The 121,896-nt window shown below is 31.9% G+C and overlaps 2 protein-coding genes, 7 long non-coding RNA genes and 1 pseudogene across 31 annotated transcripts; 7 read left to right on the top strand and 3 right to left on the bottom strand.

Moving 5' to 3' along the window:
• Positions 1-374: 374 nt before the first annotated feature.
• On the top strand, positions 375-1,519 carry LOC128134193 (uncharacterized). The gene is made up of 2 exons (XR_008232545.1): positions 375-803; positions 1,271-1,519. It is a non-coding gene; the product is annotated as an uncharacterized LOC128134193 (long non-coding RNA).
• A 3,560-nt stretch (positions 1,520-5,079) lies between these two features.
• On the top strand, positions 5,080-32,240 carry LOC128134192 (uncharacterized). Of its 21 annotated transcripts, XR_008232538.1 has the most exons (19): positions 5,080-5,540; positions 5,618-5,782; positions 6,187-6,367; positions 6,919-7,094; positions 7,321-7,396; positions 7,508-13,783; positions 13,857-13,905; positions 14,084-14,117; positions 14,552-14,686; positions 14,964-15,024; positions 15,259-15,346; positions 19,881-19,947; positions 20,967-21,032; positions 21,307-21,361; positions 25,693-25,821; positions 30,624-30,825; positions 30,913-31,134; positions 31,318-31,352; positions 31,747-32,240. It is a non-coding gene; the product is annotated as an uncharacterized LOC128134192 (long non-coding RNA). The 21 variants fall into 21 exon arrangements; XR_008232526.1 differs by lacking the exons at positions 19,881-19,947; positions 21,307-21,361 and having other exon boundaries at positions 5,080-5,277; positions 5,357-5,540; XR_008232542.1 differs by lacking the exons at positions 19,881-19,947; positions 21,307-21,361 and adding an exon at positions 31,170-31,234 and having other exon boundaries at positions 30,913-31,110.
• Positions 32,241-38,321: 6,081 nt separating this feature from the next.
• On the top strand, positions 38,322-39,466 carry LOC122198114 (uncharacterized). Its single transcript, XR_006191970.2, has 2 exons — positions 38,322-38,750; positions 39,218-39,466. It is a non-coding gene; the product is annotated as an uncharacterized LOC122198114 (long non-coding RNA).
• A 3,553-nt stretch (positions 39,467-43,019) lies between these two features.
• Positions 43,020-45,524, top strand: LOC111898543 (uncharacterized). 3 transcript variants are annotated; one of them, XR_006192893.2, is made up of 7 exons: positions 43,020-43,216; positions 43,296-43,479; positions 43,557-43,721; positions 44,126-44,306; positions 44,858-45,033; positions 45,260-45,335; positions 45,447-45,524. It is a non-coding gene; the product is annotated as an uncharacterized LOC111898543 (long non-coding RNA). The 3 variants fall into 3 exon arrangements; XR_002852612.3 differs by having other exon boundaries at positions 43,021-43,479; positions 43,560-43,721; XR_002852611.3 differs by having other exon boundaries at positions 43,022-43,479.
• A 9,924-nt stretch (positions 45,525-55,448) lies between these two features.
• LOC111898542 (uncharacterized) lies at positions 55,449-61,111 on the top strand. The gene is made up of 2 exons (XR_006192895.2): positions 55,449-60,638; positions 60,818-61,111. It is a non-coding gene; the product is annotated as an uncharacterized LOC111898542 (long non-coding RNA).
• A 24,972-nt stretch (positions 61,112-86,083) lies between these two features.
• LOC111898554 (uncharacterized) lies at positions 86,084-87,666 on the bottom strand. The gene is made up of 2 exons (XM_052763700.1): positions 86,627-87,666; positions 86,084-86,204 (listed from the first exon to the last, which is right to left on the bottom strand). Exons 1-2 carry the CDS (start codon positions 87,664-87,666, stop codon positions 86,084-86,086), a joined length of 1,161 nt encoding a protein of 386 aa, XP_052619660.1.
• Positions 87,667-88,015: 349 nt separating this feature from the next.
• On the bottom strand, positions 88,016-89,283 carry LOC111898555 (uncharacterized). The gene is made up of 3 exons (XM_023894455.1): positions 89,265-89,283; positions 88,481-89,040; positions 88,016-88,387 (listed from the first exon to the last, which is right to left on the bottom strand). The coding sequence occupies exons 1-3, from the start codon at positions 89,281-89,283 to the stop codon at positions 88,016-88,018; spliced, it is 951 nt and encodes a 316-aa protein (XP_023750223.1).
• Positions 89,284-89,617: 334 nt separating this feature from the next.
• On the top strand, positions 89,618-96,217 carry LOC122198324 (uncharacterized). The gene is made up of 3 exons (XR_006192897.2): positions 89,618-89,998; positions 90,467-90,514; positions 90,641-96,217. It is a non-coding gene; the product is annotated as an uncharacterized LOC122198324 (long non-coding RNA).
• Positions 96,218-97,263: 1,046 nt separating this feature from the next.
• LOC111898544 (uncharacterized) lies at positions 97,264-99,980 on the bottom strand. Its single transcript, XR_002852613.3, has 2 exons — positions 99,018-99,980; positions 97,264-97,459 (listed from the first exon to the last, which is right to left on the bottom strand). It is a non-coding gene; the product is annotated as an uncharacterized LOC111898544 (long non-coding RNA).
• A 311-nt stretch (positions 99,981-100,291) lies between these two features.
• On the top strand, positions 100,292-101,000 carry LOC111898540 (pathogenesis-related protein PR-1 type-like; annotated as a pseudogene).
• The last annotated feature ends 20,896 nt before the right edge of the window (positions 101,001-121,896 follow it).

The raw sequence follows: 121,896 nt of genomic DNA, 5'->3' as shown, positions 1-121,896 counted from the left end.
ACGAGTCTGGTCAAAGCTGGAGTTGACTTTTGTTGACCTTAGGGTTTGGTCAAGATGAGTGAAAGAGGTCAAGAAGGGTAGAATGGTCTTTTACCCATCTAAGCGAGAGCATGGGAAGGGAATAGTCTAGCCTTTGAGAGCCATTGTTAATTAGAGGTAATTTCTGTATGTGATTAGGCGAAGGCTAGATCAGTGTTTCGGGTTCGAGATCATCCGAGTTTACCCGAGGTGAGTCTTCTCAATATACATTACCTAGAGTGGTATCTATGTGCAGACCGGAGGGTCTTATGTGTATGTGTATGTTTGAGATTTATGTGCATTGTGTTATATGTATGCTATGTGTTATATAGACCGGACCATAGGGTCCAACGACTCATGAGGCCAGAGGGTCCTCGATCAGACCGAACCAGAGGGTCCAACGAGCTACGGGACTGGAGGGTCCCGCTGAGACACATTGACCGGAGGGTCATACCGAGTTATAGCCTCCAGTGGCTTATGTGTTGTATGTGGTATTTTGGGGAACTCACTAAGCTTTGTGCTTACCGTGTAATGTGTTATGTGTTTCAGGTTTCTCAGGATCGCGGGAGGGCACCGACTTGATTGTACACACCAGAGAAAGAGTTATGAGGATCCTGGATTATTAATGGAGTTATGTTTTGTAATTTGAATAAAAAAGATTTTTATACAATATGTTATGAAAAGTATGCGATTTTTAAATGAAAATTTTGTTTGAAAATTTACGTTGTTACACGAGACCTCCGATGCCACCGTCCTAGACCCTCGGTCCGACAACAAGGCATCAGGTATGGCTTTCGTTCTTCTCCAACCGCTGAAATTCTATCACTCCCAAATTTTCTGAAATTGAGTTCATGTAATGGATTTCCCCAACAACCACCACCGATCATCGCCTTCCTCCGGTCTTTCTCTGTTGGTGTGTTTTTCATTCTCCAATTTTGAAATCGATTTTCTCATAATCGAGTTTTGAAATTGGTTTTCTCATAATCTAGTTATTGAAATCGAAATCGAAACCTGAAAATTGTTTGAAATCGAGATTTTAAAGAATCTATGCTGAAAATTATGTCTAAAAATCGAGTTTTGAAATTCATTCCCGTTTTATGTTTTTCTGCATTTTTTTTTTCTTTTCATAGGTATTAATTTTGCTTTTATCGTATAGGAAATCAATGAACAGTATATGTAATTAGGTATAATTATTTTGATGCATACTTGATTGGTCCTTCCTTCCTCATGTTTCCATTGATTTGTGGTGCAGCTCATGGTTAGGCAATGAAGAATATACATGACAGGACTGGTTCTTCAGAAAATATTTATAGAAGTTCAACTGATTCTTCAGATAGAATTTTTATAGAAAATGTGTTCCTAACTACTATTATAAGTTGCTGATTTTTTTCATTTGCTGAAATCTGTTGCTAATCTTGTTATTATGTGCTGATATGTTGAAATTTATTGTTGACAGTGTTATGTTTGATTTGGATTAATATTAATTTTCAATTATGTTTAATCTGGATTTTATATAGTGTTTATAAAAAAAGTTGATTTGGTTATTTTATAAAAAAAATCATTACATTAAGCGCAAAATAAAATAGAAGGGTAAAATAGTCATTTTTATAATTCAGCACTGTAATTCAGAGGTTCCAACCAAACAACATTTGAAAATTCAGATCTTAAAAATTCAGATCCTGCCAAACAGCCCCTAAGAATGAAGATAACTGAAACATAATACTCATGACATGAAATAAGGAAATGACGTTTAAAAAACAACTCTGGAACAATTAACTCAAAAATTGATGTATTAGTTTCATAAAAAAAACATAATACATGCATTAGAAAAACGATAAAGATGAACGATGATCTAAAACACCTATACTAATTAGGTCAAACGATTTTGGGGAATTACCATGATTAACGAAGAGGACACCGTAGATCTAACAGATCTATTGACGGTGAAGGTGAAAACATTTGGAAATCACAAAATCTGAAACGTCGTATTGTTGTTGAGTTTATTGAATCACATGTACCGATCACAAATAACTTTTTTGAGATCCAATTTCCTGCCTCGATCATTATCAAAACTTGATATCGGAGGAACAAATCAATCCGGAAGCATAATTGAACTAGGAATTTTGTTCATAATCGATTATAGATTGAACAAAATATTTCGGATTCAGAATCTCTTCTCCAATTTAGAATTGGTTATAGGTGAGCCCATTGATGGTGAAAGCGTGAAGGATGGAAGTGTAAGAGATCATTAGATTATTCGTAGAGAGAAAGAGAGGCGGCAATGTCGGTCGATCGTCCAATTAGTTGTAGAGAGAAAGAGAGGTGGTGGTGAGGACTTGAGGGAGACGTTATTTTTGTTACTATTGTCTTTAGCACACATTCTCACTAATTAAACTATCTATAAGGTTATTATATTTCTTTTTATTATTCTCATTCTGTGAGACTGTTGTCGGATTGTTTATTGAGTTGTATTTTGTAAAAATGAAAATGAGTGAAAAACGATGCGTGAGAACAAAAATGAATAAAAATAGTGAGAATGTATGAAAATGACAATAGTTTTGTGATATTGGACGCATTTACATTACTAAACAACCTATTCTATTAGTAAATCTTATAGAATAACACTGTCCATACGTCCGCGCAATAGTTCTCCATCCACATTATAACGTAACCCTATATATATATATATATATATATATATATATATATATATATATTGCCTGAAATTAAATAGATTATATTTAAATTAAAGTTCAACACATCATCATCTGTAACCAATTTTAAACTTTTTTTTTTCTCATTTGTAGTTTATATCCATAGATATTGTGGGCCATGTGAATCCTTTATAAAAACACACGAGTCATGTACCTTATTGTTTCCCACCCATAATAAACTTTATATGTTGATATTTAGGCATTGTTGCCCTCAACCTCCATTGTGATACCAATGAACCTACAACACTCCACCGTGATACCAATCTACCCACACCCTCATAATTAAATAACATAAAACTTGTGGTGAAACTCACATGGTTGTGTATAGATAATGAAGCATATCACAAAATTACAAAATATAAAAATGTACCCATGACCCAAAAAGAATCAAGAACTTAAAGTAACCTAAAAGTCAAATAAGTGATGTTTAAAACGTAATAACATAAATGTCACCCTAAGCTTTGACAAGGCCATCACCTAAAATACACTCGCACTATGTCTCATGATGGTCGAATAAGCGTATGTTCTAGCTAAATAAATGCTTTAGATGGACCTGAGATGTGTTGGACAGATGTTCTATGAATGTACATATGTGAACCGGTAGATGGTAGTTTCCCCTTAACCTGATGATTATTGGGAATGATTGATTTGACAGCTCTTGTTGGATTTATTGTGAACCGAAAGATGTACTCTTGTGTTTGTTTTAGGCAAAGTATTTAATATATGAACATTTGGAGTGATTAGAGTTTCATAATCGTAAGGAGGAACAAAAAGTAAATCACGATCAATCATAAATCTAGTAACATAAATAGGTTAAGTGGGATTTTGAGAAAAGATGCCGAAGTGAAATAGTAGACTAAGAAGACTCATCTTTCTGATTTACATTCAAACTTTCCTAAGTTATCTTTATTATTCTTTATGAAGCATCAACAACCGAAGGCATGTGTATTGAAGGTGGGTCCTAGGACCCACCTAACATTTTACTAACATTTTAAAATCTATTATATATTATATATAAAAAAATTGGAGACCTACCTTACAAATTATAAGGACCTACCTAATCATGTCTAGAAAACAAATGTGTCAAACCATTTGAAGTCATATCTTATATCTCAATCCATTTAAAATAGTCTAATGTCACATTCCACTTAAATTTTAATCAATTGGTAATAGCCTCGTCTATTTAAACTTAAATGAAGAAAAAAATTAACATAACTATATTTTGTGAAACGTCGCCTATCAACATCTCCGACTTCGAGATATGTACGTAACAAGATCGCCTTTGATTTAGATAAAATAATGAAAATGACTATAATTATGGGAACTTTAATATAAATTTTGAGTTTATGTTTAAATATTTTAAGATATATGACCTGACCCGATCCTATTTTGTTTAATCTTTCATTTCTTCGGTTTCACTTAAATAAGGAACCACGTGAATTTTGATTCTAGATTCGCCACTGACCAAGAATATGAAATAATTTAACATTTGGTTTTCATCTGTTCATGGCTTCATAAAGAGTAACATTTAATTTACAATCGATCAAAGACCAATTATGTGTAAAGCATGTACTTGTATTTGCTTCATCCCAAAAATACTATAAGACATGTGAGCAAATATAAGCATTAATTAGGCAACTTCATTGTTGGATTTTGTTTTTTCTTTCAACAACAAAATTTACATAGTAGCATAGCACTATCTTCTTGGCCGTGGGTTTGAAATAACACTCAGGTTCGAAAGACGACATTTAATAGCTGAAATTCAAACATTTACTTGTGAAATTGGTTCCTCAAAAAGAAAAGACAAAACTAGCCTCATATGAGGGGCGCATGTTGAAGAAAACAGATAATTCCATAATGAAAAACTCATAAATAAGGACAATTTTTGCAATTTGAAACTATTTTGGACCTTAGTAAAAAAAAATTACAAATAAGATGGAACAATTTTGCAGTTTTTTTTAAAAAGAAAGAGCTATAATAAAAAATAATGATTATTGGTAAAAGAACATTTTAAACAATTAATTTGAACGACCAATATGATTATGAGAAATTAAAAATCTTCATATCTTTTTTTCCTATCTATTTAAGATGATGAGAGGTGTACAAATTTAACATCCTAATCAAATTTAAACACTTGTCACTATCTAAAATAGATAGGAAGATATTAAGAACAAAAAATAAAAAAATATTATCACAATCTAAAATAGATAGGAAGATATAGGAACAAAATAAGAAAATATTTAATTTCTCAATCATGATTATATTAGATACTAAAAGATACTCTCGGTAGTCATAAGAGCAATTTGGCTGGTTAATACTAAATATGAAGGAACCGTAATACGAAATAGATGCAAAATTTGGAATGTCGGTTTAACTAAACTTTCCATATTTTCAAGTTATTTAATGCCAATTCTTAATTAAAATCATGATCTTCCATAAACGGTTCGTTTGACTACAAAAGAGCGCCAGGCTCTTGTACTCTTCGGTATTCATATTTCTTCTTCCTGATCTCTCGTATCCACCTTTGTTTTCATCAAATTACGAGGTTAATCGTTTTCCTCGTTCTTGGTATGCTCTTAGTCGTTTTCTTTCTCTTCATCGAAAATACATATGCGTTTTTGTAGGGTTTTAAACACCAGATTCTTGGGTTCTGAAAGGAACACTTAGATTTTAGTCGTTTTCTCCGGTTCCAGTAAATAATGCCACTTCCAAAACAGAACTAATCTCTAGAAATTGGCGACAGACGATGATGTCGGAGAGCAAGCGTTCTTAGCTGTTCTTCTTTCATGCTCTGCATTTTTTCTTCAGGTATTTTTATCCGTTCTCTAAACAAGTTAATAGAAACGAAATAATCCTCTAACGGAATTCTTCTGGTTTTGGTTTAGGAGATGTGTGATCCACACTACGACCCCGACGCGTTTTTGCCTTTGTGTCTTCCCAAAACCTATTTCTATCCAACTCCAACTCCAACCACAATTTCTCTTTTCCACAAACCTTTCCGCTCTCCAAATCCCCTGCAACAATTCGAATCATTCACACTTGCTTACTCGGTAACATTGTTTCTCCCTTCTTTGATTTATTTATTTATATATTTTTTTGTAATTAATCATATGATATTAAGGTGTGCTTAATCTTGGATTCTGAATCGAAAGTAACCCTCTTGATGTTCCCTGGTTATGTTTACTTTTTGGTGTTCTGTTTGCATTCTTGAGCTTTGATGTTAAACAAAGAGTAACTAATACTAATAAGGCTATACTACTCGACTACAATCCCAAATTTAAGCCTTCATTCCCTCCTATTTGCAACCCTAAATTGAAGAATGATACGAAACAAAAAATGTGACAGATTACAATTCTGATTTCCTGAATTTCTTATTTTCATTGACAGCTTCCATTCTTAAAAAAGACATTCTACGGACCAAAATGCCCCTAATATTTTCCTGTTTTCAATGCAGATTAGAGACAACACTTTGGATTGTTGTTAGGATCATTGTGGGATATAACAACAAGAAATACTACATTGATATCATTGAATCAAAGCCTTCAAATCCAATAACCATCATTGAAACCGATTGTGGTCTTGATTACAAGGAACCAAAGAGGCCCCACCCCTATCATCCTTGCCACCTGACCAAGGTATTACTTGCATGTTTTCAAGCAGTTTTATAATTTTGATCTTATGTTATCTGATGATTTTAGGGAAAAATGTAGGAAGTAACATGCTATACTTTTTATTTTATCAATATAGGCATTGTACTTCATTTTTTATGCATATAAGCAATGTACTTATGTACTTTTTCTCATAATGGCAACATGCTTAGATTTCTTAATCCATAAAAAGCAACCTTTTCATATATTTTTACCTATAGTAGCAACCTACTTTCACTTTGATAACAATATTGACATTGCACTTTTTTTACATATATTACGATTATCAGTAAATAAAAATGTAAGTAGATTGCTATTTTGGGCCACATTTTGGTAAAAGTATGTAAGTAGGTTGGCTGTTATAGGTAAAGTGCTGTTAAGTATATTGCTATCTCGTGGGTAAAGAGAAATAGAGTAGATTGTCTATATTAATTTTTAAAACAGTAAAGTAAATTGATATTTAACTGCAATTCACCTGTAATTTTATATGTGAGTAATTACCATTTCTTTTGTTTTCCCTTTTATCCTTTTGCAACCAGAGGAAGCAAAATTGAACCTGTTTAAAATACCAACCACCTCCTGTTTCCACCACTTCCGCCTCCAATGGAAAACAACTGGCGGAGGTGTGCCACTGCCGCCTCCTACCGGTTCTAGCTCCCACCAAACTCAGGGAAAACTCGTGTTCAGTTCTAATGCCGCCTCTCAAAAGCAAAAGGTATATTTTATTAATAGGAATGTACTTGCACTTTGCTTACTAATATATTTTGCTATTATTGGTTAAAAATATCTTGGAAGTTGCTATTGTGGATAACAAATTGAACTAAAAGTAAATGATTAGTTAACTTTACCATTTAATATTAGGGTATTTGTGTGTTGAAGTGTCCTGTTTTTATAGGGTTAAGTTAATCTTTTGTTAATATATTTTTTTTTCTTTATAACAGGCACCAATTATTTGAAGATGAAACTGAAGGCATTTGACACTTAAGTTGAGATGTAGGAATTCTCTTTTAGTGCTGGGTATGTTCTGCTGTTTTCAATCTTTTCCAATTTGAATAAACTCAATATTGACAATGTAAGATACAATTGAGAGGATACTAAACTTCTATATATTTTGTTGTGTGTTTTTAGTTCTTGTCACTTATAGTCGAGAAACTGATACTTCAAGTTTACTGAGAGATAGCAAAATACTTTCAGCTCTTATTCCAGGCATGCTCTGTTCTACTAAACATCTTTATATTTTCTTGTGTCTTCTTCATTCTTGTTTTTGTATGATACTTTACATTGATTAGCATTTCATATCTACGCATTTTAGATTCTGTTTTTTATAAAAAACATTTTTTCCTTAAAAATCAACCCAATTATGACATTGCATTTTTGTAGGTCTTTTCTGTAACAACAATGTTACTTTCAAATTTCTTATTAAAAACCACATTTCCCTTTGAAAATCATCGCAATTTTTTTTTTTTAGTTTTTTTTCTTTTACAACGTTGTTACTTTCAAATATTTTCATATCAAGACATTTTGTTAAAAAGTCCTTTCATTATTTTCTTCTTTGGGCATTTTACTATGAAATTTTTAACAATTATAGCATTGTATTAAGTTTTATTATTAAAAGCACATTTTCCTTAGAATAAATATCTCAATTAAAGCTTTGCAGTTTTTTAGAATAAATATTTTTTTTTTCAAGACATATCTTATGAAAAATCATCTCAATTAAAGCATTGCATTTTTAAATTTTCTTTTACTATTACAACATTTTTACTTTCAAATATTCTTTTATCAAGACATTTTTTACAAAATTATCCACATTTTTTACTCATCTAGGCATTTTACTTTGAAAATTTACTGTTTATAGCATTGTACTTTCAATTTTCTTATTAAAAGACATTTTCTTTTAAAAAAATCATCCCGTTTAAAGCATTGTTTTTTTTTTCCTGTTACAACATTTTTAAATCAAAATATTCTTTTATCAAAATATCTTTAAATTATCTAGGCATTTTACTTTGAAAGGGTTACCAATTACAGCATTGTACTTTTAGTTTTTTTTTTTTTTTTATTAAAAGCACATATTTTTTTGAAAAATCATTCCATCTAAAGCATTGTATTTGTTTAATTTTTGTTTACCAATACAACATTTTTACTTTCAAATATTCTTTTATCAAAGACGTTTTATACAAAATCTTTGCATTTCTTAATTATCTATTCTAGGCATTTTACTTTGAAAAATTTATCAATTATAGCATTGTAATTTCAGTTTCCTTATTAAAAGAACATTTCTTTTGAAAAATCATCCCAATTAAAGCCTTACGTTTTTTAATTTTTCTTCCTTTTACAACATTTTTACTTTCAAATATCATTTATCAAGAAATTGTTTTCAAAAATATTTTCATTTTTATTTATCTAGGCATTTTACTTTGAAAAAATTTACCAAATATAGCACTGTACTTTCATTGTTCTTTTTAAAAGCAGATTTCTTTTGAAAAATCATTCCAATTAAAGCATTGCATTTTTTTAGTTTTTTTTTTTACTATTTCAACATTTAAACTTTCAAATATTCTTTTATCAAGACATTTCTTTACAAAAATCTTTACATTTTACACTTATGTAGGCTGTTTACTTTGAAAATTTTACCATTTGCAGCATTTTACTTTAAGTTTTCTTATTAAAAGTACAGTTACTTTGAAAAATCATCCCAATCAAAGCTTTGCACCTTTTTAGATACATAGTTACTTTCAAACATTTTGATCAAGACATTTTATTAAAAATTAATTTATAAATGTTTTACAACTATGCATTTTAATTTGAAAAGTTTACCAGTTATAGCATTGTACTTTCAGTTTTCTTTTTAAAAGCACATTTTTTTGAAAAATAATACCAAATATAGCATTGAATTTTCAAGTTTTTTGTTCCTATTAAAACAATTTTAATTTCAAATATTATTTTATCAAGACATTTTATTAAAAAGTCTTTACATCTTTTACTTATCTAGGCATTTTACTTTGAAAATTTTACCAATTACAGCGTTGTACAGTTTTCTTATTGCATTTTTTTTTAACTTTTTTTCTTATTAATATTACATCATTTTTACTTGCAAATATTCTTTTTTCAAGACATTTTTTACAAAATTCTTTGCATTTTTTTACTTATATAGGCATTTTAGTTTGAAAAATTTACCAATTATATCTTTGTACTTTCATTTTTTAGTTATTCATTTATTAAAAGAACATATCTTTTATAAAATCATCCTACTTAAAGCATTGCATTTTTTTAGTTTTTTTACTTTTACATCATTTTTACTTGCAAATATTCTTTTATCAGAACATTTTTTTAGGCATTTTACTTTGAAAAAATTACCAATAATAGCTTTGTACTTTTAGTTTTTTTTATTAAAAGCACATATCTTTTATTAAATCATCCTACTTAAAGCATTGCATTTTTTTAGTTTTTTTTTACTATTACAACATTTTTATATTCAGTTATTCTTCTATCAAGACATTTGTTACAGAAATCTTTACATTTTTTTTTACTTTTTAAGGCATTTACTTTGAAAACATACAAATTATAGCATGGTAATTTCAGTTTTCTTATTAAAAGCATAATTCCTTAGAAAAAACAATTAAAGCATTTCATTTTTTAGCTTTTTTTTACTATTACAACATTTTTACTTTCAAATATTCATTTATCAAGACATTTTTTACAAAAATTCTCAAACTTTTTACTTCAAATTTTTTACCATATATAGCGTTGTACTTTCAATTTTCTTTTTTTAAAGCACAATTCTTTTGAAAAAATCATCCCAATTAAAGCATTAAATGTTTTTCTAGTTTTTCTTACTATTGCATCATTTTTACTTGCAAATATTCTTTTTCAAGACATTTTTTTACAAAAATCTTTATATTTTTTTACTTATCTAAGCGTTTTACTTTGAAAAATTTACTAAGTATAGCACTGTTTTTTTCAATTTTGTTATTAAAAGCACATTTTCTTTAGTAAAATCGTCCCAATAAAGTTTTGTACTTTTTTTTAAAAACTCTTTAAATTTATACATATCAGGCTTTTTACTTTTAAACTTTTACCAATTATAGCTTTGTACTTTCAGTTTTTTTTACTAAATGCACATTTTCTATTTGAAAATCACCCCAATTATAACTTTACAGTTTTCTAGTTTATTTTATTTTTATTTTATTGCTTTTTTTCAACATTTTTAATTTCAAATATTCTTTTATGACAAATTTAGAAAAAATAAACTTTACATCTTTTACATATCTAAGCCTACTATTTTTAGCTATTTACCAATTATAGCATTATAGCTTTAGTTTTTTTATTAAAAAAACATTTTCCTTTGTACCAATTTAAGCATTGTACTTTAAAAAATCATCGCAATTACTTTCCAATAATTTTTTATCAAGACATTTTATTAAAAATCTTTACATTTTTTTTACTTATCTTGACATTTTACTTTGAAAATTTTACCAGTTATAGCATTATTTTTTCTGTTTTCTTATTAAATGCACATTTCCCTTTGAAAAATCATACAATATAAATCTTTACAGTTTAAAGCATTGTAACTTCCAAAAAATTCTTATTAGCACATTTTGTTTCAAAAAATTTCCATTTATAGAATTGCAGTTTTTTGTTATCAATGTCTTTTATCATATCAAGTCACTTTACTTTGAAATATCTATCCTTTTTTTTTTTTACTTTGAAAAAATAATAATAGTTTTCTCATCAAGGCATGTTATTTTGAAAAATCCATCAAATTTTTTCATATCTAGTGATTTTATTTTGAAAAATCTATTTCATTTTTCTTTCAACGCATTTTACTTAGAAAAATTTATCATTTTTTTATATCAAAGCTTTTTACTTTAGAAAACCTACCCACTATAGCATTGTACTTTCAGTTTTCTTCAAATAAGCACATTTTTCTTTCAAAAGTCAACACATTTATAGCATTGCATTTTGCATCATTTTGCATTTTGCTGTTTGTTTAACATTATTACTTTCATATTTTATTTTATCAAGTCTAAAAAGTCTATAAACTTTTTTTTATTAAGGTATTTTACTTTAGAAAATTTATCCTGGTTTTTTGCTCATCAAAACACTTTATTTTTTGAATAATCCATCATTACAACTTTTTAATTTGAAAAATCTAATAATCTTAAGTCTAAAAAGTCTTATCAAATCATTTTATTTGAAAATTTTATCATTTTTTTTATAAAGGCATTTTACTTTGAAAAATCAACCCATTTGTTTTCTTATAGCTACAACATTACAACTTTTTTTTTGTTTAAATCTTATCAATTCTTTTTACTTTAATCTATCAAATTTTTTCATTATAAAAAATCTATTGAGTTATAGCATTGTAGTTTCACTTTTCTTATTTTGAGCACATATCTTGTTGAAAAATCAACCTCATTTTAGCATTGCACTTTCAGTATGTTTCTTTTTTACTACAACATTGAAAAATCTATAAAATATTGCATTGCATTTTCAGTTTTATTATTATAAGCATATTTACCTTTGAAAAATCAACTCGTTTATAGCATTGCACTTTTCAATTTTCTTTCCGTTATTGCATTGTAACTTTCATGTTTTTTTTCTTTTAATGTCATGTTACTTTGAAAAATCTATCAGTTTTTTCTAATGAAGGCATGTTACTTGAAAAATCTATGATTTATAGCATTGCATTTTTCTTTTTTCCTTTTTCTTTTTTCTACATCATTTTATTTCGAAAAATCTTTTAATTATAGCACTACGCTTTTCGATTTTCTTTCTGTTGCAACATTGTAAATGTCAATTATAGCATGTTAGCTTCAAAAATCTATCAAATTGTTCTTTTAATTTTTTTTATTATAAGCTACAATTTAAAGCATTGCGCTTTTAGTTTTCTTAAAACAAACGCATTTTCTTCGAAAATTTAATCCAATTATAGCATTTCAATTTCAAGTATCCTTTCTGCTTCAAAATTTTCTTACCAAGGTCTTTACTTTGAAAATCAACCCAATTATTACATTGTCATTTCCAATCATAGCATATTTTTCTTGTAAAATCAACCAATTAAAGCATTGCAGTGTCCTGTTTTCTTTCTGTTACAACATTCAATAAGAAAATATGTTGTACTAATTATCAACATGTGTATGCTTATGAGAGGTTTTGAAATGTATTTTATTCCTTACATTTTTGTATGCTCTGTTGATGGTTATTTGTTTTCAGTAGTTGATAATAATTGTTTTAGAAAAATCAGCTTCAGAAGTCACTTTATCAAATATTTGTATATGGGCAGGTTTGCGTTTCCTGTTTCTTACTTTTAATTTGTAAATTGTTTACTTGTTTTGATTGATGTATTTGCTTATTTTGTAAATAAATTATTTAATTGTTTACTCAAGTTAATGAAATATATTTATATCTTTTATGAGTTAATTATCGGATTTGATTTTAAAAAAGTTTTATGTTCTGGTTTACTTTTTTTTGAAATTTTACTTTTGATGACAAGTTTTCTTTCCAACACTTGCATTTTTATTACTTACTTGTGTTATTGTTTACTTATGGATATTTAGTTTGTCTTTTGAATTTATGTCACATTTATGGCATTGTTACTTTTTTTTTGTTATAAATTTCTAGTAGCGACATGATTATCTGTAGTATGTATGATGTATCTATTTATTTGCCTCGTTTTATGCTGTTATGTAGTTAGAAATGTAAGTGTAATTCTTATTAAGAGTTTTAGATTATATGATCTTTAAGAGCAATCAACACATCATTTTAGTTCTTGTTTTGCAGTGTTTTCATCAAATCATTTGTATATGGTGTTTTATGAATGTTGTTTTGTAAAAGGTGGTAGGTAGTCTTGTAGTTTTTTATACAACTTTTTCTTAATATCTTGTTTACATCTTTATGTATCGTGTGGTTTCTGCCTTTGTCCATAAGCATTTATTAGTTACTAATGCTTCTTTGACTTCAGATATATTATTATAGGCTAATACGTACAACTATTGTGTCTTGGTTATAAGCCTGATCATAATGTTATTTTTGTAGTTTTGCTTGTTTAATTTCATATATATATATATATATATACATATATATATGACTTTTTTTCCTAATGTACGTAGTTTTACTTTAAAATATTCCTCACCCACTTGGGCTAGCTATTTTTATATATTCCATTTAATAATACTAAATAGTTATTGTTCTAAATTTATCATACATATGAAATGCAAAAAGCTGTCAATTCAAAACTTACACCATTTCTGGCTTTCTTTATTGGTCAAATTACTCACTTTTATTTTATTGATTATTGGTATTTATCAAGACTCACTTTTGATTTTTTTTTCCTCTCAATTTATTACCAAGTCTAGTGGCAGATTCAAATAGCCACCTGATCAAAATTTGCAGCATCTATGGCAGGTTAGCTTCATCATTATGCTAAGTTTATTTACAAATTTTTTGATGATGTAGGTGGTGTTTTTTAACTTTGCAGATATGGGAGAGATCTAATTTTTTTTTGTTATAAGAAGAGCTCTTAATTGGTAAGTCATTAATCATTTTATGTACCATCAATTTTTTTGTTTGTTATAAAAAGAGCCCTTAATTGGTTTATTTTTGTTACAAAAAAGCCCTTAATTGGTTCAATTGGTGCGCATATGTTCCATTTTTTTAAATCCTTTCTACGTGTTGCTCTACTTATTAATTTCGTTTTTCACATAGGTTGCAGGATTGGTCTCTCCGGAAGAGTAAAATGGTAAGTTTTCGTGTTCTTGTTGTTACCTGGTTATGTTTACTTGTTGGTGTTCTGTTTACATTCTGGAGTTTTGATGTCAAACAAACGAACAATGGACTTTGTCAAATAATCTTGAGTTTGAGAAATATCAGGATTGGGTTCAAAAGCTACCATAATTCTTTTTCTTTTGGAGCACTTCATTTTTTTTGGAATGGAATGACAAAGTAAAAAGTGGGATAAATGTGTAGATATGGACTGAACTTAGAATATCAAAAAGAAAAACTAAGTAACTAATTTACTACTCCACTGCAATCCCAATTTTAAAGCCTCCATTCCCTCCTATTTGGAACCCTAAATTGAAGAATAATACGAAACCAAAAATGCAACAGATTACAATTCCGATTCCCTGAATTTCTTGTTTTCATTGACAGATTCCATTCCTGTTTTCAATGCAGATTAAAGAACTTGTCTTGTTTAACAACAGGAGAGGAGATAGAATTATGGTGGGATATAACAACAATAAATTCTACATTGATATAATTGAATCAAAGCCTTCAAATGCAATAAGCAACGTTGAAATCGATTGTGAGGTAAACAATATGATATACTCATTTTTTTCATCAATTTAGGCATTGCACTTAATTTTTTTATGCATAATAGAAATGTACATATGTACTTTTTCCCATAATTGCAACAAACTTATATATATTTTTATCTATAGTAGCAACCTTCCTTCACTTTGATAACAATATTGACATTGCACTTTTGTTACATATTATTTTTCAAAACAGTAAAATACATTGCTATTTAATTTTATATGCGAGTAATTATTATTCTTTTTTGTTTTTCATTTTATCCTTTTGCAAGAAGAGGAACCAAAATTCAACCTGTTTATAGGATCAGGAAGAAGATTGTATGCTCTTTTAAGGTCAAGTAAATCTTTTGTTATTTTCTTTTTTGATTCTTTATAACAGACACCAATTTGAAGGTGAAACTGAAGGCTTTTGACACTTAAGTTGAGATGTGGGAATTCTTTCTCAGTGCTAGGCATGTTTTGCTGTTTTCAATCTTTTCTATTTTGAATATTCTTAGTGACAATGTAAGAGTAAGATAGAATTGAGAATGATACTAAACTTTTGTATATTTTGTTGTGTGTTGTTAGTTGTTGTCAGTTATAGTGGAGATACTGAATCTTTCTTATGCTCCAAGTTTTCTGAGAAATACCAAAATACTTTCAGCTTTTATTCCAGGTATGCTCTGTTCTACTTAACATCTTTATGTTTTTGTGTCTTCTTCATTCTTGTTTTCTATGGTAGTTTACAATGATTAGCATTTCATATCTATGCATTTTAGATTATGTTTCTGTTTTTTTTTTCTTTAAAACATTCTCTTTAAAGATCAACCCAATAATGACATTGCACTTTTTTGGACTTTTCTATAACAACAATGTTACTCCCAATTTTCTTATTAAAATCAGATTCCCCTTTGAAAAATCATTGCAATTAAAAGCTTTGTACTATTTCAGTTTTTTTTCTTATACAGCATTGTTTTTTTTCAAATATTTTCATATCAAGACATTTTGTTAAAAAGTCCTTACATTATTTTCTTCTCTAGGCATTTTACTTTATAATTTATAACAATTATAGCATTGCACTAAGATTTCTTGTTAAAAGCACACTTTTACTTAAAAAAGTTATCCTAATTAAAGCTTTGCACCTTTTTAGTGTTTTTTTTTTTTTTTATTTTTTATTTTTTATTTTTTTTTATTTTACAATATTGTTACTTTCAATTTTTTTTATCAAGATTTTTAAAAAGTCTGTACATGTTTTACTCATTAAGGTATTTTACTATGAATTTCAGCATCGTACTTTAAGTCTTCTTATTAAAAGCTCATTTCCGATTGAAAAATCAGCCCAATCAAAGCTTTACACCGTTTTAGTATTCATTCTTTTTTTTTTCTTTTGTTTTTTTAAGAACATTGTTACTTTCAAATTTTTTATCAAGACATTTTCTTAAAAATTTTATACATGTTTTACAACTAGGCATTTTACTTTGAAAGTTTTACAAATTTTAGCATTGTACATTCAGTTTCCTTTTAAAAGCATTGTGTTTTTTTTAGTTTTTTTTCCTATGATAACAATTTTAAGTTCAAATATTATTTTATCGATACATTTTATAAAAAAATCTAAACATCTTTTTTTGACATTTTACTTTGAAATTTTTACTAATTATAGCATTTTACTTTCAATTTTCTTAACAAAAGCACATTTCTTTTGAAAAATCATTCCAATTAAAGCATTGCATTTTTTTAATTTTTTATTTTCTAATAAAACATGTTTACTTTCAGATGTTTTTTATCAAGACATTTTTTACAAAAATCTTTACATTTTTTTAGTTATTTAGGATTTTACTTTGAAAAGTTTACCAATTACAGCATTGTACTTTCTATTTCTTATTAAAAGAACATTTTCATGAAAAATCATCCCAATTAAAGCTTTGCATTTTTTTAGTTTTTTTTCGTAATAAAACATGTTTACTTTTAGATAGTTTTTTATCAAGACATTTTTTACAAAAATCTTTACATTTTTTACTTATTTAGGAATTTTACTTTGAAAAGTTTACCAATTATAGTATTGTACTTTCAGATTATTTTTATTAAAGCAGATTTCTTTTGAAAATTCATCCCAATTAGAGCATTGCATTTTTTTAGTTTTTTTTCCTATTAAATCATGTTTACTTTCAGATATTATTTTATCAAGACAATTTTTAAAAAAATCTTACATTTTTTACTGATCTAGGCATTTTACTTTGAAAAGTTTACCAATTACAGCATTTACTTTCAAATTTCTTATTAAAATCACATTCCTTTTGAAAAATAATTCCAATTAAAGCATTGCATCTTTTAGTTTTTTTTTAATTATTACAACATTTTTACTTTCAAATATTTTTTATCAAGACATTTTTATATAAATCTTTACATTTTTTACTTATCTAGGCATTTTATATTGAAAATTTTACAATTTAGAGCATTGTTCATTAAGTTTTCTTATTAAAAACACATTTCTTTTAAAAATTCATCTTAATTAAAGCATTGCTTTTTTTTTTTTTGCATTGTAACATTTTTACTTTCAAATCTTCTTTTATCAAGGTATTATTTACAAGGAATATTTACATATTTTACTTATAAAAGTATTTTACTATGAAAAATTTACTAGATAGAGCATTGCATTTTTTAGTTTTTTTTTCCAGTAAAGCTATTTTACTTTAAAATAATTTTATATCAAGACGTTTTTTACAAAATCTTTATATTTTTTACTTATCAAAGCATTTTACTTTGAAAAATTTACCTATGATAGCATTTTACTTTCAATTTTCTTAATAAAATCATATTTCATTTGAAAAATCATCCCAATTAAAGCATTATATCTTTTTAGTTTTTTTTCCTATTAAACCATTTTACTTTCAGATATTTTTTTAACAAGACATTTTTTGTAAAATTTTGTACTTTTTTTACTTATCTAGGCACTTTACTTTGAAAAGTTTACCAATTACAACATTGTTCTTTCAAATATTCTTTTATCAAGACATATTTTACAAAAAAATGTTTTTTTTTTACTTATATAGGCATTTAACTTTGAAAATTTTACAACTTAGAGCATTGTGCTTTCAGTTTTCTTATTAAAACACATTTCCTCTAAAAATTCATCCCAATTTTAGCCTTGCTTTTTTTTTTTGTAATGCAACATTTTTACTTTCAAATCTTCATTTATCAAGGCATTTTTTACAAGAATTAGTTACCTTTTTTACTTGTATAAATATTTTACTCTGAAAATTTTACAAGATATAGCATTGTACTTTTCAGTTTTTTTATTGAAAGCACACTTCTTTTGAAAAAACCATCCCATATAAAGCATTGCATTTTTTGGTTTTTCTAGTAAAGCTATTTTATTTTCAAATAATTTTATATCAAGACATTTTTTACAAAGTCTTCATATTTTTTACTTATCAAAGCATTTGACTTTGAAATATTTTCCAATGATAGCAATTTACTTTCAATTTTCTTAATAAAAGCACATTTCTTTTGAAAAAATCATCCCAATTAAAGCATTACATTTTTCTATTTTTTTTAATAAAATATATTTACTTTCAGATTATTTTTTATCAAGACATTTTTTACAAAGATCTTTTCATTTTTTTTATTTATTTAGGCATTTTACTTTGAAAAATTTACCATTAATATTGCTTTACTTTCTGTTTTCTTAATAAGAGCACTTTTATTTTGAACAATCATTCCAATTAAAGCATTGCTGTTTTTGGTTTTTACTTTCAGATATTTTTTTATCAAGACATTTTCTACAAAAATCTTTACATTTTTTACTTATCTTAGAAAATTTACCAATTATAGCATTATACATTATGCTTTCTTAATAAAAGCACATTTCTTTTGAAAAATCATTCCAATTAAAGCATTGCATTTTTTTAGTTTTTTTTTTGCAAATAAAACATGTTAAATTTTAGATATTTTTATAAAAACATTTTTTACAAAAATCTTTACATTTTTAACTTATCTAGGCATTTTACTTTGAAAATTTTACCAATTATACTACTATACTTTCAGATTTTTTTTATCAAAGCAAATTTCTTTTGAAAACTCATTCCAATTAGAGCATTGCATTCTTTTAGATATTTTTTCCTATTAAACGTGTTCACTTTTAAATATTTTTTAACAAAAATCTTTACATTTATTACTAAAGTAGGCATTTTACTTTTAAAAGTTTACCAATTACGACATTGTACTTTGTGTTTTATTAATAAAAGCACATTTCTTTTGAATATCATCTTAACTACAACATTACATTTTTTTAGTTTTTTTTTTATTATTTTTTTTTAATTTTCTAGTAAGTCATGTTATCTTTCAAATATTTTTTATCATGAAATTTTTTACAAGTCTTTACATTTTTTACTTATATAGGCATTTAACTTTGAGAAGTTTACCATATATAGCATTTTACTTTCTTATCAAATCTTTTTACTTGAAAAATTTATCATTTTTTATAAAGGCATTTTACTTTGAAAAATCCTACCAATTATAAGCGCCTGTCTCTTTGAAAAATCAACCCAATTGTTTTCTTTTAGTTGCAATATTACAACTTTTTTTTTAATCTTATCTTATCAAGTCATTTTACTTTAATTTGTCAAAATTTTTATTATCAAAGGCATTTTACTTCGAAAAATTTAACTGTTTTAAAAAATTTTCATTATCAAATCATTTTACTTTGGAAAATCTATGAGTTATAGCATTGTACTTTCACTTTTTATATTTTAAGCACATATCCTGTTAAAAATTATAGCATTTGATTTTTCAGTTTTCTTTCTGCTTCAAAAATTTCTTACCAAGGTCTTTTATTATGAAAATCAACCCAATTATAAACATTGCACCTATTAGGTTTTTTTTTTCCACTACAACATTGTTACTTTCAAAAAAATTCTTATCAAGACATTTTACTTTAAAAAATTTTTGCATTTTTTTTCTTATCTAGTATCTAGTCATTTTACTTTGAAAATATTAGCAATCATAGAACATTTCTCTTGTAAAATCAACCCACTGCAGTATTCCGTTTTCTTTGTGTTACAACATTCAGATATTTCTTATCAAGACATTTTACATTGACAACCTACCAATAAAAGCATTGTACAGCATATCTATGTTTATGACAGGTTTTGAAATGTATTTTATTCCTTACATTTTTGTATGCTCTGTTGATGGTTATTTGTTTTTAGTAGTTGATAATATTTGTTTTAGAAAAATCAGTTTCAGAAGCCACTTGATCAAATATTTGCATATGGGCAGGTTTGTGTTTCCTGTTTTTTACATTCTATCTGTTACTTTTAATTTGTAAATTGTTTACTTGTTTTGATTGATGTATTTACCTGTTCTATTTTGTAAACAAATTATTTAATTGTTTACTCAAGTTAATGAAATATATTCATATCTTTTAATAGTTATATATCTGATTTGATTTTAAATAAGTTTTATGTTCATAAAATCTCTTGTGTCAAGGACATAAGTTATGGTTTTCTTTGTTTTGAAATTTTACTTTTGGTGACAAGTTTTCTTGCCAACACTTGCTTTTTTATTACTTACTTGTATGGATATTTAGTTTCTGTCTTTTGAAGTTATGTCACATTTATGGCATTGTTACTTTTTTTTATTAATTTCTTGTAGCCACATGATTATTTGTAGTATGTATCTATTTATTTGCCTCATTTTATACTGCTATATAGTTAGAAATGTAAAAAAAAAGTTTTAGAATGTATGATCTGTAAGAGCAATCAACACATAATTTTAGTTCTTGTTTTGCAGTGTTTTCATCAAATCATCTGTATATTGTGTTTTGTAAAAGGTGGTAGGTAGTCTTGTAGTTTTTATATTAAAAGCCAATACAACTTTTTTTTTTGGTCAGAGTTGACATTTTTACCTCTGAAAATATATTGTTTACATTTTTATGCTTATTTGATTTCAGATATATTATTATTGTCTAATAGAACTATTGTGCCTTGTACTTTTGGTTGTTTAATTTCGCTTGTATATGATTCTTGTCTTACTTTTTTTTTTCCTAATGTACGTAGTTTTACTTTAAAATATCCCTCACCCACTTGGGCTAGCTACTTTTATATTTTCCATTTAATATTACTAATTAGTTTTTGTTCTAAATTTATCATTCATGTGAAATGCAAAAAGCTGTCAATTCAAAACTTACACCATTTCTGGCTTTATTTATTTATATTTAATGGTCAAATTACTCACTTATTTATTTATTATTGGTATATATCAAGACTCACTTTTGATTTATTTTTTTTCCCTCTCAGTTTCTTACCGAGTCTAGTGGCAGATTCAAATAGCCGTCTGATCAAAATTTGCAGCATCTATGGCAGGTTAGCTTCATTATTATATTAAGTTTATTTACAAGTTTTTTGATAACATAGGTGGTGTTTCTTAATTTTGAGATATATGAGAGTTCCCATTCTCTTTGTTATAAGAAGAGCCCTTAATTAGTAAGGCATTAATCATTTTATGCACCATTAACTTTTTTTTTTTTTTTTTTTTTTTGTTATAAAAGAGCTCTTAATTGGTTTATTTTTTTAAAGACTTGCTCTTAGTTAATTGTTTACGGTTCATATTATGTGCTTTAGAAAAATCTATTAACAGATATTTGATTCCTACAAAAAGCCACCCAGACCGAAATTTGCATAGGCAATAGCAGGTTCGTGTTCCCTGATTCTTTCTTGCTATAGTTAAATGCACTTTCTTACTTTCTATCCATTTCTTTTATGTCAAAAAGATATTTGATTATTTTTGTTTTTGGTGATAGCAAGATTGGTGTTTTATAGTTTTTTGAGAGTTCCATAATTAATAGTTAACTTTTTTCAAAGCCTAGTTGCCCTCTGCCAATCATCAACCATTAGGGTGTCATTGGTCTTGCTAGGTTAGTAATAATATGTTTAAGATAATAGTTAGACACTATGCTTCTTTTTCCATTTGCATTTTCTTGTGTAGCTTTGTCTCTACGGTGGTTGCGCTTTGTTTGTGTTCTTATGTGGCTTTATTTGTAGGGATCTGCTTTGTTCGTATGTAGAGTTATTGTGTGGCTTTGTTTGCAAGGTTTTTCTTTATTTGTAGAGGTCTTGTGTAGATTTCTTTTGTAGGGTTTGTTTGTAGAGTTGTATGGTTTTGTTTTGGTTATGTGGCTTTGTTTCTAGGGTTCTACTTTGTTTGTTTCTTGTGTGGCTTTGTGTGAATGATTCTGCCTTGGGATTCATGTCTTGGTTTAGTTTGTAGGGTTTTACTTTTGAATGTCTCTTTTCTTGTTTGTAGTGTTCTTTTTTTTTGTAGACTAAATGTGTGGCTTTGTTTGTAGGGTTCTACTGTGTTACTAGAGTAGCTTTGCTTAAAAGGTTCTACTTTTTTTTTTTGTAGAGAGTTCTTGTGTGGCTTTGTTTATAGGGTTACTTTATTTGTTTCTTGTGTGGATTACTTGTTTTGATTGATGTATTTATCTGTTATGTTTTGTAAATCTATTTAGTTTAATTGTTTCAATATCTTTTATGAGTTAATTATCTGATTCTGATTCAATTTTAAATAAGAAACACTCATGTGTCAAGGAAATAAGTTATGGTTTTCTTTGTTTTGAAATTTTACTTTTGGTGACAAGTTGTCTTGCCAACACTTGCTTTTTTTTTTTTTTTTTTTTTTTTACTTACTCAGTGTTATTGTTTATTACTTTTGAATGTTTAGTTTCTGTATTTGAACTTATGTAACATTTATTTATTTGCCTCATTTTAGTTGGAAATGTAAGTGTAATTCTAACTGGATCCTTAAAAGAGTTTTAGGATATATGATCTTTAACAGCAATCAACACATCATTTTAGCTCTTGTTTTGCAGTGTTTTCATCAAATCATTTATTTGTATATGGTGTGTTTTATGCATGTTGTCTTGTAGTTTTTATATTAAAACCCGATACAACTTTTTCTTGGTCAGACTTGACTTTTCACAACTGATCATGAAAATATCTTCTTGTTTACATGTTCATGTCCAATTGCAGTTTTATCTGTGGGTAGGTAGCTAGGGTTTTTTTTATGTTGGTTATTTATTTCATCGACAATGTTGTGAAATATTTACTAATATGTCTTTAAGTTTTATTTTTTATGTTTTAAGTAAAAGGTGAGAAGAAAATCCAGGAAGATTTTCAACCCCATATTCTTTGATGGATTCAATGTTTGTTCGTGTTTGAATTCCTCCAATGTGTATTGATAATTTGTCGTAGTTCATAATTGGTGTTGTGTGTTTATGGTTCTCATATGTTTGTGTGTAATAGGATAGGATATACAATTCAATAACGTTATATCTGATTGGGATGTTTGATATGTTATCGCCGATAATTTTCTTTCTTGAATCTGTTGAAAGCTTTCCCAATTTAGGATTGTTATTTCTTATTTTTATGGTTTTTGCCTTTGTCCATAAGCATTTATTAGTTACTAATGCTTATTTGATTTTAGATATATTATTATTGTCTAATACAACTATTGTGTCTTGGTTATAAGCCTGATCATAGTGTTATTTTCTACTTTTGGTTGTTTAATTTCACCTGTATATAGATTTTTTTTTTCCAAATGTAGTTTTACTTTAAAGTATCCCTTAATTGGTAAGTCATTAATCATTTTATGCACCATCAGTGTTTTTTGTAGAGACTTCGCTTTTAGTTAATTGTTTATGGTTAATAATATTTGTTTTAGAAAAATCTAGTAATATGTTCAAAAAGCCACCGACAAAAATTTGCATAAGCTATTGCACAGTCATGTTCCCTGATTCTTTCTTGCTTTAGTTAAACACACTTTCTTACTTTCTATCCATTTCTTTAATGCCCTAAACATATTTTGTGTTGATTACAAGTTTTGTTTCTTTTTTTTGGGCGATAGCAAGATTGGTTTTTTATAGTTTTGGTCATGCTTGAGAGTTCCATAAATAGTTACTTTTGTTCAAACCCTAGTTGCCCTCCGCCAATCATCAACCATTAAGGTGTCATTACTCTTCCTACGTTATCAATATATTTTACATATTAATTAGACACAATTTGTTTGTACGCTTCGGATTTGGAATTCTTTGTCCATTTGCATTTTCTTGTGTAGCTTTGTTTCTAGGGTTGTTGCACTTTGTTTGTGTTCTTTTGTGGCTTTTATTTGTAGGGATCTGTTTTGTTTGTAGAGTTTTTGTATGGTACTTGCTTTGTTTGCAGAGTTATTGTGTGGCTTTGTTTGTGAGGTTTTGCTTTCATTGTAGAGTTCTTGTGTGGCTTTTTTTGTAGGGTTCTGCTTTGGATATTGTTTATCAACTTGCACTTTCTTGTGTAGCTTTATTAGTAGTGGCCTTGTGTAGATTTCTTTTGTAGGGTTTATTTGTGGAGTTCTATGGTTTTGTTTTTATGGTTATGTTTGTAGGGTTCTACTTTGGAATTCTTCTCATTTGTATTTTCTTGTATCGCTTTGTTTGTAGGGTTCTACTTTGTTTGGAGAGTTATTGTGGCTTTGTTTATAGGGTTTTGCTTTGTCTGCAAAGTTCTTATGTGGCTTTGTTTTTAAAATTATATATTTGTATTTTATTGTGTGGCTTTGTTTATAGGGTTCTACTTTGTTTGTTTCTTGTGTGGCTTTGTTTGTATGATTCTACTTTTGAATTTGTGTCCCTTTCTTGTGTGACTTTGTTTGTAGGGTTCTAGTGTGGTCTTGTTTGTAGGATTCCACTTTGGAATTGATGTCTTAGGTTTAGTTTATAGGGTTCTATGTTTGAAACTGTGTCTTTTTTTCTTGTATGGCTTTGTTTACCAGTTTTGCTTTGTTTGTAGGGTTTTACTTTGTTTGTAAAGTTTTTATTTATTTGCAAAGTTATTTTATGCCTTGTTTATACATTTCTTTGTTTGTATTTTGTTGTGTGGCTTTGTTTGTAGGGTTCTACGTTGTTCGTAGAGTAACTTTGTTTATAAGGTTTTACTTAGTAGATAGTTCTTTTGTGGTTTTGTTTGTAGGGTTCTATTTTGTTTGGTTCTTGTGTGGCTTTGTTTGTAGGATTTTACTTTGAAGTTCTTGTGTGATTTTGCTTTCTTTGTTTCATGTGTGGCTTTGTTTGTAAGATTTTGCTTTGGAATTCATGTCTTGAGTTCAGTTTGTAGGGTTCTACTTATGAATCCATCCATCGTTTCTTGTGTGGCTTTATTTAGTGGGTTTGCTTTGTTTGTACGGTTCTTGTGTCTTTTATTTGTAGGCTAGTGCTTGGTTTGTAGAGATGTTATGTGAGCTTTGTTTATAGGATTTTTCTTGGAGGTCTTGTTTAGAGTTATGTTTGAAGAAATCCACTTTGGGGTTCTTATCCATTTGCATTGTCTTATGTGGCTTTGTTTGTAGGGATTTACTTTTTATGTAGAGTTATTGTGTGGCTTTATTTGTAGGGTTCTGATTTTATTTATTTTGTAAAGTTCTTGTTTGGCTTTATTTATAGGTTCTGTTTGTTTTTAGAGTTCTTGGTGGCGTTGTTTGACAGATTTTTCTTTTGGATTGTTTTAATGGGTTCTCTTTGTTGTAGCGCTTTATTTTAGAAGTATTTCCCATTTTCATTTTCTTATATGGCTTCATTTTCTTATCTTGCGGTAGAATTCTTTTCTTGGGTTAAGTTTGTGGGGTTATGCTTTAGATTTCTTCTCTAACTGCATTTACTTGTGTAACTTTGTTTGTAGAGTTCTTTTCCATTTATTTTCTTTCTACTCTTAAGGTTTTGCGTTGATCCTTTGTTCATTTTCATTTTCTTGTCCGGCTTTGTTTGTGATTTCTTTGTCTTGGGTTCTATTTGTGAAGAATTTAAACATAACCCTACAAATAAAGTCAAACAAGAAAATGCAGATTAACAAGACCTAGTTTTAGTCTCGAGTCCGAGACATCTAATAAACGATGTGACATGTTAATCTTTGAGCTAATAAAAATTGTCATTTCTTTGAGATCCCTCCACCATATGTGTGAGACAACAACAACCATCTGCTATTTTTGCAGATTATCGATCCCGGGCCTCCTCTTCCTGGGTCACTGATATTGGGTCTAGTCATCATGTTGCATCCGATCTCTCGAGCTTTGATCACTCCGAGGCATACCATGACCATGACAACTTATTTGTTGGCAACGGTAAAGGTTTACCCATTCTCCATATTGGCTCCTCTAAACTCTATTCTCCTAATAAAACTTTTCATCTCTTACAAATTCTTCATGTTGCAGAAATCAAACAAAACCTTCTTTCTGTTCAAAATTTATGCGATGATAATAATGTTTATTTTGAATTTCACACTTCTTTTTTTGCTGTGAACGACGAGAATACTCACACTACCCTCCTCATGGTCCAAGTAGTGACGGCCTTTACTCCTTCCACCTTCCGCAGTTGCAGTCTACCTCGTCTAAAGTTGCTTTCTCCGCTACCCGTGCTTCTTCCGTCACTTGGCATCAACGACTTGGACATCCCCATCCGCAGCTGTTGAAGTCAATGATTTCATGATATAGTTTACCTTTATCAAACAATTTTGTCAATTCACCTTGTGATTCTTGTTCTATTGGAAAATCTTCAAAACTTCATCTATCATCTTCTAATTATAAAAGTTCTCATATTTTAGATTCACTCTTTTGTGATGTTTGGGGACCAGCCCCTGTTACTTCTTTTGAAGACCATCGATATTTCTTACTATGTGTTGATCATTTTTCTAGTTTTATGTGGATTTTTCCCTTAAAATCCAAATCTGATGTCTTTAGTACTTTCCAACAGTTTCTTCTTACAGTAGAACGACAATTTCAAACCAAACTAAAATATGTTCAAACTGATTGGGGAGGTGAATTTCGAAACCTCTCTAAGTTTTTCTCATCTCTCGGCATTACTCATCATTTGTCTTAGAATGCCGTTGTTGAGCGTCGTCACCGTCATGTGGTCGAAACCGGCCTCACTCTTGGTCAATCTGGTGTTCCACAACGATTTTGGCATTGTGCTTTTGACACAACCGTCTATCTCATAAATCGTATGCCTTCTAATACCAACTCCAATATCTCACCTTTCGAACATGTTTTCAAACACAAACCTGATTTTTCCTTTCTTCGTGTGTTTGGTTGTCGATGTTATCCACATCTCCGTCCGTATAACAAGCATTAAATGGATTTTAGATCTCTTTTGTGCGTTTTTCTTGGATATGGCACCTCCCACCATGGTTATCAGTGCTTTGACCCTCTTTCCGAATGCCTTTATATCGCTCGTCATGTTCGTTTTCATGAACAATTATTTCCTTACCAAATCAGCCCCCCATCTCCACCCACATCTTTCTTTGATCCTTATACATCCTCTTATCCTAATCCTGGACCTGGCATATCCACTCCTTCCAATACATCCCCTACACCTCCTACATCACCTACACCATCTCCTTCCAATACATCTCCTACATCACCTACACCATCTCCTTCATCATCTTCTTCCCCTACATCTCCACACGAACCTCCTTTTCCACCTCTCCTTTATACCTTTTGCATGACGCCTTAAAACAACCACCACATCTCAACAAGCAACTTCTACCTCCCAACCCGACACTTCCTCCTCTCAACCTCGTCCTCGTCCCTCTAATTTGCGTCATAATCCTAAACCCTCTCAACCATATAATCTTGCCTCCTATCATACTACTACTATTCCTACCGAACCAGGCACCTTTAACGTTGCTAAAAAATCGCCTCAATGGCGTCAGGCTATGGCCGACGAGTATTCTGCTCTTCAACACAACAACACCTGGTCCTTAGTGCCTCCTCCATCGAATGCTAATGTTGTTGGTTGTAAATGGGTCTATAAGCTCAAACGGGATCCGACTGGGGCAATTACACGTTACAAAGCGTGTCTTGTTGCAAAAGGTTATCATGAGCAACATGGTCTTGATTATCATGAGACTTTTAGTCTCGTTGTCAAAGCGACTACATTTCGGGTGGTTCTATCCTTGACAGTCTCACATAATTGGCCCTTACGACAACTTGATGTTCAAAATGCCTTCTTACATGACGCTCTCACACAGACAGTCTACTTGCAACAACCACCGGGTTTTGTTGATCTGGACAAACCTGATCATGTTTGTCTTCTCCACAAGTCTCTCTATGGACTTAAGCAAGCTCCCCGAGCATGGTTTCATGCTCTTGGTTTTCGTGTATCTAAAACGGATCCTTCACTTTTTAAATACTCCTCTAACGGTGTTCTCTTGTATATGCTTGTTTATGTTGATGACATTATTCTCACAGGAAACACTTCATGCTCTTGGTTTTCGTGTATCTAAAACGGATCCTTCACTTTTTAAATACTCCTCTAACGGTGTTCTCTTATATATGCTTGTTTATGTTGATGACATTATTCTTACAGGAAACAATACCGCTGATATCGACCGGGTTGTTCAGAATCTTAGTCGCACTTTTGCTCTACAAGATTTGGGGTCGTTATCTTATTTTTTGGGGGTTGAAATTGTTAAACAGGGGTCCGACATTGTTTTGTCTCAAAGAAAATACATACTCGAGCTACTTGAACGTGCGAATTTGTCTAATGCCAAATCTGTGCCATTTCCGATTACTACCACCGCGAATCTTGCCCTTGGCGACAGTCCACCATTTGAAGACCCGGTTACAATCTGGCCGCTAGCTCCTCCCCCTGCCGTTGTTACAACTGCTGAAGTTGCAATGGCAACCGTCTTAGTAATGGCTGCATAACGCTCTTCAAAGTACTTCACCATGGAGGTCTTAATACACCCAAACATCTCCGATCCGTACAATCTCGACCACCTCCTCCCAAATAATCTCCCTGACGCGATCCTCTGTCACAGCTGGCCTATCCTGGCTGCCAACTCTTGATCCTAACCTAGATCCGGCCTTAAATCGTCTCATAACCACCATACCGAAAGTATACCAAGAAGATATCAGATAATCCACATAAACAACGAGGAACCTACTCCCAACCAAACCCTAGGGGTTGTGACTTCCTTGCTACACATATGGGTCTTGTGCTTTCAGTAGTACGGGCTCATACTACCTTCCACACCTACCCATATTTGTCTTAAGTATCATCACAACACCCTAACAATATATATAAACATAGCGAGCGCTCAATCCTCACTCCTAGAGGAATGCTAAATAACTCATAACTGGCCTCGCGGCCTCGCACTACCCACCCATCCATAAAATTTCCACCAACTCTGCAACACTCGTGTATGCTAGCCATACATAACGTTGGACCCTATAGACTTTTGAATACATGATCCTAACCTAAGCCCTTAATCAGACAAGAACAAGAAATAAGGCCAAACCAAACATTCTCAGGCTATAAGATCTTAATTATGTACGGCCGTGATGCATACACTAAGCAACTACAGTAATGATGTCAATTTCACATAAGGAAAAAACCTAGGCTAGCAGGCAACATATAATCAAGCAATTCTATCATGCAATTCTTGAAGATCCCTAGTCTAGTACTATCATGTTGTTCTACTTCGCTGGCTCCGACTGATTGTACACTTGCATCCTCCTTTAGTATTTTGAAAATCATTTGAAAAATCATTTTAAAATCTTGTCCTTAGTTTGAGACTAGAGACACACGAGTGTTTCCTCCAATTCACTCAAACCAAGGCTCTGATACCAACTTGTAACATCTATAAAATTAAAGCCAATTTAAAACTTTTTAAATCATTCAAAAACCAATAATTCTTACAAACATGTTTTCAAAATGGTTTAATGTCAGAGTATCCCAGAATCAAATTATAAAAACATAAGGAGGTGTATGATCACGCTTTCGCCTTCCCGCGATTATCAGAAGTATCTGAAACAAAATCAACAACCGTAAGCCCGAAGCTTAGTGAGTTTCCCCAAAATACCAACGTCATACAATTATAATCATATCATATAAACAAACAACATGCATAATGAGTCATCAACATGACTGGACCATCTCGCAGGCCTTCGGTCTATCTGGACCGCTCTCTGAGCCTTCGACACGTCTGGACCCCCTCTCAGGGCCTTCAACATATCCGGACCCCTCAATCGACTAGAAAATGGCCCTTAGCAATATTTCGGGTATTTCGGAGACATTTTAACGTTTGTTATAATTAGAGATATATCCCTAATGAAAAACCCTCAAATAAAGACAATTTTTGCAATATGAAACTATTTTGGACCTTAGCAAAAAAAATAGAATCATTTTTATAGTTTTTTCAAAAAAAAGAACTATAGATAAAAAATTAATAATTATTATTAAATAAAAAACATTTCAAACTATTATTTTCGAACGGCCATATGATAATATTAGTATTATATAAAAAAAAAATAAAGTAGACCCGCAAGTTACTCAGTCATAAGAGTAATTTGACTGGTTAATAATATGCAAAATTTGGAAAGTCTCAACTAAAGTTTCCATATTTTCAAGTTATTTAATACTTTAAGATTTATATACTTTAATAGTTATGATTCTTATGAACAGTAACCATGGTATTCTTTTGGTGGTTTCCTGTTTCTGCTTCTCGGATTGGTTTTTGTGATCTTCCATTGGATTTGAGTCGGTCGGTTGTCTTTCTTGCATGTTTGCCGTGTGTGGGGTTATTTCCAGCTGAACAATGCCTATTCCATTGAGCTTCCGCCAGCTGTGCTTCCCCTTTTTGCCACCTCTTGTCTCACCGCCGTTTCCTTCCAATAAGAAATCTCTTTTCAATACAGATTATCCATCGCCTTGACCTATTCCACAGGGGCTTTGCTTTCTTCTGCACACGAAAAACATAAATCGATGCACACAAAAATCGGATATATATATATATATATATATATATATATATATATATATATATATATATATATATATATATATATATATATATATATATATATATATATATATATATATCTTTTCCTTTATTCTTCTATTATCTCAGTTTGTTTGCACACAGGGCCTGGACCACCAACACCACTATACACATTCTCCATCCCTGCGACGACGTCGGAAAGGAAAGCCATCGCAGTAAACTAGGGTTGTTATTATCTGAATAGAGGGCGGTGGTGGTGATTTCTGTAAGATTTTAGCAAGAAGTGAAGCATACGACTGTTTTTATGTGCGTATTTCTGGAGATTTTTTTTTTAATCTTGAATCAGGTAACTAATGATGTCTAATTCTTTCATATTTTATTAAATTGTATTTCTTCTGCTGATTTGATTCGAAAATTTGGTCCTTCCACAAAGAAATTACATGTTGAGGTGGAGGTTCAAAGTTGGCACGCCAAGTGTTCGATGAAAGTACTGAGATACGTCCAGTGGTGTTCCATTTTCTGAGAGTTTCACCACATATTAGCCCACTATCTGCTGGTCCACGTGGACATTGGAATCATTGCAAAGTGAATCCAAAAGAATGCCTTCGTAATCAAATAAGAGTTTTGCAAGGTTGTTGATCTGTTTTTACAAAGAGTAAGACATGTAGTTGAATGTTTTTATTTGTTTAGCATTCAGATTCAGCACCAGGGTTGAGATGCTTACAGCTCTGAGGTTATCGTATTTGATGGTCCACGTAATCATGTGTTTTTTTTTTTTTTTTTTTTTTTTGATCCTTTCTGCGTGTTTCTCTACTTATTGATTTCGTTTTTCACATAGGTTGCAGGATTGGTGTCGCCAGAAGAGTAAATATGGTAAGCTCTTGTGTTCTTGTTGTTACCTGGTTATGTTTACTTTTTGGTCTTCTGTTTGCATTCTTGAGTTTTGATGTCAATCAAACAAATTGTGGACTTCGTAATTGCTTTGCAATCTTCATTTTTGTTGGATGGAATGACAAAGTAAAAAGTGGAATAATTGAGTAGATAAATACTGAACTTAGAATCTCAAAAAGATAAACCAATAGGCATATACTATTTCACTACAGTCCCAAATTTAAGCCTCCATTCCCTACTATCTGCAACCCTAAATTGAAGAATAAACGTGACAGATTGCAGTTCTGATTCCCTGAATTTCTTATTTTCATTGACAGGTTCCATTCTTTAAAAAACAGACCAAAACACCCCTAATATTTTCCTGTTTTCAATGCAGATTAGAGACAACACTTTGTCCTGTTGTTAGCATCCTTGTGGGATATAACAAGAAGAAAAAAAAATACTACATTGATATCATTGAATCACAACCATCATACGGTGTTGGTGTTACTTTCTTCTACGGGAGATGTATTTGAAATCCGAGTTTATTATTCGAGGACATGACATTTGTTCGGGATCATTCAATTGGATGTGCCAATTGGATATGCGTAGGAGCATGGTACACGTTAAAGTTAAAAGCAAGCCAATCCATATTATGAGATTTCACACCCTCAAGTTTAAAGATAAGGCTTCATATGCCCAATGGTTATAATATATGTCTAGAGTACCCCCTCCAGGTGGTTTACTTATCAATTTACACCCTCAGTTTGTTTTTGTGGTGAATATTATTGCAAACATATGACGATCGAATTGACAAAAAGTAAACTTGGAGGTGTTATTCTAAACACTTTCAAATAAGTTATTAACATGGAGGCATTGAGGGGAGCAAAATAGGCAGTTACACTGGGTCTAATTTTTTTTTATTATATATTTTTATTTAAAAATAAGAACTTATAATAACGATTGTTTGTCCTAAGCCTTTAAAAATATTTAATTTTTCAGGACCGAACCTGGTTATAAACCACCTAAAAATAAGTTATAAGAGGAAATAACTTATCTAAATTATTTATATAAGTGGATAATCACTTTTTATTTATTCTATCTAAACACTAAAAAATTATTGTTAATAGTACCAAACTATAATAAACATCTTAAATAAACAATCTCAAAACGCCTTCTCAAATTAAATGAATTGATTTTTCAAAATGTCATATATATATATATATATATATATATATATATATATATATATATATATATATATATATATATATATATATATATATATATATATATATTGGTTCAAATGAGAACCACAAAAGATTAAAAACCTTAGGAACCTTCAGTTCATAAGTAAATATGTATAGTGAATATTACTAAAAATGTTAAAATCCTAATTTTTGTCTTTTTAGTAAAAAAAATGGCAAGGTCATAATTTTATAGTCTACTATTTATATTCATACATTCATTTATATTCTAACATAAAATTTATATAGAATACAACTTTTTACAACCTATTTACAATTTAATACACAATTCATAACTTAATACAATTCATTTTACAATAATTCACATATTTAAAGAAGTCAAACTCAAACTCTACTTCCACCACCACCACATGCCGCCACTAACCGGCCGTGCCACCATCACAACCATCATTCCTTCAAAATCATATATGTATATAAATTCATGTATTGACAGCTTAAATATTACATTCACAATTTAATAAACCTATTAATTCATTCATTTTGAATTTAATGCAAAACAATTATAAAGAGTAATGCATTATTACATACTTATACAACAACAAAAAATATTCATCAGAAAAATAAAACATAAATAATTCATATTTTAACAAAAGGTTCATGAAAAACTCAAAGCAAAAAACAATCAATTGAAAACTTAATACAATTTGATACATAGAGTTCACAGCTTAATATAACAAATTAATAATTTAATATACAAAATTGTCATATTCTTAACTTAAAACATACATTTACACCTTTAGATCTGAAGGCAGTGCTTCTTTCATATTTTAATTTACACCATATTCACAGTTTAAGTTTTACATAATATATTTAAAATTACAGAAAACAAGATCTATATATAATGATTCTTGCTCCTCTCATTTCAGAACTAAACACATAATTTATAAAAAGAAAAAAAATCACAGGTTAATACAGTTAATTTACAGATTAACACAGTTGTTTCACAACTTAATACAGTCAATTTACAATTTAATATACAAAATTCACAGCTTAATAGTTAATACAACAAATTTTACAATTTAATACACAAAAAATATATATATTCATAAAATTCATAGCTTATTACAACAAATCATAGTTTAATACACAAAAATTATATACTTACATCCATATTCTCAACTTAAATTTTATATTTATGCATTCATATCTGCAGACATTTCTATATATTAAAATGTGAATTTATTATATTAAGTTATGAATAAAACTCACAACTTAATACAAAAAAAATCACAGTTTAATACAATACATTCACAACTCATTTATGAGTATAATCTCATATTTCAATGTATTAGACAGCTTATTCATAGTTTTGTGTGTGTGTGTGTATATATATATATATATATATATATATATATATATATATATATATATATATATATATATATATATATATATATATATATATATATATATAAAGATTAAACTACACAAATGGTCCCCGTGGTTAGCTCAAAATTGTCATTTGGTCCAAAAAGGTTTGGATTAGCATAAGAGGTCCAAACTTTTCATTTTGCTGCGAGTTTGATCCAAATCATTTTAAAAATTCTTCAAATGACGGATTTGCTCTTTTCTATTTATTTTTTCCTTTCCTTTTCTTTGGTATTATTTAATTACAACTCCTCTCTCTCTCTCTTTCTCACACACAAGAAACCCTCGTCCAATTACCCCACCTCGTCTGCTGCTTCTTCTTGTTCCTTACGACTCCAATTCAACCAGCGAAACCATAAAGCTCTCATTTACATAGGATTCGTGCTCCGCCGATGGAACATGTCGGTAATCGCCCGCCTAATGCCGTCACAGGTGTGCTTCCATTAAACCCTAGCTTTCGTCCAATAAATTTCTTAACCAATCAACGACAGCATCAATAGCCTTTTTCCCAGCGTATCTGCGTTACTTTCAAACGAGGGTTCTCTGTTGAAATTCTTGTCGCCGGTGATTCCTTTTTGTTTCTCCGCTATTTCTTGAACCATGGCAGAACAGGGAGGAGGGAGAGACATGTGTTTGTGTGTGTTTATGTGACTGGGTCGATATTTGAGTCTTTATGTATGTTCATCTTCACCTGTTTGTTCATCTGCATCTGGGTTTCTTCAGCATTATCTATAAGGAGATTAGACACATGTATGAGTTCTCCAAATCTTAGATTTTTTATTGTGGGTTTCTTAAAAACATTTCTATAATGTTGTTTTGGAAATTGGGTTTTGATTTCTGATTTTTGGAATGATGGGTTTCTTCGATTCTTAGGTTGAAAAAGGCAAACAAAAATCGTTTGCTAAAGAACACATAAAAGGGGTAAAGTAGTATTGTTTTTGTTGTAAACCATCATTAATGTCATAAATCATGATGGAATTTAAATTCCTACGACCTGATTCGAAACTCATGAATAAGAAGTCGGGGTAAGTCCTGATTTCTGGAACAGTTGAACTTGTTGATGTTGATGGTGGGTCATTGGAGATGAGTATGGGATCTGTAGGGGATGAATGAGTTTAAGTGTGTGTGTGTGAGAGAGAGAGACCATTTGTAAGTAAATAATACCAAATAAAAGAAAAGAAAAGAAAAGGAAAAAATAAATAAAAAAGGGCAAATCCGTCATTTGAAGAATTTTTAAAATGCTTTGGACTAAACTCGCAACAAAATGAAAAGTTTGGACCACTGGTGCTAGTTCAAATTTTTTTGGACCAAAGTGACAGTTTTGAGCTAACCACAGGGACCATTTGTGCAGTTTAGTCATATATAAATTATCTCATATTTTTCAGAGGCAAACATCAGAAGAAAAACATATACATGAATCATAAAAGATGATAACTTATCTGAAATCAACGAAAAAGAAGAATGAGAAATAGAACATATCCATACTATACCACCACCACCACCACCATCAACACCGCCAACTACCATATGCCGCCATCAACCACCGGTGCCAACACCACTAACATCATTCCCTCCAAAAATCATATCTGAAAAAAAAAATAGAATTCACAGTTTAATACAATATTTCAAACAATAATTCACAACTTAATTCATACACTAATTCACAAGTTAATACGTCAAAAAAGTAAACATTCACAACTTAATAACTTACACATTCACAAATTAATACATAAAAACATATATTCATAGCTTAACAACTTACCGAATTTTGTTTTAAGGCATTTCATCAAACACTTTGTGTGCAACACATACATTAGAACTCCCATTCACATTTTAATAAAACAGTTTAGGACTATAATTCACAATTTAATAAAACAATTCAAGATTCTTATTGACAATTTAATAATTTAATACAATACATTCACATCTCATTTATAAGTATAATCTCATATTTCAGTGTATTAAACAACTTATTAACAGTTTAGGACATATATAAATTATCTCATATTTCAGAGGCAAACATCGAAAGAAAAACATATACATGAATCATAAAAGAGGATAACTTATCTGAAATCAACAAAGACGAAGAATGATAAATAGAACATATACATACTATACCACCACCATCAACACCGCCAACTACCATATGTCGCCATCAACCACAGGTGCCAATACCACCAACATCATTCCCTCCAAAATTCAGATATGGATAAAAAAACCGAATTCACAGTTTAATATAATATTTAAAACACTAATTCACATCTTAATTCAATATTTCAAACACTAATTCACAACTTAGTGCATCAAAAAATACACATTCACAACTTTAACTTACATATTCACAAATTTATACATAAAAACATATATTCACAGCTTAATAACTTACTGAGTTTTGTTAAGGCATTTCATCAAACACTTTATGTGCAACACATACATCAGAACTCCCATTCATTGTTTAATAAACCGGTTTACGACTATCATTCATAATTTAATAAAGCAATTTAAGATTCTTATTGACAATTTAATAATGCATTAATCAATGTGAAAACCAATCAAATAATGGAGCTTTATCCATCCTAAGTGATATGTACATTCATTTTTATCTATTATATTTTGTATGCTTTAACATTAAATTTTTAATAATATAAACACTTTATGCCTGCATATAATATCATAATTTTATTGCATTCCTTAGCAACACGATTTTTATACCTTCAAATCAATATTCATGGTGCAAATTAGACTAAGGGGTTATTTGTTACCACTTAATACCTCTTAAAAATAAGCATGTATGAATCCATCCAATTAAGTGTGTTTGTTTATCTCTTACTTTTGCATCTTAATCTTAAAATAACCTCTTATTCGGTCAGACTCTAGGCCACATCTGAAAGAAAAAAAAGACGTGTTTCCTTTTATGCCCCAACCCTACCATACTGCCTCTGTTCATTCTCTTCTCGCTACCGAAGAATTCCTCCCTCTTCTTTCCTCTGCCCTCTTCAACGTCTCCATGCCAACCCTCTCGGTCGAACTCATCGTACACCGCCGACACGAGATGTAACATCCGGATTTCCAGGGATAATATTTTGAGTATTCATTTCGAGATATGAGGAATGACTCGACGAGTTGATGCCTTAACTCGTCAAGTAGGGTCGTGTTTTGGTGACGTGTTAATGAATGGACTCGACGAGTCGGGTATCTGACTCGCCGAGTCAACGCTGCTGAGAAAAACCCTAATTGTCCGGGTTTGTGACCTATTTAATGGTCCTTATGGCCTTCATTTGCGGCCACACTTCCCTTGAGAGACCCTAATTGATCCAAAGAGCATAGAGAGAAAGAGGGAGCTATTTTTCATCATTTTGGGTGCATGTTGCAAGGAAGAAGGAGAGTGTTCAAGCTAAATTGTTGGAGGGGCTCAGATCTACTACTATTCATTCAAAGTTGTTGTTTAAGGTATAAATCTCCACCTGTTTTCGTATGGTTAGTAGATCTCATGAATTTAGGGTTTCTTTACCCTCTTTTAAGTTGAGTTATGATGAAAGTGAAGACCCCTTGAGGCATAGACATCAAATCTGGACCTTGAGAGGTCCAGAGAGTCCCATGATCCCAGCTTTATGCAGTCACATAAGAGTATTGAGCCTAAAACACCATTATGAGGGTTATTTTGTTAGTTAGAGCTAGATGTGCGATGCATGATCATAAAGATTGAACCTTTACGTGATTAATGAGCCTTGTGAGCATAGATCTGAAGTTTGGGAAAATATCTTGCACTAAAATGGTCTGAATGCAAAAGAGTCTGAATAGACTCGCCGAGTTGAGCCGCTGACTCGGTGAGTAGCCAGGGTTTTGTCCCGATGAACTGAGTCAGGTGGTGACCCGTCGAGTTAGGGGTTAGCTCGCCGAGTTGGAGCTTGCTGGGGTTGTCATGAATCGACTAGACTCGACGAATCTCCCGAGTGCACTCGACGAGTCTGGTCAAAGCTGGAGTTGACTTTTGTTGACCTTAGGGTTTGGTCAAGATGAGTGAAAGAGGTCAAGAAGGGTAGAATGGTCTTTTACCCATCTAAGCGAGAGCATGGGAAGGGAATAGTCTAGCCTTTGAGAGCCATTGTTAATTAGAGGTAATTTCTGTATGTGATTAGGCGAAGGCTAGATCAGTGTTTCGGGTTCGAGATCATCCGAGTTTACCCGAGGTGAGTCTTCTCAATATACATTACCTAGAGTGGTATCTATGTGCAGACCGGAGGGTCTTATGTGTATGTGTATGTTTGAGATTTATGTGCATTGTGTTATATGTATGCTATGTGTTATATAGACCGGACCATAGGGTCCAACGACTCATGAGGCCAGAGGGTCCTCGATCAGACCGAACCAGAGGGTCCAACGAGCTACGGGACTGGAGGGTCCCGCTGAGACACATTGACCGGAGGGTCATACCGAGTTATAGCCTCCAGTGGCTTATGTGTTGTATGTGGTATTTTGGGGAACTCACTAAGCTTTGTGCTTACCGTGTAATGTGTTATGTGTTTCAGGTTTCTCAGGATCGCGGGAGGGCACCGACTTGATTGTACACACCAGAGAAAGAGTTATGAGGATCCTGGATTATTAATGGAGTTATGTTTTGTAATTTGAATAAAAAAGATTTTTATACAATATGTTATGAAAAGTATGCGATTTTTAAATGAAAATTTTGTTTGAAAATTTACGTTGTTACACGAGACCTCCGATGCCACCGTCCTAGACCCTCGGTCCGACAACAAGGCATCAGGTATGGCTTTCGTTCTTCTCCAACCGCTGAAATTCTATCACTCCCAAATTTTCTGAAATTGAGTTCATGTAATGGATTTCCCCAACAACCACCACCGATCATCGCCTTCCTCCGGTCTTTCTCTGTTGGTGTGTTTTTCATTCTCCAATTTTGAAATCGATTTTCTCATAATCGAGTTTTGAAATTGGTTTTCTCATAATCTAGTTATTGAAATCGAAATCGAAACCTGAAAATTGTTTGAAATCGAGATTTTAAAGAATCTATGCTGAAAATTATGTCTAAAAATCGAGTTTTGAAATTCATTCCCGTTTTATGTTTTTCTGCATTTTTTTTTTCTTTTCATAGGTATTAATTTTGCTTTTATCGTATAGGAAATCAATGAACAGTATATGTAATTAGGTATAATTATTTTGATGCATACTTGATTGGTCCTTCCTTCCTCATGTTTCCATTGATTTGTGGTGCAGCTCATGGTTAGGCAATGAAGAATATACATGACAGGACTGGTTCTTCAGAAAATATTTATAGAAGTTCAACTGATTCTTCAGATAGAATTTTTATAGAAAATGTGTTCCTAACTACTATTATAAGTTGCTGATTTTTTTCATTTGCTGAAATCTGTTGCTAATCTTGTTATTATGTGCTGATATGTTGAAATTTATTGTTGACAGTGTTATGTTTGATTTGGATTAATATTAATTTTCAATTATGTTTAATCTGGATTTTATATAGTGTTTATAAAAAAAGTTGATTTGGTTATTTTATAAAAAAAATCATTACATTAAGCGCAAAATAAAATAGAAGGGTAAAATAGTCATTTTTATAATTCAGCACTGTAATTCAGAGGTTCCAACCAAACAACATTTGAAAATTCAGATCTTAAAAATTCAGATCCTGCCAAACAGCCCCTAAGAATGAAGATAACTGAAACATAATACTCATGACATGAAATAAGGAAATGACGTTTAAAAAACAACTCTGGAACAATTAACTCAAAAATTGATGTATTAGTTTCATAAAAAAAACATAATACATGCATTAGAAAAACGATAAAGATGAACGATGATCTAAAACACCTATACTAATTAGGTCAAACGATTTTGGGGAATTACCATGATTAACGAAGAGGACACCGTAGATCTAACAGATCTATTGACGGTGAAGGTGAAAACATTTGGAAATCACAAAATCTGAAACGTCGTATTGTTGTTGAGTTTATTGAATCACATGTACCGATCACAAATAACTTTTTTGAGATCCAATTTCCTGCCTCGATCATTATCAAAACTTGATATCGGAGGAACAAATCAATCCGGAAGCATAATTGAACTAGGAATTTTGTTCATAATCGATTATAGATTGAACAAAATATTTCGGATTCAGAATCTCTTCTCCAATTTAGAATTGGTTATAGGTGAGCCCATTGATGGTGAAAGCGTGAAGGATGGAAGTGTAAGAGATCATTAGATTATTCGTAGAGAGAAAGAGAGGCGGCAATGTCGGTCGATCGTCCAATTAGTTGTAGAGAGAAAGAGAGGTGGTGGTGAGGACTTGAGGGAGACGTTATTTTTGTTACTATTGTCTTTAGCACACATTCTCACTAATTAAACTATCTATAAGGTTATTATATTTCTTTTTATTATTCTCATTCTGTGAGACTGTTGTCGGATTGTTTATTGAGTTGTATTTTGTAAAAATGAAAATGAGTGAAAAACGATGCGTGAGAACAAAAATGAATAAAAATAGTGAGAATGTATGAAAATGACAATAGTTTTGTGATATTGGACGCATTTACATTACTAAACAACCTATTCTATTAGTAAATCTTATAGAATAACACTGTCCATACGTCCGCGCAATAGTTCTCCATCCACATTATAACGTAACCCTATATATATATATATATATATATATATATATATATTGCCTGAAATTAAATAGATTATATTTAAATTAAAGTTCAACACATCATCATCTGTAACCAATTTTAAACTTTTTTTTTTCTCATTTGTAGTTTATATCCATAGATATTGTGGGCCATGTGAATCCTTTATAAAAACACACGAGTCATGTACCTTATTGTTTCCCACCCATAATAAACTTTATATGTTGATATTTAGGCATTGTTGCCCTCAACCTCCATTGTGATACCAATGAACCTACAACACTCCACCGTGATACCAATCTACCCACACCCTCATAATTAAATAACATAAAACTTGTGGTGAAACTCACATGGTTGTGTATAGATAATGAAGCATATCACAAAATTACAAAATATAAAAATGTACCCATGACCCAAAAAGAATCAAGAACTTAAAGTAACCTAAAAGTCAAATAAGTGATGTTTAAAACGTAATAACATAAATGTCACCCTAAGCTTTGACAAGGCCATCACCTAAAATACACTCGCACTATGTCTCATGATGGTCGAATAAGCGTATGTTCTAGCTAAATAAATGCTTTAGATGGACCTGAGATGTGTTGGACAGATGTTCTATGAATGTACATATGTGAACCGGTAGATGGTAGTTTCCCCTTAACCTGATGATTATTGGGAATGATTGATTTGACAGCTCTTGTTGGATTTATTGTGAACCGAAAGATGTACTCTTGTGTTTGTTTTAGGCAAAGTATTTAATATATGAACATTTGGAGTGATTAGAGTTTCATAATCGTAAGGAGGAACAAAAAGTAAATCACGATCAATCATAAATCTAGTAACATAAATAGGTTAAGTGGGATTTTGAGAAAAGATGCCGAAGTGAAATAGTAGACTAAGAAGACTCATCTTTCTGATTTACATTCAAACTTTCCTAAGTTATCTTTATTATTCTTTATGAAGCATCAACAACCGAAGGCATGTGTATTGAAGGTGGGTCCTAGGACCCACCTAACATTTTACTAACATTTTAAAATCTATTATATATTATATATAAAAAAATTGGAGACCTACCTTACAAATTATAAGGACCTACCTAATCATGTCTAGAAAACAAATGTGTCAAACCATTTGAAGTCATATCTTATATCTCAATCCATTTAAAATAGTCTAATGTCACATTCCACTTAAATTTTAATCAATTGGTAATAGCCTCGTCTATTTAAACTTAAATGAAGAAAAAAATTAACATAACTATATTTTGTGAAACGTCGCCTATCAACATCTCCGACTTCGAGATATGTACGTAACAAGATCGCCTTTGATTTAGATAAAATAATGAAAATGACTATAATTATGGGAACTTTAATATAAATTTTGAGTTTATGTTTAAATATTTTAAGATATATGACCTGACCCGATCCTATTTTGTTTAATCTTTCATTTCTTCGGTTTCACTTAAATAAGGAACCACGTGAATTTTGATTCTAGATTCGCCACTGACCAAGAATATGAAATAATTTAACATTTGGTTTTCATCTGTTCATGGCTTCATAAAGAGTAACATTTAATTTACAATCGATCAAAGACCAATTATGTGTAAAGCATGTACTTGTATTTGCTTCATCCCAAAAATACTATAAGACATGTGAGCAAATATAAGCATTAATTAGGCAACTTCATTGTTGGATTTTGTTTTTTCTTTCAACAACAAAATTTACATAGTAGCATAGCACTATCTTCTTGGCCGTGGGTTTGAAATAACACTCAGGTTCGAAAGACGACATTTAATAGCTGAAATTCAAACATTTACTTGTGAAATTGGTTCCTCAAAAAGAAAAGACAAAACTAGCCTCATATGAGGGGCGCATGTTGAAGAAAACAGATAATTCCATAATGAAAAACTCATAAATAAGGACAATTTTTGCAATTTGAAACTATTTTGGACCTTAGTAAAAAAAAATTACAAATAAGATGGAACAATTTTGCAGTTTTTTTTAAAAAGAAAGAGCTATAATAAAAAATAATGATTATTGGTAAAAGAACATTTTAAACAATTAATTTGAACGACCAATATGATTATGAGAAATTAAAAATCTTCATATCTTTTTTTCCTATCTATTTAAGATGATGAGAGGTGTACAAATTTAACATCCTAATCAAATTTAAACACTTGTCACTATCTAAAATAGATAGGAAGATATTAAGAACAAAAAATAAAAAAATATTATCACAATCTAAAATAGATAGGAAGATATAGGAACAAAATAAGAAAATATTTAATTTCTCAATCATGATTATATTAGATACTAAAAGATACTCTCGGTAGTCATAAGAGCAATTTGGCTGGTTAATACTAAATATGAAGGAACCGTAATACGAAATAGATGCAAAATTTGGAATGTCGGTTTAACTAAACTTTCCATATTTTCAAGTTATTTAATGCCAATTCTTAATTAAAATCATGATCTTCCATAAACGGTTCGTTTGACTACAAAAGAGCGCCAGGCTCTTGTACTCTTCGGTATTCATATTTCTTCTTCCTGATCTCTCGTATCCACCTTTGTTTTCATCAAATTACGAGGTTAATCGTTTTCCTCGTTCTTGGTATGCTCTTAGTCGTTTTCTTTCTCTTCATCGAAAATACATATGCGTTTTTGTAGGGTTTTAAACACCAGATTCTTGGGTTCTGAAAGGAACACTTAGATTTTAGTCGTTTTCTCCGGTTCCAGTAAATAATGCCACTTCCAAAACAGAACTAATCTCTAGAAATTGGCGACAGACGATGATGTCGGAGAGCAAGCGTTCTTAGCTGTTCTTCTTTCATGCTCTGCATTTTTTCTTCAGGTATTTTTATCCGTTCTCTAAACAAGTTAATAGAAACGAAATAATCCTCTAACGGAATTCTTCTGGTTTTGGTTTAGGAGATGTGTGATCCACACTACGACCCCGACGCGTTTTTGCCTTTGTGTCTTCCCAAAACCTATTTCTATCCAACTCCAACTCCAACCACAATTTCTCTTTTCCACAAACCTTTCCGCTCTCCAAATCCCCTGCAACAATTCGAATCATTCACACTTGCTTACTCGGTAACATTGTTTCTCCCTTCTTTGATTTATTTATTTATATATTTTTTTGTAATTAATCATATGATATTAAGGTGTGCTTAATCTTGGATTCTGAATCGAAAGTAACCCTCTTGATGTTCCCTGGTTATGTTTACTTTTTGGTGTTCTGTTTGCATTCTTGAGCTTTGATGTTAAACAAAGAGTAACTAATACTAATAAGGCTATACTACTCGACTACAATCCCAAATTTAAGCCTTCATTCCCTCCTATTTGCAACCCTAAATTGAAGAATGATACGAAACAAAAAATGTGACAGATTACAATTCTGATTTCCTGAATTTCTTATTTTCATTGACAGCTTCCATTCTTAAAAAAGACATTCTACGGACCAAAATGCCCCTAATATTTTCCTGTTTTCAATGCAGATTAGAGACAACACTTTGGATTGTTGTTAGGATCATTGTGGGATATAACAACAAGAAATACTACATTGATATCATTGAATCAAAGCCTTCAAATCCAATAACCATCATTGAAACCGATTGTGGTCTTGATTACAAGGAACCAAAGAGGCCCCACCCCTATCATCCTTGCCACCTGACCAAGGTATTACTTGCATGTTTTCAAGCAGTTTTATAATTTTGATCTTATGTTATCTGATGATTTTAGGGAAAAATGTAGGAAGTAACATGCTATACTTTTTATTTTATCAATATAGGCATTGTACTTCATTTTTTATGCATATAAGCAATGTACTTATGTACTTTTTCTCATAATGGCAACATGCTTAGATTTCTTAATCCATAAAAAGCAACCTTTTCATATATTTTTACCTATAGTAGCAACCTACTTTCACTTTGATAACAATATTGACATTGCACTTTTTTTACATATATTACGATTATCAGTAAATAAAAATGTAAGTAGATTGCTATTTTGGGCCACATTTTGGTAAAAGTATGTAAGTAGGTTGGCTGTTATAGGTAAAGTGCTGTTAAGTATATTGCTATCTCGTGGGTAAAGAGAAATAGAGTAGATTGTCTATATTAATTTTTAAAACAGTAAAGTAAATTGATATTTAACTGCAATTCACCTGTAATTTTATATGTGAGTAATTACCATTTCTTTTGTTTTCCCTTTTATCCTTTTGCAACCAGAGGAAGCAAAATTGAACCTGTTTAAAATACCAACCACCTCCTGTTTCCACCACTTCCGCCTCCAATGGAAAACAACTGGCGGAGGTGTGCCACTGCCGCCTCCTACCGGTTCTAGCTCCCACCAAACTCAGGGAAAACTCGTGTTCAGTTCTAATGCCGCCTCTCAAAAGCAAAAGGTATATTTTATTAATAGGAATGTACTTGCACTTTGCTTACTAATATATTTTGCTATTATTGGTTAAAAATATCTTGGAAGTTGCTATTGTGGATAACAAATTGAACTAAAAGTAAATGATTAGTTAACTTTACCATTTAATATTAGGGTATTTGTGTGTTGAAGTGTCCTGTTTTTATAGGGTTAAGTTAATCTTTTGTTAATATATTTTTTTTTCTTTATAACAGGCACCAATTATTTGAAGATGAAACTGAAGGCATTTGACACTTAAGTTGAGATGTAGGAATTCTCTTTTAGTGCTGGGTATGTTCTGCTGTTTTCAATCTTTTCCAATTTGAATAAACTCAATATTGACAATGTAAGATACAATTGAGAGGATACTAAACTTCTATATATTTTGTTGTGTGTTTTTAGTTCTTGTCACTTATAGTCGAGAAACTGATACTTCAAGTTTACTGAGAGATAGCAAAATACTTTCAGCTCTTATTCCAGGCATGCTCTGTTCTACTAAACATCTTTATATTTTCTTGTGTCTTCTTCATTCTTGTTTTTGTATGATACTTTACATTGATTAGCATTTCATATCTACGCATTTTAGATTCTGTTTTTTATAAAAAACATTTTTTCCTTAAAAATCAACCCAATTATGACATTGCATTTTTGTAGGTCTTTTCTGTAACAACAATGTTACTTTCAAATTTCTTATTAAAAACCACATTTCCCTTTGAAAATCATCGCAATTTTTTTTTTAGTTTTTTTTCTTTTACAACATTGTTACTTTCAAATATTTTCATATCAAGACATTTTGTTAAAAAGTCCTTTCATTATTTTCTTCTTTGGGCATTTTACTATGAAATTTTTAACAATTATAGCATTGTATTAAGTTTTATTATTAAAAGCACATTTTCCTTAGAATAAATATCTCAATTAAAGCTTTGCAGTTTTTTAGAATAAATATTTTTTTTTTCAAGACATATCTTATGAAAAATCATCTCAATTAAAGCATTGCATTTTTAAATTTTCTTTTACTATTACAACATTTTTACTTTCAAATATTCTTTTATCAAGACATTTTTTACAAAATTATCCACATTTTTTACTCATCTAGGCATTTTACTTTGAAAATTTACTGTTTATAGCATCCCGTTTAAAGCATTGTTTTTTTTCCTGTTACAACATTTTTAAATAAAAATATTCTTTTATCAAAATATCTTTAAATTATCTAGGCATTTTAATTTGAAAGGGTTACCAATTATAGCATTGTACTTTTAGTTTTTATTTTTATTAAAAGCACATATTTTTTTGAAAAATCATCCCATCTAAAGCATTGTATTTGTTTAATTTTTGTTTACCAATACAACATTTTTACTTTCAAATATTCTTTTATCAAAGACATTTTATACAAAATCTTTACATTTCTTACTTATCTATTCTAGGCATTTTACTTTGAAAAATTTATCAATTATAGCATTGTAATTTCAGTTTTCTTTATAAAAGAACATTTCTTTTGAAAAATCATCCCAATTAAAGCCTTACGTTTTTTAATTTTTCTTCCTTTTACAACATTTTTACTTTCAAATATCATTTATCAAGAAATTGTTTTCAAAAATATTTTCATTTTTAGTTATCTTGGCATTTTACTTTGAAAAAAATTACCAAATATAGCACTGTACTTTCATTGTTCTTATTAAAAGTAGATTTCTTTTGAAAAATCATTCCAATTAAAGCATTGCATTTTTTTAGTTTTTTTTTACTATTTCAACATTTAAACTTTCAAATATTCTTTTATCAAGACATTTCTTTACAAAAATCTTTACATTTTTCACTTATGTAGGCTGTTTACTTTGAAAATTTTACCAATTGCAGCATTGTACTTTAAGTTTTCTTATTAAAAGTACAGTTACTTTGAAAAATCATCCCAATCAAAGCTTTGCACCTTTTTAGATACATAGTTACTTTCAAACATTTTGATCAAGACATTTTATTAAAAATTAATTTATAAATGTTTTACAAGTATGCATTTTAATTTGAAAAATTTACCAGTTATAGCATTGTACTTTCAGTTTTCTTTTTAAAAGCACATTTTTTTTGAAAAATATTACCAAATATAGCATTGAATTTTTAAGTTTTTTTTCCTATTAAAACAATTTTAATTTCAAGTATTATTTTATCAAGACATTTTATTAAAAAGTCTTTACATCTTTTACTTATCTAGGCATTTTACTTTGAAAATTTTACCAATTACAGCGTTGTACAGTTTTCTTATTGCATTTTTTTTTTTTACTTTTTTTCTAATTAATATTACATCATTTTTACTTGCAAATATTCTTTTTTCAAGACATTTTTTACAAAAATCTTTGCATTTTTTTACTTATATAGGCATTTTAGTTTGAAAAATTTACCAATTATATCTTTGTACTTTCATTTTTTAGTTATTCATTTATTAAAAGAACATATCTTTTATAAAATCTACCTACTTAAAGCATTGCATTTTTTTACTTTTACATCATTTTTACTTGCAAATATTCTTTTATCAGAACATTTTTTTAGGCATTTTACTTTGAAAAAATTACCAATAATAGCTTTGTACTTTTAGTTTTTTTTATTAAAAACACGTATCTTTTATTAAATCATCCTACTTAAAGCATTGCATTTTTTTAGTTTTTTTTACTATTACAACATTTTTATATTTTTTTGTCAAGACATTTTTTTTACAAAAATCATTTATTTTTCACTTATATAGGCATTTTTTAGTTTTTTTGTTTACTATTAAAACATTTTTACTTTCAAGTATTCGTTTATCAAGACATTGTTTGCAAAAATCTTTACATTTTTTTACTTGTGTAGGCATTTTATTTTGAAAATTTTACCAATTATAGCATTGTACTTTCTCTTTTCTTTTTAAAGCACATATATGATATATGTTGAAAATTCATTCTATCTAAAGCACAAAAATCTTTACATTTTTTTTACTTATATAGGCGTATTACTTTGATAATTTTACCAATTATAGCATTGTACTTTTAGTTTTTTTGTTAAAAGAACATTTCTTTTGAAAAGTCATCCCAATTAAAGCATTGCTTTTTTTTTAGTTTATTTTCTTTTCAGTTACACCATATCTACTTTCAAATATTCTTTTATTAAGACATTTTATCAAAATATCGATAATTTTTTTTATATATTTCCAGAATTTTTACTTTACCAATTATAGCACTGTACCTTCAATTTCCTTATTAAAAACATTTCCTTTTAAGAGAAGTCATCCAAATTAAAACATTGCAATGTTTAGTTTTTTCCTGTTATATCATTTTTACTTTATAAACATTCTTTTATCAAGAAATTTTTTACAAAAATCTTTACATTTTTTACTTATCTAGTCATTTTACTTGGAAAAGTTTCCAATTATAGCATTGTACTTTCATTTTTCTTGATAAAAACACATTTCTTTTGAAAAATCATTCCAATTAAAGCATTGCATTTTTAAATTTTTTTTTACTACTACAACATTTTTACTTTTAAATACTCTTTTATCAAGACATTTTTTTTATATAAATCTCTACATTTTTTACTTATCTAAGCATTTTACTTTGAAAAATTTACCAATTATAACACTGTATTTTCAATTTTCTTATTAAAAGCACATTTCGTTTGAAAAATTCATCCCAATTAAAGTATTGCATTTTTTTAGTTTTTTTTTTTTTTTTTTTTTTTTTTTTTTTTTTTCTATTACAACATTTTTCCTTTCAAATATTTTTTTTATCAAGACATTTTTATATAAATCTTTACATTTTTTACTTATCTAGGCAATTTTTACAAAAATCTTTTTTTTACAAAAATCTTTGCATTTATTATTACAACATTTCTACTATCAAATATTCTTTTATCAAGAATTTTTTTACAAAAATGTTTGCATTTTTAACTTCATAAGGTATTTTTACTTTGAAAACTTTAACAAGTAAAGCATTGTAGTTTTAGTTTTGTAATTAAAAGCACATTTTGTTTGAAAAATCATCCCAATTAAAGCATTGGATTTTATTTTTGTTTTTTTTTTATTATTATATCACTTTTACTTGCAAATATTTTTTTATCAAGAGATTTTTTTACAAAACTCTTTACATTTTTTTACTTATATGGGCATTTTACTTTGAAAAATTACCAATTATAGCATTGTATTTTCAATTTTCTTATTAAAAGTACATTTCGTTTGAAAAAATCATCCCAATTAAAGCATTGCATTTTTTTAGTTTTTTTTTTCTTATTACAACAATTTTACTTTCAAATATTCTTTTAGCAAAGACATTTTTTATTTATTTTAAATTCTTTTCTTATCCAGGCATTTTTTTACAAAAATCTTTACATTTAATATAAACAACATTTTTACTATCAAATATTTTTTATCAAGATTTTTTTTACAAAAATCTTGACATTTTTAACTTCTTAAGGTATTTTACTTGAAATTTAGCAATTATAGAATTGTACTTTCGAGTTTCTTTTTAAAAAGCATTTTTCTTTTGAAAACTTATCCCAAGTAAAGCAATCCGTTTTTTCTTTTTTTACTTTTTTTACTATTACATCATTTTACTTGTAAATATTTGTTTTTCAAAACATTTTTTATAAAAATCTTTACATATATTTATTTATCTAGGTATCTTTCTTTTGAGAAAGATACATTTCTTTTGAAAAATCATCTCATTTAAAGCATTATATTTTTTTAGTTTCAAATATTCTTTTATCTAGACTTTTTTGACAAAAATCTTCACATTCTTAACTTATTTAGGCATTTTACTTTAATTTTTTTTAGCAATTATAGCATTGCAAATAATCTTTTTTCAAAACATTTTTTACAAAAATTTTTATAGTTTTTACTTATCTAGGCATTTTACTTTGAAAAATTTAGTAATTATAGCATTATACTTTCGGGTTTCTTATTAAAATCACTGTTCTTTTGAAAAATCATAAAATTAAATCTTTGTGCTTTGAAAACTTACCAATTACATTGGAAAACATTTTACCAAATACTTTTTTACAAAATCTCTACTTTTTTTACTTATCATTGCATTTTGCTTATCTAGGCATTTTACTTTGAAAACTTACCAATTACAGCATTGCATTTTTTTAGTTTTTTTTTTTACTATTACAACATTTTTATACTCAGTTATTCTTTTATCAAGACATTTGTTACAAAAATCTTTACATTTTTTTTTACTTTTTAAGGCATTTACTTTGAAAACATACAAATTATTGCATGGTAATTTCAGTTTTCTTATTAAAAGCATAATTCCTTAGAAAAAGCAATTAAAGCATTTTATTTTTTAGCTTTTTTTTTTTACTATTACAACATTTTTACTTTCAAATATTCATTTATCAAGACATTTTTTACAAAAATTCTCAAACTTTTTACTTCAAAATTTTTACCATATATAGCGTTGTACTTTCAATTTTCTTTTTTAAAGCACAATTCTTTTGAAAAAATCATCCCAATTAAAGCATTAAATGTTTTTCTAGTTTTTCTTACTATTGCATCATTTTTACTTGCAAATATTCTTTTTCAAGACATTTTTTTACAAAAATCTTTATATTTTTTTTACTTATCTAAGCGTTTTACTTTGAAAAATTTACTAAGTATAGCACTGTTTTTTTTCAATTTTGTTATTAAAAGCACATTTTCTTTAGTAAAATCATCCCAATAAAGTTTTGCACTTTTTCTAGTTTTTCTTACTATTGCATCATATTTATTTTAGAAAAATCAGTTTCAGAAGCCACTTGATCAAATATTTGCATATGGGCAGGTTTGCGTTTCCTGTTTCTTACTTTTAATTTGTAAAAAGTTTTTATTTGTTTTGATTGATGTATTTACCTGTTCTATTTTGTAAATAAATTATTTAATTGTTTACTCAAGTTAATGAAATATATTTATATCTTTTATGAGTTAATTATCGGATTTGATTTTAAATAAGTTTTATGTTATGGTTTACTTTGTTTTGAAATTTTACTTTTGATGACAAGTTTTCTTTCCAACACTTGCATTTTTATTACTTACTTGTGTTATTGTTTACTTATGGATATTTAGTTTCTGTCTTTTGAATTTATGTCACATTTATGGCATTGTTACTTTTTTTTTGTTATAAATTTCTAGTAGCGACATGATTATGTGTAGTATGTATCTATTTATTTGCCTTGTTTTATGCTGCTATGTAGTTAGAAATGTAAGTGTAATTCTTATTAAGAGTTTTGAGAATATATGATCTTTAAGAGCAATCAACACATCATTTTAGTTCTTGTTTTGCAGTGTTTTCATCAAATCATTTGTATATCGTGTGGTTTCTGCCTTTGTCCATAAGCATTTATTAGTTACTAATGCTTCTTTGATTTCAGATATATTATTATAGGCTAATACGTACAACTATTGTGTCTTGGTTATAAGCCTGATCATAGTGTTATTTTTGTAGTTTTGGTTGTTTAATTTCATATATATATATATATATATATATATATATATATATATATATATATATATATATATATATATATATAATAAATAAGAAGAGCCCTTAATTGGTAAGTCATTAATCATTTTATGCACCATCAATTTTTTTGTTTGTTATAAAAAGAACCCTTAATTGGTTTATTTTTGTTATAGAAAAGCCCTTAGTTGGTTTAATTAGTGCGCATATGTTCCTTTTTTTTTAAAATTTAGAGCATTGTTCATTCAATTTTCTTATTAAAAACACATTTCTTTTAAAAAATTCATCTCAATTAAAGCACTGCTTTTTTTTTTTTTGCAATGCAACATTTTTTACTTTCAAATCGTCTTTTATCAAGGTATTATTTACAAGGAACATTTACATATTTTACTTATAAAAGTATTTTACTATGAAAAATTTACTAGATAGAGCATTGCATTTTTTTTAGTTTTTTTTTTTTTTTGATTTTTTTTCCAGTAAAGCTATTTTACTTTAAAATAATTTTATATCAAGACATTTTTTACAAAATCTTTATATTTTTTACTTATCAAAGCATTTTACTTTGAAAAATTTACCTATGGTAGCATTTTACTTTCAATTTTCTTAATAAAATCATATTTCATTTGAAAAATCATTCCAATTAAAGCATTATATTTTTTTAGTTTTTTTTTCTAATAAAACATATTTTTTTTCAGATATTTTTTATCAAGACATTTTTACAAAAATCTTTACATTTTTTTACCAAATTCTTTACATTTTTTAGTTATTTAGGCATTTTACTTTGAAAAGTTTACCAGTTACAACATTTGTACTTTTTTCTTAATAAAAGGACATTTTTTTTTTGAAAAATCATCCCAATTATAGCATTGCATTTTTTTTAGTTTTTTTTTCCTATTAAACCATTTTACTTTCAGTTATTTTTTTAACAAGACATTTTTTGTAAAATTTTGTACATTTTTTACTTATCTAGGCACTTTACTTTGAAAAGTTTACCAATTACAACATTGTTCTTTCAAATATTCTTTTATCAAGACATATTTTACAAAAAATGTTTTTTTTTTTTTACTTATGTAGGCATTTAACTTTGAAAATTTTACAATTTAGAGCATTGTGCTTTCAGGTTTCTTATTAAAACACATTTCTTCTAAAAATTCATCCCAATTAAAGCCTTTTTTTTTTTTTTTTGTAATGCAACATTTTTACTTTCAAATCTTCATTTATCAAGGCATTTTTTACAAGATTTATTTACCTTTTTTACTTGTATAAGTTCTTTACTCCGAAAATTTTACAAGATATAGCATTGTACTTTTCAGTTTTTTTTATTGAAAGCACACTTCTTTTGAAAAAACCATCCCATATAAAGCATTGCATTTTTTGGTTTTTCTAGTAAAGCTATTTTATTTTCAAATAATTTTTTATCAAGACGTTTTTTACAAAGTCTTCACATTTTTTACTTATCAAAGCATTTTACTTTGTAAAAGTTACCAATTACAGCATCGTACTTTCAATTTTTTTTTTAATAAAAGCACATTTCTTTTGAAAAATATCTGATTAAAGCATTGCATTTTTTAATTTTTTTTCTTATTAAACATGTTTATTTTCAAATATTTTTTATCAAGACATTTTTTAAATAATCTTTACATTTTTTACTTATCTAGGCATTTGACTTTGAAATTTTTTTCCAATGATAGCATTTTACTTTCAACTTTCTTAATAAAAGCACATTTCTTTTGAAAAAATCATCCCAATTAAAGCATTACATTTTTCTATTTTTTTTAATAAAACATATTTACTTTCAGATTATTTTTTATCAAGACATTTTTTACAAAGATCTTTTCATTTTTTTTTATTTATTTAGGCATTTTACTTTGAAAAATTTACCATTTATATTACTTTACTTTCTGTTTTCTTAATTAAGAGCAATTTTTTTTTAAACAATCATTCCAATTAAAGTATTGTATTTTTTGGTGTTTACTTTCAAATATTTTTTTATCAAGACTTTTTATACAAAAATCTTTACATTTTTTACTTATCTAGGCAATTTACTTAGAAAATTTATCAATTATAGCATTATACATTATGGTTTCTTAATAAAAGCACATTTCTTTTGAAAAATCATTCCAATTAAAGCATTGCATTTTTTTAGTTTTTTTTTTTTTTGCAAATAAAACATGTTAAATTTTAGATATTTTTATCAAGACATTTTTTACAAAAGTCTTTACATTTTTAACTTATCTAGGCATTTTACTTTGAAAATTTTACTAGTTATACCATTATACTTTCAGATTATTTTTATCAAAGCAAATTTCTTTTTTAGAGCATTTCATTTTTTTAGATATTTTTTCCTATTAAACGTGTTCACTTTTAAATATTTTCTTACAAAAATCTTTACATTTATAACTAAAGTAGGCATCTTACTTTTAAAAGTTTATCAATTATGACATTGTACTTTGTGTTTTATTAATAAAAGCACATTTCTTTTGAATATCATCTTAACTATAGCATTACATTTTTTTAGTTTTTTTTTATTATTTTTTTTAATTTTCTAGTAAGTCATGTTATCTTTCAAATATTTTTATCATGAAATTTCTTACAAAAGTCTTTACATTTTTTACTTATATAGGCATTTAACTTTGAGAAGTTTACCATATATAGCATTTTACTTTCTTATCAAATCATTTTACTTTCTTATCAAATCATTTTACTTGAAAAATTTATCATTTTTTTTATAAAGGCATTTTACTTTGAAAAATCCTACCAATTATAAGCGCCTGTCTCTTTGAAAAATCAACCCAATTGTTTCTTTTAGTTGCAATATTACAACTTTTTTTTAAATCTTATCTTATCAAGTCATTTTACATTAATTTGTCAAAATTTTTATTATCAAAGGCATTTTACTTCGAAAAATTTAACTGTTTTAAAAAATTTTCATTATCAAATCATTTTACTTCGAAAAATCTTTGAGTTATAGCATTGTACTTTCACTTTTTATATTTTAAGCACATATCCTAATAAAAGTTATAGCATTTGATTTTTCAGTTTTCTTTCTGCTTCAAAAATTTCTTACCAAGGTCTTTTATTATGAAAATCAACCCAATTATAACATTGCACCTATTAGTTTTTTTTTTCCACTACAACATTGTTACGTTCAAAAATTTTCTTATCAAGACATTTTACTTTAAAAAATCTTTGCATATTTTTTTTCTTATCTAGTATCTAGTCATTTTACTTTGAAAAATTTAGCAATCACAACACATTTCTCTTGTAAAATCAACCCATTGCAGTATTCCGTTTTCTTTGTGTTACAACATTCAGATATTTCTTCTCAAGACATTTTACATTGACAACCTACCAATAAAAGCATTGTACAGCATATCTATGTTTTTGACAGGTTTTGAAATGTATTTTATTCCTTACATTTTTGTATGCTTTGTTGATGGTTATTTGTTTTTAGTAGTTGATAATATTTGTTTTAGAAAAATCAGTTTCAGAAGCCACTTGATCAAATATTTGCATATGGGCAGGTTTGTGTTTCCTATTTCTTACTTTTAGTTTGTAAATTGTTTACTTGTTTTGATTGATGTATTTCCCTGTTCTATTTTGTAAATAAATTACTTAATTGTTTACTCAAGTTAATGAAATATATTTATATCTTTTATGAGTTAATTATCTGATTTGATTTTAAATAAGTTTTATGTTCATAAACTCTCTTGTGTCAAGGACATAAGCCATGGTTTTCTTTGTTTTGAAATTTTACTTTTGGTGACAAGTTTTCTTGCCAACACTTGCTTTTTTATTACCTGTGTTATTGTTATGGATATTTAGTTTCTGTCTTTTGAATTTATGTCACATTTATGGCATTGTTACTTTTTTTTATTAATTTCTTGTAGCCACATGATTATTTGTAGTATGTATCTATTTATTTGCCTCATTTTATACTGCTATGTAGTTAGAAATGTAAAAAAAAAAAGTTTTAGAATGTATGATCTGTAAGAGCGATCAGCACATCATTTTAGTTCTTGTTTTGCAGTGTTTTCATCAAATCATTTGTATATTCTGTTTTGTAAAAGGTGGTAGGTAGTCTTGTAGTTTTTATATAAAAAGTCAATACAACCCCATATTAAGTTTATTTACAAGTTTTTTGATAACATAGGTGGTGTTTCTTAATTTTTAGATATATGAGAGTTCCCATTCTCTTTGTTATAAGAAGAGCCCTTAATTAGTAAGGCATTAATCATTTGATGCACCATTAATTTTTTTTTTGTTATAAAAGAGCTCTTAATTGGTTTATTTTTCTATAGACTTGCTCTTAGTTAATTGTTTACGGTTCATATTATGTGCTTTAGAAAAATCTATTAACAGATATTTGATTCCTACAAAAAGCCACCCAGACCGAAATTTGCATAGGCAATAGCAGGTTCGTGTTCCCTGATTCTTTCTTGCTATAGTTAAATGCACTTTCTTACTTTCTATCCATTTCTTTTATGTCAAAAAGATATTTGATTATTTTTGTTTTTGGTGATAGCAAGATTGGTGTTTTATAGTTTTTTGAGAGTTCCATAATTAATAGTTAACTTTTTTCAAAGCCTAGTTGCCCTCTGCCAATCATCAACCATTAGGGTGTCATTGGTCTTGCTAGGTTAGTAATAATATGTTTAAGATAATAGTTAGACACTATGCTTCTTTTTCCATTTGCATTTTCTTGTGTAGCTTTGTCTCTACGGTGGTTGCGCTTTGTTTGTGTTCTTATGTGGCTTTTTTTGTAGGGATTTGCTTTGTTCATATGTAGAGTTATTGTGTGGCTTTGTTTGCAAAGTTTTGCTTTATTTGTATAGGTCTTGTGTAGATATCATTTGTTGGGTTTGTTTGTAGAGTTGTAAGGTTTTGTTTTGGTTATGTGGCTTTGTTTCTAGGGTTCTACTTAATTTCTTGTGGCTTTGTGTGAATGATTCTGCCTTGAGATTCATGTCTTGGTTTAGTTTGTAGGGTTTTACTTTTGAATTTGTGTCTTTTTTTTTGGTTGGAATTTTGTTTTTTTTTGGGTAGAGTAAATGTGTGGCTTTGTTTGTAGGGTTCTACTGTGTTACTAGAGTAGCTTTGCTTAAAAGGTTCTACTTTTTTTTTTGTAGAGAGTTCTTGTGTGGCTTGTTTATAGGGTTACTTTATTTGTTTCTTGTGTGGATTACTTGTTTTGATTGATGTATTTATCTGTTATGTTTTGTAAATATATTTAGTTTAATTGTTTCAAATATCTTTTATGAGTTAATTATCTGATTCTGATTCGATTTTAATTAAGTTTTATGTTCATAAACTCTCCTGTGTCAAGGAAATAAGTTATGGTTTTCTTTGTTTTGAATTTTACTTTTGGTGACAAGTGTTCTTTCCAACACTTGATTTTTTATTACTTACTCGTGTTGTTGTTTATTACTTAGGGATATTTAGTTTCTGTCTTTGAATTTATGTAACATTTATTTATTTGCCTCATTTTAGTTGGAAATGTAAGTGTAATTCTTACTGGATCCTTAAAAGAGTTTTAGAATATATATGATCTTTAACAGCAATCAACACATCATTTTAGCTCTTGTTTTGCAGTGTTTTCATCAAATCATTTATTTGTATATGGTGTGTTTTATGCATGTTGTCTTGTAGTTTTTATATTAAAACCCGATACAACTTTTTCTTGGTCAGACTTGACTTTTCACAACTGAAAATATCTTCTTGTTTACATTTTCATGTCCAATTGCAGTTTTATCTTTAGGTAGGGTTGCTAGGGTTTTTTTTATGTTGGCTATTTATTTAATCGACAATGCTGTGAAATATTTACTAATATGTCTTTAAGTTTTATTTATGTTTTAAGCTAAAGGTAAGAAGAAATTCCAGGAAGATTTCCAACCCCATATTCTTTGATGGATTCAATGTTTGTTCGTGTTTGAATTCCTCCAATGTGTATTGATAATCTGTCATAGTTCATAATTGGTGTTGTGTGTTTATGGTTCTCATATGTTTGTAATTCAATAACGTTATATCTGATTGGGATGTTTGATATGTTATTGCCGATAATTTTCTTTCTTGAATCTGTTGAAAGCTTTCCCAATTTAGTATTGTTATTTCTTATTTTTATGGTTTCTGCCTTTGTCCATGAGCATTTATTAGTTACTAATGCTTATTTGATTTCAGATATATTATTGTTGGCTAATACAACTATTGTGTCTTGGTTAGAAGCCTGATCATAGTGTTATTTTCTACTACTTTTAGTTGTTTAATTTCACCTGTATATAGAGTTTTTTTTTTCCAATGTAGTTTTACTTTAAAATATCCCTTAATTGGTAAGTCATTAATCATTTTATGCACCATCAGTGTTTTTTGTAGAGACTTCGCTTTTAGTTAATTGTTTATGGTTAATAATATTTGTTTTAGAAAAATCTAGTAATATGTTCAAAAAGCCACCGACAAAAATTTGCATAAGCTATTGCACAGTCATGTTCCCTGATTCTTTCTTGCTTTAGTTAAACACACTTTCTTACTTTCTATCCATTTCTTTAATGCCCTAAACATATTTTGTGTTGATTACAAGTTTTGTTTCTTTTTTTTGGGCGATAGCAAGATTGGTTTTTTATAGTTTTGGTCATGCTTGAGAGTTCCATAAATAGTTACTTTTGTTCAAACCCTAGTTGCCCTCCGCCAATCATCAACCATTAAGGTGTCATTACTCTTCCTAGGTTATCAATATATTTTACATCTAATTAAACACAATTTGTTTGTACGCTTCGGATTTGGAATTCTTTGTCCATTTGCATTTTCTTGTGTAGCTTTGTTTCTAGGGTTGTTGCGCTTTGTTTGTGTTCTTTTGTGGCTTTATTTGTAGGGATTTGTTTTGTTTGTAGAGTTTTTGTATGGTACTTGCTTTGTTTGCGAGGTTTTGCTTAATTTGTAGAGTTCTTGTGTGGCTTTTTTTGTAGGGTTCTGCTTTGGATATTGTTTGTCAACTTGCATTTTCTTGTGTAGCTTTATTAGTAGAGGCCTTGTGTAGATTTCTTTTGTAGGGTTTATTTGTGGAGTTCTATGGTTTTGTTTTTATGGTTATGTTTGTAGGGTTCTACTTTGGAATTCTTCTCATTTGTATTTTCTTGTATGGCTTTGTTTGTAGGGTTCTACTTTGTTTGGAGAGTTATTGTGGCTTTGTTTATAGGGTTTTGCTTTGTCTGCAAAGTTCTTATGTGGCTTTGTTTTTACAATTATCTATTTGTATTTTATTGTGAGGCTTTGTTTATAGGGTTCTACTTTGTTTGTTTCTTGTGTGGCTTTCTTTGTATGATTCTACTTTTGAATTTGTGTCCCTTTTCTTATGTGGCTTTGTTTGCAGGGTTCTACTTTGTTAGTAGAGTAGCTTTGCCTATAAGATTCTACTTTTTTTTTTAATAGACTTCTTGTGTGGCTTTGTTTGTAGGGTTGTACTTTATTTGTTTCTTGTGTGGATTAATTTGTAGGATCCTGCTTTGGAATTCATGTCTTGGTTCAGTTTGGAGGGATCTATTTTTGTGTTCGTGTTCTTATGTGGCTTTGTTTGTAAGATTCTGCATTGGAATTCATGTCTTTGGTTCAATTTGTAGGGTTCTATTTTTGAATTTGTGTCCCTTTTTTGTGTGACTTTGTTTGTAGGGTTCTAGTGTGGTCTTGTTTGTAGGATTCTACTTTGGAATTCATGTCTTAGGTTTAGTTTATAGGTTTCTATGTTTGAAACTGTGTCTTTTTTTCTTGTATGGCTTGTTTTGCTTTGTTTGTAGAGTTTTTATTTATTTGCAAAGTTATTATATGCCTTGTTTATACATTTATTTGTTTGTATTTTGTTGTGTGGCTTTGTTTGTAGGGTTTTATATTGTTTGTAGGGTTCTACGTTGTTCGTGGAGTACTTTTGTTTATAAGGTTTTACTTTGTAGATAGTACTTTTGTGGCTTTATTTGTAGGGTTCTATTTTGTTTGGTTCTTGTGTGGCTTTGTTTGTAGGATTTTGCTTTAGTATTTGTGTCCTGATTCAGTTTGTAGGATTTTACTTTGAAGTTCTTGTGTGATTTTGCTTTCTTTGTTTCACGTGTGGCTTTGTTTGTAAGATTTTGCTTTGGAATTCATGTGTTGAGTTCAGTTTGTAGGGTTCTACTTATGAATCCATGCCTCGTTTCTTGTGTGGCTTTGTTTAGTGGGATTGCCTTGTTTGTACGATTCTTGTGTCTTTTATTTGTAGGCTAGTGCTTGGTTTGTAGAGATGTTATGTGAGCTCTGTTTATAGGATTTTTCTTGGAGGTCTTGTCTAGAGTTATGTTTGAAGGAATCCACTTTGGGGATTCTTATCCATTTGCATTGTCTTATGTGGCTTTGTTTGTAGGGATTTACTTTTTATGTAGAGTTATTGGGGTTCTTATCCATTTGCATTTTATTTATTTTGTAAAGTTCTTATTTGGCTTTATTTATAGGTTCTGTTTGTTTTTAGAGTTCTTGGTGGCTTTGTTTGTTGGATTTTTCTTTTGGATTGTTTTAATGGGTTCTCTTTGTTGTAGGGCTTTATTTTAGAAGTATTTCCCATTTTCATTTTCTTATATGGCTTCATTTTCTTATCTTGCGTTAGAATTCTTTTCTTGGGTTAAGTTTGTGGGGCTATGCTTTAGATTTCTTCTCTAACTGCATTTACTTGTGTGACTTTGTTTGTAGAGATCTTTTCCATTTATTTTCTTTCCACTCTTAAGGTTTTGTGTTGATCCTTTGTTCATTTTCATTTTCTTGTCCGACTTTGTTTGTGAATTCTTTGTCTTGGGTTCTATTTGTGAAGAATTTAAACATAACCCTACAAATAAAGTCAAACAAGAAAAAGCAAATCAACAAGACCTAGTGTTAGTCTCGAGTCCGAGACATTTAATAAATGATGTGACATGTTAATCTTTGAGCTAATAAAAATTGTCATTTTTTTGAGATCCCTCCACCATACGTGTGAGGGAACAACAACCATCTGCTATTTTTGCAGATTATCGATCCCGGGCCTCCTCTTCCTGGGTCACTGATACTGGATCTAGTCATCATGTTGCATCCGATCTCTCGAGCTTTGATCACTCCGAGGCATACCATGGCCATGACAACTTATATGTTGGCAACGGTAAAGGTTTACCCATTCTCCATATTGGCTCCTCTAAACTCTATTCTCTTAATAAAACTTTTCATCTCTAACAAATTCTTCATGTTCCGATAATCAAACAAAACCTTCTTTCTGTTCAAAATTTATGCGATGATAATAATGTTTATTTTGAATTTCACACTTCTTTTTTTGCTGTGAAGGACGAGAATACTCACACTATCATCCTCATGGTCCAAATAGTGGCGGCCTTTACTCCTTTCACCTTCCGCAGTTGCAGTCTACCTCGTCTAAAGTTGCTTTCTTCGCTACCCATGCTTCTTCCGTCACTTGGCATCAACGACTTGGACATCCCCATCCGCAACTGTTGAAGTCAATGATTTCATGATATAGTTTACCTTTATCAAACAATTTTGTTAGTTCACCTTGTGATTCTTGTTCTATTGGAAAATCTTCAAAACTTCATCTATCATCTTCTAATTATAAAAGTTCTCATATTTTAGATTCACTCTTTTGTGATGTTTGGGGACCAACCCCTGTTACTTCTTTTGAAGACCATTGATATTTCTTACTATGTGTTGATCATTTTTCTAGTTTTATGTGGATTTTTCCGTTAAAATCCAAATCTGATGTTTATGGTACTTTCCAACAGTTTCTTCCTACAGTAGAACGACAATTTCAAACCAAACTAAAATATGTTCAAGCTGATTGGGGAGGTGAATTTCGAAACCTCTCTAAGTTTTTCTCATCTCTCGACATTACTCATCGCTTGTCTTAGAATGACGTTGTTGAGCGTCGTCACCATCATGTGGTCGAAACCGACCTCACTCTTGCTCAATCTGGTGTTCCACAACGATTTTGGCATTATGATTTTGACACAACCGTCTATCTCATAAATCGTATGCCTTCTAGAACCAACTCCAATATCTCACCTTTCGAACATGTTTTCAAACACAAACCTGATTTTTCGTTTCTTCGTGTGTTTGGTTGTCGATGTTATCCACATCTCCGTCCGTATAACAAGCATACAATGGATTTTAGATCTTTCCATGCGTTTTTCTTGGATATAGCACCTCCTACCATGGTTATCCGTGCTTCGACCCTCTTTCCGAACGCCTTTATATCGCTCGTCATGTCCGTTTTCATGAACAATTATTCCCTTACCAAATCAGCCCCCCATCTCCACCCACATCTTCCTTTGATCCTTATACATCCTCTTATCCTAATCCTGGACCTGACATATCCACTCCTTCCAATACATCACCTACACCATCTCCTTCCAATACATCTCTTACATCACCTACACCATCTCCTTCATCATCTTCTTCCCCTATATCTCCACACGAACCTCCTCTTCCGCCTCTCCTTTATACCTTTTGCACGACGCCCTAAAACTACCACCATCTCTCAACCAGAAATCACCACATCTCAACAAGCAACTTCTACCTCCCAACCCGAAACTTCCTCCTCTACCTCGTCCTCGTCCCTCTAATTTGCGTCATAATCCTAAACCCTCTCAACCATATAATCCTGCCTCCTATCATACTACTACTATTCCTACCGAACCAGCCACCTTTAACGTTGCTAAAAAATCGCCTCAATGGCGTCAGGTCATGGCCGACGAGTATTCTGCTCTTCAACGCAACATCCCCTACACCTCCTACATCACCTACACCATCTCCTTCCAATACATCTCTTACATCACCTACACCATCTCCTTCATCATCTTCTTCCCTTACATCTCCACACGAACCTCCTCTTCCGCCTCTCCTTTATACCTTTTGCACGACGCCCTAAAACTACCACCACCTCTCAACCAGAAAACACCACATCTCAACAAGCAACTTCTACCTCCCAACCCGAAACTTCCTCCTCTCTACCTCGTCCTCGTCCCTCTAATTTGCGTCATAATCCTAAACCCTCTCAACCATATAATCCTGCCTCCTATCATACTACTACTGGTCCTTAGTGCCTCCTCCATCGAATGCTAATGTTGTTGGTTGTAAATGGGTCTATAAGCTCAAAAGGGGTCCGAATGGGGCAATTACACGTTACAAAGCGTGTCTTGTTGCAAAGGGTTATCGTGAGCAACATGGTCTTGATTATCATGAGACTTTTAGTCCAGTTGTCAAAGCGACTACAATTCGGGTGGTTCTATCCTTGACAGTCTCACAGAATTGGCCCTTACGACAACTTGATGTTCAAAATGCCTTCTTACATGACGCTCTCACACAGACAATCTACTTGCAACAACCACCGGGTTTTGTTGATCTGGACAAACCTGATCATGTTTGTCTTCTCCACAAGTCTCTCTATGGACTTAAGCAAGCTCCCTGAGCATGGTTTCATCGGTTGTTGACAGCACTTCATGCTCTTGGTTTTCGTGTATTTAAAACGGACCCTTCACTTTCTAAATACTCCTCTAACGGTGTTCTCTTGTATATGCTTGTTTATGTTGATGACATTATTCTCACAGGAAACAGTACCGCTGATATCGACCGGGTTGTTCAGAATCTTAGTCGCACTTTTGCTCTACAAGATTTGGGGTCTTTATCTTATTTTTTAGGGGTTGAAATTGTTAAATAGGGGTCCGACATTGTTTTGTCTCAAAGAAAATACATACTCGAGCTACTTGAACGAGCGAATTTGTCTAATGCCAAATCTGTATCATTTCCGATTACTACCACCACCAATCTTGCCCTTGGCGACATTCCACCATTTGAAGACCCGATTAAATATCGCCAAACAGTTGGTGCACTTCAATATGTGACTCTTTCATGCCCGGATATTTCGTTTACGGTAAACAAAGTGTGTCAATTTATGCACTCTCCGAATCAGAATCATTGGTCTGCGGTTAAACGCATTTTGCGTTACTTACTTGGTACAGTAACAAGTGGACTTTTATTTCAACGCAATTTCGATAGTGTTCTTCATGCTTACACAGATTCCACTTTTAATGCCTTGAATGCTTTCTCTGATTCTGACTGGGCTGGTTGCCCGGATGACCGTCGATCCATCAGGGGATATGCTATATATCTCGGTTCTAATCTTGTCTCATGGTCTGCTAGGAAACAAAAGACTGTCTCGCGATTATCAACAGAATCTGAGTACAAAGCCTTAGCTGATATAGTTGCTGAACTCACATGGCTTCAAACTCTTCTACAGGAACTACGATTTTCTACTCGTATTGTTCCAGTTCTATGGTGTGATAATCTTGGTGATACATACCTATCTGCTAATCCTGTCTTTCATGCTCGTACCAAACATGTTGAGGTTGACTTTCATTTTGTTAGAGAAAAGGTTGCCCGAAAACAACTCCTGGTTCAGTTCATCAATACAGATGACCAGATTGCAGACGTGCTCACCAAACCGCTACCTTCTCACCGTTTTTAGTTCTTGCGGTCCAAGCTAAGAGTCGCTCCCCGACCTTAGCTTGCGGGGAATATTAGACAAATGTTATAAATATTAGGCATCAATTACATGTTTATAATCTAGAGGGATCGTAGTCTAAATATATGTATTATTAATACTTATGTAATCGTGACATTCTGAGACATAATATACAATTCACGTTTTACCAAGTTATCCGATTTTAAATAAGTTTTTATGTTCATAAATATTTATGGCACAATTACTTGTTTTTTTTTTTTTTTTTTTTTTGTGTGTGTGTGTGTGTGTGTGTGTAAATTTCTAGTAGCCACATGATTATTTGTAGCACATATCTATTTATTTGCCACATGATTATTTGTAGCACATAGCATAGTGAGTTTCCCCCAAAATACCAATACACAAGCAAATAGCATAAATATAATAACAACATGCAATGAGTCCACAACTAACAGACTGGATTATCCCTGAGCCCACAGCACAAGTTTGGCTTGCCCCCTGGACCCACAACTTATGTCTGGCTTGCTCCCTGGCCTGATCAGTCCTCAGACTGAATACCACTAAGCCGTCAGTATGAGTCTGGCATGCACTTCCCGGCCCTCAGCTTGTATCTGGAATGCTCATGTGCCCTTAGTATGAGTTTGGCATGCCTTCCCCAACCCTCATCTCATATCTGGTTTGCTCCAGGGTTTGTTGGCTACAACACGGAGCAATACAACCTCAACCACCATACATAATATGTCAACATATAACAGATAATATCATATACATATAAACAGGCAGTTACATTAGTCTTACAGATCTACCAGACTAGCATATCAAGAGTAGTATGCATATTTATACCATACTCAACATATCAACAACATCGAGTTATGAAACCAATGTGCCGACCTTGGTGTCTTCGACCCGAAAGTATAGTGAGGAAAACTCACCTCACAAGCTACAGAAAATTGATAAGGCTCGACTCCGAATCTCAGCTCTCAACTCGAATGCCTACAACCACCAATTGACCAATTCCATCAAAATCCCAAAAATACCCAAAATACCCTCAAAAGTCAAACTTGGTCAAACATCATAATTCCACTAAGTCAACCCAATCGAGTTAACTCAAATTGGCTAATCCATGCGAGTATGTGGTAATGTGGAGCGTACCAGAGGTACGCTCAACGTACGTAAGCCTTGCATTGACTGATTACTTGAATACCTGATTTTCTTTCAAAATAAAATAAAAACAATATACTAGTTATAATAACTATTGAATTTGTATTTATTTATTAATTTACATAGTTATTGACTTCACTATTAACTTCTATAAAATGGTTTGTGATAGAAATAATAACCAAATTCAACCTGAAACAAATGTCAAATCTCAATTCAACCAAATTCATATATTGTTGTAATAATATATAATCCTATAGTAAATATGGCGTGAACATTCAGGGAAAAAAAATGGGATATATCTTGGCAAAGAATATAAGATTCTCTAGAGATCCTCTGTCCCCAACTTTCAAATTTGTTTATTTTGAAAAAAAAACTAATTTGCATACAATTTTAGTTACATAGTTACAAATACTAAATGAGTTCCATATTTGGATAAGGTAATGTCCATAATTGCGTTGCTGCATCCATGATCTTGCAACCCTAACCCAAACTTCAATTATATAAATAACTAGTTTATAACCCGCAGAAACCGTGGTTACGAAATTAAATCAATTGTTATAGCAAAAATTCATAATTATTAATCAAGTATTTTAAATAAATTATTAATTAAAAGATATACCAAATTTTTAAAGTTAGTTATAACTTCAAATTTAACATATAATTAAAAAAGTAAATGTTTCTATAAAAAGTTTAAAATCTATTATTTAAAACCTTAACCTCGTTAATAATGATAGTGATTTGCCTAATATATCTCCTTGACATATGTCATAATATTAATGTTGAATTGTATTAGAGTTACACATGACAAAAGAAGATTGAAACTATTCTTTTATTAGTATAGAGATTTATAATTTATATGAAGAAATGCCACATATATCATTTATCTATTAATAAATGAAACTTTTTAAACAAAAGGTCCATGTATTTTATCTTATGTCCAAGTAGAACTCTTGCTACAAGAAACAAAATAGAATTTTGTCATCGGTTATACCTACACAAATGCATTGTAATTCTTCTTGTTGTTATAGTTCAATGCAATAATCAATTATTTATGTATAAAATTAAGACACAAGTGTCATTTTGATATTTAATTAGCATAAATGATCAAAATAAAAGGAAGGTTTTTTTTCCGGGTAATACCCAAAATACCTAAACCCGACCTAATACCCGACTTACTTGTAACCGATTACCTAAATTTTATTCAGTTCGGTTATCGACTATTCTTTTATTAGATAATACTCGATCTACCCTACGTGAACTACCCAAAACCCGAAAGTTATACCCGATCAAAACCCTACATATGTGAACTTGTAGATGGTAGTTTTCCATCAACTTGGTGATTAGTAGGAATGATTGAGTTGACAACTATTGTTGTTGTTGTTGTTGTGTTTGTGTTAGGCAAAGTAGTTCAAATATAAACATTTTGACTGATTAGAGTTTCATAATCTTAAGTGGTTTTCGGAGGAGCAAAAAGTAAATCACGGTCATTATTAAAGTTAGGAACATAAACAGGTGAAGCCGGATTTGAACAATATGACGAACCATTTGGGAACTAAATTGTTCACGATCTATTTTCCTACTATAAAATCTGTCAAACTAAACATCGATACTTTATTCGATTACTCAAGTGAGTTTTTTAAATGTAACATCCATAAAGTTCAAGCCAATTTAAAACTTTTTAAATCATTCAAAAATCGATAATCATTACAAACATGTTTTCAAAATGGTTTAAAAGTATCCCATAATCAAATTATAAAAACGTAAGGAGCTGCACGATCACGCATTTGCCTTCCCGCGATCATCAGAAGTACTTTAAACAAAATCAACAACTGTAAGCCCGAAGCTTAGTGAGTTTCCCCAAAATACCAACACCATACAATCATAATCATATCATAAAATCAAACAACATGCATAATGAGCCATCAGCCTGACTGGACCGCGTCGCAGGCCTTTAGTCTATCTGGACCGCTCTCAGAGCCTTCGGCACGTTTGGACCGCCTCTTAGGGCCTTCAGCCTATTCGGACCGCTCGTCGGGCCTTCGGCCTGACTAAGATGCCCTCCAGGGTCTGTAGTCTATCCGGTCCACCCAGGTATGTTGGCCTTCAACACAAAGCAGGTTCGCCTTAACCCAACCCCAATCAAACAATCATGTGCACATAAATATCATACGATAGCATGTATATAACAGTCAAACTGATCTAACAGATCACTAATCATAGCAACATCCTATAACCAAGATACCGACCAACAAGCATAACATGCAAATAACCCAGATACAAATCCGAAAAGGGCCGACATTAGTGCCTTCGACCTTGTTAGTATAGTGAGGACAACTCACCTCAGAAGTAGCTCGGAATGATAATGTCAAATTCATCCAAATACTGTTCCAACTCCAAGACCTACATCCACCAATGATCCACTTCCATAAGTTCCTAAATTACTCAAATACCCCTAGAGGTCAAACTGGTCAATCCTTGGTCAAAATCAAAGTCAATGGTCAAGGTCAACAGTCCATGTTGACCCAATGTGTCGAGTGCAGTTCACTGACTCGTCGAGTCCTTCCAGGACTCGAGAAATCATGAAAACGCTAGTTGACTCACCGAGTTTCCAAACAACTCGTCGAGTCCATGCGTGTCCAAATGTCGGGAAAACCCTAATGGACTCGTCGAGTCGTCTCATTGACTCGCCGAGTCCTTGTAGAAACCCACCTCGTCCAATCTTCATTCGACTCGTCGAGTTAACTAGGCAACTCGTTGAGTCCCTTCAGTCAATTTCTCATTCAAACAATTTTAAGCTACCCTAAAGCTCCAAATGGCAGATCTAACCTCCTAGGGCATGGTTTCCACGTAAAGTTGCAAAATTTACGTACATGTATGGTCCTAAATGCCAAAACCAAGCTAAGGGAAAGGTTTAACCCAAAGAGAAGGGCCAAAGCTTGCTAAATCTAATAACTTTATGAGTATAGGGACTTAGAGGAGTCCACATCTGAAGTTACAACTTCAGATCTTGCCCAATACCCGAAATAACCCTCAATCAACTAGAAAATTGCCTTAAACCTTTACATGAAGAGAGCTAGCTAAAGATAAGTCAAGGTAACGACTTGTTACCTTCAAAATGATGTCAAGATGAAGTAGAGTTGGATCCACCAGCTTCTCTTTGCTCCAAGCTCCTTAGACTTCAAGCCTTCTTCACAAGATCCACCTTCCAAGCTTCTTTACACACAATAATGGAGAGTACGCGAGATTAGGGTTTTCTGAGCTCAAGAGGGACGGTAAGGGAGGCCGAGGGAGGCTAATGACCCTTTAAATAGGGTGCAAAACCCTGGAAATTAGGGTTTCATTTTCCAGCTCCTACTCGTTGAGTTGGGATCCTCCGACTCGTCGAGTAGTCCTCATAAATCACGCGGGCTGACTAAAACTCTACACTCTAACTCGTCGAGTAGACTTCCTTAATTGCATGATATCCCTAAATCTCATTCTTGAAAATTGGGATGTTACAACTCTCTCCCACTTGAACTAGGCTTCGTCCTCGAAGCCTACTGCATTGGACACATTCGAACAATGCTCTTGCATTCCAACCTCTGACTCCCAAACCCAATCGTATCCCTTTCGACACTGCCACTTATACATATACCAAAAGTACCTCCTTGTTATGCAGAACCTTTACCTCTCGTTCCAAGACGACCACCGGCCTCTAGACGTAGTTCAGGCGTTCATCGTCGTGAAGATCACTTAATGATGCCACGACGTCCTCGCCTAACACGCACTTCCGCAACCGCAAGACATAAGAAGTGTTGTGAACCTGACCAAGCTCCTCCAGGAGACCCAATCAATACGATGCCTTTCCAACCTTGGCAAAACCCGAAATGACCTGATATATCGGAAACCCAAATTCCCTTCTTCCTAAAGCAGACCGCACCATGAAAACCTGAAGTCCTTCCCAGAACACAATCATGGATCATACGCGGCTGCCGATAATTCTCTACTGGAGAAAAGATTATATATTCTTTCAAGGGAACTTATTCGATGACCGAATTTTCAGAGATAATAGGGACTACGGGAGGCAAACTAGGAGATGAACCCTTGTTGTGCCGACAGGATAATGCTCCCTTCAGCTCCCGAATCTACATATAATAACAGTTAACTGCTAACGCATAACCACAAACACCTGTGACTGGACTGATCAGCCTCGGGCTGGAATATCAATATGTCGAATCCAATTAACCACCGGATTGAAATCCTCAGGGTTTGCCGACCTACCGCCTCAACCCTACCACCCCTCCTGGCCTTCGTTCCTACGACTTACAGTCGACCCACACCGGGTATCTTGGCCTACTATCGCAACCCTACTGCTCCTCTTGAGTCTCCGTGCCTACGACTTACAGTCGGCCCGCACCAGGTATCTTGGTCTACTGCATCAAGAAGGACCGCCTCAACACTCCCAACACAATGTGTTGCCATAGATAATCAGGAGCAAGATCTAACCTGGTTCTCAGAACCTGACATACAGGGATGCTCTAATCCAACAACCCTCGATTCATATAGATGATATCATACCTTTCGCCTGCTACTCGCGATCCACCCTACAAGCAAAAGTTTTCCCCCATTTACCTCACCAACCTCCAGAGTGCATGCCTCACACGGATGCACAACGTAAGTTTCCGCTATAAGACATCTTGAAATGGCCGTCCATGATCCACCTCAAGTTCCTGACAGAAACTACCACAAATCATGCAGAAAAGACCCTCAAACAGGTTAATAGTGAACCTTTCACATTCCAAATCCATATAATACACAAAGACCTTAGTATAACCTCTGACTCTTTACCATGCCATTACCAATCTCTGGAGCGACGAACGGAGATGATCAACCAATAACTTCCACATTACATCTGATCCTTAACAACAACTTACAAACAAGCACGGATACGGGGCAACCATTCCCCATATGCATTATGATACCCGACTGACACTCCCAACGGTCATTGACCATTTCCTATCCAAACCAACTAGTTAATGGGTCTTTCGATCTCCATCAACGCATCAATTCGGGCTATTTGGCCTGCAGCCCATGGCTGGAATGCCCCTACCAGGTCCTCAGTCCATGGCTGAAATGCTCCTAATCTCATACCGACCTTGTCGGTATTACATTGATTGTCCATCCTCATGAGTCCTAGAGATACTCTCCTCCTTTCACTGCCTTGAGGGGACCTAATCGCTGTCCCACACAACACCAAACAAGCATCACAATACAAAAGTCCTACCATACACGATTTCCTTTTAGAACAAATTGTTGCCCAAGAGTCTTCAGGCTCTCTTACATGACCGTCGACATTCCCCAAGGGCACCCCATAGGTGATAACCAACAAGCACAACTAACATATAGTTCCACGGGTTATTATCACAAAACAGTACGCTCATTGCCAAAACGTAGATCCAATAAAATACATACAGAGTCTTCAGCATGACTGGACTGCCTCACCGGACCTCCAGCCTATCTGGACCACTCTTAGAACCTTCAGCATGTCTGGACCGTCTCTCTGGGCCTTCAGCCTGTCTGGACCATTCTCCGGGCCTTCGGCCTGATTGGTACGCCCTGCGGGCCTTCAGTCTATCCAAACCGCCCTAAGTCTGTTGAGCATAACCTTGGACTCATCCTGGTGCCCTCTCCCATATAGCCAACTCTCTCCCACTTAGGGTTTCAAACTCCTGATCCAATCCGCAGACTATAATCCCGACCTAACTCTAGAACTCATGTTGATCGCCCACCCTTCTCGGGAAACCGTGGTCTGATCCCTGACCCGCGTATCCACCACATAAGCTAAAGAACCCGCACACTCGTGTCGAAAGTACCATCGAACCCTGTTAGCTAAACATAACCCTCAGTGGCTGATGCTCCATCTGAGAATTCCCAATTCACCCCCACTTGGGACACTAACCACTACCTACTGGTTAGAAATCAGCTCGAGCATAGCAGAAAGTCACCCCGGGATATAACTTACCCAATACAACAACATTCGAACACAATACAATTTCATGATATTACCCCGAAGAATACAGGAGATGTCACACTCTCAAGAGCATTCGAAGAAATCTTGACTTCTTCCTCCTGGGTTACCCTGACCATCGTGAGGGTATGCAGGAAAACTCCCCCTTCAATCCCAGGTGACATGAATTGATCCCTGTTTGCAATCCAACAGATAATCTGGCACCCGACCTATCTTGAGAATATGTTACCTACTTGCCTCGCAAGATGTTCTCGCCACATTAACTCACCTGTGCTTACCAGTTCTGAAATACTGCTGCCAACTTCTGCGACCAACGGACCCCAGGCTGGAAATACCACCTGACCCTGGGTCACAAGCCTGCTCCCTCCTGTGAACTCGGAGGAACTGAAAGGGTACAACCCGTGCCATAGATGATAAAATTCCGATCCACCGATCAACCATTCTACTGCCCATCCTCTAATAAATCTCTGAACTCTAACTACCTACAATCTTTTGATAATAAAATTCTCCTGGCACCTCTAGTGACCTAACGACTTATGAGCTCCGCCACACATAGATTAAACAAAATAGGTAACTAACCCGAAGTTGTTGCTTACCCATACTCAACGAGATTCCAAGGCAAGACCAATACAGATCAAAGACGATTTGACCATAATATTATTACAGAATGAGGGGGGAGGGGGAGGTTTCCAATTACATGCCTGAGATTTCTTGCGGCTCGACTTTGACCTCCTGAGGAACAACTACCTGAGATTTTCCGCCCCCAACGTAGGACAGTTGGACCTGAAATGACCTGGCTGGTGACAGTGAAAGCATATATGATCCTTCTTGCAATCCTGTTGCACATGCCCTCTTTCTCCGCACTTGTAGCACCGAATTTGTGACAAGCAAATCTGTGGGTTCCCCCACACTTTCCACACACCTCCTGACCTTCCTGATTTCCAGTACCCAGGTCAGCAACCTCCAACTCTTCGTCCTCTGCTGAAAATTCCCTCCTCTTTCCTAGTTATGACCCCCGAATGGTCATCCCAGCAGCAACGTCTCTCACAGTTTGTAGCACTGCAATTTGCTCCCCGAGCTTGGCGATCACCCTGGAGGTGACCCGGTTTACGACACCCAACAATTCTTCTTGAAAAATCTGAGATACCTCTACGGAAATCATCTCCTGCGTTTGATCAAAAGACAATACCGACCTATCCTGGCCACTAGCTCTTCCCCCTGCCGTTGTTACAATTGTTGAAGTTGCTACGTCAGCCGTCTCAGTAATGGCTGCATAGCGCTCTTCAAAGTACTTCACCATGGAGGTCTTAATAGACCCAAACATCTCCGACCCGTACAATCTCGACCACCTCCTCCCAAATAATCTCCCTGACGCGATCCTCTGTCACCGCTGGCCTATCCTGGCTGCCAGCTCCTGATCCTAACCCAGATCCGGCCTTAAATCGTCTCGTAACCACCATACTGAAAGTATACCAGGAAGATATCATATAATACGCATAAACAACGAGGAACCTACTCCCAACCAAACCCTAGGGGTTGTGACTTCCTTGCTACACATATGGGTCTTGTGCTTTTAGTAGTACGGGTCCATACTACCTTCCACACCTACCCATATTCGTCTCAAGTATCATCACAACGCCCTAACAATATATATAAACATGGCGAGCTCTCAATCCTCACACCTAGAGGAATGCTAAATATCTCATAACTGGCCTCCCGGTCTCGCACTACCCACCCATCCATGAAACTTCCACCAACTCTGCAACACTCGTGGATGCTAGCCATACATAACGCTGGACCTTATAGACTTTCGAATACTTGATCCTAACCTAAGCCCTTAATCAGACAAGAACAAGAAATAAGGCCAAACCAAACATTCTCAGGCTATAAGATCTTAATTATGTACGGCCGTGATGCATACACTAAGCAACTACAATAATGATGTTAATTTCACATAAGGAAAAACCCTAGGCTAGCAGGCAACATATAATCAAGCAATTCTATCATGCAATTCCTGAAGATCCCTAGCCTAGTACTAGCATGTTGTTCTACTTCGCTGGCTCCGGCTGATCGTACACTTGCATCCTCCTTTAGTATTTTGAAAACCATTTGAAAAATCATTTTAAAATCTTGTCCTTAGTTTGAGACTAGAGACACACGAGTGTTTCCTCCAATGCACTCAAACCAAGGCTCTGATACCAACTTGTAACATCCATAAAATTAAAGCCAATTTAAAACTTTTTAAATAATTCAAAAACCAATAATTATTATAAACATGTTTTCAAAATGGTTTAATGTCAGAGTATCCCAGAATCAAATTATAAAAACATAAGGAGGTGTACGATCACGCCTTCGCCTTCCCGCGATCATCAGAAGTATCTAAAACAAAATCAACAACCGTAAGCCCGAAGCTTAGTGAGTTTCCCCAAAATACCAACGTCATACAATTATAATCATATCATATAAACAAACAGCATGCATAATGAGCCATCAGCATGATTGGACCACCTCGTAGGCCTTCAGTCTATCTGGACCGCTCTTCGAGCCTTCGACACGTCTGTACCACCTCTCAGGGCCTTCAACATATCCAGACCCCTCAATCGACTAGAAAATGGCCCTTAGCAATATTTCGGGTATTTCGGAGACATTTTAGCGTTTGTTATAATTAGGGATATATCCCTAATGAAAAACCCTCAAATAAAGACAATTTTTGCAATATGAAACTATTTTGGACCTTAGCAAAAAAAAAAAATAGAATCATTTTTATAGTTTTTTCAAAAAAAGAACTATAGTTAAAAAATTAATAATTAGACAAAATTGCAAAAATGGTCCCTATGGTATGCATTTTTTTGGGGTTTTGGTCCAAGCCCCGACTTTTTTGGATTGATGGTCCTTTTGAGCTAGTTTCGTTGCGTATTTGGTCCCTCCGAAAATTAAAATGACTATAATACCCTTAGTGTATTTATTTTCTATTTTTCTTTCATTTTATTTTTAAATTTAATACTTGTTTAATTACTTTAATATTTAAAAGATAAGAGCTCTCTCTCTCTCTCTCTCTCTCTCTCTCTCATCGATCAAGGTTCAGACTCCAACTTTCACTCTTCCCTTTCTTGTTTATTGGAAACTCATATGATGTTCTTCAAACCTCACACAATACTAAACACCAAAATTAGCCCATATCTTGAACTTAATATTCTAAGCGATGCTTACCAACCATTATCTCAATCATAGAACCTGTTTCGTATATGAAAGCTTTACAACAGCACTTTGAATATTCAAAGTTACACACACATAGTTAATGGGCACAAGTTTATGATGTTTGTGCTTTAGCCATTGTAATATGTACAAGATAACCCAGATTCCCATCATCTTCATTATTAGTTCCTAACGAGACCATCATCAGCTACCGATTATCACTATCTTCGTCCCTTGTTCTTGCTTGTTTGTGACCCCATTTGCAGATCAGAGTGACGAGGAGGAATAAGGCATGTCATCATCTTCGTGATCTCTTTCTGGTGATAGAATATCCCGTAACAGAAGTAGATGGAATGTGATGGGTTGTTTGCTGTCGAGATATGAGAGAATAGCGAAGTAGAGAGAAGGGTGGTTGGGAGAGAAGAAATCATCAAATTAGGGAAAGAGTGAGTACCATTTTCTTCCCCATCCCTTCTTGTTGGTTTTGTGATTTTAGGTATTTGAAAGTTCCTCAATCTTGAAAATGATTACCAGATTCATGTTGGTTTAGTGATTTTAGGTATTTGAGTTTGGGGAAGAAAAAGGGAGGGAAAGATGTATAAAATGAGGTCTGATTTAAAGTTAAAGCGGTTGTAACTGGGTTTGATTACCACAATTGTATCGAAGAATGAAAATGAAGAACTGGTTTATGAAGGAACGGTTGAATTTTAGGTCTGGTATACTATTGAAGAACAGATTGAAGAACTAGAGAGAGAGAGAGAGAGTGTGTGTGTGTGTGTGTGTGTGTGTGTGAGAGAGAGAGAGCCAAATTAATTAACTATTTTCTTTTTCCTTTAAATTAAAATGAAAAAACATAAAAATGATATTAGAAAGAGCATTTTAGTCTTTTCAGTTTTCCGAGGGACCAAAATCACAAGCAAACATGGTCAAAAGGACCACGGAGCCAAAAAAATCAGGGTTTGGACTAAAACCCTAAAAAAATGCATACCACAGGGACCATTTTTGCAATTTTGTCTAATAATCTACCCTAATAAATGAAAATGACTTTGCCACATGTCATCTTCTCATTCATTTGGACACAGTTAAATTAAAATCCACATTTAATATATAAGGTAATATATATGTAAGGTATTTATTAGAAAATGGTTTATATATGTAATGTATCTAATGCATTAAAGTCTCATTAATTTTAATAATTCAAAAAATTTCTTATTTTTCTTATAAATTTAAAGTTTTCAAATTGTTAAAATTTTATATTTAATTTTTTTTAAATAAACCCATGTAATACATGGGTTTCACACCTAGTTATTATTAAATAAAAAACATTTCAAACTATTATTTTCGAACGGCCATATGATAATATTAGTATTATATAAAAAAAAAATAAAGTAGACCCGCAAGTTACTCAGTCATAAGAGTAATTTGACTGGTTAATAATATGCAAAATTTGGAAAGTCTCAACTAAAGTTTCCATATTTTCAAGTTATTTAATACTTTAAGATTTATATACTTTAATAGTTATGATTCTTATGAACAGTAACCATGGTATTCTTTTGGTGGTTTCCTGTTTCTGCTTCTCGGATTGGTTTTTGTGATCTTCCATTGGATTTGAGTCGGTCGGTTGTCTTTCTTGCATGTTTGCCGTGTGTGGGGTTATTTCCAGCTGAACAATGCCTATTCCATTGAGCTTCCGCCAGCTGTGCTTCCCCTTTTTGCCACCTCTTGTCTCACCGCCGTTTCCTTCCAATAAGAAATCTCTTTTCAATACAGATTATCCATCGCCTTGACCTATTCCACAGGGGCTTTGCTTTCTTCTGCACACGAAAAACATAAATCGATGCACACAAAAATCGGATATATATATATATATATATATATATATATATATATATATATATATATATATATATATATATATATATATATATATATATATATCTTTTCCTTTATTCTTCTATTATCTCAGTTTGTTTGCACACAGGGCCTGGACCACCAACACCACTATACACATTCTCCATCCCTGCGACGACGTCGGAAAGGAAAGCCATCGCAGTAAACTAGGGTTGTTATTATCTGAATAGAGGGCGGTGGTGGTGATTTCTGTAAGATTTTAGCAAGAAGTGAAGCATACGACTGTTTTTATGTGCGTATTTCTGGAGATTTTTTTTATTTTTTATTTTTTTTTATCTCGAATCAGGTAACTAATGATGTCTAATTCTTTCATATTTTATCAACATACAACGAAGTAGCTTCGATAATGTCTTATGTGCAGCCTTTTGTTTAGTATTTGTTGTCTCTGCATTTATAAGTTACCATAGTCAACAACTTCTATTTTTTTCGTATATGTATATAGCAGATATTAACTTTTACCTTGGTTTTCAAAGGGTAGTGATCTTCTAACATTCAATCTACTTTGTTGGGAGATGACATTATACTCCTTCTCGGTATTTTTTTGAAGACGGTGTTGTTATGAATGATACTTCTTCAGAAGTAGATTTTTCAATATCTGTAATAATGAAGCGAATGTTGTTGTCTGTTGATGTATTTGTCATACGCCTTTTCATTTTTTTTGTATGCCTTGTTATATAATGGCAATTGGTGGAAGTTCTTTTCTATGGTCTGCGTCATCCTCTAATACAACAGTCATGGAATGGCTTTCATCCATAATTATTGAAATTAGTTTGTACCTACACGTATGTATCACTAAATTTATGCTAAATTTGATTTTTTTTTTTTTTAAATAACATTTTCTACAGAAGTACACTTACGTGCTAGTTGGAGAGCTGAGTATGCCATCTAACGAACAAAACCAATTTTTGCCTTGTTTAAAAGTTGAAGTTTTGCAGTTTGGTGGACAGTTAACCTGTTACCAACAGTCTGAGAAGATGTATTCACTTATGGAAGCCCTTATGGTAAAAGTTTTGTTCTGTATAACATACATAGAAACTTTTTTGTAATTTGTATAAAAACATAAACATAAAGTTTCTTGTTTATGTTGATATGTGGATGGAAGTGTAACATACTGTAAGATTTGAATGACTTTTCTCGATTATTTCTGACAATAGTATTGGGGAATAAAAAATGACAGGTGACTGAAGGAATGTTTTGTAACTGCAACATGCAAATATCATCACCATCAACATTATTTTGGTAGGTTACTAACGAATGTGAATCCTGTGAACATTAATGATGATGATATTGCAATAAGTTTGTGGAAAGAATGCACTAACACCGGATATATAGAAACTTTTTTATAATTTGTATAAAAACATAAAATAAAGTTTCTTGTTTATGTTGATATGTGGATGGAAGTGTAACATACTGTAAGATCTGAATGACTTTTCACGATTATTTCTGACAATAGTATTGGGGAATCAAAAATGACAGGTGACTGAAGGAATGTTTTGTAACTGCAACATGCAAATATCATCACCATCAACATGTAATGCATTAGATCATATTTTGTAGGTGTCTTCACTAAGCTGATTAACTGCAGAAAAAATACAAAGAACCATATCTGCTACTAATTCTAAAAAATGAATTGTAAGTAATATATTTTCAACCTTATTTTGGTAGGTTACTAATGTATGTGAATCCTGTGAACATTAATGATGATGATATTGCAATACATGTTGACACTAGTTATAGCCACTACAGCAGGAGCAACAACACTTTGAAGAGCTGTACGATCAAACTTTGAAGTTGTGTTAGTGCATTCTTTCCACAAACTTATTGCAATATCATCATCATTAATGTTCACAGGATTCACATACGTTAGTAACCTACCAAAATAATGCTGAAAATATATTACTTACAATTCATTTTTTAGAATTAGTAGCAGATATGGTTCTTTGTATTTTTTCTGCAGTTAATCAGCTTAGTGAAGACACCTACAAAATATGCAAGCAAATAATGTTAATTTACAATACGCATGCACACTATGTTAGGTAGAATAGAAATAGTTATTATTACACGTTAATAATGTATGTGAATTTTCTTTTTCAATATATGTTTCATGTTGACATATATTAAAACCTGCATGTCGGTTTGTGTAATTTGGTATCTGTTTTTTGGAAATGAAGTTAAACCAATATTTGGGAATGCTACACGTCTGGAACAGTTGTAATAGACGACGCCGTCCCAATAGTTATATAAACATCATTGTCCAGCCATTTTTGATAACGATCTGGCACTCCACATCCATACTTCTCGATTGTATAGCACCTAGAAGGTATGAGAACGGATTGTAGAAAACTCTGATCTTTTCATTGTCCAAGAATTTGGATAGCATCACCCTTATATATAATTGACAAATTAGAGCAAGTTAGTATAGAATTGCACAAGAAACAGAGGTTGGCAAGGCAGTTAATAACTTATATTTTTGTTAACAACCAGGAACCATGTCTCATGATTTCTTATATGTGGTGTCCATATACGCAAGATACAAACCTAAATATGATAAAAACATTATACTTTTGTTGTCACATAAGCAATGGTTGTTAACAATATAAATTTCTTATGAGGAGACACTTAATCATATACCTGTAGTGGTGTTCCTGGAGACATGTCTGGTGTTATAATAAAAAAGGAAGTAAATTATGATTTTTGAATGTACTAATAAATATAATGTTTTATAGAATAGTGAAGTGAATAAAATAAACATAAATGCGTTACATTGTTCTATATAATTGTAAAAGGTAAATATGTATTTGACCACTCAGTTATTAAGATTATGTATAAAGTCTTAGAAAACAACGTTTTTTGTTTTGTTTTTCTGGTATTGTCATCAGAATGTATGAGTATTTTAACTGACTTTGGAGATGTAGCACGAGATAAGGCAACATAAAGATGCCCATGTGTGAAAACTGATTTTGGATAAATGCCTATTTTTTTAAAGAATGGCCTTGGCTTTTATTAATAGTCATAGCGTAACAAACTTTAACTGGAAATTGTTTCCTAATGAAGGTAGAAGGTATGTCAGGAGCTTTATGTATGAATCTAATACGAGGCAGAAATACAATTTTGCCAATATAAGTCCCGGTTATAATTGTTGCCTCTATGACGTTTGCCAGTAACTATGAAACCATCAACCGTGTTCCATTGCATAAACCTTCCTTTTGGTTTATGTTCCGAATCAACATGATGGGTGTGTTAATTTTCACTGATAGTGAATGTGTGGGTATGCTAGGGAAGGTCAAGATATTAAGATATTCCAATGGATAGAAAATATTAAAGTCTGTAGTTTGGTTGTCATTAAAGTTGATACTATCAACACTTTCATACATCTTTGAATGCCCAGGACTTTTCTGTAGAACTATGTCATTTTTTTTTGGATAGTTTCATTTTTGGGACAGACAATTGCTCTACCAGATAATACAACAGCAGAAGGTTTTGTTAGAATACCATCTCCATATACAAAGTTTATAAGGGTCTAACTCATTTTCTGGTGGAGGTATAATGAATGAATGAGGAATTTCAACCCATCTAGTATTTGTTTTATCAAATGCATCAATTTCACCAATAACCCCATCACCAATTGTTAGTAACCAAGATGCAAACTCTGAGACACTTAAGTCAGTGTGCAGTGAGTTGGAGAAGTTCTTAAGTCGCATATTATCATTTAGTTTATACAACCTGAAATATGGCCATATGATTTAGGTAAGGTGGGGGAGATAAGTTTAAAGGTTGTACTTCTTGGAGACATAGGTAATGTTTGATGAAAGTCTCTTCCTAATAATAGTGACATACCACCAAAAACTTTCGTCTCACATTCGAGAATATCTTTTAAGGAGCCGTCTAGACATTCAAAGCAACGTCTGTCACTCATTGGTGCTTCGTCCCATATAATAATGGAAGTTTGTTTTAGTAGCTCAGCAAGCATTGTCTTTTTTTGTAATGTTGCATGCAACATTATCTGAAAATTCAATCGGAATATTGAATCTAGAGTGAGCAGTTCTCCCTGATGGAAGGAGCAGGGACGTTATACGCCTATACCCGAAGTAGCAATGACATGCTCTATTTTCCCTATGGAACGGAAATGAGCAAGTAAAGTAGTCCACAGGAAAGTTTTGCCAGTTCCTCCATGCTCATAAATGAACATGAGCACCTGCTGCCCTTTCTCTTATGCGGATTGAACTGTCTTATAGATGTCAAGTTGTTCATGGTTCAAGATGACAACATTTATTCATGAGTGAGAGTCAAAATGTCCTTATCATATGTTGTTTCTTCTAAAAGAAGATGATTTTTTTAACATCACCATTGTTTCCTCCATGGGTTTAGGTAGGTGAAAGTCAACAACAAATCTTGAAGGTGTAGATGATTTAAGTATATGATCCAGCTCAAATAAAACCATATGTTGTACATGGAAATCATTTATATTTAAATCAAGAGTAGGATTGGACATCTTAATGGTATACGTCAAATCTTTACTCATTTTCTTCCATCCTATATACCATAAACACATAGGATTGTTAACATCACATAAAAGAAGCAAATAGCAGAATAGAGAGCACAACTGAGACGACGTTGCCCGAAGCTTGAATAAAAGCATCCATCAACTCTCTGTCATCCCCTATTAGACCTAGCGCGTCACAAGCACCACGGAAATCAGGATATACAGTGTTGGAAACGGTACGCAATTCTTCATAAGACTTACAACCTTCTTGATGAGAAAGTAACATCCTTAAGTAAAATAATTCTCTATCTAGCAGATGGATGCACAAAGATAAGTCTGCCTAGTGCATGGGAAGTGGAGCGTTTTCTTCTTTTCCAAGCTCTTACCTCTTTGTCCCACTAATATTTGGTAGGGGAGGAAGTATACGTAAGATCATGACCAGATGCATCCCACTTATTATTGTCAAACCAACCTAGTAACAGACTACTACCAAAAGTGGGATGTTCAACAACCTGCTTAATACGAGTGTTCTCTTTGATGAAGACAGACTGCATATTTGGCAAATGTACAGGCAATATCACAACAGGTAGATCTCGCTCATGAATAGGGTAATAAAGTATATGCCACGCAGCCTCCTGAGGACATAGGAAACGACCATCAATGTAATTTTTTATCTCATCAACTATGATACCTTCCGCAGAAGTAGAAGCTTCAGAAAGTTGCACATCTTTCTGAATTACAAACCTAGCACGTTCCATTCCCTTTAATAAATACTTAATCATCATGTTCCACCCACAATATTCAACAATGATATGTGCATTGAAACGACAACACAACCTTTTGTTATACGGGACTATGTACCTGTTATCTATTTGCACACTATTTTGTAACATATGTAACGCAACCAAATCTCTTTTATGATGAGCTTATCCATCCTTGTCAAAAAATGTAGTAGTGCGAAAGTGTTTTGGGAATTTTTTTACACATACCATCCTTTATACATGGAGCCTTAGTATTGGCCAAACCACATGGTCCATGTATAAGACATCTTGTAACAGTCTCATCTAACAATGTCTCACAAACAGGGTCTGACAATTCAGCGGTAATATAAGCATCAATGAAAGACAGGTCCTTTATCTTATGAGGATCTGCTATCCATATCAGCAAATGACAATGTGGCAAACCCCCCTTTTTTGGAACTCAATAGTATATAAATCTGCAACAAACCCAAAACAAAAAAAATAAAGAAACCAGAGAAACGTACGATCAAATAAATCTAAATAAAATTAATTAAAGTTTTTTAATTTGCAGCGACAGCAACTTACATGCTGATACTAGGCTAAAAGTTTTATCACATTTCAAGTATGCAATAAAGGCATCAACTTTCATCCGAAAAAAAACATGAAATTATATCAACCCTGCTGCCCACATCAGTCTGTCGACGAACAGCCATGTAGCAGGTGATTTCTGGCCAACCAACATTACATGTAAAGGTTATAAAATATTGTGGATTCCCATACTCGCAACAAATAGAAAGAGCATCCTGATAGTGGTTATACATATATCGTGGACCACCAACAAAAGATGGAGGCAAAAGTACACGCTTACCAATACATCGAATTTCAGTATCACCCAGTGATATGGCATCGTAAATACCACTAACATACGCTGATCTTAGTTGATTTTGATTATGTTCAAAGAAATCAAGACGAGAAAGTTCGATACAGGCATACGCATCAACTAAATATTGTTGGAACAACCTACACGAATTCAAGAGAAGGGAGTATACACCATTTCTTGTGTGTATGTGGTAACTGTAATACATGTTAATAGTGAGATTCCTAGTCTTCGAACCAATTTCATTTATTAGCTTCAAACGCGAAGACCAACCGTCCTCGGCGCTGGAACCGACTCCTATCAAACTCCGACGCATAACAACCTTCCTTAATTACCATTTCATAGTCATAACCTTTTCAAGGGTCAACTCAGGTCAAAGTCAAGGTCAAGGTCAACACCTTGGTCAAAGTCAACTTTTGGTCAAAGTCAACATCTAGTTGACTCAACTCGCTGAGTTGGTCCACCAACTCGTCGAGTTCCATAATCCACCAAAATCTTGGAACTTCAATCCTACTCGTCGAGTTCTCCTTCATACAGAATCAAGACCTTTTTGCTCTTGACTCGCCTAGCTCGTCCATGAACTCGTCGTGTCTTTCTCCATACAAGTTGAAGCGTTTAGTCCTTGACTCGCCGAGTTCTTCCTTGAACTCGTCGAGTTCTTCTTCATATAAGTTGGGGGCATTGCCTTGAACTCGTCAAATTCTTTTGATCTTCAAGTCCATATCTACGTCCATCTTGTTGAGTCCTCTTCTAGACTCAACCAAATCGATCAGAACAGAAAAGGTTGGGGGAACCATAACCCGAATCGCCAAGTCCTAAGAGCGACTCGCCGAGTCCCCCAAAGTCTAAGTCTACCAAGTCGATTTCAGTCGGGCTTAATGCATCCATAACATAGATCTGACCTCCTAGGGTCGATATTGCACATAAAGTTACAAACTTTACGTGCATGCAAGGTGTTATGAGCTAAGAACATCATTTCCATGTCTAAAATGAAGTCTAGGCCAAAGGGAAGGGCTAAAGCATGATAATTTCATAAACTTTATGGCTAAAGGGGCTGAAAGGGATCTGGATCTGAAGTTACAACTTCAGATTACACTCCATACTAAAAAAGGTTCACAAAATTGCTAAAAGATAGCCCTAAACTCAAATATAGAGAGATCTAGCAACAGAGAAGTCAAGGAAGCAACTTTATACCTTAAAGGGATTGGAAATGGAGCTCAAACCCTGGATCTACTACTTCCCTGAACCTTCTAGCTCTTTCTTCTTCCTCCTCTAGCTTCAAGATCACACAAATACTCTCAAAAATGACTCACACACTAGGAAAAGCTCAAGGGTCACGTTAGTGTTTTTTGGACTAAGGGAGACGACAGGGGTTGCATGGGAGGCTGGTTAATGTATTTAAATAGGGTGCAAACCCTAAAATTTAGGGTTTCATCCAGACAAGTCTACTCGTTGAGTCGGGGCTTCCGACTCGGCGAGTAGACTCTTCCACTCGCGTCTAATCCTTCGCATCTACTCGACGCTTTTGGCCTCCAACTCGTCGAGTCCCTGTATAAATGTGAAAAAGCTTTTAATAAAAATACGTACCGGGAATCGGACGTTACACTACGTTAAATTAAGAAGCAGTACACAACATACCTAGAAAAGAAACAGAGACAGGGATGGAGAATAAAAACGCAGCAACGGAAGAGGAAGGAAGAGTAAAAAAGAAAGAAGGAAGAAATAAAGAAAAGTGAAGAAAATTGTATTGGAAGAGGAGGCCGGCAAGGCGACAACGAAAACAGATAAGAAGTAAAAGAAGAATGAGAAGTATTGGGGCGTTTGAATGAGAAGAAGAACTTCAGTAACAAAAGATGAAAGAGAAAAAAATACACTGCAGCTAAGGTTTTTAGGAATTTATAGTATATACTAATTAAAGCTTCACACTATTTTTTTTTTTTCTTTTCTGTTACAACATTTTTACTTTCAATGTTTTTTTATCAAGACCTTTTATTTAAAATACTTTACATCTTTTACTTATATAGGTATTTAACTATCTATTATAGCAGTATACCTTCGGTTTTTTTATTTAAACACATTTCCCTTTGAAAAATCATTTCAATTAAAGCACATTTTTAAAGGTTTTTTTCTATCACTACATTTTTATTTTCAAATATTCTTTTATTAAGACATTTTATTAAAAAAACTTCAAAATTTTTACATACCATGCATTTTACTTTGTAATAGTTATCAATTATAGCATTGTATTCTCAATTTTCTTATTAAAAGCACATTTTCATTTTAAAAATCATAGCAATTAAAGCTTTGCACTATTTTTTTGTGTTACAACATTTTAGTTTCAAATAGTCTTTTAACAAGACATTTTATTGAAAAATCTTTACATTCGTTTACTTATTTAGGCAGTTTACCATGAAATTTACTAACTAAAGCATATTGCACTTTCTTAGATTTTTTCTTTTATTACAACATTTTTACTTATATAGGTATATTACTTTAAAATTTTATCAATTGTAGTATTGTACTTTCAATTTTCTTATTAAAAGCAATTTTTTCCTTTGAAAAATAATTCATTTCACTATTTTAGATTTTTTTTCTTTCAAATATTGTTTTATCAAGACACTTATTAAAAAGTTGTAACAGTGTAGGTCTGATTTAGTAGATAACAAAATGGAATTGAATTGCTTGGAATGGAATGATTGAATTAGAAAAGGAATCCTCAAATATGGATTAGATATGAATATAAAAAGGGAGTTAACGGGTTAAGGGGTGTTTAGGTCTTTTCCCTTGTTATGTTAGTTATTAGGTTAGTATAATTAAGAGGTATTGGAATTTAGTTAGTATCGATTGCTTGATTGTTAGAAGTAAGTTCTTCTTTGGGTTAAGGGGTCTTTTAGGTCTTTTATATGCATATCTAATCCATATCTCAGAATTCCTTGTCTAATTCAATCATTCCATTCAATTCCAAGCAATTCAATTCCATTCTGTTATCTACTAAATCAGACCTAAACTATTATAAAAATCTCTACATTTTTTACTTGTTTAGGCATTTTACTTTGAAAATCTTAGCAAATATAACATTGTACTTTATGTATTCTTATTAAAGCATTGCATTTTAAGTTTTCTTTTTTAAAAGCACATTATCGTTTGAAAATCATCCCAACTAAAGCATTGCATTTTTTTCCCATATTGCAACGATTTTACTTTCAAATAATCTTTTATCAAGACATTTTACAATACAATTTTACTTATCTAGGCCTTTTACTTTTGAAAATTTATCAATTATGACATTGTACTTCCACTTTTCTCATTAAAATCATATTTCTTTTTAAAAAATCATCCAACCAAAACAGTTTTTTTTTTTTTTTTTTTTTTTTCGTATTACAACATTTTGACTTTCAAATACTCTTTTATCAAGACATTCTTTACAAAAACTTATACATTTTTTACTTATTTAGGCATTTTACTCTGAAAACTTTACCAATTATAGCATTGTACTTTTAATTTTTTTTATTGAATGCAAATTTCTTTTGAAAAATCATCCCAATTAAAGCATTACATTTTTCTAGTTTTTTTTTCCGTATTACAACATATTTGCTTTCAAATAATATTTTATCAAGACATTTTTTACAAAAAAATTTACATTTTTTACTTATCTAGGCATTTCCCTTATAAAAATACATTATACACATATATTAAATCCCCTCACACTTAGGGAGGAGGGAGTCCTTCCCTCTCAACCCACTGCCACATCAGCTTTTTTTTATTCTCTCGCTTCAATCTTTGCCAACCCACAACACATGGAAATCCTATCTTTTCCAACCCACTCAACCTACTTTCCACATCATTTAATTAAATTAAAAAAGATAAAATAAAATAAAATATAGCATTTTTTATTTAAAAATAAATATTTGCTAATTTAAAACAAAAAAATCTAAAATAATATTAAAAATAACATTAATTAAAAAAACACACTACAAATAGAAAAAAATACACGAAAATTAAAAAAACACTTCAAAAATACAAAATAATTAAGATCCTAAAACGATAATTAAAATTAACTAGTTATCTAAAGTTGAAATATAGACATGTTAATCGAAGCTGGTGGTGGGTTTCATCATTGCGCAATTCATGTATGATTTCTAGGTCTTCGACTTCGTCATTGGGGGGGGGGGGGGGTCGGGTTGATGCACAGGAGATATCGCAGCACCCTCATCTTTCAGTATCATATTGTGCAGTATAATACAAACATACATTATGTTTTTCGTTTTCTTCACCGTCATAGCCCGTGCCGACATCTTTAATATGTCCCAACATCCTTTAAGGACCCCAAACGTACGTTCTACGTCCTTTCTTGCTGATTCTTGTGCCGCCTTGAACCGTTTCTTTTTGTTCGTTATTGCATGTGGATATGACTTCACGAATACAACCCATGTTGGATATATTCCATCGGCAAGATAGTAACCATGCTTGTAGTGTTCACCATTCAGATCAAATGAGCAATCAGGTCCTGTTCCATGATATTTCTCATCAAACAATGGTGATTGGTAGAGGACGTTCAAATCATTGTTCGAACCAGCTACACCATAGAATGCATGCCAAAACCATAAATCTTGTGATGTCACTGCTTCTAGTATCATTGTTGGATACTGATGGTCACCCCTCATGTATTGGCCTCTCAGTTCTGTTAGACAATTCCTCCAATTCCAATGTGTGCAGTCAATGCTACCAAGCATTCCAGGGAATCCATGTCTAGCTTCATGTGCTTCATACAATTTTTGAATGTCAGTGGATGTTGGACGGCGTAAATATTCAGCCTTATACATTTGGACAATACCATAGCAAAAGTTTTCTAGAGCTTCACGAGAAGTTCTTTCTGACATATTTAGATACTCATCTAATGAGTCTGGGTTATAACCCTTCGCTAATTGACGTATTGTTGAGGTGCATTTTTGTAGCCCACTGAAACTTCTCTGATTTGTTGCATCCCATGTTGTTTGAAAATATGGATAATTCATCTCTAGGTCACCAACAAGTTGCATAAACAAACCTTTGCTCATACGGAACCTTCTGCGGAATAGATCATGACCATATGTTGAATCATCTGCAAAGTAATGTCGGATCAGTAGCTGTTCAGCCTCTAAACGATCTCTTTGGATTGTGTTTCTCCTTTGATTGTTACTTGAGCTAACATTATTCTGGAGAAGAAGTTGTGCAGTACGAGATAATGCAGGTAACAAATTATTGTTGATAAGTTCATCCTCGGAAGATGAACTATCGTTGTTACTATCCATGAACTATCGTTGTTACCATCCATTACTATTTTGCGAACGTTTGGATTCATTTTGAAAGAGAGAGAAACGATAGAGAGAAAATGAAACAAACATATATAAAGAGATAATGAAACAAACATTCATATATATATATATATATATATATATATATATATATATATATATATATATATATATATATATATATATATATATATATATATATATATATATATATATATATATATATAGTGAAACAAGAGAATCTTAATAAAAAGAAAAAAGAAAAAGTAAAAGAAAAAGAAAAATAATCATAAAAAAGAAAAAGATTCTCAGTCAAATGATGTCGACACTCTGAACTTCACGGGTTCTACAACTCCCAACCATATTTAGTTGCAATTTGTCGTTTCCTTTCAAGAACCGTGCTCAAAATAGCTCCAGTCAAATGATCATGCGGTCGTAGAAAATACTCCATATCTTGGTTCTCTATCTCTCGCTCCAACAATTGAGCTTTCAGTGCTTCATTAGCTTCTAAAATACGTAATTTTTGTTCCCGGTACCGTTGTCTCTGTTTCGCCTCTATGTTGGTTGTAGTGTTGATGCTGGCAATATGGTTGACAAGATCAAACATTTCATTTTGTGTTGACGATACTGATGCCACTTTTTTTCCTTTTCTTTTTCTCTGAGGTGGTGAGTCTTCAACATTAAAAGGTTGTTGTTGTTGGGGGAATCTGGGAGGATACTGTGCATCGGAAGATGTTGTATGGGCGTTAGATGAAGATGTTTTAGTTCGTTTTTAAAAAGGAGGCGAGGAGTCTTCACCAGCTTTTGTAACCAACGCCCATTTCTCGTGGTCTTTCAACCACTCCCAAGCTTTTTGATGAGGAAAGGATTTTTGATTAACAGTACTCCGATACTCGCTTAGTGAGGCTTTTAAAACATCAGCCTCAGATCTCCCACTAGCCACACTGTTCATCCTACGGTTATAGATGCAGTTGAAAGTGTTACATTTCTTTTGCAGGTCTTTCCATTTTGAGTTTACTTGGTGTCGTGTCTGATCTGAACCTCCAATCTGAACATTAAAATGCTCTAGAACCCGATCCCAAAATGCATCAAATTGTTGTTGGTTTCCACGCTGTTTATCTTGAGAACAATCGACATATGCCCTAGCTAAAGCCAACTCTTCACGTTCCACCCATTTCTTTGACTTCTGATGGTTTGTAAAGGTGCGTTTTTTCTCAACAACAGGTCGCAACTCCTCACTAGTTTCTTCTTCATTTCTTTCGGGAACCGGATCGTCACTAGAACTATCAGATTCTACGTTCTGAGAATCACGGAACTGGAAATGCTCGGTTGGGAAGATTGGAATTGAGTTTCTGGAACCCTTTGGGAAAACTGATTACATGGATTATAACTCATATTTTCCTCTGAAAGCGTAAATGTGTTGTAAGATTGTTGCACCGGGTAATATTGTTGTGGATAGTTTTGGTTTTGTTGGTAAATTTGGTATTGTTGATAGTTTGGATTTGGGTTATGAAAGGTTGGAGAAGAAAATGGAATATTTTGACTTGAACCGTCTTGCGTGGATTTGCGTCTTTAGTTAGAACCGGTTTGTTTACTTTTGCCTCGGGAATCCATTGAAGGTTACTAGAGAAATTGAACCAACTTGTAAAATATTTCCAGACAAATCACACTACAAATAACACTACAAATAAGTAAATTTTGCATTCATCGTAAACTTATAAAAAGAAAGCAAAAAAGTAGATAAATAAATAAAATAAATACTCATGGGTGGTTGGTGAATATTGTTCAAAAATACTTACATGCAATAAAAGTAAATTAAAGTTTGGCAGGAATCTTTGCATACAGTGATTGATTGCATGCATGCATGAATAGTCAAAGAAAAATTGAATGGTCAAGGAAATTGAATGCATTAACTCACGGGTTGGTGAACCTTATAGAAACAAACAACTCATCCAACCCGCTAAACCCAATTAAAAGGAAGTTGTTTGCCGGCGGTACCGGGATACGCCCTGACCCATTTCTAAATTTTGAAACGACTCCTTATGGCCTTAGGAACAATGTCTTTTCTATGATTCTCATTTTGACCACACAATTTTGTTTTTTCTCAATTTCACCCTGGCACTTAAATACGTGACACGCATCACTATTAAACCGATTATCATTCCCCTTTGCCTTCGTCTTTCCCTTAATTTCTGATTTCTTCTTCGTCTTTTCTTTGCTTCCAAGAACTTTGTGGTTTGTCGATGCAGTGATTTTTGAGGTTTCGCAACGACGCGGACGCACCCAACCATCGGTTTCAAGCAAGTATCTATTTTAATTTGGGAGTTGGGTATGTTATCTATGTTCTGAACGTGGTCATACCTGTTTTTTTATGCTTAGAAGCAATTCTCTGTTTCGATTTTGGGTTAGTTGTTTTTTTTTTTTTCAAATTTTGGTCTCGGGCTCCACCGTCAATCACTTTGGGTTAGGGTTGGGTTTACTTTCACTATTTATGAATTGTCTAATTTTGGTCTCGGATACGTAGTATCACTGTTACAAATTGGATCAATTGTTCATCTTAGGATAGCAATCTTGATACAGCTATTCCTTCTATAAAGGTGACGATCCTTCTATTTCAGATTAGCACTTAAAATCTGAAGGTAAGATGTAGAGGTTAAGGTATAGAAGATGGGTGAATTTCAGAGATCTATTGTTTGTAGAATTGCTTCCTTAAGTATCTGTTGTTTCGTTTCTTTCTTGTCTGTTGGTGTGTTCCATATTTTTGTTTATTATGATGATGTTTTTCTGTGCTTTGCAGGTTACATAGTGCATCTGTGTGGTTTTTGTTGTCAATCTGCTTACTCTGGTATGTCTCCTATACCGTGTTTCTGCTGTTAATGGTATTTATTGTGGTAAATGTAAGCAAAATGAAATGATTCAAATCCAGTGATGTTGTAATTCATACCCTCTCCTTTTTGGTTTGTCTGTGCAGGCTTTACTAACATCCCATGGTTTTGGTTACAAATTGTAAAAAAAAAAAAAACAAAAAAAGTCCATCAATTGTTAAAGGTAGGAGTTGAGACTCCATAATTAATGAACAAAGTTTGTTTCCTTCCACTTCCAATATGCACACATTCAATTATATTGTTATCTTCTTTTATTCAAAATTACATTTACAAATGTGTTGTATGATTTCTTAGGTTTGCATATTGTTTATAGGAGGGGACTCTAGGTCATTTTGTATTTATATGTTTACAGAAAGTTATTTAGCTAAAATAATCTGATGCATGAGTGTGCTTTTTTTTTTTAACCAATTAGCTTGCTTATTGACATATTTTACTTGAGGGGTATTTTTGTCAATTACCATTCTTTTACCGAATTTGTTTGACTTTTGACCAACAGGGAAAGAATGAAAGTTTTCTGTCTACTCATGGAACTGAAACTCAAAGTTTAGCTACATAATAGGAACATATGTAATTATAATGGATCGTGTGTGTATGCACGTCAAAAATTAAAAAAAAAAAAAAAAGATCCGTGGTTCACCACGGTTTCACTTACTAGTTCCAATTAAAGCTTCAAACTTTTTTAGTTTTTCTTTTTCTTTTACAACAATGTTACTTTTTGAAATATTATTTTATCAAGGCTTTTTTATATTGTTTTCACCTTTTTTTACTTTTCCATGCATTTTATTTTCACAGTTTAACAATTATAGCATTGTACTTCCAGTTTTCTTATCAAAAGCGTATTTCTCTTTACAGTTTTTATTTTCTTTCCTTCTATAACATTGTTACTCTCAAATATTTTTCATATCAAGACATTTTAATAAATAATCTTTATATGTTTTACTTTTTTTTCATTCTACTTTGAAAAATTTACCAGTTATAGCATTATACGACCAGTTTTCTTTTATAAAAGCACATTCGCTTTGAAAAAACATACCAATTAAAGTTTTACACATTTGTCTGTTTGTTTTTTTCTTTTACAACATTTTAATTGTTAAATATTCTGTTATCGAGACATTTTATTAAAATATCTTTTCATTTTTTATTTATCTAGACATTCTACTTTGATAAATCTACCAAATATAGCATTATACTTTAATTATTCATATTAAAATCACATTTCCTTAGAAAAATCACCTCAACAAAGTTTTGCACATTTTATTAAAAATCCTTAAAATTTTTACATCAGACATTTTATATACTTAGAAAATTTTACTAATTATAGCCTTGCACTTTTAGTTTTCTTAATAAATGCACATTTTCTCTTTGAAAATCATCCCTACCATAGCTTTCAATTTTTTGGTTTTTATTTCCTCTTTTATAACATTTTTAATCTAAAATAATCTTTTATCAAGACATTTAAAAAAACAATTGTTTTACATATCTAAGCCTTCTACTTTTAGCTATTTACCAATTATAGCATCGTAACTTATTTTTGTTATTAAAAGCACATTTTCCTCTTCTCTAATTATAGCATTGTACTTTAAGTTATATTATGAAAAGCACATTTCCATTTGAAAAATCATCCTAATTAAAACATTGCACTTTTTAAGATTTTTTTTTTTACTTTTACCACATTTTAACTTTCAAATGTTGTTATATTAAGACATTTTATTAAAAAATCTTTACATTTATATACTTATCTAGGCATTTTACTTTGAAAATCTTACCAATTATAGCATTATACTTTATGTTTTCTTATTAAATGCACATTTTACTTTGAAAAATCATACAAGTTAAAGCTTTGCACTATCTAGGCATTTTTTTTGCTATCAATGCATTTTATTGTATCAAGTCGCTTTATTTTGAAAAATCTATCCAATTTTTTTACTTTGAAAAAATAATAATTCTTTTCTCATCAAGGCATGTTATTTTGAACAAACCATCAAATTTTTATGTATCTAGAGATTTTATTTTGAAGAATCTAGTTTTTTTTTCTTTCAAAGCATTTACTTTGAAAAATCTATCATTTTATTTTATATCAAACCATTTTACTTTGGAAAACCTACACAACTATAGCATTGTACTTTCAGTTTTCTTTATATAAGCACATTTTCAAAAGTCAACCCATTTATAGCATTGCATTTTGCAGTTTTCTTTTTGTTCAACATTATTATTTTCATATTTTATTTTAATAAGTCTAATTGGTCTATCGAATTTTTTCTTATCAAGACATTTTTACTTTATAAAAGTTTAACCTATTTTTTTGCTCATCAAAGCACTTTTTTTTTGAATTATCCATCAAAAAAATCAAGTTTCTTTTTTATGCTATGATATTAAAATTTTCAAATCTCCTATTTTCAAATCAATTTACTTTGAAAGCTATATTATTTTTTTTAATAAAGGCATTTTACTCTGAAAAATCTACCAAGCACATGTCTCTTTGAAAAATCAACCCATTTGCTTTATTTTAGTTACAACATTACAAACATTATTTTTTTTTTATCTTATCAGGTCATTTTACTTTAATCTATCATATTTTTTTATTATCAAGGCATTCATCTTTGAAAAATCTGACAAATATAGTATTGTATTTACAATTTTCTTATTATAAGCACATTTCCTCTTGAAAACTCAACCCATGTATAGCACTGCTTTTATCTTTATGTTACAACATTAAAACATTCAAATTTTATCTTATCAAGTCATTGTACTTTGAAAAATCAATCATATTTTTTTTTTTTCAAATCTAGTCTTTTTACTTTGAAAAATCTCTCATTTAGAGCACTGTATTTTCATTTTTCTTATTTTAAGCACATTTTCCTTGAAAAATCAACCCCATTTTAGCATTGCACTTTCAGTATGTTTCTTTCTATTATAGTTTTCAAAATTTTCTTATCAAGGCATTTAACATTGAAAAAACAATCAAAATCTTTTCTTATCAAGGCATTTTACTTTAAAAAATTCCATCAATTTTTTTCTTATGGAGCCCTTTACCTTGAAAAATCTATGAAGTATTACATTACATTGCATTTTCAGTTGTATTATTATAAGCATATTTACCTTTGAAAAATCAACCCGTTTATAGCATTGCACTTTTCAATTTTCTTTCTATTATTGCATTGTAACTTTCATGATTTTTTCTTCATGTTGCCTTGAAAAATCTATCAATTTTTTTCTAATAAAGGCATGTTACTTGAAAAGTCTACCATATATAGGACTACACTATTCGGTTTTCTTTTTGTTACAACATGGTAAATGTCAAAAAAAGTTTACCTACCAATTATAACATTGTTCTTTTAATTTTCGTATTATAAGTTACGATTTAAAATTGTAAAAACCACTTGTAAAATTCCATTTTTCAGTTTTTTTTCTGCTTCAAAATTGCAACTTCCAAAAATTTCTTACCAAGGTCTTTTTTTTTTTTGAAAAAAGTATCAAATATTTTCTTATGAAAGAAACTTACTTTGAAAATCAACCCAATTTTTAGCATTGTACTTTCATTTTTGTTATTATCAGCACATCTATGTTTATGACAAGTTTTGAAATGTATTCTATTCATTTCATTTTATTATGTTAATATTAATTATATTTATTTCTTTTTACTATTTTTTATATGATTTCATTGGTTTGTTATTTTTGTAAGAAATGTAAAAAGCTGTCGGTCCAAAACCAACACCGCAGGTTTATCACTTTATTTAATTTATTGGTTAAATTACTGACTATCAGTTTCTTTTATTTTGTAAATTGGTTACTTGTTTTGATTGATGTATTTACCTGCTATATATAATTATATGATGTGATTTTAACTGTTGTTATTTTATGTTTTATGCATAAGTTTTGGCTCTTCTTGCATTTTGAATGTTACTGAAGTCAATATGTTTTATAAGTTAATTATCTGATTATTAAGTTTTATGTTCATAAACTCTCTTGTGTCAAGGACATTAAGTTATGGTTTTCTTTGTTTTGAAGTAAGCTGTTTGCTTATTTGATCTCAGTTTGAGAATTATTTTGGTTACAAGTTTTGTTGGTCATGTATTATTACCTACACTTACTTTTTTATTAAGTAGTTGTGTTATTTATTGTTTACTTTTGTTTGTTTAAATTTCTAGTAGGCACATGATTATCTGTAGTATGAATTTATTTTTATGTTTTTTCTTCATTTTATACTGCTTTTATATTAAAAGCCGATACAACTTTTTGTTGGTCAGACTTGACTTTTCACAACAAAAAATTATCCTGTTTACATGTTTTAATGTCTAATCGTGTAATTGTGGCTTTATGTGTAGGAGGTTCTACTTTGTTTATTTCTTGTGTGTTTGTTTGTAGGACCTGCTTCGGAATTCATGTATTAGTTCAGTTTGTAGGCCTTTTCTTTTTCTTGTGTGGCTTTGTATGTTGATTTTGCTTTGTTTGTAGAGTTATTGTGTGGCTTTGTTTATAGGATTCTAATTTGGAATTCATGTGTAGGGTTTGGTTTATAGGGTTCTGTTTTTGAATTTGTGTTCCTTTTCTCGTGTAGCTTTGTTTGCAGAGTTCTTACATGCCTTTGTTTTTACAGATCTTCTATATTGTATTTTATCGTGTCTATTTTGTTTGTAGGGTTCTACTATGTTTGATTTTGCTTTGCTTTGTTTATAAGGTTCTATTTTATTTGTAGAGAGTTCTGGTGTGGCTTCGTTTGTAGGGTTCTACTTTGTTTGTAGGATTCTGTTTTGAAATTCATGTCTTGGTTCTACTTTTGAATCCTTTTCCCTTTTCTTGTGTGGCTTTATTTGTAGGGTTGTGTTTTGTTTGTAGAGTTATTATGTGAGTTTTTTTATAGGATTTTTCTTTGGAGTTCTTGTCTCGGGTTATGTTTGTAGGAATCAACTTTGATATTCTTATCCATTTCAATATTCTTATGTGGCTTTATTTCTAGGGTTCTGATTCTTTATGTAGAGTTCTTATTGGTTCTATTTAGATGGTTCACCTTTGTTTTTAGACTTCTTGTGTGGCTCTATTTGTAGGATTCTTGTCTTAGGTTCTCTTTGTTTCTTTGTAGGGTTATGTTTCAAAATTCTTCTCCATTTTCTCTGTAGAGTTGTTCTTATGAATTCTTTGTATCGGGTTCTATTTGTGAAGCTTTGGAATTCCTGTTAATTTGTGTTTTCTTGTGTGAAATTTATAGGGTTATTTTTTGTTTGTAGAGTACTTGTGTGGCTTTGTTTTAGGGTTCTACTTTCTTGTCTTTAATTATGTTTGTAGGGTTCTACTTTGGAATTCTTATTCATTGCATTTTCTTGTGTGGCTTAGCAGCTTTGTTTGTAGACTTCTTGTATGACTTTCTTTGATCTTTGATTGTAGGGTTCTGCTTGTGAATTCTTGTCTTGGGTTCTCTATGTTGGGTTTTGCTTTAGATTTCTTTATCCATTTTGTATTTTCTTTGTAGGGTTTTTTGCTTTGTTTGTATAAATCTTATGTGGCTTTGTTTCAAGATTTCTTGTGTAACTTTGTTTGTAGAGTTCTTGTGTCTCTTTGATTGTAATCTTTGGAATTCTTGGGTTATGTTTGTAGGGTTTATTAACATTTAGTCTTCAACAAGGCTATAACTTCATGGTTGAATTAGATTTGATCTAATAACTTTAGGGTTGAATAATTTCTTGAAAAGTTTGGTCGTTAGGACCGAGTAACAAATGGTGAGTCTAGAACTAAAAAAACACATGGTTCACTATTTAAGTAAAACCGATAGAAAATGAAAAAAAAAAAAAAAAAATCTAAAAATACTAGTTGTATGTCCGGGTCGGATCATATTAACTTGATAGAAAATGTAAAGATAAAAATAAGAAAGTGTTACTTTTGTTACTATGCTCTTTTAATTTCAATCTCTCTAATTCACATATGATAAATTTTCATATTTGGTCGTTATGTCGGATCAACAAGTAGTGAACTTCAACTAACTCTTATATGTTTATGTAGATCATTATCTTCTTCTACATTCATTTTTCATTCATTTAAAAAAAAAAACTTGAATAAAGACATTTCTAATTCTAATTTCTTAAACAAATGGCAATTAACAAATCAACAATTAACTAACACAATTCTAAAACTTAGAAGTCAATGTAATTAAACAAGTCCAAAGAACCAATTGCTAAAATCATTAGTGTGAACCGTGGATCAAAGACTTGGAATTTGAAAGTGAATTTAAATAAAGTATTAAACAAAGACAAAAAAGATGAAAAATTAATTTTTCAAATTGTCAAATACATTAAGAAAATAGCCCCTTTGAATCAAATAACAAAATCGTCAACCTCGGTGAATCCGTAAAAAAATTCAAATAAAAAAGAACATTGGAAATGTTTAATTGAATGTAACTAAAAAAGCTACAAAGACCTTAAACCAAAGACAAAAGTAGCACAATTTTGAATTGAGAATTTTACAACTTGCTGGACTGGAGTGTAAGATTGGTCGGTTGGTGGTGTCGTAGGAAGAAGGCGGGCAGAAGGCCGACGGGAGTCGGTTGGTTGAGGGCACTGAGAACATTGAGGGCAATGATCACATTAATAGAGACCTTCGCAACCGTTTAAATTTTTCATAATTCTTTTTTTCTTTTCTGTTTAATTACAAATTTTTAATGGACAACTGTTTTTTGGCTTACAAATTTTTGGGGATCCAATAAACAATGCCACTTCCAAAACATACTAACCTTCATGTATTGCTATCCTTTTCTCTAAACAAAATTAATGGAAACAAAAGAATCAATTAACAGAATTCTTCTGGTTTTGGTTTAGGAAACCTTCTATATCCAAACTTTGCATCCACAAAACCTAATTTTGTCGAACTCCAACCACAATTTCTCCTTCCCTAATCCTTTCCGCTCTCCAAATCTCCTGCAAAAATTTGTTTCTCTTCACACTTGCTTATTTGTTAACACTATTTTTTCCCTTCTTGAAACTTTTGTGGTTAGCATTGATTTTATTCTATGATATTAATGTGTGCGTAATCTTGGATTTTGAATAGAATTACTCTGGTTTCAGCTATCACACTTTGATTTAGTGTGGAAATCAATCACCAAGTATAACTGACGATTTCAATTTTGAATTTGGGGTTTTAATGTGTGCGTAAACTTAGATTCTGAGAGAGCGTGTCATATTGTTGTGATTTAGGGGGTGTTTGGCTTAACTTTTCACAGCCAAAAGTTCTTTTTGGAAAAGAAAAAAAAGCAAAAGATGTTTGGCAAACTAGTTTTAAAAGTTACTTTTGAAGTTTTTACATAAGAAAAGGAACTTTTTGGAAAAGTCAGGAAACTTTTTATAACTTTTCCAAAAATGACTTTTGGGGTTTGAAAAGCTAAGCCAAACACCCCCTTAGAATTCATTGCAGAAGAAGGCTTATTAGGTATACATTTCTTCATTTCCTTCTACTTGTCTTCTCTTTTTAGCAATTAGGATAGGAAAGGATTGTAAAAGAATGATTCAATATTAAAATTAATAAAGGGTAGATTTGAGAGAATTTAAAAAAAAAAAAAAAAAAAAGTTTGTTGAAACGCTAGTCTAGTCTAAGTAGCTTTTTTAAAAATCTAGCATAAAAGTTCTATCTTTTTGGCTTGCCAAACATGACAGCCTAAAAAAACTTGAAAAATAAGCTAACTGCGACATGACAAACATAGTCATAGACTCGCTATTCATCTATTGTTTATGCAAAAGATGTTAATGTCATTTCCATTCTTATCATTGAAAATAGACATAGAAAGCTTGTGTAGTTGAGTCATGTTCCTTGTAACAAGGGACAATGTTTGGTAATGATATTTGACTTGTATACACCTTAACAGACCATTAAGGTTTGCTCATTTCTTCATATTGATTTCTCCTTGTCGATTATGGAAAATTTGCTTTTACAAGAATGAGACATCGTGCGAGTAAAGAATATGACCATTACAAAGGGTACATGTGTCAAATTGTAACCACACACATTCGACTTTCTCAACATTTCCAACCCAAAATCAATGTAAGTCAACAAGACATATATTAAAAGACCAATGTATTCTCATTATATATAATGAGCAGAATTAAAAAAAATAATAATAATAAAATAAAAAAAAAAGATTTTTCAAGTCATTTACGTTGAACTTTTCAGTTTTCTTTTTAATATCAAAACATTCCAAGTCCATTTTCATGTTACATCAAGTGCTCCAGTAGTTCCAACGAGGGAGGATTAGTTTTGTTTATTGAAAGGATTGTCGAATGTAGAGTTGGCATGTTAGCAGGTTTTGTCCCTAGACATATGTAGGTCGGAAAATGTGGTCTCCCCACAAATAAATAAATCCATTGTTCTATAAAACTGAACACTATTCCTCTCCTCAAATTTAATATAACATGATGACGGATTAATTGCTTTGATAAATCTAACAACATGACGGAATTAATAAAAATTAAAGGAAGATTATACCTGAATGATGCGTTGGATTATATTGATGATGGATTGTGTTGAATGATTAGATGATTATATGGATAGTTTGGATAGAACTCTGCTATTCAAAAATAGAACAACTATTTCAACAGAGAAGACAATTGAGATCAACTCAAGTCTTAAACACTCAAACTTAGCTTGTTTATTTCATTTGGGCAAAGGCCCTATTTATAGGCTCAAGAGAGCCGGTTACAATTACTGTTGCAATCGTTTGATTGCAATATGACACATATATATTTACATTATAGCCTCCTAGACTATTGAGGGTTATACACTTTATGTTACATCAACCTACACTTAATAATTATTCTACCGACACTTATTTAATTACATAACAATCCTTCTACCGATACTTTACATAATGAAAAATATCCCCCCCCCCCCCCCCCCCCCAACTTCCGCGGGGACCGGGCAATTTGTAGTTAATAATAGTTAGAAATGTCAAAAATAAATGAAAGATAAATTGAAGAAGACATTATAGTCATTTTACACAGTTTTGAAAATCGGATTATTGAGTTCGCCTGGACTACGCTGGCTTTGGGATGCCAGGCTTGATGCTTCAAGAAAGTTCCAAACCAATCTCTGGCACTTGGTAAAGATTTGTGATTTCCGGGTGATGACAAGTAACTCGTGAAGGTCTATAGTCAACTACGGCTATTGAGCGTCGAGACCAAGAATTTGAAGAAAGATCTCTGCTTAGGCTTAAAATCTCTCTACCTCTCAAAGTCACCACTCCGTCCAAGTGTGGAGGTCAGAATCCCATCCTATCCACCCGGGCCGTCGTCACCACCTTCTTTTGTCCGATCCTTCTCCTCTTGAAAGGATGAAGCGGACACATTTATAATAACAAAGAATGAAGCATGCAACTCATTACTTAATTATATCTAACAATAAACAAATCATATTTATCTTATTTGGTAGTATTCGTCGATCGTTCTTGTATCTATTTGTATCCACAAGAATTTTCATATTATGGAAATATAAGCCAGCAAAAAAGACTAAAAGGTGTGGAAAAAAGAATAAGTCAACAAAAAGACTAAAAGGTGTAGAAAAAAGAATAAGTCAACAAAAAGACTAAAAGGTTATATAATAAAGTGTAGATGTGTGGTGCCAAAATTCATATGATTTATTCTTCATTTTGCATCCACGAGAATTTCCAAAGTGGGGAAAATAAGTCACCAAAACGACCGAAAAAGCTTTGAATTTGACAAAGTGTCCATTGAAAGATAAATTAGAATGATTTTTTTAAAAGAATATTTTTATGTATATACAACGTCACAATTTGAATTCTGTATTCTAGAGAATTCTACCTATAAATTCCCATCACCACAACCTTGAAGTGTCGTTGTGGTATCACTAAACAAAATAAAAAAATGGGCCATTGGAATAACATATTACTTCTTCTTGCTATGTTCACGAGAATTCTTAATATTTCCCGAGCCCAAAACTCGCCACAAGACTATGTTGATGCTCATAATCAAGCCCGAGCTCTGGTTGGTGTAGGGCCCATGACATGGGATAGCCGTGTAGCCAGTTTTGCACAAAACTATGCCAATCAAAGACGTGGTGACTGTCAGTTGGTGCGAGAATCTTGCCTCTGGGTCAGGGTTTGACTTCACCGGTGTAGATGCTGTGAACCTGTGGGTTGGTGAGAAGACAGATTACGATTTTAATTTGAACACTTGTGCTCCAGAAAAGGTGTGTGGCCATTATACTCAAGTAATTTGGAACAATTCGGTTCACCTTGGTTGTGCAAGAGTTCAATGCAATAATGGTGCATGGTTCGTGACATGTAACTATTATCCTCCCGGCAACTATATTGGGGAAAGACCTTGCTTAAGTTGCAACTATGTTGGGGAAAAACCTTGCTTAAGTTGCATATATGGAATAATACGCATTCACATGAATTATAACTTTCAAATGCTTGATTAAATAAATTACACTTAAAATAAAGTTTTTTAAGTGACTGATTAAATAATTGTAAATAATCACATTTTTTTCCAAATAATTGTAATAATTAGATGGTTATAAGAAATATATATATATATATATATATATATATATATATTCTTCCATTCTTTTTCGTTGTCGTTTGGTCGTAATTACCCAATATATAGATAGGTATATACATTATGGTAATTGGTAAATAAACAATAAAACCTCAAATGGTTGTGTCGTTGTGCGTGTAATTTTATTTTTTCATAGATGTCAGTAGGACTACACTTTATGCTTACAAGTTACACCCCTTTTGATCAATACACATGAAAATCTGAAGGTCCGGAATGCTCTTTTCACGCCTGCCTATTATGACGTATTTAATTTCGGCCTTGGATAACACAAAAATGGGCTTCATAGAGAGTAAAAGATTCTGGCTATACTAAAATAATAAATGCCTTTGAAACATTCATGCACGTCATTGTCATATCATTTTCCCAACACTTCACAAAACTAATAGATGTCATACCACACCTTTATTATTATTATTATTATTTTTAAATTGAATAAAACATAATTTAATAAAATTTAATTATATAAAGTTAATACAAGAAAAGTACTTCACTAATTAAAAAAATACATATGAAATTAAAAACATAAATAAAAAAACATAATCGAAACATAGTAGAATTGTATGTGACGTCTAATCATCGTCGCTCTCCATGTCATCATAATCCTCGCCCGAATCATCTACAAAAATGTCTAATTCGTCGTCTGTATTGTCGAAATCTTCTTCAAAATTGTCGACAACGGGATTCACTTTAGCATTGAAGATGTGTTCCACCAAAACAATGCAAAGGTTGTGGTGTCCAACTCGGTTGTAATACTTCCTCTTTGTTCGTCATGTACATCGGCGTACCAATATCTACTCCTTCAACATTTGGTAAATTTTCATTTTCATTATAGCGACAAATCGTCTTCCCCTCATCTTGTATAATTATGCAATATGATGGATGCGTACATCAAGTTACTTATTCTTTTTCACTCAAATGATCGTGGTAGTATTGAGAGTATCTACCAACGTCTCTTTAGAGCACCAAAGGGTTTCTAGATATCCTTCCTAGATGATTTGTGGGCGGGCTTAAACTTTAATCGCTTTTCCCATTTTACCCTTTCACTCTAAAACACAAACCAAGACTTTAATCACTTATCCAACATTATCATCATCAAATAAGGTGTAAACTTCATTCCCTTGAATCACAAGGCCTTTACTTTATCCATTTATTTTCTACAATACCGAAATAAGAAATTTCTCGAAACAGGATGTTACAATGTGATCCCCGAGGCCTTTTTAAATGGATCAACAAATCCTACATATACCCATCCACACCCTAGCTCCATTTATGTTTCATTTTCCAACTTTTAGTTTGTTTTACAAATTTACTCCATATTTTTAATAATTATTTTCTAACTAGAAATTTCCCACTCCTTGCTTCATGGGATCGTACCGGTAATTTCCAATTGTCTTTGCTAAACTCATAAAGTTGTGTCCATTTTCGGGGGGCTCAATAATTCCTATTAAGTAGGGACTTTGTTTGTAATTTATAAGGACAATTTATTAATTTATTTTATACAAAGGGACTAAACCTGTCGGCATATGAAAGTTTTATGGTCAAAGTCTCAAACCCAAAGAGTATACTATTTGAACACATGGAACATTTTTATCAAAAAAAATCTACACAGAGACATTTTCTATAAATTATAAGGACGACTAATATTTTCAACACAATAACAAAACCTGCCAATATAGGAAAATATTGTAGCCAAAGTCTGAACTCTAAAACTATACTATTCATAAACCATTTTTAAACATGCTGATTATTTGCTGTAAAAATATTCTACACAAAGACCTTTTTGTAAATTACAAAGATAGACTTTTAATTTATATTCTACACATGGACCAAACCTGCTAACATACGAAAGTATTGTAGCCAAAGTTTCAAACCCAAAGAGTATATTATTTAAACATATGGACCATCTTTAAACAAAACTGTCTAGGAATCTTTTCTGTGTTCAGTCATTGTATATTGACACCAAAAGTTTTTACATGTGTTCAGTCATTGTATATTGACACCAAAAATAGTTATAACAAAAAGATAGAAGACATGACTCAAAACAACTCCATCTTCTCAAAAGCTCAGGGAGTACCTATCTACTCATTCCCTGAGAATATAAGTAAACAATGTTATGTATTAGTATTCCTTTGTAAAACCTGTAAAGTGAGAGTGTCTGGCTTCACCAGTTGTTATTGTAAACTGAGATGTAATACTATAAACTATATTTTAGTAAACTAGGACTTTGAAAATGTACTCATGTTTAGTTAATTATACACTAACCGTATTTTGTTAATATCTTTTTAATGAGTTATTATAACCATACTGAGACTAGATGGCCTGAAACAATGTTTTGAAGGCGGCAAAACTGTTGATAACAACTGTCACTCGTAGGCGTGTATTCCCGGCTGTAGCTAGCAGTCTGAGTGCGAGGTTGTCAATCTCAATATAGATCTATACACACTTGTTTCGATCCCCAACTGGAGATTCTGGTTATAATGTCAGGACTTTAACTATATTGTTTAAATGAATAAACAACCTGAATCTATTGACTCATAAAAAGCATATAGACATTACATGTATAATAGAAGTGAAAACCCAATAATTCTGAAATAAATGATTGATAGTATGCTCCTAAATTAGTTTTGAATCAAACCCTTGTTCTTGTAAAATGGTGTACTCTAGTATACTTGAATCGTGAATTAAGGTTCTTTGAATCATAAATTATACCTATCATAATTTATATGTGCTTTCTGAATTGATACTAACTGTACATGAATGTAACCCCTTGCTCGACATGTTACAAAGGGTATTCAAACAGAATGAAATAACTATTATATTTATATACATATACAAATATATATATATATATATATATATATATATAACTAAAATTTAAACGGCATTCAGACAAATAACCGATACTATAAGCCCACATCCAAACAAGGAAAACGACATGTTACAAAGGGTATATATATATATATATATATATATATATATATATATATATATATATATGATTTTTGGGGAAAATATAAGTTTATAAAATCATTTAAAGAATTTAACATTTTGAAATATTTTTGGTGACTTAATGTCATTTTAACACAATTTAAAACCATTTGATTTGATGACAATTGAAATCCATTTTGGTGAGATATTTTGAAACCATTTGTTTGTAACACAAAATCCTTGTGTTAGACCTGTATTCCCCTCCCCCCCCCCCCCCCCCCCCATCCTTTAAAACTGTAAAAACTATGAAAATACGGGGGTATGAACTCACCTTTTAGAGGGTGATTCAAATGATGATTTGATATAGGATGCTTGGTATGTCAAGTGAAGTCTCGAGCATAAATGGATCCTATTTAGTATATATTAACATATATATGATTGATATTAGGGCCTATAACAGTTAATATGTAAAGGAAACATCCTTAGGAACTAGGAAACACTTACAATAAAGTGTTAGAACCGAAAATGAGGGGCTGAAAGATGTTCACGACCACACAAGAAGGGTTCACATTCCAAGAACACTTGAAGTGTTCACAGCCCAGATGAAGGGTTCACTGCTATGAGTTCTTGATGAATGAAGAGCACTTGATGATCCTAAGCAAGTTCCTAAGAAGATTCAAATATTTTTAGATGGGTGTTCTTCGTGAAAACGAGTGAAATTCATGGATTTCAGCCCAATATAAGAAGATTGAAGGATGTTATTGAAATGATAACAAGATCAAGAATGATACCTGTTAGATCTTAGGAAGAACTAGTGATTTTCACTTGAATATGATGAGAAAGGATGAATTTAGCATGTTCTTGAGGATAGAGGTTGTTCTTGGTTGATGATACTTGAGAGAATTTGGGGAAGTTCTCGGATGGGAGGTGAGAAATGAGGAGAAAATGGCTAACTCTCATATATATGGGCGAGGGTTCACGGTCTGAAGGGTTCACGGTCGTGAACCTCGTTTGCGGTCCGAAGGCGATGGTGGCCAAGAAGCGAGTTTGCGGCCAGCGAAGGCATTCACGGAGGGTTTGCGGTCCTCGTTCACTGCCGAAGTCAATGCTTGTTCTCGGTTGCGATGCTACTGTCCGAAGGGAAAGAAAGAATGGTCTTCGGACTCCAAGTTTTCACCTCTTAAACATATAACACCTTGAATACATGGTGTAAACACTTATAAAATACTAATCTAACCCATTTAAGATAGAATAAGATTTAAGTTGACTTTAGTTGACCCAAGTTTGGCTTTGATTGACTAGGGTTGACTTTACAAGAAGAAGATAACGGGATGTTACAGTTTTGCACAATACGAATTGTACGCGAACATCCTCAACACTCAAGGCAACTTTTTCAATCCCGCCTCACCCCACCATAATTCTCTACAACCCTTCCACAAAACCTTTTCAACCCATTCGCTAAAAATGCAACAAAATACCACACAACCACCACCCACCCAAGAAACGGTACTTGAGACACAAGCGGAGGGGGGGGGGAGGGGGAGCCGAAAAAAATGGACCGGGAGAGAACGAAGGAAAGGGAAAGCGGTTGCGGTGGAGCAATCGGAAGACGAACCTCCAACATGGTGGACTACGGAGGAGGAATACGCGTTGGCGGTGTCTTGGTGCGGGACATCAAAAAAACCAACACAAGGAAACGATATGAGAAAAGTTGCTTTTTGGGAAGTCGTGATCTGGAAATTTCGGACCATTTTGAAGAAGGATGAAAAGTATCGCAATCAGGACATGTTGAGTGGCAAATGGACACAAATAAGCAAGAAGTGCACAAGTTCAATTCTGTCTACAACAAACTTTCCTCACACAAGCAAATTGATGCGACCGATTTTGATGTTTATAGAGCGACGAGGGACCAATATCACGTCGAGACTGTTCACGTTTTCGAGCACGGAAAGATTTGGGAGATTGTCAAGGAAGACCCAAAGTGGAATAAAACGGACACATTTACGAAACAACAATCGAAGAGGTCTCACAGATCGGGTTCGGTTGACGTGTCGGACACACGTACGAACATCGACCTCAATGCGGACACGAATGAGATACCGGATGACTTGAACGACTTTGAAAAGATCTCCCCGCCTCGACGACCGATAGGCCACGACAAAGCGAGGCGTGCTCAATGATACGCGGAGGAAGGCGAAAGTAGACGTCGAGAGTAAGCCGAAATGAAACAAAATTTTGATGATCACAACGAAATCACGCATAAAAGATATGAGTTTCAATGGGAGCATTTGAAGTTCTTTCGTCGTAAAGTCGAGGAAGATCTCATTGTGAAAGATTCGACAATTCTTTAAACAAGCGAAAAGAATATGCCATCGAGACGGTTGGAGGTGCTCCGAAAATTGAAGGAGAAGATTCGAACGGAAATATTTAGACGAAGATTAGTGTTTTTTTCCCGTTGTAATGTTTTTTTATTCGGTCAATGTTTTTTTCGTTGTAATGTCTTTTTTATTTTTTTCATTGTAGTGTCGTTTTTAATTAAGTATTTATTTTAATTATGTTTTATTTAATTTATATGTTTTTTAAAAATTATTATGACATAAATTAAAAAAATAAAACAAAATAGAAAAATAGAAATTAAAAACATCAAGTAAAATAGAAAATGATAGATGTTATCATGTGTTATTTGGTATTGTCATTTCCACTTTGGTTGTTATAACACCAAAAGTACGACTAGGATGATGAGGTAGACACTTTGGGTGTGATAACATGTAATAACGTGTTGTCCACATCCAATAGCCTAAAACAAACAAACTTCACTGTGCATAACCGTGATGGCTTATATATATATATATATATATATATATATATATATATATATATATATATATATATATATATATATATATATATATATATATATATATATATTCACCTTACAACTTTGTTTTTCTATATATTTTATAAAATTTTGTTTTTCTATATACATTATTAAGTTATAACCCGTGTACAACATGGTAACAACCTAAAACATTTTTAAAAGTTAATAAGCATTATAATTAATAATACATTTGCAAAATTTGAGGGCAATTCATAGTTCATACACATTACCCTAAGAGTTAAACCCTTATATAAATTAAGATTTCTCCTCTTTATCAAACACATATTATTCTTTATTATTACATATAACTAAAGCCTTCGCTTTTAAAAATAAAAATTATAAGACCCCACGTAAACAAAATCAAACCCTAACCCATTTTTGAAATCTCCTCCAAAAAATAAATCTCCATTCCTCAAAACCCATAGATAGTCAATTTTGTCATTTGCATTTATCTAGTGAGTTAGAAGATAGATAGAAAAAATTATCTATTTTAAATAAAAAAAATATAAAAAACGCAATAATATATAGATCAACAAAATCTATAAATTATTTTAAAAAATCATAAACTACAATCGTTGATAATTACATGTCTGGACATTTTAAATGTAAATAAATTATGTTACACTTTAATTCTTTTTAAGTATTAAAAGTACATTCTTTTGTTATTTCATATGATGCATGTATAAAAAAACTATATAGTTTTTATATATCAAAGGTTAATCAAAGGGATACTTAAAAATGTTTTATTGTTCTTTGTTATTAGTGGAATCAATCTTCAACAATATAGGTATATGTTTGAAGTATAACAATTTGAGCGGATTAATATAAGATGGTATTTGCCTATTATTTTAATATAAACATATTATGAACAAATATGTTTAAGTTAATAAAACTTGTCATATTCCAAAAACTTAATATGCCCACTGCATATCCTTGTCAGATTTTAAATTTAAGATCATCACCCATTGTCTAGAATTTGCAGCATTATGCCAAAATTAATAACTCCAACACCCAAATAAATATCTCTACAGAATAACAAGAAGAAGTTTTAGGTTTGCATCAAAATTTCAATAACTCTCACAAAAAAAAATAACATTATAGATATGCATCAAAATTTTCAAAAACCCATTAAATATGAAGGGAAGTTGCATCAATAATATCAACAATTATCACAAATAAAGATAAATCGACATTTCACAATTTGTTACCTTATTGCATTCAAAACATTTCCGATAATATTGTATTAAATAATTAATAAATATTGAAAAAGAAGCTTATCCTCTCACACTACAAGTCCTCAAGGGACTAAATAAACAAAAACACCAAAAGTGTTTGCAAGAACATCTATTATTGCAATGTGCAAAAACAACAAATATACAAAACCATTTTAATTTGAAGTATATAAAATATTGATGCAAGAAATCCATATTTTTTTCCAGCTTCAATCCTTATAAAATCTACAAAACGGGTAAAAAAATGACCAAAATACCAATTTCTTTTCTTTTTAACCCACCATTTGCTCCTATCACTACTATTCAATATTCAAATTTAATGCCCTTTAGTTTTGAACCAAGTATTTCAATTTTTATGCACTCAAAGTACCAAACATTTTATCGATACCCATTTTTCGTAAAATACCAAAAGTACCATTCCTTTTTAACCCTGCATTCTTCTTATATAAATAAAATTCGGACAATTCATGATTTTAAATGGTACCCTATACCAAAAATTCCTTTTACTTTTATTACTTCTCCCAATAATCCATCTTTTATTATTTTTCATCATTATTCATCCAAAACTCAAAATTAAAACTAATAACCTCTTCTTTTGGATCCTCTTTCCTTTCTTGCACCTTAAAAGCACCATAGCATCTTTCCTTTTTTGCCCATTTTCTTTGAGGAACTTTCTAAACGAAACCAAAAATCATTAAAAATAGGACTTACTTTAGTATCAGATAGCTGGTCCGCTCAGGAAGAAAAGTTTGAAATCATGAAAGAAACACTAAAATCATGAAAATTTGAAGAAATAACTTATCTCGGCTTGTATCATAGACAAATATCCCTCATTTTAGACAAATCTACCCCTAATAGTTATGGAGTTTATTATTTGCATGTATAATTAGTTTTCATATTTGGTAGTAATAATAATCATCGACTTTGCAGCTCAAACACTCTCTAACGACCATAACGGATGTATGACCTCCCTACCTAAGTTTAAGCTTAAATAATTGGATTTTTTTAGACTACATTCGCTATCATTGGTAAGAGTAACCAATAGTCAAGAAGTGAGAAAGATGAATGCATAATACTATTAAAAGATGCGATCTTTACTAATGCATGTATAATAGTCCCCACTCCCGAACTTGTAACAGGTTATTCCACACTCTTATATGATGCATCAACCAAATATATATGAATGAGAAATACACATTATACAAACAAGTCATGTTTGGAGGCAATGATGGGAAAAAAGAGAAAAAAAAAACTTTTATTAACAAATTGGGGAATAAGTCATGAAACATTTATACTTATCACATTATATAACACTAAAATGAATGTGATGTTACCTAGGAGGAGCAGAATCATTATCAGCCAAAAAATCAGACTTCTTTGAATCATTTTGGTGACCTGGAACTAATTTTTCCGCTAAAAGAGAGATCGTCATATTTTCACTTGTTCCTTTATAGGACTACGTTCGATATTATATCAAATTAAAATAGATTGAATAATTAATGCACATAAGAAGCCCGCGAAAACTTCAAATTCCACATATTAAAATTAAAGTCAAAATATGTAACTAATAAATTGTTTAAGAAGAGCTTTGTTACTTACCTTCAAGTAAATTTACGATAAATATAACAGCAACAAAACTGAAGAGGGAAACCCTGTAGCGATGGGGAAACTATGAGATTGACCTAATTATTGAAGAAATTAAATCAGGAAACACCTAGATTTAAGAAATGGAGAAGAAGAAATCGGAATGGATTTTGGTGACTTACTGATGACCAGAACGAGAAGCGATGGAGCACAGTAAAATTACACATCTATATGAGTTTAAATAAATATAAGTAATAGAGATAACAAACTATTGTTGCTTAATTTATTCCAAAATCGAAAACATAAAATAAAGCACCATTAAAATTTGAGAAATTAAATATCCTCCTACTTTCCTTCCTACATATCTTCCTACCCATTTAAAATTATGACAAGTGTAATATGACATCACCAATTTCACGGCCAGAAAAGACCGATTTGTTTATGCTTTGTTTTAAAATCAGAGTAACAATTTAAAGAAAACAGTTGCGTAATTTGTTCCCAAACAAAATATGATAAAACTTTATCAAAACATTTCTCAAAGAGAATGTACTTTTCATTAAATAATAAAACATCGGGATGTCATGTTCCGATACAGACCAAAAGCATAAACAATACCATATAGGCCTTACAACATTTATTTATATCTAATAGCCTATAATCCAAAATCCCTCATCATCGTCCAACTATGCTCTTTTTTTCCACTATCTGTCATACATAAAAACTGAGTGGGTCAGGCTTGGGAGCTTGGTGAGCAGTAGGGTTTTCAACCCACAATAAAATATTATATTATATTTAATCATCACACAATCAACCCAATTACCCACCCCATTGTCTCCTTTTTATTTCTTAAAGATTACCCTACGAATCAACTATTCCTCTTTCATATATTCATAAGGATTATCCTAAGGAATCAACACGAAATCCATCGTTGCCAGGGTTTTCTCAACAAACACTATATCCGTAGTTAGCGGGCGCTAACTCCATAGTCGTCGGGGTTTATCTCGTTTATTGACAGTTTTGGTTCCGAGACTCCTCTAGCAATACATATCAATTGGTTTTTAGAGTACACCGGTGAACATCAAGTCCACAACACCTACAAGTTGCGAGCTTGATTGTGTTCCACATGACTGTCTAGAATAGCCTGTGGTTGTCATCCATACTCTGCTGAATGACATGGGCAATCGTTTGGGTAAAGGTTTCACTTATTTTTCACCTGTCACCCTCATCTCATGATCTATATCATCTTTCGTGTCATCCTCAAACTCATCTTTCATCACACACCAACTATTTCATCTATTCATGTTTTACCCAACATATTTGTAGATATAAATTACGTATATAGTTTACATCATTTAAAAACCTGTATAAAACATTCATTCAACAACCATCTCAAGTAAAAAAACAATGTATAAACACATAGCACGTATTTCATAGCGAATACTTCATATCTATGCTGTAGAAGAAAATAACTACACACTCACATGATAATACAATGATTGGACAACACTACGGCTCTAAATGTAGTATTCTTCGGTGAAACTGTGATCTCTTCACACCTCGGGCTTCTCGCGGGCAAAGCTTCGGCTCGGAAACTCTTTTCTTCTCGGGATCTTCGGAGCTTCGGGACTCGCTTCGGGTCTCATATTCCAAAAACTTAATATGCCCACTGCATATCCTTGTCAGATTTTACGTTTAAGATCATCACCCATTGTCTAGAATTTGCAGCATTATGCCAAAATTATTAACTCCAACACCCAAATAAATATCTCTACAGAATAACCAGATGAAGTTTTAGGTTTGCATCAAAATTTCAATAACTCTCACAAAAAAAAATTATAGATATGCATCAAAATTTTGAAAAACTCATTCCATATAAAGGGAAGTTGCATCAATAATATCAACAATTATCACAAATAAAGATAAATCGACATTTCACAATTTGTTACCTTATTGCATTCAAAACATTTCCGATAACCATTGTATTAAATAATTAATAAATATTGAAAAAGAAGCTTATCCTCTCACACTACAAGTCCTCAAGGGACTAAATAAACAATAAACAAAGACACCAAAAGTGTTTGCAAAAACATCTATTATTGCAATGTGCAAAAACAACAATTATACAAAACCATTTTAATTTGAACTATATAAAAATTGATGCAAGAAATCCATATTTTTTTTTCCTGCTTCAATCCTTATAAAATCTACAAAACAGTTAAAAAAATGACCAAAATACCATTTTCTTTTCTTTTTAACCCACCATTTGCTCCTATCACTACTATTCCATATTCAAATTTAATGCCCTTTAGTTTTGAACCAAATATTTCAATTTTTATGCACTCAAAGTATCAAACATTTTATCAATACCCATTTTTCGTAAAATACGAAAAGTATCATTCCTTTTTAATGCTGCATTCTTCTTATATAAATAAAATTTGGACAATTCATGATTTTAAATGGTACCCTATACCAAAAATACCTTTTAATTTTTATTACTTCTCCCAATAATCCAACTTTTATTGTTTTTCATTATTATTCATCCAAAACTCAAAATTAAAACTAATAACCTCTTCTTTTGGATCCTCTTTCCTTTCTTGTACCTTAAAAGCACCATAACATCTTTGCTTTTTTGCCCATTTTCTTTGAGGAACTTTCTAAACGAAACCAAAAATAATTAAAAATAGGACTTACTTTAGTATCAGAGCTCATCCCGCTCAGGAAGAAAAGTTTGAAATCATGAAAGAAACACCAAAATCATGAAATTTTGAAGAAATAACTTATCTCGACTTGTATCATAGACAAATATCCCTCATTTTAGACAAATTTACCCCCAATAGTTATGGAGTTTATTATTTGCATGTATAATTAGTTTTCATGTTTGGTAGTAATAATAATCATTGACTTTGAAGCTCAAACACTCTCTAACGACCATAAAGGATGTATGACCTCCCTACCTAAGTTTAAGCTTAAATAATTGGATTTTCTTTGGACTACATTCGCTAACATTGGTAAGAGTAACCAATAGTCAAGAAGTGAGAAAGATGAATGCATAATACTATTAAAAGATGCGATCTTTACTAATGCATGTATAATAGTCCCCACTCCCGAACTTGTAACAGGTTATTCCACACTCTTATATGATGCATCAACCAAATATATATTCCACACTCTTATATGATGCATAATACTATTAAAAGATGCGATCTTTACTAATGCATGTATAATAGTCCCCACTCCCGAACTTGTAACAGGTTATTCCACACTCTTATATGATGCATCAACCAAATATATGTGAATGAGAAATACACATTATACAAACAAGTCATGTTTGGAGGCAATGATGGGAAAAAGAGAAAAAAAACTTTTGTTAACAAATTGGGGAATAAGTCATGAAACATTGATACTTATTACATTAAATAACACTAAAATGAATGTGATGTTACCTAGGAGGAGCAGAATCATTATCAGCCAAAAAATCAGACTTCTTTGAATCATTGTGGTGACCTGGAACAGATTCTTCCGCTAAAAGAGAGATCGTCATATTTTCACTTGTTCCTTTATAGGACTACATTCGATATTATATCATATTAAAATAGATGGAATAATTGATGCACATAAGAAGCCTGCAAAAACTTCAAATTCCACATATTAAAATTAAAATCAAAATATGTAACTAACAAATCCTTAAAGAAGAGCTTTGTTACTTACCTTCAAGTAAATTTACGATAAATCTAACAGTAACAAAACTGAAGAGGGAACCTGTAGCGATGGGGAAACTATGAGATTGACCTAATTATTGAAGAAATTAAATCAGGAAACACCTAGATTTAAGAAATAGCAAAGAAGAAATTGGAATGGATTTTGGTGACTTACTTATGACCAGAAGTAGAAGCGGTGGAGAATAGTAAAATTACACATCTATATGAGTTTAAATAAATATAAGTAATAGAGATAACAAACTATTGTTGCTTAATTTATTCCAAAATCGAAAACATAAAATAAAGGACCATTAAAATTTGAGAAATTAAATATCCTCCTACTTTCCTTTCTACATATTTTCCTACCCATTTAAAATGATGACAAGTGTATTAATATGACATCCCCAATTTCACGGCCAGAAAAGACCGATTTGTTTATGTTTTGTTTTAAAATCAGAATAATCTTGTAAAGAAAACAGTTGTGGAATTTGTTCCAAAACAAAATATGATAAAACTTTATCAGAACATTTCTCAAAGAGAATGTACTTTTCATTAAATAATAAAACATCGGGATGTCATGTTCTAATACAGACCAAAAGCATAAACAATACCATATAGGCCTTACAACATTTATTTATATCTAATGGCCTATAATCCAAAATCCGTCGTCATCGTCCAACTATGCTCTTTTTTTCCACTACCTGTCATACAGAAAAACTGAGTGGGTTAGGCTTGGGAGCCTGGTGAGCATATAGGGTTTTCAACCCACAATAAAATATTATATTATATTTAATCATCACACAATCAACCCAATTACCCACCCCATTATCTCCTTTTTATTTCTAAAAGATTACCCTAAGAATCAACTATTCCTCTTTCATATATTCCTAAGGATTATCCTAAGGAATCGGCACGAAATCCATCGTTGCGAGGGTTTTCTCAACAGACACTATATCCGTAGTTACCAAGTGCTAACTCCATAGTCATCGGGGTTTATCTCGTTTATTGACAGTATTGGTTCCGAGACTCCTCTAGAAATACATATCAATGGGTTTTTAGAGTACACCGGTGAATATCAAGTCCACAACACCTACAAGTTGCGAGCCTGCTAGTGTTCCACAGGACTGTCTAGAATAGTCCATGGTTGTCATCCCTACTCTGCTGAATGACGGGGGCCATTGTTTAGGTAAAGGTTTCACTCGTTTTTCACCTGTCACCCTCATCTCATGATCTATATCATCTTTCGTCTCATCCTCAAGCTCATCTTTCATCACACGCCAACTATTTCATCTACCCATGTTCTACCCAACATATTTGTAGATATAAATTATATATATAGTTTGCATCATTTAAAAACCTGTATAAGACATTCATTCAACAACCATCTCAAGTAAACAAACAACGTATAAATACATAACATGTATCTCATAGCAAATACTTCATATCTATGCGGTAGAAGAAAGTAACTACACCATGATCACATGATCATACGATGATCGGACAGCACTACGGCTCTAAATGTAGTCTTCTTCGGTGAAACTGTGATCACTTCACACACCGGGCTTCTCGCGGGCAGAGCTTCGGCTCGGAAACTCTTTTCTTTCTCGGGATCTCCAGAGCTTCGGGTCTCGGGATGATATCAGGGCTTTGGGGGTACTTTAAGAGGGCTAGAGATGGTATCGAGAGTGAGAGAGGGGGGAATTAGCAACCATGGCTGGCTGCCCTTCAACTTCTAGTTATAGTGCTGAAATTTTATGTTCACGTTGTGAGCCACTGTGCTCACGTCATGAGCTCGATGTCATGGTGTTCGTCATCAGGCCACTTGCCCTAGAGATGTCTATCACCTGCTCACGTCGTGAGCCACTATGCTCACGTCGTGAGCTCTGACACAGGGGTTGAATTAAGTTCGTGCCCCGAACTTTAGAAATTCATATCTTTCGCATACGAGCTCCGTTTTTGATGTTCTTGATGGGTTATTAGCAAAACATCGTTCCTATGGTGTACATGCAAACCCTAATAGCTTTTGGATCTAGTTTGTCTAATGAACATGCAATTGAATATCCAAATCTATAAACCCTAAATTTAGCATACAATTAATCATATTAACATATGAAAGGGTTTTAGATCTTACCTTGATTGTTATGTAGCAATAACAATCTCAAATCCTCCTTATAATGGCTTTAGAAAGCTTAGAGTCACAAGTGTCACTCCTCTAATGGCTCACAAACACCAAGAGCAAGAGGATGAAGAATGATAAGAGAGGAGGCACCCAAAAACGTGTGGAAACCCTAAGGGATTATTTGGCCACGTTTTTGGTGCCCTAGGGGTCCTTAAATAGTGAGGCTATTAGGGTTATCTAACAAGGAAACCCTAATTTGACTGCTTAGGCCCTAAGCAACCCATGGACTCCCTCCTTAGAGGCCTTGGACGATTTCTAATGGGTTTCCCCATAGAATTCGTCCACTCCATCCTTTATGGAGTCCATTAGCCCAATATTCAACTATCACACAATTGACAACTCTAGTTCCCTTTATTTAATTAATATCTTTTAGCCACAAAATTAATTCTTATTAATTATTCACTAATATTAATTAAAAAATATGATTTCTCCATTAATATATTATTCTTATAATATATTAATAAATCATAATTACTCCTCTCTCTCTCTCTCTCCATAATTCATCCTATCAAGTTGCTTTAGTGAAGGCAACCCAAAAGGACCATGTACCATCGGGTCAAGTACATACCAAAATAGTTATGGACTTAGACACTAATCCAACAGTCTTCCACTTGGATAATTCTAATAACTATTCTTCGTATGACTTTAGATCCTGATCTGCAATCATAGCTTTCAAAAAACCATTGTCAACTCTGATCCTATCAGAAGCGTGTCCTTTAGATAAGGGATCATAAATTCCTCCATTCTAGATATTGTATAGATGTGAGACATGGATTGAAATCATTCTCTCAGTCTATGTGTTGTTTCCCGATTTCCGATTTATGACGACTGACAACAGACTACAATTGAACACATCAAATTAGTCCCGGCTTGGCCAAGCGCTTAGGTGTCATCACTAAATCATCGAGGGGCCCACAGATATCGCTTTCATCCCACGTTGGATAAAAGGAACGGATAAACTTTGATTCAATGCTTGCTTGCACTCACTCACCGAATCACACACAACAATATGTTTTATGACACCAAATTACTGGTGCGTTTACATATTATCAATGTGTAACCTACTCGCAAGATACAACTCACACATCTCGGTTTCAAGAATATAAGATATTATCGTCTCACCAATCACTCGTGATAAAATCCATGAAGTGAACCAAGTGAGCGTGGGTTTATTCCAATGCTCAAATCATATTCATAAGCACTCATGAACGTTGCATCAAACATTTGCTTATGTCTATTACTCTTTAGACAATCCACACACCAATTCACGACAGTCTTCATTCATACCTACTTCCAACATATGAACGACTGTGGTCCGTTCGAATAATTTGATTGTTCTGAACCAATTTATTTATTTAGGAAGTCAAAACATGCAAAGTGAAACACAAGAATAATACTAATCCCATATGCCCCCACACTCTGGGTATAAATAAAACATTTTATTTAATCACCATATTGATTACAAAATTATTTGTTGTTTCGAGTAATCAACTTCTTACTTGAATTATTACTACACTTGTCCCATGTTCTCAGCATGCACACAATGTTTACCTACGGTCCTTACTTTGTGAAATAGATCAAATGAACACATTTCCAATCATACTCATTTCAAAAATCTCAATCCTTATCATAAGTATAAGAATATCAAATTCTTGTTACTTATGCTAGATTCTAACATTTTATGCAATGATTATTTCGTAAAGTCATAGCTCAAAATCATCAAGACTTGGCCAATCTCTATCAGATCCAATTCTATAGATATGATGTCTCTCACTCAAATTACATTCCTTTGAACATCCTTCTTGCATAAAAGTTTCTAATCTAGACATAGATTCCCAATATCCAACTCCCAATATGGAAACATTTCCATATTTGCCATATGACAATTCATTCTTAATAGAATCTTATCTATTCATAATAATGTCATCCAATACTATACTTCCAACTACTCACAAGCGACCAATCCTCAGCGAGCTTTGGATCGTCCTTTGATAGTTGTTTAATTATTTTAGTCAAAACGATTCTAGTCCTTTTTCCCTCTAAATGCGCTAGACATTTGGAAAATTTTAGAATGGTCAAATATAATAGCACTGGCAATCAATCCTATACCCAAAGCGTATGGGACACGATGCATAATGTCATACATAAAGATATGATACTCCATCAATCTTCTGCCATAATATTTTATGTGTCTCGTTCTTACAATTCGAACTATGAAGAGGGATACCGTAATCATAATTGAAATTTAAGAACACACTATGTATCCTTTAACTAAACTTATTAAAATTTCTCAATCTAAGCTTTAGATTTTGAAATGAAGTACAATATTCTCTCCCTTAATTATAGCAAAACAGCTTTTCAACCTTTACGACTTTGCAAAGTATAACTCTTGTTTTCTATAATTAATATTGCTAACTTGCAATACTTGCCTTAATAATCATACAAGCACAACATTTATGCTCCCACTATCATGATGATTATTATCATATAAGCATAACACTTATGCTCCCACTAGCTTTGACATGTTTTAGAAAACAACTGAACTTCCAGAAAACAATACTTATTGAATTTCTAATACATAATGCTTTGATAATCCTTTATCTAAGCTTCTTAAACTTATACACATTTGCCTTAGATAGCTCATATGTGTGTCTAAACAATTCAGACTAATTGTCAAATCTCACAATTCGAATTATGGAAAGGGATACTGTTACCATAATCGAATTCGAGAATACAATTTTCACAATCACTATCTTCTTAAAATCTCTCTTAGTGAAAGCATTTCCTCACAGTCATTTTCATGAAGGATGTAATCTTATGACACTTAGATTTTATGGTGTATGAGTTCCTATCCATGTAAATTTGCCAAAACCAAAGTTTGCGACAAATCCAAACTCATATGGACCGAACTTTCTTAATCTTGATTTTCTTGCCTTATGGTAACACGAGTGCCCACCATGTCTTCCAAGTAGTTAAGCAGCTCACCCTTTCTTATCAATGTACTTTTCATTGATCAAGATGCTTGCCTTTTATGCGTTCAAATGAGAACTCATAGAACTCACATGCAAAATTAACTCAACTGGAATGGCACAGAAACAAGATAGTGTCAACATGATAGGTTGTAAACCTCAAGTCGTGCGCTAGTGATGATTGATAAGGCTTATTCTTGATTAGTTCTTGAAACCTTTCAAGACCATTAAGACTCCCACTGAATCCTTGACATATAAGATTCTTTTGTCAATAAACATTTCTCGACAAACAAATATTCAAGAGTTAGTGTAGCTTTTATCAAAAATACTTCACAAAATTGGTCCTAGTTGGTCTTTGTCTTATCCAAGACATCACAACTTTCCAATTTCAAATGTACAAGAATAAGAAAACCTTTTCAAATTCCACATTTGATGAATGTTATAAACCTTCTTAAGACTTGTCACTCAATTCACAATCTTAACTCTAAGACTTGTTTTTGGAACGAAGTATGATTGACCTCTTGATTTAACCATTTCTTCAATTCTTGAATCCTCTTCTCAAACATACAATTGTACTAAGACTCACTTAGAGGATCAATTGAGATATGGTTCTTAATCATTAATACCTATCATAAAACATAATAAAAGGTACTCTCCCTTCTTAGAATAGAGAAACTTTTATCTTTCTGCCTACTTGATTTTTCTCATTCGTTCTGCTATTTATTGAAACTCTTTCAATCAATTGAGAATTACACTTAATCTTATAAGTATAATCATATTTACTAAACCTTTAGTAAATCATGACGAATATCTTTGTCACTCTTGTGGTGGACTTGATCAACACACAACCTTGTGTACTCGATCTCCTAGTCCTTTCACTTGACACTTTGTCAATGAATTAGTCTAATTTCCAAATATGAAATTTCTCATTCATCATCCAACCAAGTTGTATGATTCCAAGTTTCTGTCCAATTGAAACTTGGGGGATGAGAAAGTTTCTCTATTTGGTAAATTCTTGACATTTCCACAAATAACATAATTAAGAATCAAATCCATTATTGCTAATAATAGAAACCTTCAAACATCAATTTTTCATACACGCCATTGCAAGGATAAATAAATAATATAAAATCAAAATTTATTTTATCGCGGAAAAATTTGTCCTTACAATGCAATTCAATTGAAAAACTATGTTAATACATATTTCTTAGCAATCTTATTCTAACTTCAAGTAGTAGCTCAAGAATCTAATCTTCAAGTAATGCGATCGAAATCCATTTCTTCACGATTAGATTCCTTAAGCTTCCTCTCTTTTCTTCGATCCTACAAACATCGAAATGTAATCTTATCACATCATGTATTAAGAATCTAGAATAGGAACTTAAAAAAGTTGCTTAATGGATTTTACCTAAAGTAGAGCCATACGTTTTGACTCTCTCATCTCTTAGATCTCTTAGGTAAATAGGGCAGCTTCGTCTCCAATGCCCCTTCTTTTGGCAATAGAAGCAAATGGACTCTTTTGGAATGGCACAAGGAACTATCTCAGAATTTACCTTTTCCAGGATCTCCAATGTCACCATTTTCAATGTCCATTGAAGTTTGGGAGTTTGATTCACCAGACAAATTTGCTCGACCAGCTCGCCAAATCATTGCTGATTCAGTATTTATAAGCAAATAGGTCAAATCAATGAGGGTCACATCATGATCCATCATATAGTACTCTAGTCAATAGCCAACTTACCTGAAATCTCGACACCCAACATCCTTAACCTATCAATGTGTGACTTCATCTCTAAGACGTGTACACACATAGGTTTCCCATGTTTACTTGCCAAAAGGACTTGAGTGAGCTTGAACTTTTCAAGCCTTCAAACTTGTGGGTTAGGGATAATAATTGGAGGAGGTGGAGGAAGTGAAGCATGATCTCTTGTTCCCCGATCGAATCGTGGAATATCATCTTCATGTGGAAAGCTTGTTCCACGGGATTTGAGAGGACCATAGTTGTCATACTTTGACATCTACAAAATGGGAGAAAATTCAAGTTAAGTTGATTAGGATCCTCGATGTGACACCCAAATGAAACATAGAGGCTAGGATCCAACACAATACTCTACAACCTAGAAGAGGGATACCGTAATCCAGTTGCAGAATATTTGAAGGTAGGTAAATGACGATTTACCAATTTCCACCATGAAAAACGAAAAAGAAATTTAAGTTTTAAATCTATTGAAAATTCCTAGATCTTTTGAGATTCATTGAACATTTCAATGGCATGTTTAAATCTCGATATGCCCCTCGATTTGTGAATGGGATGCCGAGGATCACAAAACAGGGTGTGAATAACCATGCAAACTTACATGGTGCCCCCAATGTTACAGTCACCTATTCGATGTGCCGGTTAACCACACACGCTCCACCGAACTATGACAAACAATGAGTCACCCTTTGCTACCTTTTCTTAGAACCATTTAGTGTGCCGGTTAACCACACACGCTCCACTAATGTCTTCGCAAGGGCACAAAGTGTAATTTCATGGAATTGCATCAATTCACTTTTTCCTAAAGTAACTAAGATTGGGAATTTTGTAAAACATTTAGTTACTTTATACTTCATTATACTTTTAATGGAAAGGGTTTCTGTCCTATCCTACCCGTTCGGCTAACGACCCTCCACTAGTCAAGAGTGCGGTGGGTAAGAGTGGATACCCATTCAATCGCCATTTTATAGGCAATTTCCTTAAACACCCCTTATAGACCAGCTTCGTGAATGAGGCCTACTAACGGTAAGACTGACTCTTTACTCATATATATAATATTAGACTTTTAATGTTACATATATATAGTATATGGTGTATTTTACACTTTTAAAATACTAGGTGGTCTAATTTAATAAATTATACTTTTAATTTAATTAAATGTAAACCAAAACTTTATGGGTTTATTAAATCTCTTTTAATTATACACCTTAATTAATTAATAAAACCATAAGGGTGTGATTTGAACTTTTCAAAACAATACTAGGGTTTTAGAATTTAACATTTCTAAATTAAACTTTTAATCAACTTTTACATTCCAAAACTTGAGGGCAAGTTTTGAAACATTTCAAAACATTAGGGTTTAACTTATTTAAATTTCAAAACCAAAACTTGTAAGTTCAAATTTAAACTATAAAACCTAAAGGGATTAATTTGAAACTTTTCCAAACTTTGTCAAGAATATTCTAGATCACAAAATTCAAATAAGGCAATTAACAATTAATTGGTGGTTATCTAATTTGACCTAGTCCAAATTCTTGCAAGATAATTCACCAAATAATTCAAAT

Source organism: Lactuca sativa, chromosome 5 (assembly GCF_002870075.4).
Source record: "Lactuca sativa cultivar Salinas chromosome 5, Lsat_Salinas_v11, whole genome shotgun sequence".
NCBI classification, from domain to species: domain Eukaryota; kingdom Viridiplantae; phylum Streptophyta; class Magnoliopsida; order Asterales; family Asteraceae; genus Lactuca; species Lactuca sativa.
This window is presented reverse-complemented; position numbering and strand designations above follow the sequence as displayed.

Coding starts and splice junctions, on each gene's coding strand:
- LOC111898555 (XM_023894455.1), bottom strand. Junction 88,388..88,480: donor ACCACGAGAAATGGGCGTTG/GTTACAAAAGCT, acceptor TCCGATGCACAG/TATCCTCCCAGATTCCCCCA.
- LOC111898554 (XM_052763700.1), bottom strand. CDS start 87,666: ATGGATAGTAACAACGATAGTTCATCTTCCGAGGATGAACTTATCAAC. Junction 86,205..86,626: donor AAGAAAACGAAAAACATAAT/GTATGTTTGTAT, acceptor TGTGGAAAGTAG/GTTGAGTGGGTTGGAAAAGA.